Below are 144,179 nucleotides of genomic sequence, written 5' to 3' on the forward strand. Positions count from 1 at the left end.
ATCCAAGAAGCAAGTGGCTCTAAGTTTTCTGTACCTTCTTAAAAACATCTGTGTAGAAGTGCTTTAAAAAGAGAACACGTAGTATAAGTTGTGTGGGAGGAGTTAATTTGTTTATTTCTTTTAGAAACTAGGTTTTCTTTTAAGTACAGGAATACAAAGCGTGTGGGCAAAAGAGTGTGGGAAGAGCCTGGTGGAGCAGTACCCTTCCAGAAAGCATTTTGGGCCCAGGCTGTGGAGAGTGAGATGGCAGATGTTCAGAAACACCACAGTGGATCTCTTTCTCTTTTCACTGAAGGAAAAATGAATCATAACCCTTCTACAACTGTGAATGCTCTTGTTCATGCTAAAATAATGCAGAGGTGAGGTACAGGAATCTGGATGAATGAACTGAAGGCCACTGTTAAGCATTACTCAAATTGCTTCCTCTTCCTACTGCTTTGGAATTAAATTGCATTGTAACGCTTAAAATCATAAAGCTGAACTGTAGGTAACAATGGGAGTGGAAGATAAAATACTTCTTCACAAGATATACCAGTATAGTCCGGTTTGCTAGTAGGTTCCTGTTTATTGCCATGCATGTGCCATAAGGGGCAAAAATGGATATTGAATAATGATATCAAGGACAAGATAAGGGTCACATTCTGTTCTCATTAATAGCAATTTATACTGAAAGGAATTCCAGTAATAATCCATTTTACCTGGCTACACATAAAACCAGAAATGCATTCTTCCCTCTTTTGGGCTAACTGTTTTTATTCACAGCATTTTTCTGTTGGGCTGCTTGACTCTACAATGAAGCTTGCAAAGCAAGCTCAAGGCGGGCGACCCAGGAGGGAGCCTGCGGTGCTCTGGGCATTGCCACCACCCTGAGGGGCTGAATGCAGTTCTCGGTCACTCGCCCCTTTCTGGCCCTGGTGCAGAGCCCTTGCAGGTACTTGGCTGCAGAGGGACGGTCCCTGTCGGTGGCTGCGGTGCCTCCCCTCCAGCGTGCAGCACAGAAGTCTTCCTGGGGCTGTGGCACTTTGGGGCCAGCCAAGAGCCAAGGTAGTGCTAGTTCCCCTCCACACTTGGCAGTGAATTTGCAGTTCAGTGGCTCAGATCTCTCCTCAGGCTTTACTCCTGCCTTCCCTTATCATGTAATTCCAGGGTTTGATTTAATTTTCAAAAAACTGCTTAGTAAGTTCTGTAGTGTCATGTAAATGCTGCTTACTTTTTTTCAGTAATTAGCTGGATTTTTTAAACTTTGAACATTTTGCATTGCTGATGAATGGGTTTGTTTCACACACATGTGCTTCGTCACAGCTTGCGGATAACAGTCAAGTTTCCTTGCAGCTCGGTTGCTGCACTGAGGGAGTTTAAGCTGTGATTTGAAAGCTGCTCCCTGCAAGGGCAGTAGTTACTAGGTAGGTGCCTCTCACTGTCACGAGTGCGTGCCATTATGATGCACAGTTTGCCAAGAGACAAATGGATTCTCTACTTGTAGAAACAGATGAAGGTGTCTGTAACTGAACGATATTTCTACTGGACTTGTTCTAGTGGAAAATGGCATAGTTTACTGGCTTCCTGATTAGTGACTGGGAAGTGGTATAGAAGACTTGGAATATCCTTTTCACTTCTAAAGGTAAATACTGATTTCTCAACAGAAAACAGACTTTCAGAAGGAGCCACTAAATCTGTGGTCATTGGAAAATTTCTCATTCCCCTGAACTGGAGTATTCATTCCAGCAAGTGAGGATTGCTCATTCTCCCTCCAAGTGCCTCAGACATATCCTCCATCTTCTTGATGCTCAGTCTGACAGATCTGCAGTGTTTTATTAAGTAGAATGTAACCTTGCACTGAAGTAATCGGTTCTTATTTAACTTTTTTTTTCATACTCTTTAGATGTCCTCCTGTATAATCTAAGTGCTGGTCTAGACTGTTCTTAAGACCCTGAGCATGATTAACAGCCAGAAATGCAGATACTCTTAACTGACCCTGCAAAGGACTTTGTGTTGATTGCAGAAACTAGAGAGGGGGCTGGAAACGGAGCTGCAGGGCTTGTATCTGACAGAAACACCATTCTAAATGTGCGTTACCAAAATTGTTAGGTACCCAGGCTCTATCTGTTGCGATACCAGGACGCTGACCTTGTGCCTCCGTGCTGCCCAGAACGGAAGGCTTTGCCCACTTGGTCTTACCCAGAGCTGGGTTTGTTGCTCTGTCCTTTAGTGGCCTTAGTAAGCACCTGGGATGGAGGACAAGTGGACAAGAGCTTCCTCAAGCTGCAAAAACAGTTATTCTCACGTCTCTCCTTTCCTGGAGGAGTGATCCTAATTACTAATTAACACAGGAAATGTAAGTGCCAACATCTAACCACGCTTGAAAAAAAAAGCCCCCTCATCATTGCTTTGAAACAAAGGCTGGGGGTGCTTGCCCTTAGGAGAGCAACACCCGAGGGAGCCCCCGTTCCTGCCACGGCTCTGTGCTCGGGCAGCAGCCAGGAGCTGGCAGCGAGGTGCTGGCAGCTCACATTCACCCATGTCACAGCTTTGCCGGCTCGATGACACAGCACGACAGCTGCCTCTCTAACTGCACCTTGGAAGAACACTTGAGGACCATTTTTCTCTGACAAATCTATTAAGGAGACCGATACAACTTTGATTTCCTTCCAGCAGGGCAAGCCAGCTCCTAGGGTTTTGTCAGGCAAATTCCTTTGTCAAAGGACCACATTAAGTCACAGTCTGGCAAGATTCTTCTACGCAATGAAACCTGATTTCCTTTTCATGTTCTTTAGTGAAGATGAGGTAAGGTAGCACTATGATTTAGCTGTGTGGTTATAAAGTTCTGCCTAATTTGATAAGAGTCTCCTCACAACAGCTTCATTTCATAATCAGTAATAATTGCCCTTCCCACCTCCCTATGAGCAATCTCACCTTCCAATTGGTATCCTAAACCTCTCTGGTTTTACTCAACTTTCTGAGTTTTACTAGAAAGGAAACATTAAACAGAGCTTGTCCAAGTGGAAGGGGTCCTGTCAGTGGTGAAATAATGCCAGCACTCCTCCTTTCCTTCCTCTCTCTATTCACACAGTTTGCACAAGACAAATCAGTACCCAGGAGGACAATACTGGAGCTTCTGCTTCCAAGGCTGAGCTCAGGGCATCCCCCTGTAACTTGCATGGGAAAGACTGGCCCAGGGTTTCTGCAGTTTGTCTCCTGGTTGCAGATAGATTAATCACAACACAACCGAAGAGGCATATCCTGCTCTCCTAGACAGCTGCCTCCCTCTCTCATCTTAGCCCTCCCTTGCATGGACAGGAAGAAATGCGAGTGTGAGCCAGACTCCTTAAATACCTCAGACTTACACATCCTGAGAAATCAACTCTGTCATTTTTTCACCTCATGCATTGATTGCTGTAATGCTGTTTCTTATTCTCAAATCATCCAGAAAGCTACATGCTACTAAAGAGGGTCTCTGTGGCTACTAAGGAGGGTCTCTGTGCATGTGTCTGTGTGTGTATAGAGGAAGGACAGGGGAGGGTGAGGTTTGGGCTGGTGATTTGCAGCAGGAGGTAGGGAGGAGTGATTGGGAGGTGGGAGTGGTGCTGTAAATCCTTATTATAGATTTCCCACTGATACTGTTGAATGAACATTATTTCCACTATAAAAATAAAATGCACAGAAAAGTTCCTTGAGTAATATCTGACAAGTTGTTTTGGAAGGTTCAGCTGGGTAGCTAAGCCATCTAACTTTAGGCACCTAATTCAGTTAAGACTAATTAAGACAGGGTGCCCAAGGGAGGCAGATGTTGTCAGAACAGGCTCTTGGTTTTGAACAGTCCCCTGGTGTCATTTCTCTCATTTTGGTCACTGAGAAGCTTTAGGAGATCTGTATCTTGGTCTGATTTAAGCAGAGCGAAAACACTTTCAGAGGTGCCTGTGGGTATGAGCTGGAGAGGTGCCTGCTACTGCTGGCTGTCCTGTGGACTGGCTGCAAGGGAACATTAAGTGTAGACTCTTCTAATAAAGTGTGTGTGTCCTTAAGCTGTAGCTGAGTCACAGTCACTTGGGACTTCACTTTTTATACTAAAGTATATAATTATAAAACTTGTTTTTCTACTCTTTAAAGTCATAAATACCAGGTTTCTAAAATACTGTAAGGAAAGTTCTACAAAAGTAAAATAGGTTAACAAAGCATAATTGGCTTATTTATAATGGATTCTAACTTCAAAAATTAGCATTAGATAATGGTCATTCTTTCTCTTTTCAGCGATCAGGTGGGGCCTTAGCTATCCCTCTGTGTGCCTTTCAAGGAACTGTATCTCTTCAGGCACCCACGGGGAAAACGCTCTCTTTATCTACATACGAGGTAAGCACTGAAGGGCAAAAGATAACACCCACATCAAAGAAAATTGAAGTGTATCGATCTAAAAGTGTTGGTCACGAGCCAAACCCAGAGGAGTCTCCTAATACGTTTGCTGACACAAGCGTTAAAATTCACCTAGAGGTACTTGAAATTTGTGACAATGAAGAGGCCCTGGACACTGTGTCAATCATCAGTAATATCAGCCAGTCCTCCACACAGGTAAGGTCTCCATCCTTACGTTACTCACGGAAAGAAAACAGGTTTGTCTCATGTGATTTAGGGGAAACTGCCTCCTACTCCCTCTTCATACCATCAAACAATCCTGACAGCGATATTAACATATCAATTCCAGACACTGTCGAAGCTCATCGGCAGAATAGTAAAATGCAGCATATGGAAAGAGGTGGTTATCAGGAAGAAATACAAATGTTGAATAAAGCATACAGAAAGCGGGAAGAAGATGGCAACAGCAATTAAAAGGCATTTCATGTAGACATTTAAACTGGTTTGACAGACATTGCTCCTCTTGACTCAAGTTACCTAGCAAATACAATGTCAACTGTTTTTTCCTAACATAGAAATGAATTTTATTTGGGTACACTGTTAAATAGATTAAAACTTTTAATGATATATGGATGGGATAACAAATACTTAAGTGCTTTACAGCTTTGCATTAGTGAATTTCAAGTTATTTATATACTTATTTATTTGAGGAACACGTGTGTCTAGAAGGAATCCTAAATAAAGTCCCAAAACCCACCTTTGGCTGCTTGTTGACACTGGGTGTCTGTCTGTGGGAGCCTGTGGAAAATGCAGCTCCACAGGTGAGAAGCTATAACAGTTTTGGCTGACTTGCAATTCTGCTCTTACTGATGTGCCAGACTTGAAACATTTATCTGAAAAAATGTAGCCCAAACCTAAGACTAGCTCATTTATTTGACTAGGTAGAGGATTAAAAGATATGTAAATGGTTTAATTTTCTACTGCTCTATACATGATTCATATGTAATACATATGTAAGTGGCATTTGTACAGACCTTTGAATATGGGTGTCTGAAATGTAAGCATGCACATTTTGTAAATACAACACTGTGAAACTTAGGAGTGTTCTCATGGTTGACATTTCTTTGATCAAATGTGACAAATGTTGGTTCATTTTATGCCAGTTACTCTGGAGTTCCCTTTTTTTGCCTCCATGATCTCTTACCAAGTTAAGAAGTTTCCCAGGCTTACAGAATATTTGCAACTCAATCCAGATAAAGGCAGCATTTGAAATGTTTGAGGAGCTAGGATGTCAAAATTAATTTGAATAGTTCTTCATGTCTGAGTTGTCCCTAAGCAGGGAATAGTTTTACAGTGTCACATTCCTCCTCAAGGCCCATATGAATTTAATACTTTTCTCAACACAACCACGAGAGCAGGTGTAGCTTGCAGGTAGTTGCAGGAGTCGCACTGGCTCACAGCAAGAACACTGCTGATTTTTCTGTTATATGTATTCTGTCAGTAAACTGTCATCACTCTGTTTTGGATGGACCCTCATGCTTTAGCTCTGAGTCAGGAGCTGGGGGTTACAACTGATTTGTGACTCCTTAGGAGAAGGGAGCTATGCAAGGTGGCCACACTTAGGGGCTGAGCTTAGACATTGACCTGAAGAGAGTGGTCTCGTTACTTAAACCGGGTCCCAACCTGTATCATCCCCAGGAGGAGCCTGTCGTTCTACTGATTTATAAGGAACCTAGAACTAAGTCTAAAGTCAACCTAAAACCAGTGCAAACTCGAATTTATGTTAAATTCAGACAAGCCAAAGCAGAAACAGTGAATGGAGTCCTCAAGTCTTACATTAAATATGCTGCATATGCTTGGAATGCTAGTGCTCTTCTTCTGAGGGCTTGTCATTCATTTCAGTTAAACAGAGGGAAATATGCTCTCAGGACTTTCAGCAGTTTGATTAAAAGTCACACTGCTTCTTTAAGGAATAGTTTCATTTCCAATGGTAAGTGTGACAACATGATCATTTAGTGTCTGCAGTCACCCTGTTTTCCACTCAGTGGGAACGTGCAAGGGAAAATAAGCACAACCCTGTTCAGGATTCCTTTACGGGTTATGAAAGATGGAGCAAAAGGCCTGAATACTGTGTTTGCATTCAGCATTTGGTGTGGAGGCCCGAGAACAAGCAGAGGACTTGCCTTCTCATTTCACCACCATCAATCAGGCCTGCCATCACAATCAGTGGGGCCAGGCTGGTGTGACAGTCATGTAGCACTGAAGAAAATCAGGGTCGAAGACTGCAGGTTGCTGTGACAGAGATGGATCACGCTGCAAGTTGTGCTTTCTGTGTGCTGCCTTTCCAAGGTGAAAACAAGGGCTCTCATAAGATTGCCTCAAGGCTCTTAGTTCCACTAAGATGCTATGTTATATTTCAGATTTAACAAGAAACTACAGCAGAAGAAACAATCAGTGGTAAGTCTATTGAATAAATCTGTATCCCTACATGCAGAGACGCATTCTGCTGTCTCTGAATATATCACTTTTCTTTGTGTTCTTTAGAAGGAACACAGAAAATATCTTTATAGCAACAGACACACTCGATCCAGGTCAAGGTAGCAAAGTTGTGATGGAGGATGCAGTCCATCACAGCTTTAGTTTGGTCAGGTGTCTGTTTTCCCTGGAAGTGATTTGGACTATGTTAGCAAGATTACGTGCTGACATGGTAATCTCTGATGGATATATTTTCAAAGGGTTAAAATTTGGAGGCATTAAAATTCTGCATACCTCTGACCCAGAGCTTGACCTAATCGTAGAATGTTGTCTTGCTGCTCCAATAAAACATAGATTTTATTTAATGAATCTGTAAATTTGATTATGTACAAATGTCTGATTATTTTATTTTTTGCTCTAAGTGACTCCCATTAAACAATTTAAAGTGTCTGAAAACCCAAGTTGTAATGATTGAGTACATATCAGCTCCTTGCATAACGCACGGGAAAACTTGCTGTTTGAGAAAATTTGCTCCTGGTTTGTTTATTCATGTAAGTGTTAAGGTGTCTTCATTTATCATTTGGACTTAGTTTTAAAACAATTCTTTTATAAGAGTTTTTAAGGAAAAAGTTTTTCTTCCTCCTCTGTTGTTTTTCCCCTGTCTGACCTTTTAATGTATTTCAGCAACAGCTTGACATTTGGGGGCAAAGTGTTTGTCAATGCCTATTTGAAGGTGAGTTGAAAGAGACCTCATCTCTGTTCAGACACCACAGCAACTGACTGAAAAAAATCCCTTGGAAAATTGACTTGAATTGGCGCCCGGGCCCGCCCTGCTCTCAGGACGTGGGTTGTTAAATAATGCAAAGGATACAAAACAAGAAACTGGGAAATAATTTTTGAGATAATCTTCGGTAAGCAGTATATCCAGTGGGTCAGAGTTCCTTTCAGTGGCACTCATGTACACTGGGAATAACATTGCATTAACAGAGTTACAAGAAAAATAAATCTGTAATACGCGGGGCCAGGCCCAAGAATCCCAAATGCCTCAAAGGATTGTGCTTCTTGAAATAAAAGATAGAACCAGGTGCTGAAATGTAAATTTTGTGTACTAATCTTGGTAGAAAATATATCTTGCAGTTTCAAAATACATTCATTTCATAACAAATGTTTCTTATACATTATTTTACCTTTATAGATTTGGGGTTGATGCATAGATTCTGCAACATGATTTCACTTCCCAGTATGTATCACTATATTGACTTCCAGGATGAGTGTTTGAGTGTTATGTTCCTCTCTCTTAATGAATTTTTCAGATTTAGATGTCTTGGAGCAGAATAAATTCTGCTTTTCTAGACTCCAGCAACAGCTCCTATAAGAATTACAATACCCATATCTTTATACTCCTGTATGTTGTACACTGTGTTTTATAAAACAAACAAATTTTAAAGACATTCAGTCCCTGCAGAAACAGTCTTTACTCCTAGAGACAGCCCTGGTGGCTGCAGTACTACTAGTGTGCAGCAGCAAGATTTACTCACTGGATTGAGAGCTGTAAGGTGGGATCCTCTTCCGTTGTGTCTCCCCCTTCTCAGTGTTTACCTGACGGGTTTCGTGTTTCCTCACTAGGAATCTGACTTCAAGGAATCTCACTTCAAAGCCCTGAGAGGAGAACACTGTCTTCTAATCCCTTTGAGCATGCTGCTGCGTAGAGACCGTTATGTACAGATGCGTTACTTCACACCATGATAGTGTGCTACTGAAGTGGATAAAACCTGAAAGTGAACGGTGGTTAAAAGTGGTTGAAAAGACCCAGTAATATGCAAACCTCTGAGATCATTTCAATATATCTTTTCATACATACTAGAAAATGATATGAATAGTTGCGCTTTTACTATCTTGCCAACATCTAAATCTACAAATCTACTAAAGATAACTGAATTTGTAATGTTTCCTTTAGAATGTGTGATTTTTTTCGCAGTGTTAAGAAGACATGGCTGAAATGCAGTAGCTACACGCATGCATATGGAAGTTCCCTCTTGCACTAAAGTCCCATTTATTGCAAATGTGGGCACTGCTTAGGTGTCCAGATTCACTATCATGGAGAGATACTGGATCAAGCAGAATAAATCTGTTAAGTCACCCGAGTGATTCAAGGTAATCCCAGAACATTTTTCTTCAGTAGTTTTAAGGAGATACAACAGACAAACCCATCTTTCTGGCAGCTTGCTCAGGCATGCAGAACCAAACACGAGATGCAACGGCATGTCAAAGACAAGTGGCACCTGCGTGTGGGCACAGACGCTGCTGAGGGGATACACTGAAGCCCTGGCCGTGGTACGTGTTAGGGGTGGTCACCAGGGGCCTTTTCATTCCCTGGTTTCAGATTAGCATCAGGCACGTCTCCTGTCCTGGCATACAGAAAATATATAGTAAATACAGAACTGGAGATAATAATTGCCCCAGTTTATGTTCACCTACAGGCTAGAGACGGCCTGGCAGGCAAGCTCGTCTACATGTGGGGAATGTGCTACTGACATGAAGGTTCGTACCTGAGCAGCAGGATGTGTTCCCATCTAGTGTCCTCCCCCCTCCACCCTTTTGGAAGGACTTGTACCATTCTCCCTTGTTTGGCCTGTATAGGTATGCCAGGGACATATTTCAACAGGGGATCTTTTAACATTAGATTTCTGAGAATTTATTTTGTGCTAATTTTCTTTGGCTCATTTTTACTCCCTAGTTGGTTGTCACTGTGAGATGCTTGAAGAATGCTGTGAGAGGACTTAGTTTATGTAGAATGGCGAATGCAAGAAGCCACGGAGTGTGCTTCCCTAGCCTGTGTTAAGCCATAGATGCAGGGTGACGAGAAGTAAGGAAGAAATATATTTCCTCTTAAATGTCTCATTTCGCTCCCACGCTCCTTCCTGTAATTTGCCTTTCAGATGATCTTCCTCAGTATCCTCCAGTCCTTGTACTGCCTGTTCTTGGCCCCCTCCTTTTCCCTCTTTTCTCTGGGTAACCTCTCCCAAAGTTCAGCTACTCGTTGTGCTGATGACTCAAGAGATGTTGCTCTCTATTCCTTACTTGTCTCTATTCAAATTAAAACCCAAGCTTCTCTGAGATTTCCTTGTACCTGAAACCGAGCGTAACTAAAATTGACCACATGATGTTTCTCACACAAACCCTCCCGTGCAAGACTGTGACGTGATGCTGTACAGCATCTGTACTCTCTGGGCGAGTTGGGTCTGTACAGGACACTGCGGCGCACGGCGGGTCTCGTCCTCAGCACTGTGCAGTTTCGTCCTTGGAGGAACGGCCCCGTCAGCCACCTGCCACCTCCTGCCACCATCACTGAGAAGGGCTCCAGTGCCTGCCCGGCCGTTCAGGTCTATCACCTGCCGAGGCTTTGAGTGAAAGGCTACAGAAATATGCTCTGGCAAGGCATTATGATTGTGGTTTGCATGTTTTAAGGGCATGGAAATTAGCATTTCCTTAAGCATGGAAAAGGGTAAGCCTAGCAGCAAGACAAGTGGCTGCTTGAATGCATAAAACATTTTGTGAGGGGAAAGAAAAAAAGAAAATAGAGATCTTTACCTTGAGCACTTATTTGTTATTTCTTTACATAGTCAACTGCTGGGAGTTTTTGGACTAAGTGTAGGTAAACTGTAGGCAGAGAAAAAAAAGAGAAAACCGTTTCCTTTGAAAGAAGCAGTCCTTTACCCAAAAGAAGTGTGAAAATCAGTGCGTAACATGGTATTTCAGAGATCTGAACGCTAGTAATTTTTAAACTAATGTAAATCATACCAACAAAGAAGAAAAGGCAAAAGAATATGTAAAGAAATGAGATTGAAGAAGGATTTGTAGCTGCACAATGGTATTCAAGGAAACAAAAAGAACATTAACTGTTGAAAAAGTAATAATTCTGTGAATAGCTTTGTCCAAGTTAAAAGGAGTGTTAAACTCCAGAGAACTTGGACAAAGTGTACATACACATATAGCAGCAGCCAGCCAGCAGACCCAGAACTGGTCGCTACTTAAATATGTATATTGTATTTATAAAAGAAACACTAGGAATGCCCAGCTGGTGCACAGAAAGGGTGGGAGCCTCATTGTGACGGTGGAGACCAACGTTTAAAGTTTCCTTAAAATCTTCTCTGCAGCCCCAGAAAGGGAAGCCACGGCTTAGATCTGGAAACGGAAGCGAGAGGAGACATCCATGCAAGAGGAGCTTCGGCGCCGTGTTGCGGTGACTCTATCGCCTTATTTAACCGCTGTCACGCTTCGCTCCGGGTGTGTCTCGGGCGGGGCGCGGCGCGGCTCGGTACGCGCCGAGGGTGGGGGGACTCGAACCCGCGGTCCGCGGGGCGGGGGCGGGGGCGGGGCGGGGGCGGGGCAGCCGGAAGTGAGGCGGCGGCCGGAAGTGAGGCGGCGGATGAGGCGGGCGGGGGCAGCCGGTGCCGGGCGGCCATGAGCTACGAGCACCGCCGGGACTGGGGCCGCGGCCGCGGCGGCGATGGCGGCTCTTCATCCCCCGCCGCCGCCTCCTCCTCCGCGGGGGGACACGGGGGCCGCGGCGGCGGGCGCGGGCGCCACCCCAGCCACCTCAAGGGCCGCGAGATCGGGCTGTGGTACGCGCGGAAGCAGGGCCAGAAGAGCAAGGAGACCGACCGGCAGCAGGTGAGGGGCGGCCGCGGGCCCTGCCCCGCCGGGACCCCTCGGGGCCGGAGCTCTTCTCGGGGCCAGAGCTCTCCTCGGGGCCAGGAGCCTCCCTGGGGCCAGGAGCACCCTGCGCGCTCCCCTGCCCCGCCGCCGGCTGTGGGGAGCGGGGCCGGCGGGGAGGCCAGGCCGTGGGGAGCGGGGGGCCCAGGCCGCGGGGAGGCTTCTGGCCTGGTCGAGCCCTTTAATTTCGGTCGCGGCAGCAGTTGGGGGTGGCAAGAAGAGGCCGGTCTCTCCGCGCCCCGCCAGCCCCGGCCCCCTCCCCTCAGCCATGCCCGTTTTGCCGGGCTGCGTGTGCCGCGGTGCCTTATCTTAGAGATGGGGACGTTTATTAAACGTTTTGTGTGGCACAATGAAAAATAACGTGTTTGTGTCTGTGCGGGGAAATGACTCGTAAGGAGCAACTCAGAAGTTTCTGGTCGTGCTAAAGAGTCTCACTAGTTTGATATTTAAGCGTTAATAATGTTATCTCTCTAGATATGTTGACTTCCTATCGATAAAAATGGATACTTTTTTTTTTTTTTATTAGAGAGCTGTTGTGCGTATGGATGAACGCAGGGAAGAGCAAATTGTGCAGCTGTTGAATACTGTCCAAACTAAAAACGAAAAAGAACAAGAAGCCATGTCCTGGTGGTCTGGGGATGAAGAAGGGTAAAGAGAAACAATTACTAATCCCATTCTTTACTTTAAATTGAACAGACTTCCCACAAACTGGCAGGAAGATAGATCAGAAGATATTTGCATTTAGTGAGTGAATTAGGTTAACACGTATACTCAGTTTCTTCCACATGTAGGGTCATACTGAAACGGTTGTAACTGTGCTGTAAAATTCTCTGCCAGGTTATTGTTGAGTTTAGGGTGTTAAAATCGTAAAATCCTGTAGCTGATCTCCAGGCATACTGGAGAAGATGCATAGAATTTTTAAGCTCCCCTGCCCTCTAGAATTACTCTTCCGAAGTGGCATTTGACTTCATTTTTCAGTTATTGTACGGTTTTAGAATGTTTTCTCGGCTGCTGTGAAATAGGGTCTGTTCTTGACACTGAAAGGGTTTTAAATAATAGCAGCGAGCTGGGCAGCCAGGTGTGTCCCTCCAGGTCCACTGAAATGAGGTGTTTGGGTCTCTGGCTGAATGATCCAGCTCCAGGGCAGTGGTTGTGACAGTGGGTGATGCAGTAATTCTCTGGAGATGTTTTGTTGATTTGTTACTTTCATTTGATATAAAAGAACATGTTACAGTTATAGATGCTGATGTAAAATTTTTGATGGCTGGTAATTTGCCCACTTTAATTGCTCTAAAGGCGGACGCCATCATTGGCTGATGGTCAAGCAACTCGTGGGTGTCATGTCTCAAAACCAGATACAGGGCTTGCCTGGACTCTTCACGGTGGCCAAGCACATCTTGGATAATCTTTAAAGTTTCTGTTCCCTGCACTTATTTCAGACCTCCAGAACAGCCTGCAAAAGTGAAACCAGATGCTGAAAAAGCTCCTGTAAGACAGAGACCAGTATTGGAAAAAACATTTCTTGATCGGGATGTGGAATATCTCTTTGAAAAAAATGAGCAGGATACTGATTTAGATGAGCAACTTAAAGAAGACTTAAGAAAGAAGAAATCTGATCCTAGATATATTGAAATGCAGGTACTTTTCCATGTGTTAAGTAGAAACCTTTTGCTTGTTTTGTTGCATTTGTTTTGGTTTTTTTTTTTTTTAAATTAAACTAACCTGAAAACATGACTTCTTGCAATTTATTTACTAGGAGGTTGTCATGATGTTGCTTTGGCTAAAAATTGTCTTCTGAATTTGAAAAATGCATACCTATCAGTAGGACAGCGATTAAAAAACAGGGTTTCGGTGACAATTTCTGATTGCATAAAATCTCAAATTTTAAGCTTGAGCATTGGTTGGATGGGTGGCGTTTTCTGTTTGTTTTTTTTTCTAACAGGTTGTACTCCTGTATTTATGTGTAAAACATAAAATGACAGCACAAAAGTGGGCTCTGAAGGAATTGCTTCTTAAAGTAGTTTATGTTGTTCTCGTAGCCATATATAAAGTTGTCAAATAAAACAGTTTTACTGTGAACAGGTGGTTCTCCCTTTGATGCAAGGCCCTGGTCTTGCAGCTGATGTATGTACCTCTTCATGTACTGAACTGTTGGGTTTAAATAATTTTGCGAAATGTAATGAAGCTGAAAACATGCATGGAATTAAACTTATTTCTAGTGGGCCTGTGTTTATAGAATTATTAGCCAAACAGTGTGGCACATCATTTCACAGTTTAACCTACATCATAGATGAAATCTGTTATATTACTTCAGTGTTGAAAAGGGGTTTAAAATTATGCACTGTTGTTTTCTTTTTCCCCAGAGATTCCGAGAGAAACTCCCTTCATATGGGATGAGACAGGTAAATGTGTATTTAATTTGAAAGAATATGAGTTTCTGTTGCTCTTTTGTAAAATAGGAGAAAACTGTGGGACTAATGGGAAACCTTGCTTGCCTTTTATGAAGGCGCATGGCTGAAGTTACTCTGGGGCTATATACAGTTTTATTGATGGGCAGCAGCAGCAGTTGGGGCAGTATTATTCATGGAAATGGTATTGAATGTTAGATACATTTAAGTACTTTTTTTTTTCCTAAGGGTAGGTCTTCTCTTTCTCTGCCAGTTAAACTTCTAGAACATTCCTAGTTACTTGGATTTTGTAATTGACCACTATGTAAATTGTCATGCTTGCTTTTTTCTTACATATAAAAACCTGTGGTCATTTGCTGAACATTCACCCAATTTAGAATTGAATATAATGCCGATTTAAACCTTTTTTAATCACAGACTTAATGGCTGTACTGCTGGCTCTTACTGCCATTAGTTTCCCAGTAAAGTATAATGGCAGTGATAGGATGGGTATTATTAATTGATGTTAATTCTTCATTCAGTGTTGCCTGTATGAAATTGGGTATTCTGTTATGTTTTCTTTTGCAGGTTCAATGAATGATTAGGGAGCTTCCTTTCTAAAGTTAATGTATTTGTCATAATGTGGTCCTTCCTGTTAGTATAACTATTTTAAAAAACAAGCACTCCCCTTTACAATCCTTTGGATTGGGAGGTGGAGGCTGGGAGCGTAAGAAATCTGTTCCTGTCAGTATAAAAAAATGTTAAAATATTACACTGAAAATCTTCAGTGCAGCCTTGGAGTCCAACAGGGAAAATGCTTATTTTCAGTCATCAAAGATATACAGAAGGCAAGTAGGAGGGAAATAAGTTTAAAAGTGTGTTCTAGGCTTTCGTTTTAGTTATTTATGTTGTTTTCATACAGGATCTTAAGTATTTAAAATTACTATTCAGATTTTATATGCTTTAAACCTTACACATGTGAAGTGCAAATGTGCAGAAATTACTTCTGTGTGGTTTAAGCTAAACTTTCTTTTAAAATTAGTATTACGAGAAGCAGATGAGTATCTGTTTCTTTAGTTGCTATGACACTTTCTTCTAAGTGCACCGCACAGTAGCGGAGAATTGTCAAAATCCTTCTAAAATCTATTTTGAACAATAATACAATAAATGTTTTCTCTTTGTTTGGAACCAGGAACTTGTAAACCTTATAAACAATAATCGAGTAACTGTGATAAGTGGTGAAACTGGTTGTGGGAAGACAACCCAAGTGACACAGTTCATCCTGGATGATTACATAGAGCGAGGGAAAGGGTCTACGTGCAGGATTGTTTGTACCCAACCCAGGAGGATCAGTGCTATCTCGGTAAGTGCCAATTTGATAAACTGAGTAACTTATTTCTTGTGATTATTTTTTTCCCAATAAATCTGAGGAAAAAATTACTACCTTACTTGGAATCATTGAATGAAAATATACTTCTTGCTGGGCCTAGGATCCATGGGCAAGCTTATGAACTGAGCGTACAGTTTACTAGATTATTTGAAGTTAAGATTCCAAACAACCAGATAGGTACGGCGCACCTCTGAAGGAAACTGTTCTGCCGTCACAGCTGCTCCTACTAAATTTAAAGCTCAAGATAAGCTTTCAGCCCGCAGGGGACAGTAAAGATGGCTTTTTCTGTGTTTGCTTCCAGTTGTCTTAGATTCTATTGCAAATAGCAATTTTGTTGATATACACTGATTTGATATTTCATAAGTTTTGGTCTTTAATAGACCTTCCCTGAATTTACTCATGGTTCATATCTGTGATTTTAATGGATTTGGGCAGTGCAAATGTGAATTAAGGTAAACGCTAATGTTGTGTCAGGCCCTTTAGAGGTATATTAATGAGCCAGAAATCATCTGGCTTTTAAGTGCACAGTAATTACTCTTCTTGATAGTTAAGTGTCAAATGATTATAGAACCTTACTTCCCGTGAGGAAAAGCTTGCCCTGCTGAAAGGGTGAGTGTTTTGCTAATGCCTAAATGGTTGTCTTCCTTTAAAATATTTCCTGAGTGGCAAACCTGTTGTTGGGTTGCTGATGAGAAACACTGTTGTCAGTGGAGGAGAAAAAGTGATTTTTCAGGGTGTTTCTTTGTTGTTTATGTATCATCTTGGTTCTAGGTTTTTCCTGCTGGTGAGTAGCTACATCATAGAACAGCCTTGTGGGATTTTTTGAAAATTTTCCTTAATGCACCATTTTGACTTTATTTTCTTAAGGTGGCTGAGAGAGTTGCTGCTGAAAGGGCAGAAGCATGTGGTAATGGCAAGAGTACAGGATATCAAATTCGTCTACAGAGGTAAGAGAGGCTCCCTTGGCAGTTTTTGTGTATTCATGGGCAGTAGTAGCTATTGTTACTGAGGCAAGAAAAATGTGTAAAGTAGTTCTTAACTCTAGATGGCTGCTTTCATTCTGATATTTTTTCCAAGAGGAGTTCATGTGAGTAGCTGGTGTAGGGAAGAAGGTTTTTGAAATTTAGCAAAAAGCTTGAATATGATTATTGTATTTTATGCAGTGTGTAACAGTGGCTAGCACAAAGTTATACTTTGTCTAGTAGGTCCTTTTTTCAGCTCTTCTAAAAGGTTCTGCTATAGATAGAGCTAAAACAGATGTCTCTAATCCATGCATTTCAAGGAAAAATGGGAATGCTAAAGGAGAGAATGCTGTAAGCCGTATTTCTGTGGAAAACTATGTATTTGCTACACTTGAGTAATCCCACTGGGCTCAGGTAATACAGTTAGGTGCATTGACAAGATTTGTGGACCTAGTGCCGTAGAGCAAAAGCTGTTACATTTGGAGTCATCTGAAATTTTTAAAAAAAAAACCTGAAATGTTACCAGCAAATAATGGAATCTCAGTTATTACTGAAGAAAAACTGCTGGTGAGAGATGACAGCTTAGTCCTTTCCTCATTTTAATTTGAGTTTATAGAATCTCATTTATATTTTTCTTTACTATTTAATCAAGAACGTTATACTGGTGTATATTTATTTAGCTGTCGTCTATGCTGAGCTTAGATAGCTGCAAGAATTTAGGGTCAGCGGATCAATGTGCAAATGGTGGAAAACGATGTCTGCAGTTCATTCCCCGTCAACAAAAATACTGCAACTGTGTCCTAATGCCTTGTTCCTCCAGTTGAACTGGAAGTGAGCAAGTTGGAGAATGAAGCATACTTCATAATGTCTGTAATGACTATCTGCATTTTGATTTTAAGCTTGTAAAATACTTTGTAAAATACAGAAGAGAACTTAGGAATTCTTAATGTATCTCTTTCAGTCGGTTACCAAGGAAACAAGGTTCAATTTTATACTGTACCACAGGAATTGTCCTACAGTGGCTCCAGTCAGATAAGTAAGTTTTCTTATTTAATAAGAAACAGAATACAATTATGAAATGACTTGACTACTCAGCTGTTTCTAACAGTCTCAGCTCTGGGTTTTTTAATTTTGCTCAAAACAAATGTTTAACTTCCTGATCTTCTATTTTAGGCACTTGTCCAGCATTAGTCATGTAGTCCTTGATGAAATTCATGAAAGAAATCTTCAGTCAGATGTTTTAATGAGCATTATTAAAGACCTTTTGAATATTCGTCTGGATCTGAAAGTAATACTAATGAGTGCTACTTTAAATGCAGAGAAGTTTTCGGATTATTTTGGTAGGTGAAATGCTTCTTACGAATGTTCCTCTTAAGTAATTTAGGCTTCTACAGTATAATACAGTTCTTAAATTTTACGATTGATTTTTGTCAAAAGAGGTAATGACTTTAATTCTACAAATAGTTGCCAGCTGCTGGAGATGCTGATTCCCTTAGTTTTATCTCATCATGTGCATGTGTTGCTTCTGTATTTGCTTTTCAGATGAATTGTGGAAACAGTGTCTCCAGAGTGTTTTCATATTAAATATTTACTAATATTTACCATATTTTAGAAGTCTTGGTGTGAGTGGGCAACCAGATTGAAGCCTTTAGCTTTTTAGTCTTCCAGCTTTATCCTGTAGCTGGAACCAGATGAACATGCTGGAGAACAATATACTGCTTGCTACCTATGCTTTTTGTTATTTTGCAACTTACTTGGAATTGAATTTGATGTCTTCCATGAGAATTTCAAAATAAACAGAAAAACCCTATAGACTTGGCAACTATATTGCAGAAATAGTGAAGGATGTTTATTGCCTCTATTATTTCAGTACGGTGTTTTATTTGCTGTTTAAAAACTGAGCTATGCCTTCCTCAACAGATAATTGTCCAATGATTCACATACCTGGGTTCACTTTCCCTGTGGTGGAGTATCTTCTTGAAGATGTAATTGAGAAGTTGAGGTAAGCGTATTTTCTGGACACCATTATAGATACTATTTTGGGGGGTTTTGCTTAGTATGTCTTTTCAAATATTATCTTGGTATAAATAACCTGTGGAAGAACTAGCCATGTCTTTCAATGGAAATCCTTCCAAGGGAAGTACAGTAGCTTTTACAGTAATTAAAAATGGCACACAGCTACCTGAAAGTGTTGACTTGAGGAGAAAAAAATCCCTTGTCTGTCTTTCGGCATGGTGAATTTTCAGGCTACAAAATCAGGCTAGTCTTTCTGTTTGTTCAGAGTTGGTTTTTTTTCCTATATGTTCTCATGCTTACTAGAGATAGTACCTATTTTTATAAGTAAGATTTCTTTCAGAAAAGAAAATTAAGAATCTTATTTGCATGGAATAGCTGAAGCGTGGCATATTATCCATACGTTGAAAAAGTACTATGCAACTGGCTTTAGTTTCAAAATTTAATTATGTTTGTTATTTAAATTGAAAGGTATACTCCAGAAAACACAGACCGTCGGCCACGGTGGAAGAAAGGCTTCATGCAAGGACATGTAAGCAGACCAGAAAAAGAAGAAAAAGAGGAAATCTACAGGGAACGGTGGCCAGACTACTTAAGGCAGCTGCGGGGCAGGTTGTTCTCAAGTTGGTCTTTTGCGTTAAGTTTTTAGACACTTGTTAACTGAAAAACATAAGTGAGTGCTGTATTCTGTTACTGTGCTTTTATTAATTATGTGATAGTCGTTACTGTGGAAAACAGTAACAGTGGAATTGCCAGTACACTTGGCTGGCAACCAGTGAAGTGCTTTGGAGTTATCACAGAGCATTCGCTTCCTTTGCATCTGCAAACTCTAAGAGAACTTAGAGTTGTCGAGTCACTTGCTATTGAAAAAAAACCCACCACAATCTTTTTCTCAGAATATTAAAATATTCTTCTAGAGCAGTTTAAAACCAAGCTAAATAATTTTGCCTCTTGAGCACCTAGTAGAGATCGTCCACTTAAAACCATTCTTTTGATTGCCAGTATTTGACTGTGTTGGTAATCTGGATAAGCTGATTAGTTGGATAGCCTGGCTGATTTATTTCAGGAACAGCATCTTCCTGTTTTTCTCCTGTCTTATTTGTCCTCTGCATTTTGGGACTGTCTATATATCTAGCTTGGTAACAATAATGATAGGTGGCTGAGTTTTATCTCCCTTTTCTAAGGGAAAAGTCCTCAGTGCTGTATCTCTGCTGGATCCCATGCTCTGCTCATCCCATTTGGACCCCTCCTTCCCTTTCCCGCCATTTCTTTTGCACCAGTTGGCAGTTCTTTCCACAGTGGGAGCTTTGACATCAGAGGGCTGATCAGGTGCGGTGCCTCCTGCTCCGCTGAGAGCAAGCTAACTGGAAGGGTAAACTCAGATTGTTTAGGTCCTACCTAATCCCTGAGGAGCAGAGAGCTCGTGTTGGTGCTCCAAGTGCAGTTCAGTCCTAACATAGTAATTCTTAAGCTTACTGTTGTAAACTGGCACTAATCACACTAGGTCGCGAGAGTACGCTGGAGGTGTAGTCATTGAACAAAGAAGCTGGTCAGTCATGGGTTACACAGGTGTGTGATTGTGGAGCCTCACAGCAGAAACGTGAGTGCCTGATGTTGTGTGTTAATAAGTTACTAATCCGCACGCTGTCAATGCCTGTAGGTATTCAGCAAGTACTATAGATGCCTTGGAAATGATGGACGATGACAAGGTTGACCTTGACCTTATAGCAGCGCTTATCAGACACATCGTTTTGGAAGAAGAGGTATGCTTCTCTCCTATCATCACCTTTTAACGACTGACTGAATTGTCAGTGGCTATTGCTACTAGTTGGTTAAGCTGATAGTTATTTTGGTTTATACAGATACAAAGAAGAAGAATTTTTTTGTTTTGCTCTTCTGAGACGTAATCTAACATCTTTAAATACCTAAATACTATTTAAGCCCTGAATTTAGAATGTGATTAGTTACAGTGTTTATTGAAATGATGGGACAGAATCCATATTTAAAGGGGACCCCTCATCCAAGCATTTTCTTGAACAGGGTTGTGGGTGTTAGTGAGAGCTATGTACATAAGAAACTTGGAAAACTTACAGATACAGTTGATATGCTCATTTATGTCCCTTCTGAGCAAGGGGAAAAAGAGAGCCTGGATTCTCTCATTGTCTCATTAATAAAATGGGATAGATACCTGAAGGTTTGGGTGCCATTTTGATTCAGATTGCTGCATTTTTTTTCTTCTGGATGAGCTTTTAAATAAGCTTTCAAATTAGTTATACACCTCAGTTATTTGATGGAAAGTAATAGAATTACAAATTAAACTTTTAGTTCTTTCTGTGACACTGTGTGTGTCAAAGGTAGTATTCTATGTAGCCTGTAATAAAAGTTACATTTTGTGACATAGCTGTAGAAAACTGTCTGAAAACCTCTTTAGTGTACGACTAAACCTCTGTTCTTGTTTCCTCAGCAGTGGGAGGGAGAGGGCAAGAGCAATATGCAGAGTTGATGTTCACTACCTCCTGTCTAAACTGGGCAGTTGGCTTTAACATTTTTTCTGCCTAATCTAAATATGACTTAGATGCTGTGAAGACTGAATTTTTGAACAGCCTAACAAAAGTCTAGTCACACTTACCAAACACACAGCTAGGAGACTCTTCCAGCTTTCAGCTTGTCAAGATTAGTAGTTAATACAGATGCATTAATAGTTATCTCCAAATGTGCCTTACCTTGTTATTTAGTAATAACATTAGCAGAATATTAATGTCAGAAGGATCCTGTGCCTGAAGCAGTGATGAACGTGAAGTAAGAACAACTTCTGTTACCGTAGGTATAATGTATGTAGGTTGTCATAACCTGAAGTTATATATTTGTTTGTGTTCAAAAACATCTGTGGAAGAGCCGACACCTTGGCTGATTCCTTAAAGAGAATTTTGATTATTAAAAATATCAAATAATTTAATATTTCAGTTGATAGATCATTTAAGCTGTGGATAATGAAGATGAGCTGCTGTTTCTTATTTTGTTCTTCCTGTGTTGAAAATGATACAGTAGTTTCTGGTTTATTTGCAGCTCAAATTCTTGTAGTGTTGACATGACTGTGTTTAAAACACTACAGGGGAAAAGTGTTTAAAATCAAATTTTTATTTATTCATTCAGATAAACACATGTAGCTAACTCTTTTACAAAAAACAGTCTTAAGCGTTGTTCCAAATTTGAGTCAATGAGGCTTCAAATATCACGTATCCAACATACAGGTGTTAGTGTGCAAGTAGCTGGTTCTTCACATAGTGTGTGATTTACTCTAACCTCTTTTCCCTTCACTCCCTCTTTTATATTTAGGATGGTGCAATTCTCGTGTTTCTTCCAGGCTGGGACAACATTAGCACTTTGCATGACCTCTTGATGTCACAAGTCATGTTTAAGTCAGGTAAAACCAAAATTTTACACGGGAATTGTAGCAGTAGCATTCATGGCAAACTCCTAATTTTTGCATGTGATGGCTGATATTGCACTGGATTTATTCTTTTTCTTTATCTCAAAATGATTGCAGTGTGTTCAGCATTTTTTTGCATTTCTATGGTACCTTCTATTTGCTAACAATAATAACTTATTTCCTCAGTGTAGGAGTGAACAATCTGAAAAAGAGTCTCGGACCTGCAACTTTTCCCTTTTGTCCTTTCTTGTAGCTGTGATAACTTCTATCCAAAACTAAATTCCTTCTTCATTCTGTGTTCATTTCCTCTTCTCTTGATTCTTCAGCAGCTTCTGTCTACTGCTTTTACTGCTTTGCTGATAGTTCTTTTAAATCCTGTTTGTTCCTAGAAGCTTTTTTAATAGGATGCTAAAATACTCTGTGCCTGTCTGATACGCTTTAATTTGTCCTGTTTGCCTAACTTGTATTTTCATTGGACTTGTCTGACTGCTCCTGGCTATTCAAATAGTTGTCTTACAGTTCATGTCGTGTACATTCCAGAGATAAAGAACTTCAATTTATTTAAAGATTGAGGAGAGTGTCAGTTTATTAAACCTGAGCAATTATTAAATAATTTGAGAATTTAAAAATGAAATATGATTACTGTATATAACTTCATATATTTTCTTAAACTTGTCAAGTTGTCATAGCATAATAAAAAAAATTCCTTTATACCTTTTTGCTTTAGAATTTGCCATTATGATACATATACCTGTGAATTCAGAATAAGAAAGAGCAGACTTATTTGCACCGTATTTTCTCTATTCCACATAGTTGATTTTCCTGTAAAATTAAAGTTTCTGTGCTTACACCGTATCTTTTACTGATTTTTTAATTTTCAGATAGGTTTATTATCATACCTTTACATTCATTGATGCCTACTGTTAACCAGACTCAGGTATGCTTTTCCTTTATTGTAATATTGCACAATTACAAAAAAAAAAGTATTATTAAGCATATGTTTGGTTTTGGCAAACATATAAATGGGCCGTGGATAATTACAGGTTTTTAAGAAGACCCCACCAGGAGTAAGGAAAATCGTGATTGCTACCAACATTGCAGAGACTAGGTAAATAGCTAGCTATACAGACTGGGGAAAAAAAAAAAAAGCTATACATTTAACAAACTAAAAGAAAGTGATGATTTAAGTATAAACCTGTTTAATGTTTCCAAAAATATGTTTGTTTGTACCATTCATTTATAACACTATCTTTAGAAATGTTTATAGACTGAACATTCTTTTCCTTTAATTGTTTTAAACAGTTAAAACATGGATGTTACTATAATGACTCGCCTTTGTTATACACAATAAATCTGAGCTGCCTGTCCTCTCTGCACACTTCGTAACCTCACGTGGCGACTTTTGCCAGACCTGGGAGGATAAATCAAGCTCTTTCTTGAACTGCATAGTAACATAATTCTTGATGAAATTCCAAACACAGATATTTTATTTTTTTTTTTTATTGTTGGCTCATAGTTTGGCAGGGGTTAGAGAGGCTTAAACCCCTTTCAAATCCTTGCAAAGATGAAGAGTTTCAAAAGCTTGCAAAGATGAAGAGTTGCATTTTTTTTCCTCTTGTTTTAAACAGCATTACAATAGATGACGTCGTGTTCGTTATAGATGGTGGAAAAATAAAAGAGACTCACTTTGACACACAGAACAACATTAGCACAATGGCAGCAGAGTGGGTTAGTAAAGCTAACGCCAAGCAGAGGAAAGGTCGAGCAGGAAGGTAAGAATAACGGGGATTGCTAGAAAAGTTTTGTGGTGTTGAATTTCTGTCAGTCTTGAAGTGCTTGTGTGCCAAAGATCCTACTTTGACATTCCTGTGTTCAGGAGCAGATGCGGGCACAACTATCTCTTGTTCTTGTGGGAAGAATGGCTGCTTTGTCTTTCTAGGAAACTGAGTTAACTCCTGCTACATTTAACTTGAGAGTTTCCCTCCATCTTATGGAAGAAGTCATCCTGCATTTTTTTTTTTAATTTTTGTTGACAGTATTTGCCTTCACACCTGATTTATGAGGCTATAATACATTAAAGAGAAAATTGCCTACAAATTAATATCACTTAGCTATTTACCAATTTTTTTCAAAAATTTTCTCTCCCTCTCAAAATACCTTGTGGAATATTTTCTTTCTTGTTCAGACTTACAGTTCTTCTCTGGCCTCTTGTTACTCCTTTTGAGGAGTTGATAGGTTTGTGTGTTCTGCATGCCTTCCTCCTCTTGAGGGGTTTGTGTTTCAGAAGGCTGAAACGGCTTTTACAATGGAATACACTTCAGGTCTAATTCCTTGACGTGTTTTGGAAAGCTGTTTATAAGTACATACAGTCATAACGTCACAACATCATAGGAAAAAAAAAATTACAATTGTTTGTTTAAATAATTCCAGAGTTCAGCCAGGCCACTGTTATCATCTATACAATGGACTACGTGCTAGCCTTCTAGATGACTATCAGTTACCAGAGATCCTGAGGACACCCTTGGAAGAACTCTGTTTACAGATCAAGGTAAACACATGGATCTTCAAACCTATTTATTCTCTACTTTTCCACTGGAATAAGAGGTTGAGAGATTAAGTTAATGCAACTGTGAGCCTAGGGTTGTCTTTGAGTCAAAATTCTGTTACACCAGGAGTACAATATATTTAGCTAATAATTGCAGCAACTTTTGCAAAATGCGTACTTGTATCTAGATGCATCAAGCCCAGGAAAAATAGGGTTGTCTGCTGTAAATAAAAGCTGAAGTCTATTAACAAAAATTTGGATTGTGCTTCCCTCCCTTTCCCCCCGAATATCATTAAATCCGAGAAGCCTCAGTGAGAATGCCAGTGAGTCAAGGGATGTGTTATCTTCAAAGAATTTCACTAAAAATAGTTTTAGAACCGATGTGAGTTTCCTTTTTGGCAGTTTGCATTGAATTCCTTCTGTATGCATAAGGAATACTGTGTATATGCATACTGCATGAAGGGTAGATCCTTATGTTTCAAATTTCATCATTAATGCATTTTTATTTTTGTCCTTAGTTCTTAATTAGTGAGATTCTAACTCAAGCTGTGAATTATTCACACTTTTTTTAATTAGTGTGGTCACTGCTAATTTTAAGTAGCCATCTTTCTCCAGTTGTGGTAGGTTTCTGTTGTTTGTTTTTTTTTCTTTCAGATTCTAAAGCTTGGTGGAATTGCTTATTTTCTGAGCAAACTAATGGATCCCCCGTCTCGTGATGCTGTAATGTTGGCCATAAATCACCTGATGGAGCTGGTAAAGTATCACATAATGTACATGCGAGGAAAAATCTGTTCAGAACAATGTGACTGCGCTGTTTGTTATCCAACAGTTCTGATTATACAGGTCTTGACAGTTGCAACCTCTTCCCGTATTGTGCAGACCCTTTAAATATCCACACTGGCCAGAGAAAATAATTTCACATAACACATGATGTTTATGGGCTGCATAGATAGTTCCTGAGGAACTTTCTAAGTTACTCAAATCAAATACATGCACCTTGCATTTAAGTTCCCTACAGATATTTATTTAACTGACTGCTCCTGTACCACCCTGCTCACAGCTGCATCCACCAGCCTTCCTACCCCAGGCAGATCAGTGAAGAGTTTGAGATACTTTTTCTGTGGGCAAATAAAGAGAAAGCTCTTGTATATCATTGCCCCTTTGGATCTGGGGAAGGAGAGACTGATGACACATTTGTGCCACTGACTTCTTGCCCTGATATTATTTGTACAAATCAGTTGTGGCAATAAGTGGAAACACCTGATTTAGATGAAGGGCAGTATTTAGACTGATGCCATGATTCTGTAGAGGTTTAGATAAAGTTCAGCTGTACAGTTGGTGTTCTGTGACAGTGCTGTATAGTAGCAAAGGGCAGAGTAAATAAAAACAAGTGTTATTGAGGGTAAGATACAAGTCTAAAAATAAGCTTGATGAGGAGAATAGGAAGACGCTCAAGTGTTAATTCTTCATACTTTTGTCCAGAAAGACACTGAGCCCTAGTAAACCACTTGAAACGCAGTTAAAGGCAGCTGCCAATTCCTCGGATTGAATTGAACGGTTCAGTTTCTCCATAACTTGCCTGATAGTAGCCAGCTGCCTTCTGCGGCCGATACGCTTTCCTTTGTTCTCTAGGTATGCTAGTGGCTATTTCAAGGAAATCCTCCCCATTTTAAATTCTGTGTTTATTCTTTTTTTTTCTTCTAACAGAATGCTTTGGACAGACAAGAAGAACTGACTCCACTGGGTGTCCATTTAGCACGGTTACCGGTTGAACCGCATATTGGAAAAATGATCCTCTTCGGAGCTTTATTCTGCTGCTTGGATCCAGTGCTTACAATTGCAGCTAGCCTCAGCTTCAAAGACCCTTTTGTCATTCCTCTGGTAAAGTTTCTAAGAGGAGGATTGCATATAAGATTTTAAGAATCTCAAAAGGATATTGGGACTTACTGAGATGTTATAGTTTAGAAGCACTTTAATCTTGTTTTCATGTTCATTACATTGTTAGTAGTAAAAGATTGCTTTCACATACTATGAAGCATTGTCTTTGCCTACAGAATATTGAAGTAGCTTTAATTTTCATGTATGTTGCATACAAAGTATTGCTGTATATACCTTAATTAGGAAAAGAGAGCTCTCATGTCAGTCATGAATATTTTATAGGTTCTAATTATTCTTAGGGCAAAGAGAAAGTAGCAGATGCAAGAAGAAAGGAACTGTCAAAGAACACTAAAAGTGATCACCTGACTGTGGTGAATGCTTTCACGGTAAGCATGTTTTAATGTTGTGGGTTTTTTTCTTCTGGAATTTTAATTTGAGTAACGTGGTTTATCCTAAGGAAAAAACCTGATCTGTTTATGCTCTGTAGTATTTCTTTCTTGGCTTCTCCAGAAACATAAAACCAAATCAATTTTCACCCTTCTAGTATTGAGAAATCTTGTCTTCAGGCTCAATAACCTGATTTCTTCTGGATAAGTCTGTGAAAGAGACAGAGGAAACAAAATGTTGTAGTTACCTTGCTGAAGTCATTCAGTCTAGTCCTTCTGGCCTCCACAGGAGGCTGAAGCTGACTTCAAAAGTGTTGGAGATTTAACTGTATAGTGTTGGGGTGAGAAGAGGAGGAAATAAATGGCCTGGAATGTGATTTCCACCAAGAACTGTTAATAACAAATGAAGGTCTGGCGAACTTAGCTAGATTTCACTCCTCACTGTGGCAGAGGAAGTTTTTGATTTGAAATGTGAAGTTGTGTTTTTCTGCTCTGTGCCACATATACATAAAGAAGTCAAAGTATTTACTTTCTGTCTTGTAGAGAAAAATGTAATTACATTAGTTGTTCACCTCCAGTTTTTGCTGTCCTTAATTTTTTAGTATGTGTTCACTTACAAATGCCTTTGAACTACGGTTTTAATTTTTAGGGCTGGGAAGAGACTCGGCGTCGTGGTTTCAGAACTGAGAAAGACTATTGCTGGGAGTATTTCCTGTCTTCAAATACTCTCCAGGTACTATCCTTGACAATTTAAAAGGGAGGGTCATGTCTGTGGGGAAAAGGGACCTTTTGGCACAGCATCACTCTGGGCCAATTTTTGTTGTTTCCTAGATGCTGCATAACATGAAAGGACAGTTTGCTGAGCATCTCCTGGCAGCTGGATTTGTGAATAGCAGAGACCCTAAGGATCCCAAATCTAATACCAACTCAGGTAAACAGTGGAAGGAAGTGAAAAATTTCTAATAACTGAAATCTCAGTTTGCAGAACTGTGTTATTTACTCTGCTGTCTTCTGCAGATAATGAGAAGTTGCTGAAAGCGGTCATCTGTGCTGGCTTATACCCAAAAGTTGCAAAGATCCGGCCAAGCTTCAGCAAAAAGAGAAAAATGTAAGGGTTTGGTTTAATGTCGGTTTGTATTTGAGGTGTTTTCTACATTAGGTGGTTTGGCAAGGTGAAGCAAGGGCTTATGTGCATGAATGAATCTGTTCTAGCTTAAGTTGTGGATGTGGGTTACTTCATTTGAGAAGGGTAGATGAGAGCATGGGATGGTTGACCTTCATTTTGTTTAATGTTTGGATACCTGCTGGTCTGAAATAATTTATGTGACCTTATGTCATGAACAGTGTTGAAATATATCAGTAACGCTGCTGCTAAAGGAGTCCCGCCATCACCTTTGGCCTACAGCAGCAGTTGGAACACTGTTCTTACGACTTAGCATGATAGAGCCCAGAAACTCTAGTCTGTTGATTTATCACTTCTTATATTATCAGACTATTTCTTCTTAGTAACTGTTACTCACAGTAACAGTACACACATCAGAATATAGATATCCTTCTTTCTGGATGTGATTTAGGGCAGAATGAAGGGTTGAACATTTGGATCAACTTTATGGGTATGTAATGAAATTAATATGCCTATAACTAGAAAACAACAAACACCACCAGCCCCAAGTGGTTATTTCTGTGGAAGGAGTAAGAACAGATAGTCAAAATTATACTTTAGATTGTGTGATTTAAACCCATCTATAGCTGATGCTGCTAGTCAATTAATACTCCCTTTTAAACCCAGCCTGGTGTGCTTGGGTCGCCCAAAGGATGCACTAAGTTTACAAACCTGCTGGAAGTTACTGTGTCGCTGTACATTTGCCGCAGGGTGGAGCTCGGTGTAAGCCAGCTACCCAGGAAGGCTCACTTTTGTGATCCATTAAGCAAGAGATTGTTACGCTAACCCCTTTGCTGGAGAGCCTCTCCTACCTGCTGTTTCTGTTTCAAAACACTGAACTCTGCCCTTTGCAAAATACTTCTGCATGCAGGTCCACACCCAGAGAATTGCATCTCTGAAATGTGGGAAGGAGGAGAACAGTTGTGCTTCATACATACTGTGCTTGCTTTCTGCTTTTTATTGTCTGACAGTGTTATTAAGTTAGAAGGGAAGTGTGATTTTGGGTGGTAGGCATAATCAAAGCAGTTGAATGTTACCCCTTGAGTCAAATTTGTTCAAAGGCACGTGGTACAGCCAGAGGTACCCTGCTCCAGACTGGTTGACAGTGGCATAGCTAGTCCCTTGTTTCACAGTGACACAGCTTAACGCTGAGAAAGGAATTCAGATAAGTTCCTTATGTGGTTTTTCCAAGAAATTGCTTGAAACTTGGCTTATGTAAGCAAATTCAGTAACTGAGTCCTTCATTTGGAAAAAGAATGCCACTTGTTTTTCCTACTGGAGGGTATCATGGAGTCCAAAGGGGTAAATTTGACAAGGAATTCAAACTTCTTGAATGTAGAGGGGGAGATATCTAAAAATCCATACCGTGGGTTCAGTTGTAATCTTTTGGGAAAGCAGTTAAAGTTCCTTCCAACGTCCTTGTACTTTCAGAGTTTAGTATGCTAGTAGAGAATTGGGGTTTTTTTTAACTTGGAACAGGATTGTGCTAAACTTTCAAGATCTTACTTCAATCCTAAAATAAAACTTTTTTTTTTCTTTTAAGGGTGAAAGTTTGCACCAAGACAGATGGAACAGTTAATATTCATCCTAAATCAGTTAATGTGGAAGAAACAGAGTTCCATTATAACTGGCTTGTGTACCATTTGAAGATGAGAACTAGCAGTGTATGTGAAGAGTTTATATTTGTGTAACTTATTTTTGCAGCTCTCTAGTAAGGTTGGATCGAGGTTCAAAGGGGATGTGAACAGTGCCTTTGTTTTGAAGCCTTCCTGTCTTGGGTCCTTCCTTCTGCATGCCATGAGATTATGTTCTTTGTGATAATGGTGGTATTGTTCCACAAATAACTAACTTCTGGGATTTTGTGGTTGGGATTTTTTGGGCGGGGTTTTTTTTTTAAGGTTCTGGCAATAACAGGTGTAACTCTTCTTTGTCATTTCAATCCAGTGTAACACTTCTGAATAAGATGAAACATTATTATCCCCCCCCATTGTTATGGAGTAGTTGGTTTGATTTCACCACTTTGTGTGAAGGACTGTATTTGGGACTGTTCAACCTGATTTCATGTAACTTTTCCAACTGGGTTGCTTCATATATGTCTTGTAAATTCATGCATGGCTCTGAATAACGATCTTCTGGAATTCTGTTCTGAATTTCATTAAGGGTTACTGATGTCACTTAAGATGTCCTGGAGAGTGACTGGGCACTTCTGTTATCTTGCAGATTTACTTGTACGATTGTACAGAGGTGTCTCCATACTGTCTCCTGTTCTTCGGAGGAGATATATCCATTCAGAAGGATAAGGATCAGGATACCATCGCTGTGGATGAATGGATTGTTTTCCAGTCTCCGGCAAGAATAGCACACTTAGTTAAGGTGACTGTGTTTGATAAGAATGTATATGGAAGACTTACCGTAATGCTGATTCTTCTTAAGGATAGCTGTATTTGATATTATTGTGTACCTACTGATTTATCCTATAGGGAGGTAATAATGCTTTAAATGTACTCCCAGTAAGCAGTTCAAGTACACAAAGTAAATGAGAGATCTACCGAAGGTGTGTAGATGAATGCAAATTAAAACATAGTAGTAAAAATAACATTCTGAACAGTCTGTATCACACAGTAGACTGGGTGGAAGAAACAGTAATGTACTCCCTTATGTTTGGCCTCAGGAGCAGGCACTCAGGTTTGTTCATTTTTTTGTTTCTGGTGTAATAGCTTGACTAATGAGGCCGTGTGCCTGTTGAGGCATCAGGAATATGGCCGTGATGTTCTTGTTCAGCCAGTGCAGCCTCTGCTGAAAAATTCATGGGGATATTGAAAACCTGTAGAAGCTTCAGAGAAGAGTCATAGAGTGGATTTAAAGGATTTATGAACATGGTCTTACAGTGAGAGATTTGAAGAGCTTAATCTCTAGTTTTCCACAGCAAAAGCTGTAGGATCACTTGATCAGTCCCTGAAATGTCTTCATGGGTGTGGAAACACGAGGATGGGGCACCTCAGCTGGCAGTAAGAAGTTCCAGTGGAAGGAGGAGCTGAATACAGCTCTGTTTGGTATTAGATCCTAGATATCATATCTGACTTTTTTTTTAAACCCAAATATTTTTAATCTTGAAATAGTTAATGGATGTATAAGCTGTTAAAGGCCATTGCATTCAGAGATGTTCATCTGTCATAAAAGGTAAAACTACTAGTTTTTGAGAAGCAGCTTTTGATCCTAAAGATAGCAATGCTGAAATAAATTGATAGGAGAACAGCAGGTGTAAAGGTTAGGAGAGCAGAGGGCCCAAGGGATTTGAACTTATTGTAGTATTGTTGTGTGTTGCTCTAATTGCCTGTCTCTTTCTTTTTTTCTTCATTCCAACAAACTCTTTGTAGAATTTAAGACAAGAGCTCGATGATCTTCTACAAGAAAAAATAGAAAACCCACATCCCGTGGACTGGAATGATACTAAATCCAGGGATACAGCAGTACTGACAGCTATTATAGACTTAATTACAACACAGGAGAATGAAAGTGCCAGAAACTATGCTCCACGATTCCAGAGTGAACGCTATAGTTGACACACTTTCATCTGTATCGATAAAGCCAACATATTCACCTTTTTTTTGTTTTTTATAGCATTTATTTAGCTAGCAGAAAAACTTTTTTAGGGTAAGCTGGTAATTCCCTCATACTGAAGAGCAGTTATTTCAAAATAGTTGGTAATATCTGTATATGCATGGTATTCTGTGTTCAGTGTAGCCTTTTAAATGAGAGAAAATGCAATGCTAGCAATGTTAGTTGATGTATGGTTCTTGTCCTGCTGTAGCTTTTTTTTTACCCATCAGGTAACAGCTATTTAAAAACCTGCTAAAATACTGCTTAATAATACTTAAAATGTTCTTGCTATTGGTAGAAACATCTCAAAAGACTTTTTTTTTTTTAATTGGGGGTGGTGAGTAGTTATACTTACTGTGTTATTCCAGCTGTGCAGCAGTCTTCTCACCAACACTTCCACAGAAGGTAATTATAGCTTAATTAAACTAAACTTGAAAACACTTGTTAAATTTGTACTGTGGGAGGAAACAATCTTCAGAAATACTCTCTTATTCTGCCTTTCATCCCATTAAATTAATCTTTCTTCACTTTATGTGCCCATCCGTCATCAGTACTGACTAAAATTTCATATTACAGGAAACATGGTTAGGTAAAAGTAAAGTCATGGTGGAATACACTTTAAGGTTTCATTGCATTCTAATTTTCTTTTTTAAAAACAGTCCATGTATGGGTTATAGTATTAAAGTCTTTTCTTTAAAGTGTTATTTCATCTGTTCTTTGTTCTTAATGTTTTGAAAGTCATTCTGAATGCTTCCAACTATGTAACAACATTGTTTAGGATTTCAAGTAGGGTGACTCGTTTTGAGAAATACTGTTTTGATCAAACTGCTGTTTCCTTTAACTCTGAGCACTGGCTTTGGGGTTGGTCTCTGTTCGTTGCTGCTGGGGGCAGGAGATGGAGCTAAAACTGAGGATGGGTGTTTAACCAGGCACTGAAAAGTGCTGGCAGTTTACTTGGCAGCCCTTTTACCTGCACTTTGCAGCCGTAGCTGTGGTTATTTCTAGGTTTATCCCTGAGGAGCAGAGCTCTTGCATATCATTTTTATTTTCTGGAAATGTAACCCCTTCTCCTTTCTTGGGGTTGGGTTTTGTTTCTTGTGCTTTGCAAAAAATGATCTTGACCATGGATTTATGAGCCTTAATCCTGAAGAAAACAGAACCGGTCAGGTGAAACTGTTTTTGTTTTCATACTGAAATGAGTCTGAAGTGACTAGCCGGTGCTTTCCATTAGGTTAACAAGGAGTGGAGGACGCCAAGCTCATTATTCATACAACACAGCTGCGAAAAATACATAGTTCAACCTCCCTCCCCCGCAATCAGTTGATTATTTTACCCCCAGGTGCTGAGGCCGGTGTTTCACTGAGGGAGGAGGAGGAACATCCTGGCCTGGGGTTGGTGGACGCAGGAGGAGGCAGTTTAAGGGGAAAACAAAAGCTCCGGCGGCTCCGGGCGGGCGGGGGTTCGGGCCCTGGCGCCGGCCGGGAGCGACCGGCGCCAGCGCCCGGCCCCCCCCCGCCCGCCCCGGACCAGAGCTGCCCGCGGTTATGAGGGAAGAGCCGGGGCTGCGAGGGCTGCGAGGATCCACCGGAGGCCGCCAGAATCCGCCAAGCACCTGGGGCACAGGTAAGCGCGGAAGCGGCCGGTCTGTTCTCCCTCAGAGCGGGGAGCTCCTCTGAGGGCTTGACCGCGGGCTGGTGGTGAGGCCTGGAATCAAAGCGCGGGGTGGGGGGGAAAGAGGTTAAATTAGTGATAATTTGTGTGGAAATGGAAGTGAAATAACTTGGTGGTGGTGCTGTATCTCGGGGTTTTGGTCTTGGAAACAAGAGGGCGTTGTGCTGGGAGAGGGGCAACTGGTAGAGGAGGAAACAAAATGGCGCCCAGGCCTGAGGGAGGTGCTGTATGAGGGGTGTGTGATGGCAGCGTCAGTCACCACAGCAAAGTAAGGTGGGCTGCTCCACGTTACAAATTTGCAGGTTCTTGAGGAAAATTGGCAGAAATTTGCAGGTTCTTGAGGAAGAATTGGTAGAAATTTGTAGGTTCTTGAGGAAGAATTGGCAGTAGCGCTGTTGCTGGCAGGGTTGGATTAAAAGTCATGAAGAAAATAAGGGCTGGCAAGTGGTACTGATTTAGTTTTCCTTGTTCTTGTTTTTTGCAGTACTTAAATGATGGCTAAATTTCTACTTAACACACAGGGCAAAAAAAAAAAAAATGGTAGCAATAGCAGAGCCTGAGTAAGAATAGCAGCTTTAGTTGAACAAATCAGACAGCAGTTCTCTCAAATCTCTCTCCCTCTTCTGCCAAATTGTGGAAGATCAGGCTGTGGTATTAGGGTCACCACCAGAAGTGGTGCACATGGTGGTCATGGGTTGGTGTGCTCAGATCTTGAGGGGAACCTCAGTCCATCCCACACCTACCAGTTTGATGCCAGTGCCAGCAATAGATGCCCAGAGCATGGAGAGGGATCCCAGGGCAACAGGGAGAGCATCTGAGGAGCAGCACAAAGGAATTCCAGTAAGTCAGCTTCACTGGGGGCTGAAATTAAATGCCTCTATACAAATGCACTTGGCATGGGGAATAAAGAAGAGGAGGTAGAGATGTGCACATGGCTGCAGGGCTAAGATCTGGCTGACATCAGGGAGCCATGGTGGGATGGCTCCTGTGACTGGAGTGTTGGAATGGAAGGGTACAGGCTCTTTAGGAAGGACGGGCAGGGGAGATGATGAGGGGGGGTCACCCTCTGTGTCAGTGCCTAGCTGGAGCACAGGGAGCTCTGCCTGGGGATGGGCGAGGAGCCAACTGAGAGCTTGTGGGTCAGGATTAAAGGGAGGGCAGGGACAGGAGACACTATAGTGAGGTCTGCTACAGGCCACCCAACCAGGAAGACTGGGCTGATGAGGCCTTCTCCAGAGAGACAGGAGCAGCCTCACGTTCACAAGTTAATGTCCTCACTGGGGACTTCAACCACCCCGATATCTTTTGGAGGGACAACACAGCAGAACATAAGCAATCCAGGAGGGGTTCCTGGAATGCGTTCATGATAACTTTCTTCTCCAAGTGATAGAGGAGCCAATGAGGAGAGGGACTATGCTGGACCCTCAGCAATGACACAGAGCTGTGTGGAGTGGTCAACACGCAGGAGGGAAGGGATGGCATCCAGAGGGACCTGGAGAGGTGGGACATGCAAACCTCATGGAGTTCAACAAGGCCAAGTACAAGGTCCTGCACATGGGTCGGGGCAATCCCAAGCACAAATCCAGGCTGGGCAAGGAGAGGATTGAGAGCAGAGCCCGAGGACTTGGGGGATGGAAAACTGCCTGTGAGCCAGCAATGTGCACTGGCAGCCCAGAAAGCCACCCGTGTGCTGGGCTGCACCCAGAGCAGTGTGGGCAGCAGGGCGAGGGGGGGATTCTCCCCCTCTGCTCTGCTCTCAGGAGACCCCCCTGCAGTGCTGGGTCCAGCTCTGGGGGCACCAACAGCAGAAGGATGCAGACCTGCTCAAGCAGGGCCAGAGGAAGCCACGAAGATGCTCGGGGGGCTGGAGCACCTCCCCTGTGAGGACAGGCTGAGAGAGTTGGGGGGGTTCAGCTGGAGAAGAGAAGGCTCCGGGGAGACCTTAGAGCGGCCTCCCAGGACTGAAAGGGGCTACAGGAAAGGGGGGAGGGACTCTTGATCAGGGGGGGTAGGGATAGGATGAGGAGTAACAGTTTTAAACTGACAGAGGGGAGATTTAGATGAGATCTAAGGAAGAAATTCTCCCCTTTGAGGGTGGTGAGGCCCTGGCACAGGTTGCCCAGAGAAGCTGTGGCTGCCCCCTCCCTGGAAGGGTTCAAGGCCAGGTTGGACGGGGCTTTGGGCAACCTGGGCTAGTGGAAGGTGGCCCTGCCCGGGGAAGGGGGTTGGGACTGGATGGGCTTTGAGGTCCCTTCCCACCCAAAACCAGTCTGTGATTCTATGATCTTTACTTATAAAGTGATGTGACTAATGTGTAAATAATGGTATTAGCTATACTTTCCCAGCTGTGCTTAAAGCATGTAGCTTAACATACTTTGTTTAGGCAGAAAAGTATCAGAAAACTCTTATGTTCTTCAGAGTTTGTAAATTAGCCTTTTCCAAAAGTCAGATGTGCTGGTTTTGGTGGGGTAGAGTTAATTTTCCTTGCAGTAGTGTGCATGGTGCTGAGTTTTGGATTTGTGATGTAAAGGGTGTTGATAGCACAGGGATGTTTCGGGTATTGCTGAGTGGTGCCTGTGCAGCCTTAAGGCTTGTCTTGTGCTGCCCCACCAGCGAGGGGCTGGGGGGGCACAGGGGGCTGGAGGGGCACAGCCAGGACAGCTGACCCCAGGGACATCCCCCCCAACCATATTGCTCAGCAGTGAAAGGGGGGGGACAAAGGAGGAAGGGGGGGATGTTGGGAGTTGTGGCGTTTGTCCCCCCAAGTCACGGTGACGCGTGACGGAGCCCGGCTGTCCTGGGGTGGCTGAGCACCGGCTGCCCTGGGGAGTGGGGGATGAATCCCGTGTTTGGCTTTGCTTGTGGGCGCGGCTTTTGCTTTATCAGTTAAACTGTCTTTACCTCGACCCACGGGTTTGCTCGCTTCTACCCTTTGGATTCTCCCCCCCAGCCAACGGTGGGGGAGCGAGTGAGCGGCTGCTTGGGGCTGAGCTGCCGGCCGGGGTTAAACCGGGGCATCAGGTTATGAAGTGATCTATGAGATAATGCTGCTGTAAGGTTTTGAACTTTCTTTTTCATGTGGCTAGCCAGAGACCATGAATGTTTCTCTTCCCAGTTCATAGTGCGCTTCATGAAGGCTGTTTCTGCCTGTGTGTTAGTTTCTAGCGTCTTCCGGAACGAAAGAGTTCAGTGATGGTAATTAATTCTTCCTGACCTTTGTGTTATCTCCAGTTTGCCTAAATGATGTAGTAGTTACAATACAGCTGTTGAAAATCAGCTGCAACTACAGTAGAGTGAAGAGCAACACTAGCTCTGGGTGATTCCCAGGAAACAAGGCCACCTCAGATGGAGGAAATCTTGGCATCAAAACTTACTCTAGGTTTTTTTCTAACACTTGTGTTCTGTCCACTTGTTTTGACTTACTTTAGAAACAGGATATACAGGGGGGAAAAAAAACTTTGTGTGAATATATTCTATAGATACAGAGGTTAAGGTATGTGCATGTAAATGTGCTGAACAAAGATGTGTTTCATGAGGTTGTGTAGGCTAAGTGATGCTACTTCTTTATTTTCAGCAAATGAGCTTTGCATAATGGAGAACAAACACTTTTTGATGTGAAAGTCCAGAACAATACTGCATTATAGCATTACTCTTTTTTAAAGTTCAATAGATGATAATGTTCTATTTATGTTGCAGGGATATAAAGAAGCAGAAGAGACAGTACTAATAGCTGCTCTTTAGTTGTGTTCTATGAGTATCTGGAAATGCTGGAACAGGTTGAAGTCAGGTGGGCAGTGGTTTGCTGCCAGGGGGCTCGCTGGCCTTTGGGAGCCCACAGCCCCTGTGTGGGTGCTGAGGGTCTCCTCCCTGGCAGGGCTGATGCTCAGTGAGGGCAGGTGTGAACCTGGGGTTTAGTTCTCACCCACGCAGGTACCCAGGCACTGGGCCAGCTGTACACACGGGGCTTCTGCCCATCTTACATGATGGGTTGAGTTGGTTTTTTTTATGTGATTGCATCACGTGAAATGAAACTTTGATTCAGGGAACCGAGAACCTTTTATTTTTGGTTAACTTGCTTAAAACCTGATTAGAGGAGTCCTGTAAGGAAGCAGTATAAATTCTAGGCCCCGCAAAAATGACAGTTAATTTTACTGCAACAACCTCCCAGCTGTATTCTGTCACTGCTGGGCTGTTTAATTAAAAAGGAGATACTAGTGTCCTGTTTTCCTTGGGCAGGAGAGAGAGTGTGTGCACTTGTGTGTGTGTGTGTGTGTGTGTGCACATACTGGTTAGTGAAAGCGATGAATTTTTTTAGATTATTCCCTTTGCAATAGAAGTGCTAATCTTAGAGCAAATCAGTGAAAAGATGACATTTTTTTTTTGCTAATGAAAATACTGTGGAGTTGCTAGAAGGGTGAAAAATAAAAAAAATAACCCTTAGCTTTTGAAAACTTGTTTATACAAACTTTCAGGTAAATACTGTCATATTGTCTTACACTTCTATGACCTCTTTGAGCTTGGATGGAATTTAGAGTGAAAGTCAAAGCTTTTAACTGGTATGGCCTCTTATCAGGGGTGTGGGTACCTTTTCCAAGCACGTGCTGATGCTGTGCTCAACAGAATATGGGGCAGAGGATTTTATTTCTGTGCATGGGAGAATTGTATAGTGCAGACTGGAGCTGTGCAGCTTAAGAGAGCTGCTTCCCTGGAAAACTCACTGCTCTTTGGGAAGTGCTGCTTCAGCAGCTCACAAAAAGCCACCTTTTTTTTTTTTTTGTTAATTTTGATCCTTTGTTCAGGCAGCATGTGGGTGGAGGTGAACAGCCTGGTGCAGGAGAGGACAGTGCTGATGGACTAGTACAAGCCATCATCTTCCTTTGTACCCAAACACCTGGGTAAGCTCTGTGTTTTAAGTAAGTGAAATAACTCTCCCAGTGTTTGTTGTTAACTATTTAACTAATGCGGTTGTCTTCTCTTTTGATTAATTTTGAGTTGTTCTCTGTACAGTCACTTCTAGAAGTCAGGTTGTGCAAATGTGCTAGACCTAGACCCAGGTTCTTGGTGGCTACCTGAGGGCAACACAGCTGGCTAAGGGGGGGAAGGCAGGTCCTGTGAGGGGCAGCTGAGTGCTCTGAGTTTGTCTCATTTAGAGATGAGGAGGCTGAGAGGTAATGTGCTGCTCCCTACAGCTTCCTGAGGAGGGGATGGGGAGAGGGAGGTGCTGAGCTCTGCTCCCTGGGATCCAGGGAAGGGCTCAGAGCTGAGTCTCTTGGGGGGGGCGGGGGTGTGTGTTCAGGCTGGATGTGAATCATTTATTTGCTGAGAAGGGCTCAGACACTGGAACAGGATTCCTCGAGAGGCCTTTGGTGCCCTGCTCCTGCCAGTGGTTGAGGTGCTTGGACAAGGCTTTAACTTTTGGTCAGCCCTGCAGTGGCTGGACCAGAGTTGCTGTAAAGAAGCTTTTAAAAGAAAGCAAAGGTAGCTGAAGAGCCTTGACTCTCTTCCTGTCTCCCTCTCCTACTGCAGTTGCTGAGAGAGGAGATGCCCTCCTCAGCCTGATTTATACCTCTCTTCCAAGTTCAAGGGCACAGGCAGAAATTGGAGCTGTGCCAGATGAAGTAGGACACATGATGGTGCTATTTATCTTTACAGAACAGAAAATTTAAAATGCCACAGGTTACAGAACATTTAATTTCTTTGACAAGAATGACATTAGCAACTTGCAGTTTAATGGTATTGCTTAAAGAAAAACTGAAGCCTTTTTTAGTAAGAATTTAAAAGGATTTTATTGATTGTTGTCCTATAAAATTATAGAAGTCTTTAATTCCTGAAGAACTGTGTCCAACAATATGAAAAATGTCTTTAAAAAACATTACAGCATTTTTGGAAAAACTAGGTATGAAAAATATATACAATGTATTAAAAAAATCTGAATAAAATTAATGCCTGGATTTATACATTCAGTTATGTGTTAAACATCTGCCTGTGTACAATAAAATTTGTTAAAATATTAGCAGGTTTTTTACTATGTTAAATAAGTCTTTGTTCAATTTACAGTTTCTCATTACTATTTTATCAGTCTACTTATAAATTAATTTACAAGGCTGTATAACCACTGTCAGACTGTCAAGGTAAGTGTTTTTGTACAAAATCATTGCCTTCCTGATATATTGTTACAGAGATACATCTTTATAAACATCCAATTCATTCACAAATTGAATCAACATATTACAGTATATAAAACAACATGCAGCCCCTTTAAAAAGATGGGGAATGCAACAAGAAAGCCTTTGTACTACAAGTTTTTCCCTCATTTTTATTGAGCATGTGTTCTACCCTGCTGAGTTAGCAGCTGGTCCTTAGAAAGGTGAAGTTTATAATACAAACTGTCACACCTACACACAGGAATGATGCACTGAAATTTAACTTCATTTTTGAGTGCATTTTGTTCACACAATGTTAAGTGGTTGTCTGCTGCTTTTCTGTGAAATTCCAAAACTAAACTGCAGATGCAAAACTTAAGCAGGTGCTGTGTGTAGTGCAATTGTGAGGAGTCTTCTCGAAAGCAGAGAAGAGCACATGTGAAGCAGCACTGCTGCGAGCTCCTCTGAAAGCAGGCTCTGGGTACTATTTTATCTATCACACTCTCACCCTCCCTCCTCCTCTCCTACCTGAAGCGCACCCCCTGCAATCACATGGGAATGGCAAAGGTAACAAAATACCAAGTTAATCGAGGTATGGCATGATCTGCTCCCAAGTCTTTCCTCAGTGGTGGTCTCTTACCATTTGTATAACCTGGCACCTTAACAAAACTCTACAGATCTTCTCCCTCTGTTTTTACCTGTGGATTCAACACAATGCTAACAAACCCTGAAGATGTAGGTAAAACTGAAGTTCAGTTGAACTTTTTGCCTCCACAGAAGGAAATGATCATCTCCTCTACTACAGAAGAGCAGAAAGACTAAAAAACAAACCCCCCAAATGCAGAGCAGAGTATTTCATGTTTTCTGCAGTCCTCATCAAAACCCATGCTCTAAAGCACTAACTTAATATGAAGACCTAGTTAATCACAAGGAAAATGGAAACAAAATGGACCCATTTCCAGCAGTTACACTCCTTTAAAATACCTGTGCTAAAATGGATCTGAGAATGAGAAAATCGACATTATCTATTCTGCTGAGTTTGGTACCTCTTTCTTGCGTTCAGGAATCCTTTCAGCACTGCAGCACTAGGAGGAGAAGTCGTCTGAGCTGCCTGCAAGAGTAACACACCGTGTCAGAGACTGCTGCCCCTGGAGGCACTGCTCTGGCTTCTTCCCTGGGGCTCCTGTCAGCTTCCCCAACATCGAGCAGAGATCTCATTACATCTTACAAAGCCTGGGACGTGGTCCTCTCTGCGTTGCTAGTTTGGGTTACAGGCAGATCTTGACACAACATCCCATTAACATACTCTGGGAATGTAACACTGCAGCTTCTCAGGAGCAGGAAACCCCCCAGTGTTACTATTTGCTTCCAGCTCAAGGGCTTGGGTGAGTTCCTGGTGTTCAGTCTCCTACACAGACTGCTACACCAAGTTCTGCTTCTGAAAGAAAGTCAAAATGCTCAAAAACAGATGGAGAAAGAATACATGAAGAGGCAGGGATGGAAGAACTGAAGTTGAAACTGAAATTTGAGTCAAGAAGATGCATGGCTGATCTCCAGTGCCTAAGAAACTACTTCTAGTTGAAATCTGCTATTGGTAGAGCCAGGTTTCAGTTCAGAGCTCTCACACCAAAAAGGGATGAGTATCCAAAACATCAGTGCTCTGTTAACTAGATTTTTCGCAGTGGTGACCCCCCTCTTCCATGCGAGGCCTGCAGGGCATGCAGCCATGCCCCCACCGACAGCTGTTAGTGCAAATCCTGTAGGACAGTGGGAAGCAGCAAAAACCCTCCTACACGTTGGTTTCAAGTCCGAGCAAGCGGCCCATCCGTTCCATGTTCTTGTCGATCGTGGCCCGACAGGTGATTTCTTTAGCACACTCCATGGGAAACCATCCTCTTTCGCCATCCCGCAACCGTTCCCCTTCATACCAACCTGCAGGGGCAAGCGGACAAGGGGTCACAAAGCTTTTCAGTGGTGGAGACACTGGCTGAAGTGCCTGTGTTGCACCTGAGCCGACACCGCCGACACAGGCATCCCTACGTTACACACTGACCTTTTAGGGAGTAAAGGACCGGATTAAGATAGGTTTGGCAGGGTTTAATACAGGCAGACTGGAAACAAAATAGCATGTGAAAATAAATACTGTATGAAATGTCAAATTTTTTATATTGTAATTCAAACGTAGTTTGAAACAATATATAAAGAATGCAATATTGCAATCTAAAGACAGCAACACAGCACAACTGCTCGGATCTTTGATTTCATATGTAATACTGAAAAACATCACCATGTTAGGATTTAGTAGTTTAGGTGCTGACAGCTTCAGGCAGCACCAAGTCAGCCCACCATGAGGCAGCAGTAGAATCACTTGCACCTCCAGGCAAGGATCAATTTTGGTCTTGGGGTACCTGATGCAATGGAAAACTTAAGCAAAACCACTGTGCTGGGCCCCTCTCCTAACAGGTATGGCATGACTAATAACATGTACATCTCTCCAAGACAAAGCTGCTGCTCGATCACTGAATGTCTGAGCTCCCTGGTTTTAGGTAGAATTCAATTTATTTGTGGATATTTCAGATGTTGAAACCAGCCAAGCACACCCTTTCTGCAGCTATTTATCTATATAAATTGTAATAGGTGATGAGTTACTTTGAACATCTGTTGCCTGAACAGAGGCCATCCTTCAGAGACCTGAACCGAAACGCTCACGTCTCTCCTGGGAGCCAAAACCTTTATTCCTTGTACAGCCGATGCTGTTAGGGAACAAATCCTCCACGCTGGGTTCACCTGCAGCGGTGACAGATGGCTGCTGACAGCAGAATTCTCACTCACCATCACTGACTTTTTGATAAACCAAAACAACATCGGCAACTTGAAGAGACAGTTCATCCGACTGCTTTGCAGTGTAAGTTCTGATGATCTCTACCTGAGTCAGAGCTGTGGGAGAAATAAGCCAGGCTGAATTAAACAATGCACCTAACAGAGTATCTTTTACATTAAAAAAATATATACAATTTATTTTAAGAATTTCCATTTTAGAGTATACTCCCCCCTAAAAACCAAAGGAGGCAGCAAATGATGGAAATGGAAATTACTGTGTGAAACAGAACTCCTCAAAGCTGCCCCTGGGCACGGGGAGAGACAGCAACTTCACCCACACCACAGCAACCGAGCCCAGGAGAAGAAACGGCCGTTTCCAGGGGTAGTTACAAGTTACAGCCTCCTCTTGCTCGCGCCCACCCCCACTAAGGGGCAGTGTATTCCCACTCTCCTGTCAAAGCTCCCGGAAATCCTGGCACTCGGAACTTACTCGTCCGGTCCGTTTTCTGCCTGTCTCTGTCCTGTCCGAGCGCTGTAATCCAGCGAGCTCTGTCACTCCTGCAGACAGCAAAGACAAAACTCGAGTTTCCCAACTCACACTCTTGGTAACGGTCGAGATTACTCCCCCTTTCAAGATTCGGCATTTAAATTTTCCCTCTTTCTAACTGGGTAAACAAAACCAAACCTCCTTTCTCCTCTCAAAATAGAACCAGAAGGTGTGATACTACTTCTATTAATATATTATTCACACTTACTTAACTATTTTAAACAGGTTGGATTAAGGAAAAAAAGCCTGTAAACATGGGACCTGCTGGCATGATGTCTTATATACCTTTATTTTAGTTATTTTTAAGTAATGCAGGTAAACTTCTCCGCTAGTGTCTGTGACCAGTACTTATTAGTAATCTTATTAAAACAAAAAAAATCCATCTGATGTACAAAGCATCTGATAAATGCAATAGAGCAATTTTAATATACAATACCAACTGGTTTACTGTAAAGGACTATCTGCACTGTGCACTTAGAATGCAAAGAAAAAAAAAAAAAAAAAGCAGCTGAAGTTTCTCTGTGCTCTCAGGACAACACATTCATGTTTCCAGAGGTGTTGGTTTGGGGAGATCCCGAGAGCCAGCACAAACCAGGAAGGACCCAGTGAAGGCCTAAATTAGTCATTTGAATCTCACCTTGTATAACTGAGGCAAAACATGACCAACCTCAGATCTCTGTGTCAGTATCTCTGAGGAGAGCAGAAAGAATTAACCTAGGTTCTAAGTGTTGAACAATACATCACAGAAGTGCAAATTACTGACAACTGCTTTTGGAAGGGAGTGGAACAAGCTACAGAGATGTCAGACAGTAAAGGAGAAAGAAAGCTAATCCTAAATCAGCTCCATTAGCAACTGAGCTATAACGAGTTAATCATTAGCACTTTGAATTTTGACAAATCAAAGTTTGAACTTGATTCCCAGAACAAACATTTCAGTGAAATTAGATTTTCTCTCATGTTTGTTGAAGGGCTTTGCTATCAGTACAGATCAGAACAACACAAGGGAGTTGCAGGGTTGAATTTTCCTATTCCCTCTCCCCTAAAAAAGAGTTTTGTTGCTATCTCTGGATAACTTCAGTTTTTAACCAAAAATAATGGAAAACATCTGTCTTCTGCTGAGACTTGATTTTGTGAAAAATCTGACAACATCTGAAACCAGAAGAAAATGCTGTTTGGAAACAGCATTACAGTGTTTTCAGAAGTGCCAGAAAATGGGACATTTACGCAAATTACACAACTCCCCTAGAGTATTTGGCATTTAACAAGGAACTAATTATTTTTTTTTTAAATCACAACACCCATTCTTCCTCAAAGATGGAACTACTGCACACGTCCTACTAAGACGTGGTACCTGTTGGTCTCATGCAGGTGGCCAAAACTACAACACATGCTACTTTAGGCATTTCAGTCATTAGAAGTAGGTGGTACTAAACTTGCTGTGTTTCAACCAAAATACAAAAGTCTGTATACAATTTTGCATGAGCTTAATTAACTTGTGGCTTGCTTTTTTTCAGAAACAGGTGTTATTTAGACTCCTATTTTCCTTTCCCTGTAACCATTCTTAGCATTTAAGTTTTACTTGTGCAAAACTCTGTTCAATAAGCACTTGAAACCGCCCAGCTTGGCATTCCTATTGTAGATTCCCTTCCCATCCTTCTCACAGTTGAGAGAAAGTTAAGTTTTGCTGTATCTTTTGTATACATGCTAATACTCCATAAAAATATGTTATTTTCAAATAAAGTAATTCTTTCCAGAATCTTTTCCTCTGAATGACAGTCTGCTAGACTGCTATTTATATTACAAACAGTATATAGCAAATCAATAATAACTCTGCAGAACAAAACGTCTTTTCATAAAAAGCCCAGACAACTAAAAATGTGCTGCATTTTCTTCCCAATAAAAACGCATTTCCAAACAAGTCTGAATCATCTGCTTACTTTATAATGAGATCTTTAATAGAAATCATTAATGATCTATAGTTTCTTTCAGGGTTATTCTAAACTTTGAAAGCAAACCTAAAACTGTAAATTCTTCCAGGCTGGGATAGGTCTGGAGCGCTCTGTTTCATGTCTTCTGTCCCGCCTCCAACTTCCACTAGAACAGATAACATCTTTCACTGTTGTGAAGGGCTGTGTGGAAGTTAATGGCACCACAGATGAGCGACGGCCTCTCGGGTATTTGCACCCAAAAGAACAAGACACTTCTTGTTGGCGTTTCTAAAGCGGAACACTCTCCCAACTGCCTCGGGAGAACAAGGAGCAGCTCTATCCCAGCGCAGCTCCACGGCGTCCCCGGGCCAGGCCGGACGCCTCCTCCCGTTCCAGCCAGTAGCGCTCCCACTGCTGCGCCGGCCAGGCCGGCCGTTGCAATCGGTAACTCGCCAACGGCTGCTCCAGGACAAGAGCGTTGGGCACCCACCCCCGACAGCGTTTGCCAGCTACCACCACCATGCCTCAGGACACACCTGTGCCCTACGCCCAGCCGCCGCTGGGCTGTGAGAACTGACCCTCACCATGAGATACTTTAAACCAAGGAACAAACCAGCGCAGAAAAGTATCTGACAGAGCAAGCTCAAAGGAATCTCTGCAGTCAGGTGACTCGAGGTCATCTTCTCAAGATGAGGATAAAGAAAGCCTCCCTCAGCTCCAACAGCAAGAGCCCCATTTCCCTTACAGTACCCTGCATTGTGCTTAGACTCGCAGGCTCCATCACCTGGGGTGGGAGCCTTCCTACAGGGACCTTGACAGCTTGTAACGACCTTTCATTAGACACGTGCTACGTTAACAGGCCAGGCAGACCACCTGGGCCTCGACTTTCAGTTCTCAGCTCTGTTAGAGAAGCATTTTAACACATCGTACTTGTGCTGCAACAAACAAAGCCCAGTGATCACTCTGATACTTAAGTCACATTTGTAGTTCAAATTAAACAGTAAGAAACTTCCATATTGCAGTATGTAATCATTAGATTATGCAGTTTAATTAACAGTTGTGTTATGTGGCAGAACTTTATTTCTTTTTTTTTTACTGTGCTATCACTTCAGTTGAAAATAACAAATTTAATGGAAATTCCTTCCACAACCCCCCCAAGCCGCAAGAAATCCAAACTGCTTACATCTGTCCTGCAGGCCTCGCTTCTCTGCCTCACCTGTAACAACTCGAAGGGATTCAGTAGCCCCTGGCTGGGGAGCTGGCAGTCTCCATGGCTAATTCTTGGCCTGAAGACCCAAGACAGTAGCACGTAATAACAGCTACTTTGTTTTACAGAATTTCAGCATACGCAATTTTCTGTTATTCCTACACGGTGACCTCAAGGCAAGAGAATGACACTGACATGACATGGACTTACAACCACTGAGTCCTCGTGACAAGATCACGTTAGAGAAACCGAACTAGGTTTTGCAATGTTATTCTGGTAATATTTATTCCAGCACCTTGGGGGATATTACACGAGCTGCATGTTCTCCTGCTCTGCTGCTCATTAAAAATCAGAAAGGCTCATTCATCAAGGTTACCTCACCTCGCTTTGCAAGCACCCGCTTACAACAGGAGCAGCGCGTGTGCCAGTGGGTGCTCAGTGTGGCCGAGAGGGCAGCAGCACACACAGCGGCTGGTTCCTGCAGCCGCGCTCCCCCGGGCAGCACACACCTGCCTGCTTGTGAGCTTCCGGCTCGTTTAATTGGGGTTTATGCTTGCCAGACAGGAGCTGGGCATTTTGTACTACCCCGACTGGGTGGTGTGGGGGCAGGCAGCCTGTTGAGATCATCAGGTGAAAAATTACAGGAATTCTCTTCACTTACTGAGTGTCTGTACCCAGGAGCATCTCCACCTTCTCTGCGGCGTGGTTACTGAGCACAGCCAGCCTGAAGAGGTGTGCCGCAGAGCTCTGCCGCGAGTACAGCATAGTTGAAGCGTTCTTTACTGGAGAAGAAGTCAGGTCCTCGCTGTCACACTGTTGTACCACCAGCTGGTCCCTCAGAGAATAATCCGTGACGTTGTAACTCTCCTCACTGTAGAACAAAAACGGGGAAGAAAACCCCACAAGTTCAATGTTTAATTTGCCATTAAGTTTGTCTGGAAGCAAACTCAGCCACAGAATCCACTTAACTACATAGTATTGCGTGATTCTTCTGACACCTCAGCCTTGCTTTTCTGTTTGTCTTTCAAAGCTACCAATTTTCCAAAATACAAAGTAGATCAGTTTTTAAACCCCATGGAGTTTCATTTAGTGGCACAGTTAAATGACTCTGGCGCTCTTGAGATGGCATAAGCTGATCTTAACTCACAGGCACAACAATTGTATAGAGCTGCACTGTTCTTCTGCTATAGCTTCACCTTCACATGAACAACAGACATTAACTTTACAATGTTATAAGAAAAGTAGTAAAATTTCCCTTTTCCTGTGCCTGTAAAACTATGGGCATGCATACTGCCTCCAGGTAAACCTTACTGATCTTCATTTTAAATACAGGACAATCACCTGTACACTCCTTGTCCACCTCACGTAGAAGGCCTACTTCAAAACTACTTTACAATATTCTGAAACATAACCTTAGTCCACTGTGAATTTTAAAAATAGGCAAAGGCTTGTCACACACTATTGGTCTTGCAAAATGCACTGTGCAATTTACCTTCTGGAAAGTACACTGTAAATAAATACACCAGCTCTAAGTGACATGAGTAATGATTTGCTACATGCGCTTAATAACTTCCTGAAAGTGACTAGAAAGAATTCTAAGAATTGTGCAAGTTAGAAGCTTTGCTTTCCTCATCACTGGAATGTACGTGGAGAGGTGGACAAAACATTAGACATCGCAAATTGGAATGTTAAAGTGTCACCGATTTTAACAGCACAAAGACTTAAATGAAAATACGCAGTCTTCCCTTTCCTTTCTAAACATGAGAATCACTTCTGCTAACCAGGACCATCCTGACAGGGAAGATACATCAGAGACAGGAACAGTTACTTAACCCCCTTCACCCCCTTGTGACGTATTTACGACGTGTGCTCCAAGTGCAGACGGGCAGCCCGGGCAGCCTTCTCAGCACTCCTGCGGGAGTTCAACCTGTTACCCTGTCTTGGCTTTGCTGCTTACTTGTATCAGGCAATACTGGAAACTTTTTTTTTTTTCCAAGTGGAAAATGACTGTGCATTTCCAAACTTTTAAAGTTGTGAAACATAGTTAAAGAAACAGTTAAAAGGATCTACATCGCTTACTCAAGAAGTAGCAACTAATCACCAAAAAAGAGAAGGCAGCTGAAAAGGCCTTTTTGTTTCCACTGAAGCTTGCAAGCATACTTCCCAGAATTGCCTTATGTGTATTTGCAGGTTTACCAGGATATATCATGAACCCAGGACACTGATAAACTAATTACCTCATAATTTCATGTACGCTTGTAAACTTTTCCAGATTTACTGTCCTACACTGGTGCAACAAGACAGAAAAAAAGGGCTTACGTAGGCATGAAGCCAGTTCTCCCTCCTGGCCCGTATGTTGCTGTGTGTCGAATGTTGCAGTAAATCAAATACATCAAGTTTTAAGGTGCGACTATACATACTCCACCTTAAAGTAAAATCTATTAGACCTCAATCTCGAGTGATGAAAAGCTATGCTAGAGCCTCAGATTACTATGGTTCATTAAAATAATTTAAATTTAAAAAATACTTGAGAAGATTAGTTTTGCTGCCAGAGACACACAGAAACCCAAGCGCTGAACCAATACAAATCAGATCCCAAACACCTGGAACTGAAGCAGAGGGTGACAGACCCCTTGTGGCAGGTGCAAATGAAGCGTATCCGTCCTTTGTGGTTGCTCCAATATTGTAAGAAAATGGAGAGATGACGACTTAACATCTGGTAGGGTATATTCTACCCATTTTGCAAACTGTCAGAAAAATACCTGTGAACACCTTGGTAGTTGTAAGGCTTCTTTTTAATCCTTCAGAAAAAGAATTGCTGAAACATGAACTGAGCAACGTTATGACTCAAAACATAAGATATTGCCGGTTTCTGTTACTCACACAGCATAGAAGAATTTCTTTAGGGTTTACAGATCATACTGTATTTGTGGATTAGTTTCTGCCAGCACATCTAGTGTAAAAGCAAAGTTCTTATTTCAGCTACATGGGGAATGAGCCAGGTGCACCGAACTCTTTTAGTGCTCTGTAAAAATACAGCCGGGTTAATTATGCTGTTACATGTCACTTCTTGGGTCCCAAAGTACAAACAATACAAAAAGGTTTTGGTCTAATTAAAGGAATTTGACATGAGCACACGTAGAAGCTGGGAGAACCTTCAATATTTCAGCATGCAGAAAGCTAAATTTAATTTCCACACATATAACCCGGGGATGCCAAAAGGAATCTTAACTCACGTGTGTTCTGCATGTCCTTATCTTTAGGGAAAGGTGTGCACACAGCTCATCCTTGAAACGTAACACATTAAATGTACTGTGATTGCCCGACTGCAGAAAAGTGTTAAGGCTATGAGAGGAGAGGGAGTAGAGGTGTGGATTTAGGTTTCACATTCCCCTAAATCCAGCTCTAGATTCAAATTAATTCATTTATCTACAAAAAGATGCTACTTATCACTTGAGGACAATTGTTTCAAGTGCCATCTGTAGTAGCTGAGGGTTCCTACTGAAGAAAAAAACATTTTGTATCTAATATTTATCAGTCTCTCTCTCCCACTTTCTTTTTTCTTAAAATATATACTCTGAAACAGGGAAAGGTTGGTTGGTTTGTTTAGTGTTGGACTTTTTTTGGAGTGGGGAGCACTGGTGGTGAGGGTCTTTCGTTGGTTTTTTGTATTTGTTTTTTGTTTTGTTTTTAAAGAAGTCAGTTCAGTGTTTTAGTCTGGGCAATCCCTGCTTAGCCAAGGACAGAACTAGCAAAACCACCTACAGACGCTGCTGTAGTGATTTGAGAATCTTGCATCTGAAAGAGAAATGTAGTCTATAATACATTTGCATAACAAATAATAAATGGATTCCTTACTAATTAATCAACTCGTCTATACACTTGCATAGCTAATAATAAATGCATTCCTTACTAATTAATCAACGGAGACAGACCTCTACAAGTCCTTCCCAATTCTTGTCTCCATTCAACAGGACAGTCTGACTGGAAGCCCCGGGGAGACTCACAGAAATGGGTCCTTTTCAATTGTATCCATTTGTTTAGGGCGTCCTGGCAGAGTGACTGTGCAAATCTCATTATTAACATGAAGTGTTCTGTTCATTTTGGCTTCTGGGCCTATTTAGGACATTTCAATTCCAACAGCTGGAAACTGTTACAAGTCAAAAGCCCCAAAGTTTGGATAAGATACATTGTTATAAAAATTTCTTTTATAATCTGGACAAGAAGTCATCACATAGGAAACCAATAAACAATGTAACAACACAGATAATAGACTTTTCACACTGTTTTCCCAACTCAAACATTTACTTAGCTACCAACACAGTAACATGTTAACAGCAGGCCCATAAGAAAAGAAACACAGGGTTTAAAAAAGCGCCATACAACTCTGATGTGCTGCCAGTGATTTAACAGGGACTTTCACAGCACCATTTCAGCATAAGCTTTGATAAACACTGGATCTCAGAAACATCTCCACATCAGTAAGACAGCTGGCAAGAAATCTATTCACTTTTCTTCCCATCTTTATATAAAAAACCCCCGTTCACTTAAATAATTCTCCCCCTCCGTTTTCGTTTAGCTCTTTCCTTAAATATTAGCATTTTCTTCCCAGATTTTATATCATACTGCATACTTCAAAGTTTATTTACATATAGTTTTGGAGTTTCACAGAAGGGTCTCTTTTAAAAATAGATGGTATTTGGCTTAAGTGGCCGACCCAGATGCAAAATAACTGTTCTTCAAAACAGTTTTTAAGCCTCGGGAATAAAGCTTTTCTAGCAAGTATTACCTAATAGCAAGAGGAGAGGATGTAAATTGCATCCAATTCAATTATTCTAAACCTCCCCTCAAACCTAGTGATAAAGATTTAAATGGAGACTGCTAGAAGTTGTATCCCATACCTTGTTCTCAAACACAGCCCAACGGGGGAAGTGTGGAGGGGAATGAAAATCCCTACTTCTTTATCCTTCCAAACCTCTCCCTTTGCTAAGGCATCAAGGATGACCTTCCTCATTTGTTCGACAATTGGAATTTCAATTGTGTTTGCCAAAAATAAATCCTAACAAGTAGTCACTTGTCAGTTCTAAGCGTAGTCTGATAGAGCAATATTAGAACTCAGCTTCTTCATTCATTTGCTCTCTCTGACACAGCCTATTAAAACATACACGTGGCTTTACAAATGTTTACTGGACTTAAACCACGTTTAGACCAGATTTCCTCCTGTTCTATGCTGCAGCTGTACCAGGCCCACTTCTCTTCACAGCTCCCTCATTCTTTCTAACAAGCACGTGGCCAGAGCACAGGTACAAATGCCGTGGTCGCAATCGCAGTGGCCAGTGGCCGTTCCAAAGGCCAGAGCTTCACTTTCCACTCTCCCTAGGGCGAGCACACGCAACAGTCACGGTGATTTTGAAAGACAACAGTAACTCAGCTGTTCTGTGATTCAGGGAGTTGAACACAAAGGCAACTCTGCATTGGTGAAGCTGCTCTTACCTCTTCTTCTTGGTGATAATGAGGACGTCATTGAAGAGGAAGAAGTACACCTGCTGTTTAGAGGTTCTTTTAGAGAAGAGTCCAGTGTCCTCCACGTACGCTGTTAACTCCCCTCTTTTCACTAACCATCGTGAAGAGGATACCAGTGGAAATGGCTACAAAGCAAGAAAATAACATTTTAATCTTTCAGAAGCAGAGATTTTTAAAAATCAGGTAACAGTACTATTTATTTGGGAGAAAAATACTTGAATAAACTCAAAGCTCAGAGATCATGAGTACAAGCTCAAAACAGAGGTTATCAAGGTTTAAGGTATTTTAATCATTCGTACAATACACAAGTAATAGCCTGCAAATACTTGAAAATCACTCATGCACATGACATAATTGCTCATCCAAGATAAAAACAAACAGACTCGACTGGTCATACTTGGGATGGCACAGACTGTGCAAGATCTCCTAAGGAGATTAAAAATAAAAAGACTGTCGTCCAGGAATATGTTGGTTTTTGTCAAGTAAGCATTCCTTTGTTAAGCATGTACGAACACTACATTCTCCTCCAGGTACCTCACAGCTTTTCTACCTGAACAGTTGGAAAGAAAAACTTCAGCTTCTTGTCTCAAACATGGGGCTACTGCCCACTGCGCCTCATTGCAGCCCTAAGGCCAGTTAAAATGCTCCGTGCCTTCCTTCTGAGGGCGTGTTCTGTACCATGCACAGAATAAAAAAAAAGTAAAATCCGTTCACAAGAGAAACACACTGTACAATCCACTCTGAAGTATTCTGTGAGTATGTTAAAACACACAAACAGATTATGGAGATGGCATACAAAATCAGATTGGTCCTAACAGAACATTATTATTATTGAGAGGTTCTTTTTTTGCCTTTAAAAGGTAAGTGAGGAACGCCAGAGGCTTAGCAATCGAATGTGGCAACATCCATTTTCTGCTCTGAGTACACTGAAGTTCCACCACAGCTCTGTGAAAGACCACATAAAGCAGTAGGTGATCTGCTGGGTTTGATTTAGCTGTGCATTTTAATGCCAAAACAGTAATAGTTTGCTCATGACATCAGAAATTCACCAGTGGTTAGAAGGACATGGCTGAAGGTTTTTGAGGACATCTCTTCAGGTACCCACTTGTGCCAGGCCACATTCACAAGTAGTGTCCTTCCTCGGGATGAATTTAACTTTTTTTCCCCCCATCTTCCATTCTGTCAGAAAACGGTGGCTGTTTCATTTGACCACAACTGCTTTGGGACTTGCTACCGCAGCCGAGAGGGCCGGGCCAGTGGGGCTGCTCCGGGCACACTGCTGGAACGAGCCGCGGGCCTGAGCTGGTCAGGGACCCTCTCAGAGCAGAGCCACAGCTCCCCGCACCCACGCCACTGGGTCCCGGAAGAGTCCGTGCGTTTGTGTGAACCTCCACCCCTCAGCTCAAGGTGCAGGTAGGGGTTTGCCACACCAAACCACTTACGTGTTGTCCCTCGATAGCAGGAGGGGAAGTTTTCCAAGTACTTGCTCTTCTCATTAGGAGCTCTTGAAACGTCACACCCTTACCTGTCCCCGTCATCGCGTTACACAAGATGGATGATTAAGGGTACTAGAGCTGCTCTTTATCTAGTTGATACCTAGTGGGTGTAGTTCAACTCTACACGTTCTGTGGAGCAGGATCCCCATTTCTCTCTAGGGCCAGGCCCAGCACCTGCAACTCCTGAAGCAAGGAGAGGATAACAGCTACCTAGTGTGAACTCCAGGCTTTGTTAATCCAAATTATTCCCAACTGTGACAGAAACAGACCCCACAGAAAGACCTTTTGTTTCAAGTGAAATAACTAAATTCTTGTTTCTACTCTCAATGTAACTAGCTTCTGCTTCTCAAACCTCACCACCTTCTTTGCTGCTGGTGCAATGCAGTTTTGGTCTGGCACGATTAGGCTAATGAAGACAACTGCTTTTTTCCCCTCATTTAAAGCACCTTTCACATGCTCCTAAAAAAAAATATTTCTTCATTCAGTTTGTCAGCTGTCTTCTTCATTCTGCATGGGTTGTCTTTTTATATCTTTTAATCACTTTAGCTGCCCTTTACTCAGCTAACTTCAACTTGTCAATACTTGCCCCCCAGTACTTTGCCAAAGCCAAAATACGGTGCTTTGACTGCGATCTTGCTGTTGGAAGAACAAAGTATTAACTCCCTCATTTTATGTGCAGCCACCCCCTTGGTTTTGCATTTTTGAGGTATGATTTTACTGTGACTCTGAAGTGGCACACGACAAAACAATTTTTCCAAAGATGCTTTTTCTGCCACCGTGCAGAGCTCTTCTGCGTGTCTTCCCTCGGGTGGCAGGTCAACACCACAAAGCGTGGCAGCCCTCCGGAACTGCTGCCAATTTGGTACAAATCAAAGCAGCCTTCAACTTTTTCCCTTGCCCCAGGCTGACGCCCCCACACGGCCAGAACAGGCAGTGATGAGTGTCCACCCTCACCCGCAACTAGAACAAAGCCTTGGTCTTACGGGAGCCCCACATCAGGGACCTTCCAAGCCCGTGTTCTTTCAGAGGGACTACTGATAAATACCAACACATTTCATTTATCTGCTATGATTCCTAGGATTTTTGCATTCATGCCACCAAGATAATTTATTGAATTGTGACAAAATTCCTTTGGACATTTCTTCTCAATTAATCTAAACTCACAGACTCTGGTTTGACTTATATGACTTTTTTTGCAGGTTTCTGGTTTTGTATTACCCATGAGTTTATTAAATGTATTTTCTCCTGTATTCTCCAATTTGAAAATGCAGAATTTTGTTTCAAATACATATTTCATAAATAGATTTTTATCCAAGTCTGTTAGTGACTCAGAGTATGTCAATCTGGTTATAAATCACTGTAACTTCACGTTCATTAACTGATACTGTCACTCAGATCAGTGGCCAACTTCGCCTTCTATCAATCCAACCTCATTACTTTCTCCTAGGCCCGTTATCGTGTCATTTTTCGTACAGTCACTTTAGTAATGACACCTCACAGGTTACAACAGGCCAATTTAGCTCAGTGCTCGGATACGACGCCCCCAGAGGAACTCCCAAGCTCCATCACTCAAATCAAATAAAAGTTCTGTATCAACATTCGGCTTTAAAAAACCTGGCGCACTTTCAATCAAAACTCTGTTGGTTCAGTGTCTTCAAGTAGCATGAAAATGGACTGAAGCAAATGGGCTTTTACATTTCCTGAATTGCCGTGATGGCTCCACGCGACAGCACAGGAACCTGCAACATCAGCCCAGACCCTCAGTCACACCATCGCGCTTTTTGGGACTTCACAAAATTGAAAGACTTTGGGCTAGATGGTCCTTGAACAAGGAAGTCAAACAAGTTTGTTTCATGAAAACAAAAGCATGTTCGCAGAAAAATCCCACAATTTTTCTGGTGCTAAATATGAAAAATTTAAGAATAAAACCTTCTGAATCTAAACTACAAATTAAATTCTACAGATTAGCTATGGACAAAAGTGACATAATATTTAAGTAGCTTCTCTTGTACTCCCGTGAAATGCTACTGTAAACAAAAATCCCCAAACACTGTGAGGCTGAGCAAGAACAGAAATATTTTACCTGATTTATAATGGTTATAAACCAGAATTATAGCACCATGGTGATTGTTTTACAGACAAAAAGTACTTAAAAAAATTTCTATTTGAGGACGAACTAAAAACTCCTCTAATCTGAACTCCAAGTGTGTTCACCATATTTCCCTAATTGACTATATTCCAGAGGCAGCTTGTTTTTACTTTAACATTAATTTTTCCTTAATTGCCAAAAGAGTACATCATGTATACCATCTCCTTTCTATATACAACAAGCTGTCAGAAGACTTCAAAATGTATTGAAACGTGGCCAAAGCAGTCTTCTATACGCCAGCTGGCAAGCTCTCAAACCACAGATAAGGTCTAAACCACTAAATGGTTATATTTAAGATGCACAAAGGAAAAAAAAACTTGTATAAAAATACAGAAAAACAAATACATAAAGTTGCTGCTAGTCCCATGACAGCGGCGGAGGCTGCCAGCTGCAGCATGTGCAGAGGAGAGTGACACGGGGCCTCTCGGTGCCGCAGAGCAGGGACCGGCTGAGAGGAAACCCTGTAAGTGCTTCAGCACTGCCAGGGGCTTCTCTGGGTCCCAGAACTACGAATGAAACTGCAAAGCAGATCGTCCGGACTCCAGACTACCCACAACTCCATTTTAGACTATCCAAAGACTTGAGACTATTACCTCCGCTGTTAGTTAGCAAATGCAGTGATGGCACTTATTAAGAAGTGTTTTATTTATTGTTGCTGTTATGAATAAATATTATTGTTGTTTTCAGTTTTTAGTCAAAGTTTGAGAATAAAAATAGTTTAGACAAGTTGGAAAACATTGTTTTGGAGACAGTATTTATTTCCTCAAAGACTGACCAAAATTCTTTAAAGAACTGCGTTTTTAAAAACATGAACCTCTACTTACTACATGTACGTTAATCAAAAGATCTTCTCACAAATGAAAGAATACTCATGATGTAACGGTAAGAGACATTATTTATAGAAATGATATTTTAAGAGACATTGAATAGACAAAAGTAAATGTACGTGAAGAAATACCTTGAGAGTACAATAAACCCCCGCTAACTATGACTATGTCTGCTATTTTTTCCTACCAAAAAGACCAATTGTAGAGCCCCCATTTGCAGTGGAGAAAGGCAACAATTCTCACACAAAGGAGGAACAACGCCAGGCGTTCTTCTGCTCTTGTTTTATGAGAGGAGGAAAGAGAGGGACAAAAAAGCCCTTCAAACCCTGCCAGGCCAGAAGGACAGAGGCACAGGCAGAGCAGCGTCAGGTTCTGTGCAAGAACTATGACAAAACCATCACACACATAGTTACCAATTACCTAAACCAGCATAAAACCATAGCGTGGCCGCTGTCACCAGGTACTGTCACTGCACAGGGACAGGGCTTCATCCACAAAGGGAAACCCAGAGAGTGGACAGACCTTATTCTGCAGTAATTTATTCTTTTTAAAAAAATATATATCCTGGTACTCTCTTTCCCTGAGAAGCCTGAACCTGAAGCTCGCTCTGCTGGGTTAGATGCAACAGGCCTTGGCCACTCTCTGCACTTCCAGGGCTTCATCTGTCCCAGAACATGAACTCGTCCTCCTTGCCTGAAATGTCACATCAGTTTTACAGCCTACGCTAATTCCCTTTATGCTGGCAATGAACCTGTCAAACACAATGTGCACTCAAAGCTATTCATATGCTACACAATTTATGGTCAGAAATATCACCATCCTACCTTGATTTTGAATTCCAGCTGGGAGTTAATGGTGTACATCATTTCTGTCCTTTCCATTTTCCGAGCACCTTCGTTGCATAAACGCACCAGCTAGAAACGAGACATTTATTGAACAAGTTTAGTGTACTCAGGACTTGTAATACAAGCTTTTGTTCCTTTATAAAACACATTTCTGGGGAAGCATAAAATACACACAGGAACTGACATTTCCAGGCTGGGGCACAGACATAATGTTTTCAGGACCAGACTGAACGCGGCCCTGAATGACCAGGTGTGACCCGACTGCCTTGAGCCTGGACTGGATGACGATCCCCCTCAACCCAAATCATCCTACGATACTGTGATAATTACTTATTCTTCAGGGAAGTCCAGATGGCACAAAGGTTCAGCCCGAAGTTCTGACTGAGACTGTTACAGCTCTCTGATCCAAGAACCTTCCGCACCGCCCTGTCTTCCATGCACACCCCGCTCGTTCACAGCGGGAACTCCCAATGCAAACGTTACGCTACCGTTGTGTTTAACTAGGGCAAAAAGCACCCCCGGAAAAGTCTGATTGCAGCTGACCCCCAGAATGCAATTTTAGAGCATGCTACAGCTTTGGTGAAGCCTGCACAGGGGGGTGGGGAGCACATAAAAACAGGGGGGCAAAGATGAAAAGGCATGAAAACACGTTCCCCTTCAGCCCGCAACACCGGACACGGACTTCCCAGCACCAACAGGCTTTTCTCCTTTCATAACCAAGCACTTCACACGCCGTACACGGTTCCTACAGAAAAACCCAACTGTGTTGGCAGCAGTACAGTGTTGCCGAGCTTAGGATATTTTCCTAAGCAATAAACAGTAATTTGGGCATAAAAATGATCCCTAGTGGCCTTTCTTAAATAAAACAATTTAGAGTTTTTATGCTTCAGTGCTCTCCCTGTTTGCATTATTTATGGATGAAGAACATCCATTTTTCCCTTAAAGTAGGCAAGAGTGTTCAAGGCCCAAGGTAATATCTAGCCCCAGCATGCAGAGAAAGACTTTTTGTTTTAATAAAGGACGCCCAGTACTTCACGTTTCACAACAGTCTATGATGCACTATAGCTTCCGAAATTCTGAGATCCTGAAAGCAAAAAACAGCCAGTCCTTAGATCCTTAAGCTTTCTTTTCATACCACAATGTTCTGTTTTAAAGAGTTGTCCATTTCCAGGATATAAATATAAAATATAAATGTATATGAATAAATACAAATATATACCCCACCAATTAAAAAGAGTGGGTAATCTGATTGCTCAGGCTCAAACGAAAGGAACCAGAAGTTACTATACCAGTAAGTGCTGTTGAAATTGCCAATCTCTGCCTGGAAAATAGACTTGTGCTCTTCTACCACTACTGATTCTTGGCAAAAAAGCATGACTACAGGAGAACAACTCCGAACAACTGACAGGTGATCTGGTTAACTTGCAATAAAAGCAGGAAGAATGCTTAAATTCGCTTAGAAGATTCAGACTTTCTTTTCTCTACTGTCAGGACAGTGGTTTGGCTTTTTCATACGCATGCTCCACTATACAGCGCTCTGCTGGAGTGTCTGGCAGCAAACAGAATAAATTTGTCCAACTACACAATGAAACAGGTGAACAAAATGAGTAATAAACATGAAAATTAATTCTCAAGTGACTAACAAAACCCAAAAGCAGCCACTTCTCACAGTGGACTTTTGAAGTGACAGAAGCACGCAGTGCAATTTAGGAAGGAAAACGGCCAAAGCAGAAAAAACGCTGCATCCAGATTAAACTTTTGAGAACATACCTTGCTCACTTCTTTCAGAGCTTGCTTGCAGGTCTCATATTTTGATGAATCCTTAGGAGTTTTCTGACAAATAGTCTGAAATAAAATGTCAGCTACCTCAGAGGACTAAGCAGCACAGATTGGAACAAATACAGAGTTTTAGATACAAGTTAACTGAAATCAAAGGGGTGAAGCGTGGGAACACCGGGTCACTTGCGAGTGCTCTGTCTGGCGGAGGAGTGCCTCCCTCGGAAGCTTCTCAGAACAAAGCGAAGCTCTGCCCGTCCTGGCCATCCCCCAGCCATGGGAGAGGCAGGAAAGGGAACGTTTCTGCCATCTTGTCTCTAACTTTTTGCAAACCACAATGAAATCCCCCTGCAGCCACACACAACCAGGCTCTTCCTGCCCCAGTGTTAAGCTTTTCCTGGAAGCTGAAATACCCATTTATGTACAACTGTACCTGCAGGAAGGAAACGGCACCAGATAATGCTGTCTGACCTCTTTGTGGAAGGTATTTCCAATGGATTAACAGAGAAGGCTACAACATGTACCATGGGAAAACATACATAATGCTATTATTTAATGAAAACAAAAGAGCAGGTGGAAGGGATGACAGCTGCAGCATCCCAACAGAGGAAGTGCTGGAAAGTAATGAGAAGTAAATCCGATCTATGAATTACACATGCCAGTTTTACCTACTGACAGAGTTTATTCTTATGAGTTGGAGATGAAGACCTATCAGAAACTGGCATTCTGAATCTAGGACACAGCAGTTAAATCACTTTTTTTGATTGAGAAACAAAAACATCGTAAGATTTTTTACATTAAATTAGTCTTTGGTTTAATTCTGTTCCCTTCTCTCTGAATGTACTTGGAGCGCTACTTCTGGTACTGAAGCCTTAAAAATCAAATTCACTTTGAAGTCTAAGGTTTACACAACCATTTCCAAGAAAAACAAAGAAACAAACAAAACAAAACTGAAATAGTGGAAAACTTGAGAACTGAGTTCATTCTTCAGGGTTATGCTGTGATCCTCTTAACTGCGGGTCCTAACAACCTGCTCCTGAATGTATTTACTGCAGAAGGACCCTTACGTCATCTATAGGATAGGAAGTCTTGTTTTTTCAACTGTAGGGTTTAATTTTAATCCTAACACTAGATACAATTTTGGTGCTAGGTTCCTCCTTGGCTTCAGAATCATTTTGACCCTTTACTGTAAAACTGTTCTATTAGAATGTCTCAATATTTAACTTTTGAATGGGGGATCAGGAGCAGGAGGTACCAGTCACAGGAAGTGAACAAATGCTACGGTGCTTCATGATCAAGGGACCAGTATCTACAGCCCCGCACCTGGTAAAAGAAGATACGAAGAGACTGGAATGAACTAGGAATTGAACATGAAAGAATGCTAACATTAAAAGAACATGCATCAAGGAAAAGTAGGAAAGTAACTCCGTTCTCACATCCATCAGTAAGGGAAGCCGAGTAACTCTCTGCATGGGAAGAATGAGGAAAGAGATCATTGGTAAATTCCGGCAATCTTCATGGGACTCGATTCGTGATAACACCTCTTTAAATGCTGGATTTGTGGCTCTGGGGGAAAAACAGAGGAGAGAAGTAAACAGTTATGTTTTACCAAAGCCTTGTGAAAGTTGCTAAATGTTAAATAAATTATTAATTTATTAATAGGCAAGTGTGATTTGAAGGAGTTATATCAACTAAGCCTTTAGCTTTTATTTACTCAGATGTGCAAGACCAGTATTGATATTTAGAAACCTCAAGTTCTGCCACGCGTGAACGTGAGTGTGAACAGACTCGTGTGTAAGGCACGAGGGAAGTACATCTGCGAGGGGTTAACCCGCCCTCCCCAGTGGAGGGGAACGCCACACGTGGCAGCCTCACCCCAGTGACCTCGGAGGCACTCAGCGGTGAGGCAGGCTCAGGTGTCAGGACACACTGGGTGGGAAGCTGCAGGCTTTGCCCCGAATACCACAGCCTGCTACTCACGCCTACTACAAAGGGGGTGATTTTGCAATCGCATTTTAAAATCGGTTCTTACAGTAATTTCTGCAGTGTTCGCTGCTGATAGACTTCATTGGTGCAGTATTTCACATAGGGATCAAACGTTGAAGAGGTGTGCTTTTCAACTATATCACTAATATCATCGATAAAGATGTTGTTCTGATGTCTTGCTTCAAGTTCTTTAAAGAACCTGTGGAAAAAAAGAGAACAAATTACTTATTTTTACAGAAAAATAGCCGACTTTCTCTCGCAACATTTTACGCTTTACCTGACACAACCCATGACTTCTGTAAGCTAATAACAACTTGAAAGGCTTGTGAAAGGGTGAGATCATCCCTCCTTTGGCAGAACCACACGGGAACCCGTCAGCGACGCCAGTCAGAGGGTGGCAGTGTCACCTGGCAGCGCTCACAGCACCCTGCCAGCACTTACTTCCCCTTCTCTAGCTGCCCAAACCGAAACAGCGTTACTGATCTGGTTAGACCAGAACTTCTAGAAACAGGCTTGGAAAAGAAACAAACAACTTCAAGCACACATTAACACATTTCCTCCTGTAATAAAGGAGGGACAATACCAGAAATGGTCAGTGAGAGAAAGTTGTGAGACTGCTAAACTAAGAACAAAATAATATATAGCAGCCTGAGCTAGACAAGGTGCTCACACACCATATACTTCAATCTGCTGTTGAAACCAAACACAGATTGGAAACAGTGAAAATGGGAACAGAAACCAAAATCCTGAGTTGACTTTTTCCCCTAAACATGCTTGTTCTCAGAACTTCCCTCCTGTTCCTCCTCTGTTCGATGTGCAAGTGCCTTTGGCCTCTGGAAGCTTTCCACTCCTTTTTGCATTTCTAATCTTACCAGAAACCAAAAGCCTTTATTTCTGCGAAGCTCATTAGAAACATCTTACTGTTTGGGGTATCACACAGCTCAGCTATTGCAGGTCACTGGAATGACCTACACTGACAGCAGTGCAATCCTTAAAAATCTGGAAGCTGCTGAGAATCTCTCACATACTCATCTTGCCTGTAGCCTTTACACAAGATGATTCACTAGAGGAATCCTGAACTCCCTAGAGTAAACCAGCCAATAAAAAAATTCTCATATACCACAGGAAAATGAAGGAAATACTTGGAACACATGATCACACATCAAGCTAAAACATTTTGAAACATGTTTTATTTTATTTTGGCCCTTTATTACATTTTCTTATTATTAACTCTGGCTCTTCAAAATCCGTCACCTTGCAGCATTTCATTTAAGTCACCACCAACAGTCCTCCACAGTTTTGTTTTACAGAAAAACCTCAAAAACGTAGGAAGAGCAGAACAGGATGAACAGAAGCTTATCATACAAGTGTTTAACAACATGGGTTAACTAAAATTAAGACACTTTTTCAGGTGTGCTTCAAAGAAGCTGTCCGAATTGAGCGCTTGCCTGATCCTCAATCACACAGTCAGAAGAATCAAGGGTGGGGTTTTTTCATTTTGCATTTTTTGTTTTTGTTTTTTGAAGTTCTGACACATTAACCGCAGGTTGAACTGACTGATGTTTATCAGTATAATCATCTAATGAAAAACAGGACACTGCCTACAACTAGATACAACGCTGTCTACTGCAGCGCAGAGTTTTCTCCTCACTGCCCCTCGTAAACGGTGCAGCAGTACTTTTTAACAGCCTTGCTGCTTTTGGCAAGTAGAGTCCTCCAGCATCCTTCTATCCTCCACCCAGCTTCTTTCAAAGCACAAACCAGTTCAAGTTGTCACTGACTTCTATTATGCTACATATTTGAGTTTTTAGTATCCAGAACAGCACTCACTGGCAAAGTATACTAAGTTGCTATGAGATCTTAAACAATACATGGACAAATACTAAAGTTAACAGTTGTGTGAAATTTCACTGGGGTCCAAGAAGGAAGGGGGGGGGGGGGGGGGGAAGAGAAAAAAAAGCATCTCCAAGTCTACAATTTCTCATGAACCACAACTGCCAGATTTCAACCGCTGACCACCATGAACTGCAGACGACTGGAATTTGTTTCTGCTCTACTCAGACACGTTTAATAGTTGGGAGAACTCAGTGCGCTGCCAATTTTCTTTGCTCAGGAAATTAGGAAATGCCACATTTCTTCCTGCCATACGTTATGGCATGCTGGCAAGGTGTTTGACTATGCTGGGTTAGAACTCCCACTTTCAGAATTTATCTGGGGCTCCACTAATGACATCATCACTCACAGTCGTTGTAAGGAACAGTAAAAATCTTGGATGGTAGAAGATTTAAAAAAGAAAAAAAAAAAAAAACCACACAAACAGAAGAGAGGGACAGAGAGAAGCAGCATACCCAAGTCCCATCCCCCACAACACATACTGTAAGAAATATCACCTCTGGAAGTCATGCATTGGAGTTTCAATCAAAGGTTGTCTTTTTTTGCATCCAATCTGCTAATTACTACATACAATCAGTGAATCAGACGCATCATAAAAACCTTTTACTTAAAATTTTAGGACATATTCTGTCAAAGATTAGTACTGAGTGATTGAGTGATTCAATTCAATTTAACCAACTACGAATTAGTCGTGCTGTGTGACTTTTTCTGCTTAATACCAGAAGGGTTTATTTAAAGCATTTGTTTCTGTTAACCCGAACGTTTCTGGTTAAAGCCAATTAAGTGAAAGTCAAACAGCATCATAAGACAGCATTTGATTTCTCTCATCTTGCCCTTATTTGTTTAAAAGAAAAGTTCAATTTGTAATACTCTGAAACTCCCCCTCCCAAAAAGGCTACATGCCAAATTTAGAAATGCAGGTTGAATTAATTTCCGTTTTTTTCTTTTCCTAGCCCAAGATCTACAAATAGGAGAGATCTCACCAACACTGGAGTCTGCCCTGTCCTTATGATGAAAGTTTCCTCCCTAATGTTGGTGGCTCCTGCTAAGGGTGTTCCCAGGTCCTTAGGCAGCTCATTAACAAACTGGTAATCACCACCAGCAGCAATGTCCTGATACTGCTCAGGCAATTCTCTTAAGCCAGTTTTTCCTACCCATTGCCACCGCTTTCATCAATGACTGATCCCCACAACCTCCTCAAAAGCTCTGGTTACTTCAGCTGTATAAACACAAGTGTGCAGTGGTACGTGCACAACGTTCCGCACTACTCCATACAATTCACCTTTGTAAGGCCTACGCTGTGGCTCACCATGGCCAAACTCCCAGCAACATCACAGAGTTCTGCTGAAACAGATGCCACAAAGAAATACACAAAGTAAATGCCCTAGTATCAATCATTTTGGTCAACGTTTCTTCTCACCATTTACTCTCCCTTCACCCCTAGGTAAAGATATGAACTGAGCAGGACTCACATTCTTATGAATACTGTATTTTCCTACCTGGATATTCCAAGATTAGATTGCACTGGATTAAAAAAACCTAATTAGGCCAGGTAAAAGAGGTTTTAACTAGGCAGGCCAAATTAGAGTTAGGAAAACTATTATCTTACAGAATCAGTTACTAACCTGGAGCAAAAAGCATGTAGAATCAAACCACAGCACGTAAAAGGAATATATAGAAAGGTCAGAGGTACCACAAAAATCCAAGTAGATTATCTACATCAAGGGTCACTACAGAAGACAAGCGATGGCAAAGCCCTTCTGGCAAGTGCGACTGGGAAATAACTGACTGGTGAAGATCTATCCAAAACAGATGTGGAACACCAGCTGTCACCAGAACCAGGTGATCAGCACCCAAGAGAGCGAAGAGGAAAAAAAATTCTCATCTAATACTATGCAATCATTTTATTCTGTTTGCAGAATGACAGAACACACAGAATAGCACTACCAGGCTGGTGGGAGGGACACATGGTATCAACCATTATGGTTTTCTGTATGGGTTACATACCAGTCATAGAATCAAGGTTCTCAACCATTTATCTGGCCTTTTTCCTACTGCTTTCGGCACTAATTTTTTATCTCCTCACAGGTCCACATAATTCCCCATCACTAACCGTTCCAGACAGCGCTGTTGTTCCTCTGTCAGATGCCACAGCCACTGAAAATACCAGTCCGTTGCCACCAAAGCCATTCTGGATGTGGAAGTGAACTGCAGGCTGGCTTGCAGAGCACTTGTTTGAAGTTCGTTATTATTATCCTTGCTTAATGATGTTTTCAAAGTTATAACAACCTACATGTCCGGCATGAAGAAGATTATAATGCAGATTTAGCTTCATAGCGATGTTGCTGCTGACACACTACCAGTAACAGAAAAAAGCCACTGGAGTGGAAGCAAGAACAATTTAGCTTCCTCCTCTTAGAGATAAGGGAACAGGAAAAACTAGTACCAATTTCAGATAACTTCAGATAAAAGTAATAAAAATTTCTGAGTCGCCTATCCAGATCTGAATATTCTCATCAGGAACAGAAGCTTAACATCTGCACCACAATTTTTTTTTGGGGGGGTGGGGGCGTGTGGAGTGGAGATTTTAAATAGTAAAAATGGGAAAAATTACAGTCTTATTTCCATAGAATGTTTATGCTGAATCACAAATCAGAGCCCATAGCAAAAGAATGGCTAAAAAGAGAGTGATTAAAGTGAAGGATTGCATCCACAGATGTCTGAAATTAATGTTTGTTATGGGAGTTACCACAATCTAAATAATGGAAAACAATACATACAGATATATTTATAACATCAAACCCTTCAAAGCTAATAGCCCATAAAAATACCTTCTATTAAGCAATATCCACTGAGCAACTACAAAGCCAAACAAGAGGAAAAAAAAAAAAAAAAAGACCCTGACAGCCTATTCCTTCACTCTGCAACAAATTGGAACAACTTTCAGCAGGCCTACCCATAAGTAACTGTACTAATGGCAAGCCACTTGCCTTTTCAACTATTTATAGTATTCTGGCAGAAATCCAGAACAATAAAAGGCCATGGCAACCTTGCCAATATATTCTGTTACAGCCAGATTCTTGAGGTAGCGGGTAAGTGCTCACAGCATCTAGCTCAATGGTATGCATTTCAGAAAAACAGATCTTGATTCAACCAATTAATACCCACTGACAAATGAACCCACAAAGAACACACTGTGGCACTAGAAATGTAAATCTTTTTGATAGATTATGAAGATATCACAACAGCAGTGTCCATTTTAAAAACCTTTCCCATGCTGAACACAGTAATGCTTTTTATAGCGCTGAGACGCAGCAGGATGCTTCTGCCTGTCTCCCCGAGTCTGAAAAGTCACCTACATTCTCATTTGTCACAGGACAAAGTGATCTCTTGCATGTCACAATGAATTTACAAATCATTTTGTGAAGCCTTCTAGCAACAGGGATGAGGCCACTCCCATATAACACTTTTGCTAGAACAGCCAAAGTAACGAACAGGGCAAGCAAAGACCTCCGAGAACAACTGGACGCGTAACTCGTCTCAGGCTCTACAAACCCAGGCTGTCACCCGCGATCCCGAGCTTCCCGGTATCCGAGGGTCGGCACTAGCAAATACTGGTGGTGTTACTATTTGCAAGAGAACTAATCCATCTTAATATCCAGGAAGGAAGTTTTTTAACATAAAAGTATGAAGCATACAAAAACATAAATCCAGTATTGCTTAGTCTTGAGTGAAGTGTATCAGCCAGGGAACTCTCCACCAGAGTCTGGAAATAACAGTGATTTATAGAGTGCCCAGGAAACTCTCCAGAGGAAATGACAAATTCCAGACTTTATTTCAAATGAGGAATTCCCCCATCAGGCTCCTGCCCCCTCCCTCTCAGAGCCCAGCGGGTACCGCCGCGGGCAGCCCTGCGCCAGAGGGAGACCGCAAACACTCCCAGGTTCATCTTCCTCCCACAGGCGCCCGCGCCAAGTTGGCAGCCACCTGACCTCCACAACCGAGGGAACGCAAGTTCAGAGTGCAAGCGTCTTGATCACCACGACAGCGTTTTACAGCCCTGCGCAGGGGCTGCTCAGAGCAGAGCAGCAGCGCCCGGCACGGGAGAGGCCAAGGGGCAGGAGACAGCGCTGCCAGAGACGGCTCAGCCCAGCCTCAGGTACTGCTGGAACTCCCTCTGCGCCAGTGCAGGCACTTCAGCCTCTCTCCTACACATCTGTAGAAGTTATCCGGGGCAGCAAACCATCACAATGCTTAAAGGGGAGGAAGCTGCTGCTCATAAAGCCGCTTTTCCTATAAAATGTACAAATAAGCGTCTGCACACACGATCTTCATGTTGATACAGCCCCATACACAGCAGGAGTCACACCAGGGCACGCGGGACGGCAGACACCCCCCGTGGGCAGGCAAGCTTTCCCAGCTATGAATGGTGCACAGACCAGCCCCTGCAGGCTGGAGTAATGTGGAGCAACTCGTCTATCTGCAATAAAAGCTTTCATCTCGTGAATTTGAGGTTTAAAATCTCATTTAAACAAAGCACACTGACCAGTGATACATGAGAGGAGGCAAGGCAACATACATATATCCTCCCACTGTGACAGCCTTGCTAAACACAGGTATTTCTAGGCTTACTAACAACTTGGTGCCTTTTCAAAAATATACATTCTTTTTAAGCAAAAAGGGCAGTGGCAGTTCTCTGAAACCAGACTGACCGCTTGAAAACTTATCACTCAGTGTCTACTAAGAAAGGCTGCTTCTTCATTCCTTATCAGTCTCTGCACAAGGAAAGCATAGATGCAAGTTTGATCAACCATTGCACATTCATCCACTTTGGTAGTAAAGAAATACGCAGATAAATACAGTTTTCCTCTTTTGTGCTTCCTACAGCAACAGCAAATTTGAAAATTGGCAAAAGATTCGTAAGCTGCTACTAGAACAAACCCTGCAAGACCCAACAACAAAGCACAACTGCTTGAGGGGAACTGTGTGGGCACTGAGCTTCAGATGATCATGACAGTCATGCTCTGCAGGAAAGGCCACATGAACACCTACTGCTTACATAGCTTTTGGGTTACAGCTGGAAGGCTTTAGAGATTTTTAAGTACCTTTGTTCTACTCTCCTTAAACACAAATGTTCACATGAGTAATTCTCTACGCAGAGGTTATGCTACAGAAGAGCCAGAGGCTCCAAGAAGTCAGCTACGAATGTTGCTGTGCAGTTTGTTTTTTTTTTTTCTTTTTAAACAGAGAATATGTTTACATAATATACAGATAGGTTTCAGTACCAATAAATATTATGGCAGCTGGCAGCTTCATGCCACAGTTCTGGCGATGCCAGCTTCCACAGCTCTTGCCCAACTTATTCTTTCCTTCTCCTACCACGCTCTTACAGGTACGTCACTGCAATTGCTTGTGGGCTGACACTTGATGAGATCAGGGAACTGCTCAGACGGGGATGTGAGAGAGGTGAGAGAAAGAAAACTCTGACCAGGATTGTTTAGTGGGTTATTTTTCAGCTACATCTCATCTGGCTGGCAGCTGGCTGAACTGAGGGAACAATGGGGAAAGGGAAAACCTCCAGGCACCACTAGCACCAAAACCCGACCTTTTACATCAGTTTGCAAAGATAAAGGATACAAATAAACTCACTCTACTCTGCTGGTCCTACAACAGCCCTCTACAACAGAGAGGGCTGTTATGACTCTTGGTTAAACTCACAACTTTAGGGCCTTTCGTCTAGAATATCGTTTCAATCCCTGTTTCAAACAACATGTCATCTCAAAACGAGTTATTTTTATTTGATGCCAAAACTATCTGCTGCTGGATAACACAAACCATTTTAAGTCACTGGTGAGGGAAGATTTGGGGTTTGGGTGGTGTTTTTTTTTCTTTTAAGAAACTATATTGTTAACGTTAAAAACAGTCATTAGAAGACCATTAGGTAGACAAGTATCAGTTCCCAGGCTGAGGACCTCAGCTAGAAAAAGTATCTCCAAAAGTACTTAATTGTAGAAGTAAAGGCAAAACTGAGCACAAAGTCCTAGACCAAGGACCAGCAGAAAAGTTTTGAAAAGTAATCTAATTACAAGAGGAAAAGTTCCAAGGGGACCTGACAGTGAGTGTCTCCTTACAAGAATCTGGGACACTGAGTAACATACCATCTGTGCTGCACTTCCACAGGAAGATAAATTGACAGTACAGAGCTGCAGAGTCTTAAATTTTCCAGAAAGGGACACAAGGACAATTAATTTGTCAAAATAATTTTGGTAGTAATACAACACACAAAGAATACTGAGAGGACAGTGTGCAGATGCAGTTTTAAATACAAGCATAGACAGGCAAGAAAAAATTACTAGAATTCTCTATAGAGAAAAGTAAAACAAAGATTCTAATGAGTACTCAAAAATACCACTTTTGTAAATCTAAAACAGAAACTGAATTACCTTTCATCTGACAAACACTGTTAATATCATCAAGCTTCAGCCACCACAACTAAAAATCAATAAAAACACTCACCGACAATCATGTGGTTGAGGTGCCACAGCAACTGTAACTGGTATCTCACAGCCCTGGGTGCTCTGCCAGCTCTTTTACTGAACCTTTTCCCAAGAAACGCACATGTTACCACTCTCTATTCCCTGACATCTGCTGTCAGTCCAGTTTCAGAGAGATAAGGAAGTAGAATCATGTTTTGCAGGGAAGTAAGAAGACAACCCAGAGACGGTATTACATGGGAGAGATTGTGAAGGCCTTAAGAGAAAACCAGAGAGTAACAGAAAGCAGCCAAGCGGCTGAAGGTGCATCGTGTGTCTTTTCAGGTGAACTCAACCCCACCACAGAAGTTTAAATCAACCTGTCCACAGAGGAGAGTTGAGCAGAACTGTTCTTCAATTCCTTCCTCCCCTGGCATGCAAATTCTTGAGAATACTGCACTCGTTCTTTCAGGGAAGGTAGGGGAGAAAAAGAATGTTTTGAAAAACACCCTAATTTACTCTCGAAAACTCTTGAGTAAAACTCATCAAAAGAATGGGTTCCCTCTGTCCTGCAGTCAGTAACGAGAGGACCTCCCTCTGCTACTCTTGACCTTGGCAAACGGTGCTCATTTAGGTTTTGATCACATGGTAAAAAGAGCTGACACATACAGGGTACATCTACACTGCCAAATAAAACCCCCCCAACGAAACACTTGCTGTACATCATGTAATCCTTCAGAAACAATGCCCTGGAGGGTCCGCTCTGAGCACTGCAGGAGACTGCAGCCCCAGGGATCTGGCAAACATCAGCAAATCACTTGCCTTGATTTACTACATAGTGTCTATTTTAATTAGCAAAATAAGTAAACACAAACATCAACATGATCCAAAGGTCTCCTTAAAAGATCACACCACCTAATACTATTTTAAAGGGATTAAACGGTGTCTATGCAAAGCTTGACAAGCATTTCAAGATCTGCTGGGTAAAACACCGTGGAGGCAAGATGCTAAACACATGGTTACATGGTCAGTATTTAAATGACAGCACAAATGACCCCTGTGATACAAAAGATTTTCTGGAGAAATACAAGTTTTATGCAACTAATATTTAATTTTCATATATCCAGCACTGGAAAAAAAGAACCATAAAGACAGTTTAAGTTTTATGCTTATGTTGGTGTTTCTTGAAGATACAACACAAGCCATTAGAGTGACAAAGTAAGGCAAGTTTACTCTGGGTTCTAGTCCCATCTGGTTTTAATAACTGACTTCAAGCTCAGGCTGAATTCCCTGGTAACCCACACACAACTGCACATGCCCTCCACCAACACTTGCTGCGCCGTACACAGCGTTACTGAAGATTCTCAGATGGCCTCACCAAAAGTGATCTTTTACAACACCTCTGAGCAGGCCTGAAGGCAAAGATAAGGAGGCCTGAGCAGAGACTGTGCTATATTTAATTTCACAGATGATCGTGCAAGTCAGAGACAAGCAAATTGTGACTAGATTCAGTTTTCTTTACAATGAGCTGGCATTCTCAGAGGGGCACCTGGAATGGAGAACGCAATGGACAGCGTGAAGAGGACTTTGCACAGGATGGAAGGGAACATACTGAAAAACACTCCACTACTCCACCAATGTTCTATTAAAACACTGACTGTTCTCAGAAAAATCTTTTAGGAGTTAAACCCATCCCCACTGGCACACCCCCCCCACCCCCAAGCTCACTATCAACAGTAAATATCTTGGGCTAAGAAACTTTTTCATATGTACCAGCCAAGAAAGTGCCTCCCTGCTTCGGTGCAAGCTGTGCCTGCGGGTGACACGTCAGAGCCAGGGGAGAGGTCAGCTCGGGGACCAGAGCCCGGGTCACCAAGGAGGGCAGCACAGCGGCGGGGGGAGAGCTGGCTCACACACAGACTGCGCCATCATGCTCCAGCCTCCCTGGCAGAGCCACTGCAGCCCGAGGATCTTCCTACTGTGTCCTTCCTCCTCCTCCACTTCGCAACCACTGGCAACAGCTGAGTCTATTTATACAGCATGAAAATACAACATGAAGGTGATGGATGGAAATCTGCAAGTTTGGGGTATTCTTTTCAATATGTTGAAGTGAATAATTAGAAGCTAAAGGCTTATTGTATGTTCTGGAAAACTAGGTATCTTCTTCGAGGGCACTTTTTATATAGGTAATTGACAGGTATTTACTACGTTAAGTATTACACAATGCATATATATGTATAAAATTTTCCAAACTCATTTTAAAAAAAGCGTTCTTTCCCTTAAGTTCTGTTCAACCAAGAAAATGAGCTGAGGGAAGCATGATTCTGTTCAGATTTGCTGTTCCCAGGTGCTGAAGTCATGTATCTAATCTTGTCTCCAATAAGGAAGCTGAATTGTACAAGAACAATCACTGGGTCAGGAGTGCAAGTACCAACTGCCTATTATTTTAAAGTTCCTGTTTACCAACGCTGGTAGTCATTTGCAAAGAAACAGCCCAGGTCAACCTAGAGAGTTATTTCAGCTGCCAGAAGAACGCTCTAAACAAATAATTGCTAGATATTAAAGCCAGAGTTCAGCAATGAGCACCGATGTTGGAACAAACCATAAAGGAAGCAATCTGAGGAAACGCAAGGATACATGCACTGTCCCAAGTGATACAAATCCATAACTGTGCTCCATGGGCACTCAAAAGTTAAAGAAAATGGTATTTTGGACTCCCTGCTCTACAATACGTCCTCCAGAATCCCTGGAATCTCCCGACAATCAAAAAAGGCCCCATGGGCAGTAAAAGCGGATGATGCAGCAACGCTGGGAGAAAGGCACAAGCCACAAACAGTACATTTAGCAACACCCCGAAAACCCCGGCAGCACGTACAGACTGAGTGCTCACCAGCCCCCGCTGCGGGTCAGGGCAAGGCACCAGCCCCTGCAGAGAGCCACGGGTGCCCCATGTCCTGCTTTCACATCCACTGCGAGGATTCTTCTCCCTCTTGTTCCCGTTACTCTGCCCACCATATCCAACTTAGGCACTCAGCCTTACTGATAAGGAAGCCACTTATCTGCTTCAAAATGTCCAGGATGAACAACTTTCTTTGAAAGAGCACAGAAATTCTCCCCCAGATCACAGTTCAGTGTCTCTTACCCCACAGGGTAACCACACGCAGCTGGCTGCCCTCAAGACATTATTTGGCTTTCTTCAAAAACTGTTAACGGCAAGAACAGCGATAAAATACAGAACACAGACTAAGACCTAATAGGAAAAAGGATGTTAATGACTTCTATCACTGCCTTACCTGGAAATCAAATTGGTGAGCTATAACTTACAAATAATTCTCTTTCATTATAGTTCACCTGCATCACCCAGGGTCTACTCACAGTATTTAAATTTTTATTTTTAGGTTTTTTTAATTATATACAGGGGGGTTTTTTTTGCAATCTTCCTAAGAAACCAAGCAACAGAACTCTGCATTCTCCAAAAGTAATATTTTTAATGTCTAGTTAACTGATTCAATACACACACTTCTTAAATGAGCACTAGGACTGTATATTCCTGTGGAAAAAGATGAAGCTGCATCATTTGAAGTATGTTGGAAAGAGGTGAAACATTAACCTAATTCACAAAAAAGTGCTATGAGAAAGTTTACCCATTTCCTAACGTATATTCACACATATAAAATTAAGATACTCAGACAATGATGTTAACCTACCTCACAAACCCACACCAGCTTCTCTATCAAAATCAAGCCAGAGTTTAAAAATGGTCAGAACCTGCCAAAGTATTTTTTGATATGTGTCTTTTTCTGCTAATGCTCATCTTCTGACGTTCCATTAGCTTTCTGCCTTCTGCTGGCCTAACGGCAGAGCGAGAAACAAAATGCTAAAGCTTTTCTTTCTCCTATAAATTTGGTGATTTGAACTGTCAGACCAAATTGTTCTTCAAGCCTTCTCACTAATTTCCCTGTAGCTCCTCTTTCCCAAGACAGGCTCTTGGGAAGCTGACCTCGTTCGCACCACATCCCGAGACTGGAGAGAGTTCTTCTGACTAGTGAGATTGATTGCGCTCTGTTCTCAGACTGCACAGGCCTTTATTTCTGTGTAAGTGGGCCTCTGGCATCCCCATCAGCTCACATCTCGAGGTAACCCCTCTCACTGACTCACGCTGCAGTTCGTGTGATTTTGTGTTCTACCAGTTATGAATTCCTGTATTACACATACGGGCAAATACACAACAAGAGACTTAAGCTTTCTGAAGCCACCTTACAAGATGTTTTCATAAACAAACACATTGTATGCTGCACAAATTATTCAGATCAACTCTTCTTTGTTAGAGACATTCCAATGAGCTCCCAAAAGCAGAGACAGTCTTTGCTGTCTGTATTCTGCTTCTCACAAAGGCAGCTTTGTTTCACCAGAAAAGGCCTTGTCATGCATTAAAAGCCTATCGTGGTGTTTCTGGAGAGTTTCCATTAAACATGTTCTAAGTCAAAGTTCCTAGACATAAGCTTTAAGCAATTTTGACTAAAGATAGTATTTTTATCAGTTCATGTTCTTCAGCTCACCAAACCTTTTTCTGAGCAACCAAAACCACTGATAACTACACTTGTGCTCAGATTTTATATTTTTAAGTAAAGGAAAGGCTGCTTAAAATACAGCATAATGGGACAGATGCTCTATTTTATTACAATTTTATAACAAAAGGATGGATTTTGCTACTTTGAAAGACCTTGAAAATGGGAAGCAATAGTTTGGAGATACCAAGGGGCTTCTGTTTTAATATCACTTTCATTATTTATACAAATGAGGTTGTAAAAAGCCAACACAAAGTTTTGTTACAGTTTAACAGTATTGCATAACTCAGGAAACAAAATATGTTTCCATTTAAGTTTAAAAAGGAGTTACAAATTCTGTTTTACTCCAAGTTATAAAAAACCAAGTTCTTAAACCATTAGACTTTCCAGACAAGAAAGAATAAGATTATAATTTTAGGCTAGTGTGGTATTTTTCCATTCTTTCTTTTTTTTTTCCCCCCTCCCACTTCCTTTTAAGACCATTAATCAAAAGGGTTGTAAGAATTCCCCTAAAAATATTGCTCTCCCCACCCCCATCTCTGCCCTAAATATTTTAACTGAGAAATTCAGAAGTGGACTGAATGATATGGAAGGCTTAGTCAACACAAGGAAAAACACAGGGAAAAAACCTCTTCACAGAGCTATACTAGTATGGTCAGCTGCGTCTTACAGAAACAATCCAAAGGAGAGGCAAAGTCTGCAGGCTAATTAAACCTTTGATTGCTCTTAAGCTATCTAAAATTGATGGCAATTACCCTCCAATACATGATGGTTCTGTGACATCAACATTTGTCTAGCAAAAATTGGGCTCATGATACTTTACTTTTCTTTTGCAATTCACATTTCACATAGGGAGAAGCCTTTCAAAAGTGCTGTTCCTTGCAAATAAGGACTTTGATAAGCTGCACTCCCTGACAAGACTGCTGCCATACAACTCTCACTCCTGGGGTGGCTGTGGATTCAGATGATATCCAACTTCTGGCAAAAGACCTCAACTATAAGAGAAACAAAAGGGAACAGGGGAGTGGAGAAATGAAGGAATACCAAAGGAGTCCAAAGGTACACTTATTATACAGCTCCTGAATTAGGCTGGCACTTGACACAATACATTAGGCTCTCTCACATGTATGCTCCACAAAACAAAAGCTTCACAAGACAAAGTCAAACTGCTGCACAACAGATGTAAAATTCCACAGACTTCGTGGGGCTTCAGAAGAAATAGAAGCCAAGAAAGGACATAACCATGACTGGGAACATGAAACTTGATTAAGTTCCACAAAGGTAAAGAATTCAGAACATCACAATTTCTACAAGAAGGGAACAAAGGGGACAAAAGAAAAGGGAACCAAAAAAAGCTGAAAAGGTGAGAAGCACTGACTCTAGAAATATTCCTAGCCTGACAGATCCCTTATCCAACCATCAGCCCCATTTCTGAAAGGAGGATAATATTTTTCTGTTCCACAGGTAGAAAGATACATTTAAAGTTGCACAATGCTACAGTTAAGATCAATCAGTACCTTAACTAGGCCATGCACATCCTTTAGCCATTGTGCTTTATTTCAATCTGGAAATAAGGTATAAGAAAAGAAGCATAGACATTCTTATTTTTTAGCTATGTAGACCACAAGTAATTCACCTGCTGATATTGCTATTAACCAGACTATGGTAATGAACAAATTATTACAAGGCAAAGCTTCATTAAACAACTTTTTGAAATAGAGTTCGAAGTATCTGTAACCCTGAAGTACACTGTGAGTGCACATACATACACGTGTCCTGAATTAAATAATGGTGGCAGTTATCAGCAATCATAAAACAGACTTCTCAGCATTTGTATCGTGTAAGATCTGCTAACATCTCCTTTCCATTAGGCACTACTTGTAGTGTGTCCATTTTTCTTGTTATTGATTTTGTACTGAAGAAACTTGCCAAAAAAAAGCAGCTGATAGCGTGCAGCAGATCTCTTTAACCAAAACAGAGGCCTTTGGTGCGAGGTGCTATGGCATGCACAGCACTGTCCAGGAACAGTGACACGCCTCTGCTGTTTACATAAGAGATACCAGTCACACAGTATGCTGCACAGCCAGTACTCAGCAGAAAGTAAACAGTGATTCAACTAATTAAGGAAAACAAGAGTCAGTTCTTAAGGACAAGTATGAAAGTCCAGCTCAATTTTTAACAGTTTAATAAGGGCAGACTAAGTCTTTACAGGCTATCAAATTAAGCTAAGTATGAATGCTTGAATATCAACATTTAGCTCAGGAACTGTTTAGATTTGAAGGATGCTTATTTCTACTAAAATACACTATGTTCTTTCCTTCCCTACCTATTTTCAGAGAAACTAATACCAAGCTTATCCCATTACATGTAAGCTCAAACACAGTGGCAAGGTGAGTCTGTACATGTCCATGGTTACTTGTATTTTCCACCTTCAAACGAGCATGCAGTTTTGGAACAATGGTTACCACTCCAAACTGGTTACTTGAGATTCCAGTAAGAAACTTACTTTTATGTTCAAACACCTATTAAATAACAACCACACATCTCCAGTTCAGCTTACCTGTAAGCTCTCTTTACTTAATCAGTACAGCCAGAAAAGTAAACTGTTCAACTTCAAAAAGAAAGAGTATTCTCACAAGAAAAGGTATTTTTTTTCTAAATGAGAGCAAGATGCCTCAGAGAACAAGAGCGTAGGTAAGGCACAGCCTGAGTCTGCAAATGCTACTACACATCATAGATAGTACAAACCAAAGCTCTACTGCTCAAGGAGCTGCTGCCTATGAGGTATATAAGGAAGATATAATCCAATCCAACAGGGGCTCACTCATATTACAGAAACAGAATCCATCTATGGTTAGCAAAATAAAACCTTATCTGTTTGTATTATATGGAATGATTCTTTAGCACTGCAGAGCACATATATTTTGGTGCTCTCAAAGAACTAAGAATCCAATTCTATTCTAATTTCTTTACAGCTTATAAAAAGTAAGACTCTGCATATTAACACGTGCAACATTTGACTTCTCATTCTTAAATTGTCTGGCCTAAATTTTTGCTGAATTTGCTACCTTGCAACTGTTTCTTCATTTTGTGTAACACTAAAGACACTGTTTTACATACTACATTTCATTACTTGACTGAAAGATATTTTGACTACCAGTAATCACCCCTCAGGTATAATTTAAAAAGTATAAGTAATTTAGATCTATAATTACTAAATTTTGAATTTCAATTTATAATTTTAAAAATGTATTTAAAAAAAAATAATGTAGAAATGCATTGCTACACTTACTTTTTGCTTGCTTCATAAACATCCGTGATATTGGAGAAAAGGTGATGACTCTCTGTTTTGGTCATTGTGAGGCTCAGTTCCCTGGAATTTTTAAACATCCGGATCAGAATCTCCAAGCTCAGCAAGTAAGAATGCTCAGAAGATATCACTTCAAATATTGCCTGCAAAGTGGAGGGGGGAAAGAAAAGACTTACTACTGACTAGATGTTTTGGGTTTTTTTTAAAAAAAAGGAAAACATGGAGGAGGGGTGCAAAGAAAAGTTATTGGATGTAAACTAGAGATTGTAACATAAATATTCATTTCCATGATAGTTGCATCATTTACTTAGAAATAAGTGATTTAATACTAGAAAAAAGACTTCAAAAAGTCTATATCCAGACTCCTCAATGCAACTGCAGACAGAGTTTGAAGATAAAAACCACCAACTGTGATCACTCCCATCCATACTCCTGAGAGGTGGGTTTCGGGTTTTTTTTTTTAATTTAAAGAAAAAAATACACATCTGTTTCTGTGGTCCAGTTGGAAGCTTCCTATCAGTCATACCACTCTTGACCAGCCAGCATTTACTTTTGCTTTTTTAAACAGAAGCTGCAAAGTTATTTACTTGAAAGAGTTCTTGGGTAAGAGAGCTCTGCTTACCCAGGCACACGCAGAAAAGCAAAATTCAGGTTTTAGTCACCTATCCGCAGTGACCCCCAGCCCCTTTGATGACCTCAAGCAGGGGGCAGGCACGCGAGGAGCTGAGCTCTCTGCAGTGGGGGCAGGAGGCTGGCGGCAGGGCAGGCAGGAGCAGGTGACAGCCACTGTCCCCTGGCGCCATCCGTGACCAGACATACAGACAGACTTCCAGCACGTTCCCTCACCCCCTCCAGACAACCTGGCTGTTTTATCACCCTACCCCTCAAAGAGTGGCCACCGTAACTTCCATCAGCCGGCTGACATGCAAAGCAAACTTTTAATGGACTCTTGGACTTTGAAATCCACATACTTGTTCCATTGGAAATTATCATCTCTCATGTAGAGACCTGTTGAGCTTTTGACATCTTTTACCTCTCTAGGCTTTATTTGCTGATAATCTAATAGAGTTCTTGTTTGTATATAAATGGAAAAAAAAATAAATCATTTTCGTGAACCCTTTTGTCATGAGCTCCACCAAGTCACATTTGTCATCAGTGCTACCTTCCAGGTATTACTAACACAGAATAACACCATCAGCAGAAGAAATGTAACTTTGTTCTCAACATAACCGATGTTAATACTTGCATGTATAATTTCATTAGTTACCTGCAACTAACTTCTCTAAGCATTCTCAAACCAAAGGGGGAATATATCTACTTGAAATGCAGGAGTGCAGAGCTGTGTATTTTGAGATGGCCCTACAGACACAGAGAGTCTGGCAGCTGGCTCTCTGCAGGAGGAGCTCCCTTGGATGGCCCCATGGACCTTCTCTAGAGAAACCCTGCTCTTCCCTCACCAGCAAGAAAGGCAAGGGAGACTCCAGGCAGGCCGAAGGCAGCCTTCCTCAATACTGCCAACTGAGACAAACGATACTGGGAACATTCTGCTGGGAACGTTTGTTTGTAAGATTTCTTAAAGAGTTCAGGTCTAGTGAATTCTGCTGGTGTTGCTAAGGTGAACTTTTGATCAAATACCATTTCTCTTGGGTATCCTGAGTCTCAGTGTTCCCAGACTGCTTTCAAAATTATTCTTACCCTTCTAAAAAGTCTTCTTCAAAGAACTGAGATTTTAATAATGAAATAACAAGTTTTGGATTTCTTAGAACAAACCAAAACAAAAAAATATCTGCTTTAGCTGAAGCCTTAAAGGTTTATGCAGTGCAAAGACGACTGCACCCCACGGAAAACCTACGGGGCCATTACACATACAAGGAAAGGAAGTCTAAAGTACTCATCAGTGGCCTCCATCTTATTACCTACCTCCAAACCTGACGGGACCTGGTGAGAGAGCAAGCAGCAGGTACGTAACAGCTACAGCATATGACATCTTATTCGCAAGCGTCAATACTGCTGTGCAAGAAGATACTCAAAGGTGATACTTAAAATAATGTTAAATTGCCTGCCAACTCCTTCAACCTCAGGAATCCAGAGAACATATACATACATCAGCCAAACTCTGGCAGCAAATCTACCGACTGCCTGGCTAACACAGTACAGAAAGGTGCCTTAAAAGGGCATTTTGGCCTTTGCCCAGCAGTCACATTTCCACTCCTCAGTCTCACTGTACTCCTCCTAGCTGTGCTCACAAAGGAAGGATTTACCTAACGATTACTGTATGGCTCCACGGCTAATTGACATTCTTCAACACAGGAAAATACACAAGCTCTCTTATTATTATTGTTTTGGAGGGGTTTTGTTTATGCTTTTACTGAGGACTCTCATGGACTTCTTTCAGTTTGGTAACAAAGTCATTAGCACAGTCAGAAATAAATGGGGCAAAGAAAGATACTCTGCTTCTAATATGTGAGGAAGGGAGAAAAGATTGTCTTACCATGACCCAAACACATTTTGGAGCATTAAAAAAGGGTTAAGAAACAATCTTGACTTTGACATACCGTAACTACATCACATTCAGAGCCTGGGGTGGCATTTCCCAGGTACTCGCTAACAGCATTTCTGAATGACAGCTGGAACCGTATTGTGGTTCATTTGCATGGTATCGAGCTAGGCAGATGTTTGAACCCTGATCGACAGTGAACACTCCTCAGAGGCCAGATGCATACTGCAGCTTGTACACACATACACAGCTAGAGCTTCCAGCTTGCAAGAAAAGATCCATCAAAAATTATTTTAGTTCAGATCAGTCTGTCTATGACACATCTTTGACAAAAGATGCAGAGACCATCTCGCTAATGTGTTCTGGAAGATGGGATGTCCGTGAATGAATGACATTGACATTTAATCAAGGTAGAAAGTAAGCAAATATATTTTTCTGCAGTGACAATATATTATGATGGCAAAAGTAATCTAATAGGCTCTAAAAAGCAATTTAAAGAATAGATAAAAATAATCAATAAAAGGCAATTTAAAAGAAATACAGCAAAGGCGTGACTTGGTAGTATAACTACATCCTAATATTATTTATTTAGGCTCCCTCTGAAAGAATGGGCCTCTAATATTCAAATAAAAACCACCTCAGGCTTGAAAATATTTCTGGTAGCATTAAAGACTTTACATTTAAAAGGCATCTAAAAAACTCGTTCTCTTTGAAGGGATGTAAATACGACTTCAGGAAACATAGGCTAAAGGATGACTGAAATAAATGCCTTGTGTCTCTGAGCTTCCCAGCAGGAGGAGACAGAAGAGCAGAACACATGGCCTGCACTGCTGCACAGCCTCTTCCCCAAAAAACAACAGAAGATAGCCAAAGAAATGTAGCATTACAAAAAAACCCCAAACTATTGTCTAAATCTCTTGTATGCGATACAAGATGTTTCTGTATTGCATGTATGAACAGACCAGCTGTAGTTCACACAGCTAAATTAGTATTTGAGGCTCGCTGCACACATCTGTGAACTTCACAGAAAACCCCAGTTGGGTCTCACTCAGCTCCATTCACCGAGGTATGTCCTGAAGTGAAATGAAGGTACTGAACAAATTACCATGGCAGGTAATGCTATAGTGTTTCTATTTAAAAACTTGGGTTTTTTTCCTATTGAAGGACATACCTCAAGAACTGCAGGTATACAGTTGGCTAGGTCAGGCTATTCTTTTCAACACCTCTCATTCATTTTGGTATAGCCCCTGTAAGTAAGGAATGAGGGTAAAGCAGATAAAGTGGACAAAAGGAGCAAAGATCAAGAGCAAAGGAGATAAAGAGGACGAAAGGAGCAAAGGGGAAAGAGCCAGAGAGAAAGAACTGTATCAGTAATTGCTGCTGCTGCTGCCTGTACTGCTGACAGCATGGATGCACCTACTCCATCACAGCGTGAAGGGAGAAAGGTTACGCTGTGCTCGCACGTTCACAATAGTTCACAGTTGCTTACAGGATTAGTTACACCTAAGGGGCATTGTAAAAAGCTGTTCTTTGTGCCTCACTACCTTTAAAAATGTATATGCCACCTCCTTCCCTCTGTGAACACAAGGTTAACTTTAACCTTCCCCAGGACAGCAGGCAGCAGCGCATCAGCCAGACTGCAGCTGCTGGAGCAAGCGTACCTAGGGACCACTCCTCCAGCATGGCCCGTGGGACGTGGGCAGGGGACCCGTGGCAGGGACATACACATGCCAGCCATAGCCAGGTTTTGTTTATTTAGTCTCCCTGGGGAGAGAAGACACTTCACTCTAGGACAGGAAGCAATGTGATGAACTTGTCTCCTTATCAACAAATAGAGAGTATTAGATCAGGCACGCAGCGCATCCCTGAACAGTCAATGAAAAAGAATGTGTTACTTTAAAGAGTACCTCCTGTCTTTTTCTTTCTTCCTGGCTGATTGCTTCTGATAATCCATTCTTCTTTACCTAAAAATAAATAAATTGAAATTTTTAACATCTTTTGTAGAAAATTGTGATTTAAAAAAAAAAAATACAGGACTATCAAAACATTGCACTAAGAATTCAGCTAAAGCATCTGTCCACTTAGAAAGACAACAATGAACCAGCAGAAATAAAAAAACAATTAAGTCAGAAACGTCTGTCATTTGACTTATCAAAAGAACAATTTCATTAAAAACTATCCCAAGACACAAACACAGAACTACCGCTGCAAAAAGCATGCACAGCTGAATCACGGTCACCCTGCACAACCTCCCTGGATTTTACACACACAGAAGCAGGGAAACTGCTTTCTCCTTTTAAGTTACATTTCTTGGCTGGCACGTACCTCACGAGGTTCATTTTCTGAGTAGGCCTGAAAAAAATCTTGGTGCCTTCATTTGTTAAGCCCACCTAAAGGCATAGACAACCTACTAGACAGGTAGTTTGTTGGCCAAAAAAATGTTCATGAGGAGCCCCAGCTGTATCCTAACCTGACACAGCAAAGCCCTGAGTAAACAGCCCAGTATTTCTACCCTCAATCCTACGATGACGTGTCTCCCACTGCGCCCTACAGCCCAATCCCCCAGGAGAAGTTTGCCCCAGCTCTCCATATACAACTGCCACAAACTCCAGCCACAGCCACATCTTCCACAGCCTCAAGCCACGTGCTCAGCCACCAAATTCCACACCAGAGACCCCTGAGGCCTGGTGCAAACCACATGCATTATGACACATAGCAGGAGAACATAAAAAAAAACCCCAAAAGCAAAAAGCAAAGCACCAAGGAGGGGCTGACATTATGCATTTCCTAGAGAGTGTTAAGCACAAGACCTTAGATCAGGAGGGTCCCTGTGTACGGCACGCTGGACCAGGGCAGGGGGAAGAGGCCACTGCACAGCACTACACACGTGAAAGATGCTGCTCTCTTCATGGAGCAGTAAATGTCACAGGACATGAGGCCTAACAGATGCACTTCCGTTCTCCCATTTCTCCTTCAGTCTTCTCCAAAAGCTCCTAACGTACTATCACCAACAGCTTTCTTGTCTTACTCCCCTTGTTGCCTGGAATTTTCAAGAATATATTATTCCTTATTTTATTCCTGCGTACCAGGCACCACAAACCTGGGTAGCAGGCTCAAGAGTAAAGACGACACAACATTAAGGAGTGCCACACTTTGTTTTGCGTGCATGCTTAAGTATATACACACATGTAGATAATTATAAAAATAACAAATGTTCCAGTGTTCGAGCAATTGTTCTTTTGAACCCAAGTTACAGATTCCTGGGTCCCACAAGCATTCACTTCTGCACACTGAGCACGAACTAATTAGACACCTTTCTATTAAAGTACCTTTCAATCAACAACCTGAAAGCTTTAAAGCTTGCACTAGGAAGGTACAATGGCACTTTTTTCTGGGTCCAGTGAAGACTTTTCTAAAAATATGCTGACACAGGAAATACCTATGAACATATCCAAGAGATTTCAATGCTTCCTGTTAATACAGCAACTGCAAATTTCCAGTGAGGTCAATGCGGCAGCTGCTCTAATCACGTTCAGAAAACTGTAGCTGTGTTCCGTGATCATTGTTTTGTCAGATGGGTGTGTACATACGAAGTACATATATGAATTCATCACATAAGCAAATGGCTCAACCTGCTTAATTAACGGCAACAATTCCAAGAGAAAGAGGTCCAAATATGGACACTATTTTTGGCATACTCTGTGAAAGAAAATCCAATTCCTATTTCTGAGGTGTCCAAAATGTTTTGGCTGAAATAGCCTAAAAATCACATTTGTGATACTATGCAAACAAACACTTAATACAAGCTAAGAACATAGACAGAAAGACCGGAAAAGGCCCAACACTACAACTAACATCATCTTATTGTCACACTGAGCTGCTCAGTTATGACTGATTCAACCATGGAGACGAGGAGGAAAGGATGAAAGAACAACAGGTTAACTCTGTGTTTATGTACAAGAAGTTCCTCCAAAATCAGGAGGTGCTGCAGCAGGGGAACTCACCAGAAATATTTGAGAAATATAGTAAGTGTCTGCACCATAAACCAAATTGAACATAATGCAGAGATCAGCCCTGAAGATCTTCGACAGTAAAACCTGGTAGTTTTTGTTTAATACCGCAGAGAAGAGGCAGCCGTGGGAAGGCAACAGCATAAGTGGCTTGGGAAAGCAACTTGTGGGCAACTTTTTAAATGAATGAGAAAAATCACAACCACGTTTATCCCAAACCAGAGAAAGAGATGATCAGAAAAATGAAACACAAGATGACCAAAGCTTGGAAAGACTTTTGGGTTAGAGAGACAACAGTTGAGAGAACATACAAAATCCTGATACAGCACTAGGTAAATACATTGAACCTACTGGGCATGAAATGGAGGACTTGATGCTAAAACACCCATTTAATGTTAAATACTTCAATAATTATGAGCATTACCCATGCTACAGGACATCTGTTTCCAGTGCTACATCTCAAGAATATTTATAAGAACCACAGCAGCATTGACAGTAGTAATGAAAAGTGAACACGCACCATATTGTCCAGCCTGGACAGCAAGGACCTGGAAAAACAGACATTCAGCAGAATCACAGACTGAGTTGGGTTGGAAGGGACCTTAAAGCCCGTCCAGTCCCACCCCACTGCCATGGGCAGGGACACCTTCCACTAGCCCACGTTTGCCCAAAGCCCTGTCCAACCTGGCCTTAAGGTCAAAGTCCACCAGTCAGATGCAGTGGTCAAACTCTGCAACAAGTTGCCCAGGGAGGGGTGAGGTCTCCACCCGTGGAGATGTTAAAAGCCTGACGGGACAGAGTCCTGGACAACTCGCTCTAACTGACCCTCCTGGAGCAGGGGGGTTGGACAAGATGATCTCGAGAGGTCCCTTCCAACCCAACCGAAGCTGCAATTCTTTGCATGCAGAATAACACACATTATCATTATCCACACCAACTGAATACTGCATTGGTTGGGAAGTAAATACATTTAATGGAGCACACAAGCTAGGATCACTGCCTATGATCTCCTGGAAATTCTTCAAAAATATCAAAAGATACTTTTGGAATACATTCTGGAAATATTGGTTTTTCTCCTTAAATTAGAACTTTTAAATTAACTGATGAAGGTTGGAAGGAACAGAGATAGTAGATAAGGGAGCTCTTTACCTAGTCACCTGCTTTACTGTTGGCTGTCTAATCTCTAACAGGCACCTGAGGAGGAAGAGGGTTCAGGAGAGGAATTTGAAAGGAACTGCATTTAAACAGGACCCCTATTTCAGAGGCTTTAAATGTTCTCTGAAAAACTCCATCTTAGTTTCACGTGTGTGCGTACACTGCCGAAAGACAGAAATGCCCTTTTTTTTTTTTACTATTATCATAAAGGATTTGACAACTCCATACACGAAGGTTTCACTACCCTCCTCAAACAGGAGGTCTGGTCCGAACCACATCAGCGGTCAAGCCCGTGTGGCCAAAGAAACACCCTGCAGGAAGAGTGGATCATCCTGCTGCCCTTCCCCACAATTTCCTCGCGTAGTCACTGCTAACAAATACCATAAACATATTAGTCTCCTTCTTTCCTTATGTATGCTGAAACCCAATACTTTGACATTTTCCAGCTGACTTCCTGTTACAATTCCACACTCACTTTTTAATACACACTGACAGCATGTAATTTTTCCAGAGAGTTATAAACACAGACACTATGAGATTGAGTCCCGTATTTTGTTTTCACAGTGCTCTACCTTTTCCCACACACTCCCCACTTCCAAACTCGTAAATCAAGTAAAGACACGGAACAAGTTTGCTGTGCTAGAAATCGTAAAGAACAAGTTGGTTTATGTAACTGTAGCATGGCACAGGAATGGTTCTCTGACTGAGATGATCTTCATACTATTTTGGCCTTACAACAAATCAGTATTTTTTAAATTATTATTATTACTGAATAGCATTCCTTCCAAAATACCTCAGCTGTTGAGCATTTAACTGCTAGTTTGCCTAGAAGGCAGAAAAAAACCCGATTTGACTTCATTATAAACAAACTTTTTTGCAACATGAAGCAAATTAAGTACATGTAAAGTACTCAATTTGTTGAAAATAAGATTTAAAGCAAATCTTTTCAAAACCACATTGTCTTGCCTTCTTTATAATTACTGAATCAAAGAGGGATTCATGTTTCAATATGTTAAACTGGAAAAGGTCATCAACATCTGTAAGACAGCTCTTCTAAAAAGACAATCTGAACAGCCTTAGAAGATCTTCCTGAGGCTTTAATAACTAATTTATACAGGATATACACAGCCAGTGGCCCAACCGTCAAATATTCCAGGTGATCACATCATGTAATAATCTCTTATGCCACATACAGAGATGAGGTTCTACAATGTTCTACAAATTACATAAACGAAAACAAAAAAATCCCCAAACCCTTCCAGAAGCCACAGAAATGATCAAAGGATAAAATTAACCACAGAAACACAGAATTTTTACAGTTTCTGTAGTCTCAAAGCCTTTCTCAATGAGAGCCTGTAGCTATCATTATATCATTATATCAATAGATCGATTATATCAAGAAATATCAATTAGTATCATTAATTTGCCAGTTTATTAGCAGGGAAGCTAGCAAGATTACAGTACTGATTAAAACAGCTGAATTCTACTTTGTTTAACGATGTTACTAAGAAAAAGCCAGTGCAGATGCTTCACAGACTGTGCTAAGGATAGCAGACTACCACCATCTGAACACTCTGCTTTTTTAAAATGGTTTACATTAAATATATGCAATCAAATCAACTTAGAGTTGGCTTGCAGCAATTTAGAACAATTCAGCTGAAACATGTTTGTAACTGAAGCTTTTCTTTAGTATAATTCAGCCCTTTTGGTGAATTCACACAAACACTTTTCTTTTTACAAATCAGTAAAGTTGTCTGTTTGACAAATACAAGCCCCTAAAAAGAACCTTCTCAATTATATTGTTTTTTATGTAAAACAAAGACCAGTAATTGATCAGCACTTCAATGTTGTTATTACGAAATGAAGAACAAAGTTGAGAAAAAAAAAAGAACAGAACTAAATCCTATTTAAGGTTTGGTCCACACCACTCCAATTTATTGGAAGGAACTACAAAGCACAGATTTGACTCTGAATTTACATGCTGTTGGGATTTAAACTGTCTTTTCAGGCTTTCTGACAGTGCCCCGTCCAGAAGAGCCAGCTACAGTAACATACTGGTGTAAACCATGACTCCTCGAAGGACCAGCATCGCTATGGCTGCCAATGCCCCATGCCAGCAAGGCCAAAGCAGCCCGCTCTAGTGACCCTGAGAGCTACAAAGTCAGGGTCTTAAATTCCATATGCAAAAAGAGGCATGTTTGATTATTTTTGTTGTTGTTCAGCAGAGTTTAAAAAGAAAAAAAAATAACAGAAATGTATCTTAAAGTGTAGAATTATGAAATATTAATTCATTTACATATCAAAGTTGTATTTAATTTCATCTTAAAACTACACTGACTTCCTTGGTAATTCCAAAGCACATACTCCAACCAGCGGTCTGTTGTACAGCCACACGAGCCTACAAACACTCGCACTAGAAAGGGAGGTGTCAGGCAACCAGGGAAACAGATTCTGGCAGGAGCATCAGTCTATACCTACTAAAATTGACTGAGAAAACACAATTTATGCTTTAAGCTGTTAGAGTTACCTTACATGAAACCTAAACAAAAGCTAAACCGAGAGCTCTGAACTTGGATTAGTAACAGCTGAATAGTTGCAAACTTGTTGATTAAAAAAATATTTGGAGACACCTTCTATTTTGGAAGGGAAAAGAAGAGAACAAACCTCAGCCAAAACCTCCAATAGCAAGTAAAAAGATTTGTTTCAATACATCCTTAGATACTCTGTCTGGCTCTACAATGATCAAATACTCACAATGGACAGCTGACTCCATGTTGATCTCAGGGGCTTATAGTGAAAAACAACCTTTTCATCCGATTTCTGCTCTCGGGGCTCAGACTCTTCATCAGAATCTATGTCCAGAGCTTTTTCTTTATAGTTCTGATATAATACAGCGTTTTCTATAAAACAACAACAGTATGTCATTAATTGCTAGAAAGTTAGCTTAGTTGCTTTCATAACAATTGTAAGTAACATTTAAACAATGAAAGAAACCAAAATGCCAATGTGCCGTTCGCAAACTCCAAGACAAAGATAGTATCTTATTTAGGATGGACAATGGTGCAGTACAGTAACAATGGATCACTGTACCACTACCAAAAAGATCCACACTGACTGAATTAAAGAACAGATGTGCCCTTTGTCAAGAAAAAAAACAGAAAACAATTTTTTCTTCCTTGGTTTGCTGTACAATGTTTCATAATTAGCCAGCAATTTAAGAACGGAACAAGCGTGTCAGTAGAGCAGAGTCACTAATCTGGAGGTCTAGCTACTTTAATCTGCAAGACCACTGTAAAACCACTACCCATGCCAACTTTTATTCTGTCAGCTTTAAATACTGTCTTCGCACTGCACTAAGAGAAGGAAATGATCCAAATTTCAGAAATTTGAGGTCAGAACTATTCCAAATAGAAACTTCAAAGCTTGCCTGAATAAGTGTGAGGCCTATGAACCTTAAGACAAAATTCCCTCGTTCTGTATTTCAGCACTGTCAGTATTCATTCAGGAATATCAACGGCAAAGAAACACAGGTGTGGAGCGTACCCTTTCCACCTCCCAACCTCCTCAACCACACACCCTTATCAAAAGCAGACAGAAAAGGACAGAGAAATTCAAGACCAGAATAACCTACAGACGGATTAAGCTGTCAAGAATGCAAGCTCTAAACAGTACTTTAGAGATGGGCCAGGCTTTGGACAAGATCCAATCTTCCCCTACAAGAGAAAGGGGAAAGAAGTGAAAGGTCTGGCTGCCCCACGCACAGCTGCAACTGCTGAGGTCCCACACAGGGCTGGGTGGATCTGTTCCACCTGCTGGGACCGTACAAGCCCTGGCTGGGCATTACACACAGTCTGGCCTCTATTTGCTCTCTGGAATGTGTCTATATAGTTTATACACTTTTAAGACAGGAAATTGTGTCCAGCAACTGAATTCTGAGAGGCATTACAGAGAAAGTTATTAGTTGGGATCAGTCCAAGATACAAGGGAGCCACCGCAAAATAATCTGGAAAACGTCATCAGAAGATAGTGTTAGAAAAGATGAAAATAAAAGTAAAATAGGGGTGATGCAAACAGAACAAAGTGGGAAGTTTGGAAAAGAGAAACAAGAGGGAGAGGAAGGTAACACAGCAGCCGAGATGACCTTAAGGAGGCATTAAGCAGAGAAAAGCCAAGAGAGTAGCAGTTACTATAATGAAGCTTCCACGGACTTACAGCCAGAATGAATTTTTTTTTTGTTGAAACATTGGGAGGTTTGCCCAGCAAGCCTGGCAAAGCCCAGAATTAATCAGTAGCATAAAAAAGCAGATACATGGACAGTGTTTTTCTGACACTTAAACTTGAGGCCTAGGTAGCAAGAGAAGGATTAAAGTCAAAAGATTCACCCCAGCACCCTTGCCTTATGAGGAAAGGAGAAACAGCTGCGCAAACCATGAACTCGGAGAGTAACAATTCAGGTGTCTGCTGCACATGATGACCCAAAGCCCTAAAGTGATCCTCAAAAGTTATGTCCTGCACCTGGGGAGATTGACAGGGAGTGGGCAGGAAGGCAGCCCCAGCTGGAGGAATGAGCCTCATCTACATAATTCTGCAGAACTGTTAGGGCTGACATAGACACAGGGGTCAGTTCAGCTTTCAGGAAGGACAGGAGTTTAAGCTGAAAAGAAGCCTTTCAAAAAAACCCCACCCTATTTTTTAGCCTGCCATTCTATATTCTTTAAAATATTTCCTAAAGTATGTCTAGTGCCAAAATTATGGTTCCATATTTTAGTCAGTTTACTGAAACACAAGCTACTTAGTCTTTGACTGGCGTACAAAAGAAGTGTGCGAAGTGATCCTGAAGTTCATTTCTCTTGTGACTGAGCATATTATCAAGTCTGTGCAGAAAAGGGCTTACCTTCCCCATCAAACGTCCCTTGTCCTTTCAGCATTTTCTTCTGATAATTTCAACAGGAAAGAGATATATACACATTAAAAGGAGAATGAGAAATAACCAACAGTAACAAGAACTTCTGTTTTATTTGATACTTAGGCACCAAATTAACAGGCCCTAATCTATAAACTTCTGATGTTGGACAAGTATTCATGAAAACAATTGTTTCATCACAGAAAGTGAAAAGCTACTCTAGTTTTCCTTCTCTCGTGCACTGTTTATATGTATTTGTCCCAAATGCTTCATTTCTTCCTACATTTCAAAAGCACAGTACACGAGCTAGCTTTACAAGAGTTCAGTGAACTTGTAACTCATGTGCTGTCACTGGGCTTTTCCGGGAGGATCTAAGGCACAGGACTGAGCGGCTGGTCTCTTCCCACACGCTCTGCAAAGAACCACCACAGTAAGTATTCTGTAAACTAGCGTTTTGAGACCAAAACAAACCTTTGAAATAAAACAGCTGTTTTGGTGCAACAAGTCACAGGGCCTAAGCAGTCTATTTATAAAAATGCTACTAGCAAAAAGAGTTCTGTGTGTAAAGACAGGACAATGTCATGTCCTCCTATTTTAAACATAACTTACTGTTAAAGTCTACTATCAAAATCAAACCCAAACAAACCACCTCCCTACTCAGCAGTTCACAATTTGATCCATTACTATTTCACCACTTGTAGCATTTTCAAAAAAAGCCTCCATAACCATAGTTTTTAATTTGGCTAAAAATTGTCATAAAGCTGATAATTATTTTAATAGCTACGGCATTAGCCCTTAGCCTGAGGTACTTTATTACACAGTTCCAACCACTCCGCAGAAACCTACCAATGTATTTTTTAAAAAGTAACAAATTGTATTTTAAAAGAAGGGAATACAAGACTACAATATGGTATGTTCAAATAAAAGATTGTTTTCAGTAAGTCTTTATAACTTAATTTTCACACATTAACATTCGATATAAATCTACTACTCCTAAGGGATTACAATCAAGAATTAAAAACAGGCATTCTGCTTTTACTTGCAGGCATTAAAACTAAGCTACAAAAAGATACCTTAAGTGGTCTCTAACAATTTAAAAATCACACTTTGATTTTTAAAAATACTTTAAAAGTAACGTCTCAGAGGACTAAGGGGGGAAGTTCATTTTTTTTGTCAGTCTGTCTACTCTAGCAGGCAGACTTTATTAAGTCAATGTCTCTTTTTTTCCTGTTTACTACCTTCTAGGAAACAGGTTTTAAAACGTCAGTTTTATTGTGAAAGAAAGCCTGGGGAATCCAGCAGGAAATGCAAGTTCGAGGCTGCCATCAACACATTTCTGAGCTGCCCAGATTTCAACAGAATCAGGTCCCTGAAACCTCTTTTGAAAACATCACTTGGAAGTAATCTGTGAGGCTCATCAATAACTACGAAAAATTTTGTGGCACCAAAAGGCAAACCAAAAAACCCCAGCGTTTACAGAAAACACAGAGATTGCAAATCATGCTCCTGTGTAGCCTACACCATTCAAATCAGCGTGTCACCGAGCAGCACAACTTACCTTTATCCTCCCCAGGCTTGAGAATTTCTCCTTATCTTCAACAACTGCTTTAAGTACAGGCTGGGACATTCTGTTTTTCTTCTTAAAATTAGAAGAGCTGTCGAAGTCCACGCCGCTCACCACGGCTCTGCGGTAGGACGTCGACCTCAGGCCGCGTCGCAGGGTCCCTGGGCTGTCCAGGTCGCCCTCAGCCTCTTCCTCAGCATCGGCTACCAAAGGCACACTGAAGCTCTCCACCATGCTGCGGACCTTCAGCACCCTCTTGCTCGTCTCCGCATTCTGGCCGCTGGCTTTGCCCGCCACCTTTACTTCGGAAGCCAGACTCTTGGGAATGATCTGCTGCGTGCCCACTTTGAGAGCGGCGGGGCTGTTGGTGCTGAGGACCACGGGCTGGTCCTGGGGGGATGCCGGCCTCTGGGGAGTTACACCTTGCTCCGGGGACATCGCCTGCGCAACCCCGGGGGACTCCAGTGGCGCTTCTGCTGTTTTGGACACCCGGTTGCATTGCGAGGGCAGCGCTGCCACGTTGCTGCTACTGGAGGAAGGCGAGGGCTGAGGGCTGGCCGCGAAAACAATCTGTTCTTGCTGTGGGGCGAGCACCGAGGGACTGGAGATCCTCCGGGGATGACCCAGCTGGCCTCCTGGGGAGGCGAGGGTGCCGTTGGCTGTAAAACCCACGGGGCTGTTGGCCACCAGAGCGAGCGCCTGGGATGGCCGCTCAGGGGAGACGGCTCTGCGGGCTGGAGGCCTCACCGTCCCGTTGGACACCGAGCCCATGCTGGAGCTGAACGAGGGGGGGCCCCTGCGGAGCGCTCGGTTGCCCGGGCAGGTGCTGACGGTGCCGGCGGGCTGAGTCACGGTGAAGCTGCACCTGTCCTCCACGGGGAAGTCGGTGACGAGCACCCCGTTGGGGCTCTGGTACGACTGGGGCCGGGGCTTGCTCCAGGCGCGGGGCTGCGGCCGGGGGGTCGACCTCCTCTTCCACCGCGCCGCCGCCGCCTCGTCGCCGGGGAGATCCGCCCGGCCCTCCCCATCCATCGCCCGCTCCTCGGGGCCGCCGCCGCCGCCTCAGGGCGGAGAGGGGGGGCGGCGGCAGCACCTCCCGCCCGGCGCCGCTCCCCCCGCAGCTCGGCGAAGGGGAAGCGAACGGCACCGCTCGTCAGGGCGGAGAGGAGGGAAGGCAGGAACACACATACACACACACACACTCCCCCCCGGCCGGCACCACCCCGCGCTTCCCGCCGGCGGGGGCTGCTCCCACCTGCGAGGGCCGCCCGGCGGCGGGTGAAGGGAAGGGAAGGGAAGGGAAGGGAAGGAGGGAGGGAGGGCCCGTTCCCGGCCGCCGTCCCGCCCGCAGCGCCCAGGGCCTCACCTCATGGCAGCGCTCCCCAGGGGCGGAGGGGACGGGGGTCCCGGCCGCCTGCCCGCCCCACCTGCGGCTCGGCTGAGTGGGAGAGCGGCGCGCAGCCCTTCCGCCGGCGCCTCCGACCGCGGTGCTGCCCCGCCACGGCCCGGCCTGGCCCTGCCGCCGGGCCCCTCCCCTGCCCTCCGCCCCCGCCGGGCGCGGGCAGCGCCGGGCCGACCAGGTACCGGGCGGCGGGAGCGGCCGCGCTGAGGCGGAGCCCGGCTGCCCCGGAGCGGGAGCCAGGCAACGGGCCGCGGCCGGCGGGGCAGCGCGGTCTGGGAGGAGGAGCCCGGGACTCCACACGAGTAACTGGAGTCACGGCTCGGCCCAAACCGGAGTAACTTACCTCAGAGTTAGCGTGGGCAGCGCCGACACCGAGACCAGTTCTGTGGATGGCGAAGCAGACCAGCCTCCGGCCGCTTCAGGGCCTTTTTCCGACCTGTGCGATTCCTAATCGTGACAGTTTTTCGCTGGAGGAAGGCACAAGCACCCTCCACGCACGGAAAATGTTTGATTTCATACTGGAAATCAAAGAGGCGGGAGCAGTGTGTGGTGACACCGTCGCCATGTGCCGCCTCGGCCGCACCAGCCGGGCAGGGGCTCGCACGGGCCCCTCTATGGCTGGAGACAGCGCTGGGCTCGGACAGCTGAGCCTGGCTCACTGTCTGCTAAAGTGCTGGGAAAAGCAGCTTTTTGGTAAGAAAATAGGACACAAATGGTGAATCTGCAGGGAATTCTGACAAACCACATCACCCCAAAAAACCTGTGTCTGTAAGAATGCTGAAACTTAGCTGTGACTTTGGTACATCCTATAACTTAAACATAGATATGAGAAGAACAGAGGAGGTTTTAAAAAGCAAAACAAACGCACACTTCACGTTTCTGTGCCTGTGCAGGGCGCTGCCCTGCCTTCATCCCAGGCCTGGCCGCCGCTGCCCGCTGAGGAGCAGCACAGTCGCTGAAATAAGTAACATGGTCACTTTTTCTGTTCTAGCTATTGCATTTATAATTACAACATGCCCTTACTTCACTATCTGCTTCTCTGCAGTTAAAATTTGTCTCTACTTCTGGAAAAAAGTAATAATCCCTATGTTTTAAGAGCCATCTTGTCACAGTATGTGGAACATTTAGCATAAGTAATTATTTAGCTCCACTATTAAATGTCACACTAGATATGAATATAAAATATAATTTAGAATGCTCTCCTAGTATCGAATCACAAATGAATTATTTGTCAGGCTTCCCTCAAATGCATGAAGGATCAAATCTAGGTGTGATTCCTGTTCCTGTGTAATGCATCCGATCCGGGCAGAACAGAAATCCCTCAAATGCATGAAGATGCTCGAGTCCAGGCCCTGCCCTGGCAGCCTGGGACGCTGCAATCCAGAGGTCTGGAGATGGGACACTAAGGCACTGAAGGACATGCGGGGCATACCTCTTCCTGTTAATCTTGCCCTTCACTCTCAAAGTTTTCTGCCACCCAAATTAGTGGTGAAATGCTCAGGTCATTTACATCTAAGTGACCTTCAGGAAATGGCTAAGTACCTGGGAGCAGGGAAGGCTTTGTCAGGCTGAAGGTGTTTCCTCACACCTGGCTGAGAGGGCACTTTGCTTTCAATACCTTCGAGGTGCAAACTTGAGTTCTCCACAGACTTTAACTGGAAAAGAGTGACATAAAACGCTTTGATGTAGAGACTGGGCCTGCAACACAGCCCAGCAGTAGGACATGGTAGAGGGTGCAGCCCGGTGCCCAGCAGCTGCCCGCCCGCAGGGCTGGCTTTAGGGCTGGGGACCAAGGTTTCAGGAGAGAGCCGGCCCCGCATCTGGGGCACACGCGGTTCCTCAATGAGCAGTGAGAGCTCTGTCCTCTGCGTGGGGAAAGCACATGCATTTAGGAAACTCCTCAAGTCGTTGGCAGGAGTAAGGGAGTCACCTCCCTGGGAGTATGTTTAACCAAAAAACCCCACCGGGTTTCTACTTGGCAGACGCCAAATCTTGAACTGATACTGAGGAAGTTTGAAGGCTGAGGTGATGATTGTGTTTGTTACAAGAAAGAAATGTAGTTAGAAAAGAGGAGAACTGTAGCAAAGAGAAGGGCTGGCATCAGACTTGATGGCAAAATATTGCAAAGGCTGTCTAACCAATCCCCCCCAAACACACATGTGAGTACAGAATCAGAGGAGAAAGGGCCAGGGGTTGCCTCACATGGGCTAGAATTCACTCTGGTGCATCGACACATGCCTAACTTCAAGAGTGCAAATCTTCCAACTTGAGATGAACAAAATAACTTGCTTATTTAAAGATGGGCACCCACTTAAGCTCCTGACTAAACTTGAAGGGAGAAGGGCCAGAAAAAAAAAATTGTTAGGTTTTTAGTTGCTCTCTCCAGACTTGCAAGAGTTCATGTATCACTGAATCAGAAAAAAAATAGATTGAAAGTGCTCTATTAATCTTTTTTAAGATAATAAAAAATATTATATACACTAAGCCTGTTTAGTAGGTAGTAAACAATCAGAAAAAAATATAGATGAAAACATAAGGAACAGTCAACCATGTGTACACGCATATAAACTTCAGATGCGTTAATTGTTCTGCCAGAAGAATCCAGGAAAAACAAAAATCTTACTAAAAATAAAATTAAGCAAAGCACAATGAAATTAAAATTGACAAATTTGCATCTCTCACAAATGAGACAACACTTCTAATTGCCACACCAACTTCAAACAGCCAAAGCACACAAGGAGAAGCCACAGGCATAACCTACGAAGCTAGCTCAGTTGTCACTTAGGATTTCACAGCCTTATGCATTAATTATCGAGAAAATTCACATACAGGATTATTTCTAAAATTATCTTTCAATTTACCACATGGAATTGCCAAGGAATTGGATATAGTTGCAGCATATTACTTACCTCGTAAATCCAAATTATTAATAACTGAGGTAATCAGCTTTTACAAGATTATTCTCTTACACATACTTATTAACTATTACAAGAATAATTTTGGTTTCTGAACAGCCACCTCAGTGTTCGATTTCATACACAGTAAAAAAGAAAGAAACCCCTTACAATAAAATTGCCATTGTAAGAAAAGTAAAATCAGCTATATAATTTAAGAGAAGAAAGAAATTTAAACATGGTTATTAACACCTCATACAAAGCAAGGTCTCAGAATAAAATCACTGCGGTACTTCTCTAGAAGTGAAAAAAACTGAAGTGAGCCAAGTACCAGCCAGGAGAGCGTGTCCTTCTCCAGGGCCCGCTACAGACAAAGCACAGTTGCTTGCCGAGGGGGAGACCTGAAACGCTGGACACCCCGTGATGTGGAGGGAAGAAATCCATGGTAAAGCTTTCAGGCATGTCTTCTCAGCAATTGGGTTAATCCACTTAAGTGATCTTGAACGTCTACTAGTGAAAGTTTTAAGTCAATCCACCATTTCCTAGCTAGTACAAAAGACCTAAAAGCTGGTGTTATGAATTTGCACCAAACCAGAAAGCATTTCTGTACCTGCTTGCCACTAAACATTCCCCGATACCCAGAAGACTACGTTTATCATCACCACTATGAGACAGAGATTAGAAGACATGCATGGATATTTTCACTGGTGAATATGGTTATTCCCTGAAAATCTACCAAGAAAATGGAGGATTATTCATCTTTTCCCCACATCCAGATCAAGAGCACGCTCTTCCTCTCTGTGACATCAAAGAGAGAAAGCATTAGCGAGCCTCTGGCTTTATTTATGGATTAAACACCCGTGCTTCACAGTCCCAAATGCAGTGCTCGTTGTAAGTGTCCTGTAGGATAATTTTTAATAGATGGCAGTGTAACAGTATCATACTCTACATATTTTAGGCATATGAAATACACCATTCTCTTCTCTCCAATTCAGTACAGCAGAATTGTATCTTGTCACTCAGATACAAATGATTCTCTCAAGATAACAAGCCAACAACTAATAGTAAGATTAAACGTAGCTTGCAAAGGTTACACATTTCAATATACACATTTTTGTAAGATCTTAATGTAAAAATCAAATTTAAATGTTCATGCAGTAACTTAAGAGTTGGTACTGCACTTTCTGGCAAACAACAGAAGAGGAAGAAAAATATTTGGACACTTTGTATGTTCAATATCAATAACATTTAAAAGCTCAGGGCTGTCCCCCTGGCATGTGCTGGGCTATAGCTCTTCAACCTTGCAAACACCTTGAGATGTTCAGGAAACACCTCTCATTCAGTGTTTTAAATAAATGGATTTATTCCGTTTGCTCTATCATTGCTTCTTAATCCATACATCAGTCCTCTCTATGTCCCAGTTTTGGGGTGAAGGGGGTGTGAAGCAAGAACCCGTGCCAGCAGGAACTGACTACAGCAGCATCCATTCCCATGGAGGTGCCGTGAGCTGCATCCCTTTGGAAAGGGTCCCTTCCCACCCCAGGTCCCACACTAGCCGTGCCCCCGGAACGTCCGAATGGTGCAGCTGAGCTTTGCTGCTGCCTGGGTGTGCGCTGTAGTCGGCCTCCCGCAGCTGGCATGTTCAGCAACATCTGCCTGTCCCCCTCTGCACCCGCGGGCGGAGGCGAAGGGGATGAAATGGCTCTAAGGGAAGTGCCCAGCTCCTGCTTAAGCTGCAAGGAGATCAACTCTATGTTCCATCTGTATTAACTGGCAGCTAGGAAACATTAATATAAATAACATTCTTTTGAAACTCTTTTTCATGACTTTGGGCAGTCTGTTTACAGTCAGCTGAAAAAGAGCCAACTGTTCTCTGAAGATTAGTGCAAGTCTCTATCTCATAATTAGCATGCATGAAGGAATAAGACTCTTACTGTCTCACAAAAACCCTACCACAACAACAGGAGTGACAGAGGTCACCCCGAACTGAAGAAAAGCTGAGATGTAAGTGTGACGGAGCCAGGCCACTGGTAAAATCCTTCAGTTACTGTTCTCTCACTCTGGCAGGGACATGGCCTGCAAGGGCGTGGAGCTTCTTGCCAATGAGAGTAGCAGAATTTCACTGAGGAGGACACTTGTTACTCCAGCAACGCAGGCAACCTCAACGCTTACAGCCATGCCATCTAGACAGGGTAGAGCCTTCTGAGCTTCTCCCCCACCTTCCTCTTCTGTACAACTGTAGACTGTGAGAGATTTTGGTGTGAATAATGCTCAGCTACATTTTAACCATAAATCAATCAAAGACAGCAGAAGACAGGTTCTTTAATTATTTCTCTTTTCCTCTTATTTTTGCTGTTGTTAATCAGCAATAGCAGAAAGCTTTGCAGCATTAACTAAAAGCTTTTAGGGGAAACCCATATCACCAAACCACACTGTACTGCAGTAATAAAGAACCTGTTAATGCTCATGGAGCATCAAAGTTGAAAGAAGATGCTGTTTTTACTGTTAAACTGGGATGTAGCTTGGAACAGAACAGCAGAGAAAGAGTAAGAAAGAATGAGTACCCTGAGAAACATGACTAATGACTGAGGTACTGCCACCTCTTTGATTCTTGTAATGAAGTTACAAATTTCTTGTCCACGCAATCATAAAAGTAACCTTATGTTTACCAACAATTAAGCTGATATTACTTGTTAACCCAGATACTTTAACAGCAATATTTCCTGATAATGTCTCTTCATTTACCGCATCCAACTGGGTCCAGAGATCATCTCCTACTGTGAGAGAAGGAAGCTACGTGACGACTACATGTGTAGAGGTGCTTGGGCATCTTCTAACAAAAGTATCTGAGATCTCAATATTTGAACCAAATCTTGTGTCTGTGTGTGTATGTGGTATTTCAAAATTTGATGTGAAAACCATTTCCTACCTTGCTTGAATTAGATGTTCTTCTTTGCTGTTACTTTTTATTTTCCAACAAAGTTTATATCTACAATACTTTCACTAGTAAAACTCCCATGGACTTCAATGGAGATAATTAGGTCCAGTAAGATTAGGTGTGTCTATTGTTAAAGTAGGTAATTTCTATAGAAGGTTACCAAACTTTCCAAAGTTATATCTGTTTCCAATTTTTGTTCAGTGAGTATGTAATGCATCTGAATTTTAAAGGACAACTGTGAAACTGAAAAGTGGGTCCCTTCATGTCCTGTTTATTTATATAAATTGTTTTTCCAGTTTTAGGATTCCATTTATATGTTTGAAATTCTGACAGTGAATTTCATCTCAGTAATTCTAAGAACATCCTTTCTATAGGAGAACAGTTAAGGAAAAGTCTCTGAAAAATGCAGACATAAACTCTTTTAACTGATTACTGTAGTTCATCAGATGCTGCTATTTAAACAGTTTAGCAGGAAGATAAGGTACTTCAAACATTTCCTAACAAAAGGATTGAAGCATTGCTTGCCATAGCTGAAGACGTTTTGTGGTTGCTATTAGAAACTAAAGAAAGCTTGGGAGTCTGCAAAAACACGTCTTTGCAGCTCAAGGATGTTATTTTCTATGTCTGCTCTTTCTTTATTCTTTCTTTGTCTGCATGTTGCACAGAAAATGCCTGAACAAGTGACAGGAGGAAGAGAGGATCATTATTGTGGGTATGTCTCCAAAGACCTGCTTCTTATTCTTTAAGCTTGTTTTCTGTTGGGGTTTTTTTGTTGTTTTTTAAAGGAATGAACATTCTGCTCATAGAGAAATTGGAGAACCACTATGTTTTTGATCTGCTTCCTTAATGATAGATAATAATTTATGGATTTGATTCACCACTGTCATTCTTTGTGGTCAGAGCAGAGAGTCACCTGCCCTGGAGCCCCTTTCAGGCTGTGACTGCCGAGCCTCGCTGTGTCCCTTGGCTAGTCTGTGGTTTCCAGTGAGAGGCGCTTCCGCGGGCCCACTGCTGGCCCTACATCCCACGGAGCCCTGCAGCACCACCCCAACCTACCAGTGCCGCTGCTGCGCACGGGGTGGCTGTTGTAAACAGAGGCTGAGACTTTCGAACTGGAATCTCTCAGGTTAGACACCTAAGCCCTGTTTAATGGCTTATCTGCATTGGGCTGATTCTCAGAAATGCTGAAGCGGGTTTAGTTCCGAACAACCGGACAACTGATTAACCATAGTTATGCACCAGATTTCCCCTTTGCTGCACTGAAGTGCTGGAATTTTATGAATGCCATAGCAACAGAATCAGAAAACGAGGAAATCTGGAGTGTGAGGCTTGTATTGGTGTCTCTCTAATGAGCTGAAACTCTGAAGTGTGCCTTTCCTCCTTAAATTCAAGTTCCCCATTTGTACTCCCTACATTCAGATTCCACACTTCACTTAGCTTCTTGGCTGAAATTCCGTCAGTGGAAACTATGCATCAATGCACACGTAACAGTGAGATCCTGGCTCTGCAAAAGGCTGTGGGAGCTTTATTATTGACCTTAATAAGACCACGATTTTGGCTGCAGTAGGACTAATTGGACCTGAGTAACAGTGAGTTTGACAGAATTCCCCTATCTACTCAGTGAGAGGCCGTTCTCACATTTCACCAGCCCCTTCTACAATGCACTGCGCTATGCACAATATATGGTCCAAATAATACGTCAATAGCACTGTATGTAGCATTGTTCCTTTCCCAAACATTTTGAAAAATTGGCACTTCTTTTATTATCTTTCCTCTTCAAGCTATTAGAAGTGTTCCTAATTCAACTCTGAACCCACTAATTAGCTCAAATACATTTTAATTAGTGGGATTTATTCTGTTGTTGTGTGTGCCAAAATTCAGCTATATGGTTTCTCTGAGTTCGAGTTTTCTAAAGTGGTCTCCTTTCCAGTCAGATTCATGCTCTTATTTTCTAGCAGTCACTTAAGTGTTCTCATTTGGAAATAATTTCTATAGTATTATCTACGTCCTTTTTTCATCCTTCACCTTGGCCGTGACTTACTTCCTAACCTACCATAGAGAACTTCAAAATTCATTTATGTCTCTGCTTCTCAAAAGATCCTTAAGAATGAAAAGAAACATCCCAGACCGAACCTTCCATTTTCTCATCCCCTACACCACCATTTTCAGAACTGATTCTCTCTCTTCTTCAGGCAATAAAGCCTTCTGAAGTAATTTTCATCATTCACTTCTCTCAAATAACTATGTTAATTAAGATAGGAGACTATTAATAGTGAACACAATTAGATACGCAATGCACAAGAACCTGTATAGCTCTACCAAAATAATTCTCATACTTAAATCATACGTTTTTATGTGTGTATGTATCTCTCTATATATGTAAAACAAGTACACAAAACCCCAAAGCACATCTCAGCAGTTAGATGGAGCACTTCTGTGTTGAAAGCACAAGCATTAACTAAGCAACTCAAGCATCTCTTAAAAGTACTTCTCTTAGTACCTGCTCAGCTGGAGTGCTGTCATTGCACTTTGCTCTGCTGGTGAGGACTATTCTCCCCAGGTTATTTATTGTAAAAGGTTGTACATGGCTTGTAAATGGCAATTCTGGCAACTGCAATTCTAGAAGGGATAGGTGCAGTCATGGGGAAGACAAAAAGGAGACGGGGTATGTAAAACAGAGTACTGCAGGGAAGGAAAGAAAGACCTTCAACTGAAACAACAGCAAGTTAGAGGCAGAGTGAGAAGTCTGAGAAGTCACACAACGCTTCTAACAAGACTAAAGAGAGAAAAGATGGGGGTAGAGACACTTACTGAGCCAAGAACAGACCAGAATCCCAAAAGAGAAGAACCCTGGATTCAAAAGGAAGGAAAAAAAAAGAAGCGGATGGACAAAGTGTTGTTTTGCCAGAGGCCCCTGTCTGAAGGAGAACAGCTAGTGCACTCTGCCTAAGCAGTAAATTTGGCTGAGATTATTAATTTTATCTGTGAAACAAGTCCCCACAGACAAAACATTTTTATTGCTTTTCAGTTGGTTTCAAAATTAGTCACAGACTAATTTTATCCCTTAAATCGAACAGAGGGTGATCAAGACCTTGAAAAAGGCATTCTTCCAGAGAGGCAATACTGGACCCAAAATAAGCAGAAACCTTGCCCAGCATAGCTGCCGTGGAGAATAAGCTGTTTTATAAATGTTAATAAAGAGTTTAAATACTTTTCAAGTTACTGTGAAAAAACTTAGCACAAGAGTCATGCGAACTTACTTATTCCAGCAGGTCAGCTAGCCAGCGTGCGTAAGCATGGACCTAACAAAGCTCAGACTGCTCAGGCAGTTTCAAGTCCGCATACTTTACCTAGTTGGGAAGAGCTTTAATAGGGGAGAGCCCTTCTCAAAGGATGAGTACTTACTCAGCTGAGTTCCACTGGCTTTTTAAAGGCCTTACAAGTCCCTGACACTGGAAGCGAACATGGCACTCACTCGATGGCCATGGAAACAAAACACGAGCTGCCCTGACTGCACGGGGACACCACCTCGAACATTTTTATGATCCATTAAACTGAGCAGCAACTATGAGCGGTGCTGGTTTTCAGCTGGCTTTAGGGGGCTGAGGAAAGTCCTCTGAACACGGACTGAGACTTCTCAGTGGTTTTACAGCACAGGTGACAATACTCCGTGGTCTGCCGAATGCTTAGAAGGAGCTCTGTGTCTTGTGGTTCCTGTTACAACACTGCTCACATTTGCACATGGTCTTGCCTACCATGCTTCAGGGTTTTAGTTTTACTGTCTGATATTAGGTATTTTGTATGGAGGTTTTCTTAATGTTGAATTATGCTCCTCTGGGATATAGAAGAAAAAAAGGTGAGAGTGGATTAAGGTACGCACACTTACAGCAAGAATGTTTCTTAGCAGCTCTCAGAAAATTTTGCCTGGCTTCTTTCTAGCGAGCTCTGTGCTGTTAAATACACGTCTGGACTCCTGTGTGGTGTCAAAGTGCTTGTTTTTCATTTACAGTTTTATTCAAAGTTTCCAAGGAGATGAAAGAGAAAAAAGTGGCAAAAAATATTTAAAAATGCAGTTTGAAAACAAGAGAAAAGAATTTCCATCTTTGTGTCATTACTTGGAAAACCTAAAAAGAGAACTGCAAGCAGCAGTTTGTCTATGATACTGTAAAGTGCTTCCTGTTCTTGTTTCTGCATGTTCTTTCTCTCTTAAAAAGCTGGACAAATAAGAGGTGCTAAACTGCTGGCATCCTCTGTCCCACAGCAGTGAATTAAGCTGGCACTTGTCAGGCCAACATTTAGAACTACCCCACTGCAGTGTCAGTGCGTTCACTGGCCGGGCGGGAGGTTACTGAAGCAATGGATAACATTCCTAGGCAATGTTACAACGCAGTTTATGTTCTTGGTTTTCTCAGTGATAAAAGCCAGAAGCCAGAAGGAAACAGAGAACATGTTTTTCTCTCCCAGAGAAAAGCGAAGAACATTCGTTACAAGCCAGTTTACCTAGCTTGAGACCTACTTGCTCTGTATCATAACTAATCAATTCTTCAAGTAGCAAAACAACCAAAAAAAATTATCTTAAGTCATCTCACTTTGAGTTATATAGGCTCTTTGATACGAGCAATTATTTTTAAGACCTACCTCGGGGATGTTAAATATCAGCTACAAATGCTTGCAAGAGGTGAACTCTCATGTGCTGAATGGCAGAAAATGTTATTTTTGTCAAGCAAGATGTTTCTCCATCCAGATACTTTCTATGGATTTTACTGTACACTAGTTCGCGTGTGCCTGTATGGACTCTTGTGACTTGGCAACAACCCCACAGTAAAGCTCACAGGAAAGGAATTTGGTCTTACGTTACAGTCTGAGCCATGGCACAATCCACACCTCTCGAGTTGTGTAACTAATAATTCTTTATGATCCGTTCAGTTAAGCCTGTCCAAACTGCTTTGTAAATACTCTTAAATGAGTTTACTGATTTAGAATTTGTTTTTAAACTCAATTTATAGATGTCAGGTTTAAATTCATTTAAGTGCATCCAGTGGGGATACAGTAAAAATGATAGTTCGCCCTGTACAATTGGGATGTAGAGGGGAGTCCTGCAGTAGCTTCGACACTGAATTTAGGCCATCTAGAGAAACAGCAAAGTGCCAATCAGCTGTCATCCACTATAAATGGTGTGACAGCTTTTGTTTTAACTTTATTTTTTTAGTGGGATAAAAATAAATAACTTCTTAGAGGAACTAATAATCTGAAGAGCGAATTAAAACACTAAATTAATGTATGAAAGTTTTCTGCAGAACACAGACATGCATATGCCTTAACAAAACAGACACATGACCTCTTGTACCCTGATTCTCTTTTCTTTGCTGTTGATGTTTAACTTGATTCTATTAATGATAACATTCACTGTAGTACCTCAGAGCATGAGGAAACCAATTCTGAAATAGCCATCTTCTGCACCACTAAAAGCCCTCAGCACCAAAAAGTCGCAAGAACTGGAAACAGATCCTATCTGAAGACAAGGCTACGCACTCCCCACCACTGTCGTGGAGGTTACTAACCACGGTGTCGTGAATGCTCCAGCCACCAGCGGTAGGGCCCCAGCTCCACCGAGGGCAGAATCCGGCCGCACTCGCTGAGCCCTTTGCCAGACGTCAGCTGTATTCAAGGCAGCGGCATCAACGGGCCATGGCAACATACAGGGAGAAAGTCGAGATGGCCCCTTCTCACTTGGCCACATTGGTAATGATAAACAAAATCTTTTGCAGGGAGTTTGAAATAGTTTTCTACCACCCCTGAGCTGGGTAGGTGACAGCCAAGGCATCAGGAGCCTCTTCACCCGTGTCAGTAGGCTCTGCAATGAAGCAGTTTGGCACCGTATCAGTCAAAATAGCATGCCAGGTGTCAAGCCACAACTAATCAGTAATTTAAAGTTTAAAAAGCCATTCCCAAATCTCCTGAGAATTCCAAGAGACGTATTTAAGCCAGAGGGAAGAGACATTAGAAAGGACAGCCAGCTGCAGATGTTCTTATCCTTGTGAGTGAAAACCTAGAAATACTTGAAATACTCCAGATAGTTATGACTGGCCAGCAAATGCCACAGCAAATATATATCTTTGTTTTAAGTAAACCATTAACAGAACAGCCCAATCACAATGATAAAAACCACACTAATATTCTTGGACTAAGCTACTTAACTGTAACTAGCCATCCAAAACTAAAGCTACAAAAATTGAGACGCTTCCAATAGGGAAAAAAACATCAAAAGCAAGCTTCTGCGACCCAGAAGTTTTGAAAGCTGATCTTTGAAACACAGGAGATTTATTAGAAGTACGTTGTACCACTACAAAAGAGGTCTGCTCTAAAATTTAAGTCTAAAAATAGCCTTTCTCACAGGGTCCTACTTTGAGTGAAAGATTAGAAACCTTTCTTTGCCCTTTGCACAGTCAAGTTCTGATTCTTAATTACCCAATTGGTTTAATTCATGGTTATGATCTCAGAAAGAAAACTGTATTTTAACAACAGTCCACACCTTTTTTATTAAACTCCTTGCATTATTGCACCTGGAGGGATTTTAAGTACAAATTTATTTGATATTATATACACTGTTTGTATTTTGAAACAAACAGTTTTGTGGGGAAAAAAAAAGAGTTTAAAAAAAGGGTTTCTCAATTCTCCTCTATTTTATGTCACCATATTCACAGTTCAAACACAACAGAGAAATCAAACCTTCAGTTTAAAAATCTGCATTTGTTATGTGAAGTTCTACATAAATAAGGAATTATTACAGAAAGGGAGACAGTAATGATAAGGAAAATCTTTCTTTCTAGTTTCATGCATCTTAATCCTGCAAGACCTTGCTTTTATAAACCCCAATTATTTTTTTCCCACCATGTTTCAATTAATTGCAGAGTCTTCATAAAATAAGAGCAACAGATTGCAGCTACTCTACTCCTTACACTAGATGATGTCTGTTTAAAAATATCAGCCTGAACTATCTCAAATCTTATCAATCACCTTTTTTTTCCATAAAGTAGAATTCTAGTTTCTTTCCTTGGAGGAAAACACAATGGAAGTATGGCCTTAATCCATCAGAAACATTAAATTAGACTTTTAAATTGTGAACCTTTGGCTCCATCCTTGCAATGGGAATCTCATTCCTGTGATGATCCATGTCTCCGAGATCTTGCTGGCAGCCCTGACTGTGTCCAGGAAAGGCCAGCAGGAGCCATGTGACACAGTGCGTCCCCTGTCCTACCCCACCAGTGTGTAACAGGGATGGCCGCAGGCTGTACCGAGGGCATTCACCCCAGAAACAGGAAAGCGGGGGCATTGTTTTGGGATGGACAGTTAAACAACACTTTTATGCTACGTACTTCTGTTAATGAGTTATTTAGGCGTTTTGGACACATTATTAAATACATATGTTCATATGTAGAAATGCACCTATTTTTCCCTAGTGATCTGTTTGCCTTCTGCCCACAGGCACCAAACGCAGCCCCAGCTGCCTGGCTTTCCCAGACTTGCTTTCCCATGAAGCTCTTTCCGCTCCAAACCAGCAGAAACCTAGGCTCAGAGAAAGGTTCGCAGCCCGGAGTGGGGACATGGCCAGGCGTCACCACACCACGCCTCACGCTTACCCTAACGCGCCCAGAGCCGAAAGGGCAGCCCAAACGGCCACATCCCGCTTCCCAAGGATGGGACCGCTGGAGAAGCTGTGAGCAAGCTCTACAGAAAGGATTCAAGAGGCCCTTGGCAGGGCTCTAAAAGCATGTGGGAAGTCCCCTGTCGAATGTCACAGCGGTCCCAAAGTGAAACGGAGCTGAAAGAGGAGCTCGGGCTTTTTGCCTGTTCAGTTCTTGATTTCTTTACTCAGACTGTTAAGAGAGGTACAACACAACGCCAAGCATGTTGCTTAGCAAGTTAAAGATAAGCAAGTTCTCTTCTTCTTTCAGCATGTTTATTTTCATTAGTCTTGTACCTGTATGTATTCATATACTCACATGTACCTTTCTTAAAAAAATAGCTTAGAAATCACTCTGTCACAGATTATTTTTCTCAACCCATCACAGCTAGTACCTGCCAGAAGAGTACTCTGCATGCCTTGCATACTTCCAAACCTGCTGGATTGAGCAGCTGAGGTTAAGGATATTTAGTAGACTATCAGCATATATGTACAGTATGTTTGTTTGGGGAAATACAGATATTCACAGTTGACTTGTCACTGACAAAGAGTCTGAGGTCTCTTTACCAAGAAGGGTACAATTTTCCATTGTCTCTACCCCTCCCAAAGGGAACAGATATTTCTCTCACTTATGCAAAGGGAGGACAGGCAAATAATGAAGCCAAAAACGGGTTGCTCCTTCCAGAAGTTCCTAGTAACCAGAGGTGATGCCAGGATGGTAGGGTTGCCTATTTCTAAAACATACAGAGCCTTGCCCAGGACTAAAGAACAAGATAGCAAATGGAAGGCAGCCACTGCACACACATAAAAGCTCTTGGCAGGGCAAAAGAAAAGCTCAGCATGGTTTCAGTTCTGTATTTAAAAAATACAGTATGAAAAGCTCTTCACAAAGCTAAACAGAGACAGCTGAGCTAGCAGTTATAATAGACCCACATTAACAAGCAAGGAAGCAGGCAACTTCTAAATCCGTTAAGAGAGTGATTTCAAGACTTTTTTTTTTTATTAAAAAAAAAATAATCCACTTTCTCCACCAGGCTGTACACCATCATTTCACTTACACTGCTTCACATTTTGTCCATTCTTGTTTTCTTTGGAGAAAGAGAAGTGAAAAGACTGTTCTGAAAAACCAGAATGGAACAGAATAGATTTAAATGTGCATTTGTGATAAACACTATTAAAGACTGTTCACTTAATAAAGAGTAAAACTAGTAAAGGAGTCCTTTTAAAAAAATAGTAACACATAAAGGAGGGATAGTTGCTGTGATTCTTAAAAAACTCAGGAAATCATTTTGTACATTTCAACACCTATCAAAGGTAAGACAAAAAGCACAAGTGTCCTGCCTTAGAGATTAATTTCTTTTATAAAGCTGCTGCTCAGCAGACACTGTGTTCTTGCAGGGAAAAGGATGGGGATGGAACAAAACATGACTGGAGTGCGAATGTCCGAGCTGTGGAAAAACAAGTGAAGAACAGGCGGTTCCAAATTCTGTATTCACAGACCAAAAACGTGGTCAATGAAAATGAATACATGACTTAATCATTTTAATAAATAAGGCCTCTGTTTTGATTTCCATGGTTTGTGAGAAAGTTTCTGTCAGGCTTCTTCATCTACCCGCTGCCATGCCTAGCTGCGGTGCAGGACCTCGGCAGAGTGACGAGGTCCATCAGCGGTGGAAGGAATCGTTCTGGTCCAGCACCTCCCTGGCGCGGCTGCCACGTGGCTCCTCTGTTGCGTGTCCCCACAGGGGCCTCGCCGTGGGCCCAGGGCCACAGCCCCTTGTCCCCAGCCTCCAAGAGGTGCTGTTCATGCACCCATCAAATCCAAGTCGTGTTCAGAGCAAGTCTTCTGAGCCCCATCTAGGACCTGCACTAGAATACCCGACTTTTTCCCAGGAATCATGAAGATCTGAATGTCCTCTGATCTGCTTTCTGCTGGTGGACCATGGCTCACAGGTCTGCATGCCAAGGTGCTGACAGTGCTTTTCACTGGGGAGGTGTGGGCAAGACATACATCACGCCTGCTCTGCAGGGAGCTGGCTGGCTCTGTAAACATGTGGACGGAGAGCGGAAGAGCTGAGCACAGGCTAATCTACCTGGTATCTCCTTCACCTCATGGAAAATCAGCAGGTGTAGAAAGGCTTATGAAGCTACTGCCAAAATCACACCGGTGAGAATGGTCTCACCACTGCCCTTTCCTTGCTAGAAAGGAAAAAGGGAAAAGATTCTCTCCTTTGCTCCAGGACACTCTCACCCGCCCAGTGTCCAGCCAGCAGCACCCATCCCTTGTCAGCACCCAACTCATAAGTGCCTGACCATGCCCAACTACACTTTAGTTTTTATGTACAAAGAAATCACAGGGTTACAGTTAGCTGGCTGCCCAAGGATCCGTTGTGCAGTATGCTACAGCAACAGACAGCATCTGTGACATAAAAATCAAAGGCCTATTAATTCTTTGTTTCTTCTGCATTCAAATTCTTATGTTAGATAAAGAGCTAAAGAAGTTCATGACTTACATTCCTAGACTGATAAGCTTGTTTCCAACTAGCCTTTACAAGCCTCCAGCTGAAAATGTAGTATGACTACAACTTTGAAGGTGGAAAAAGTGTGGCATTGTTTGACCTTAGCCATTGCTTCACCTAGTAGCAACAGAAGTAAATTCACTCTTTGTTCAACTTATTTTAGTCCAAAAAAAGAGCCTAGCAGCAGTAGAAATGTGAAAAGCAAATGAAGAAGAGAAAGCTAGATTTCCCTGTCCTTGAGGAGATAAAATTCAGGAAAAAAAAGCTATCCTGGTTAAACTACTGGATTATAAACGGATGAACCTTTCTCTCCAAGCCTCCCTTGCAATTTAAGGCTCATTCCTAATAGCACTTTTCATCTACTTCCAAGAAGTGCCGAAGTTGAATTCATGGAGGTTCTTCCACAACTGACTGATCTCACCTGGAGACAGGTGATAAAGTAAAAGATTAAAGGCACAAGAGAATCTGAGAGAAATCTACTGCTTTTCTTTGCCAGTTTGTTAGACAAGCATAATCCCCATTTTAATTCTTCACAGCTCCCAAGCACTATAGTCTGATGCAAACCCAGAAGGAGAGAGCCTGAGCGGCGACAGGTCCCCTCTTGCGCGGCTTTCCCAGAGAGAGGCTTCCCCCAAGGGCCGCTGCGCCTGCCGAACGCTGTGAAGGGCCCTGTCGGCACTAGGGAAGGAAAAGGCCTCAAAGTAACACCCAGCAAACCTGCATCTGATGCCACTTGGCAACACAGGCAAAGTGCCAGGGTATGGTGCATTCTGCTGTATGCAAAATTATCTGCACAATTGCTTTTATGAAAGGAAGACAACTTTTATTCTTTTCTGTTATGCAAAACATGCATTAGGTCTAGAACTTCCTAAAATTGTCATCATTAGCCTAACCTTGTTCTCATTAGGTGAGTGGCAAACGTTGTATCCTTGCCTGAAGGGTAAGGCAGCAATCTGAGTTTTTGAGAAAATCCTCTCCTAAAAAATTAACGCACAGCATTGTGAAATCTGTCCACATAGCAACTTACCCAGCACACATTTCTATTGACTTCTCGCCATAGGGTGAGGTGGTAAATCTATCAATGCAATTAATTCACAGATCACACAATTGTGCATTTATATTTCCTTACCTTTCCCTTTCCCTTGCACATATAAAAGAAGCAGCAGATGCTTAAAGAAAACAGTTATGGATTAAGTTTTGTTCTCATTTACATCTACACAAGTTCCCTGACTCTGTTCTTTTCAAATGTGCATAAAGCTCAGCAACAAGAGTCCATCAAAGAGTCCAAAAATCACATTCTTAATCAGGCTAAATTACCGCTGACCCAATCCCATTTAAATTCTGCCCACACAAAACAGAGCTGCAGCTAAGACATCAGTGTGATAATTGCTACTGGACATTAATTAATAGCTGTTTTCATTTACATATCAGAGTAATATATGCATGCTAGCTTGCCAGTCATATTAGTGCAGAATTGATGCTATATATTTGAGGCAGAAAAATGCAAACAATACTTTGAACAGTGACTGATACAGAGTTACAAGCATTCACGCCACCAGCAACCAAACTGCTTGCAAAAAATCGGTTTGTAAGAGATAAAGTAGTTTAAACAGATCCAACAAGCAACCCATGGATTATTTGCAAACATATCAACTGACCCTGAGCTCCAGACACTGTTTTCTCTCACATTGCCTTTGACTCCTGAGATGCCTCCACTGCACGCTGTCCTTATCTAGTGCAGTCTTCCATCCTGCATTCCTGCTTGGTACTCTCGGGTTAGCGCCTGCCTCCGAGCAGACGCAGAGGAGCGCTCTCTTTACTGACTGTCACTTTGCGTACCGCGGCAATTCTCAACTGCTCACTGCGTGTTCTGGTGCCCTGTTACTGACTCTTCTTGGAGAACGTACACAGGCAAACCCTCATACAATATTTACTGCCCCTTCAGATTTCTGCCTCCAGCAAAACTCAGTGTTTGGTTCTAGGACCCTCCTGCTTGCTCCGTTTACTAGGGCTGCTGCAAAGAGCAATGATCCTTAGCAGAGTGCTTTAAATATAAGCACTATTACGTGACAGTTATGTTTACAGATTAGGGTATCTTTAATAGAAGAATTTAAGGAGCAAACAAATGAAAGACAGTTGACATGAATCACTGGAGAACAGTGCCCGGAGATTTACATTTCAGACTCCACTTAAGGCATAATTCCTTTGGTATTCACGGCAGTATTTTCGCTGTGATGAACACATCTGGCATTAATAAGAAACATAACGTACTTTAACAAGAGTCCCACTGCTGTCAATTGCAACTCATGGAAGTAAATAGAAAACGGTTATTTATAAAAACCCTAAATCATAAAGAGAATACTCAAAAATGTGTAACAGAGAAATCTGCAGAGTTTATCACTATAATTCTGGTCTATATAAGCCCTAAGGCAAAGATAAATGACGCCCCAGGCTGGTGTTGGCTGGTGGGTGCCACTCAGCCAGCATGGCTCGTGGCTTGTGGCCCAGCACCCGCGGGCCTGGCGTGTCACACAGGTCAGGGTACCCGCCATGGGCAGTCGGCTACGCAGCCAGCACCACAGGCTTGTGCTGTGGGCAGAGTTGACTGGGCCAACACTTGCCCAGCAGGAACTTGAGCTACTGGCCAGGTTTCAGCTCAGCAAAGGACACTGGCTGCTGTGTGAAGGATGAGTGGCTGAAGGGCTGTTTAAATGCAGCGTGCATTAGCTACTGACGGAACCAAGCGTGGGACAGCTAACAGCCAGACTGCTCCTGCCCGCTCCAAAATGGCCACTCTGGCAACAGTGTCTGCCAACTGTATTCTTTTGCCTACACAGAAACCATGCCTGTAGAATGGAATTTGTGTTTTCAAATATATCCATACACAAATGTATGTGTATACATCTATATGTAGACACCCTTACCCAGACAATTTGAGGAGGGTAACATTACTACAAAAGAGGTTATAAATACCTAATGAAGTAAAAAAATAGTACTGTCTGACTTACATGATATGAGTGATGGATATGATCAAAAATATTATGCAAAAATCCCACAGGCAGAAAGATCTGATTATAAATATATCTATATTGTATGTGAATACATCTTAGTTCAACTGAGTGGAAAGACTTAAAGCTTCTCACTGAATTTTTTAGTCCAGCACATAAGTTTATTCTAGTCATGCAAATACTTTGCAGAAGTCAAAGACTGACTTATTCCATGGAGAAAGAAGGGGTTAAATTTGCAAAGAACATTCACTAATGAATGTCCATAAGGCCTATTTATACAAATGTATAACTACATTAATGAGTAACAACAATATTCTAGCCTAAGGGTGAGATGACAGTTTCCCTCTCTATATGTGTATGTCAGTATGCAGTTATTATGTTATTGGCAAATATAAATGAGAAATTACCGCCTTATTATTACAGGTTAAAAACCAAGCCTGCAACAAACGTTGATCCAGCTACTAAGTCTGACACAGACTTCTCATGCAGATTGGAGCACGTCACGTACAGACTGGCAAGTTCTTCTACAAGCACGTACGTATTTCTAGATCCACAGACTTAATCTCTTTCTGTGCCCGTTTCCCATGGAGATAAAATAAAGACAAAGGAAAAGAAGAGTATGAGAGAGTGACTGCGACCATTTGATGTTAAAATATGCAGGTTTGTTTTATATGTTGTTGACATACACGTTTTTTGTTATATAAAATAGCAGACAAAACAGCCACTTGATACGAACTGGAACCACAAGAACAGGAACAGAATTTTGAAACTGCAGTGAGCTTAAAGAAAGGCTTAGAAATGTGTTTGTAAAGAGAATAGAAGGGCCATTAGTGAAAAGGTACAGATGTGAACATTTTAAGTGACATACTTGTTTTAAATCTGCAGTCCTTTTCAAACTGTTGGCATGGAAAAAAATGCCAGAACAACTTCTTCCCCTGTAAATTAGCTAACTTCTCTCATTCAGTTGTACACGACTGTGGGAGATGCCCTTTACAGCAAATAGGAAGAAGAAAATAAAACTGCCAGAATAATGCTGCCTGTCATCTCTTGCCTTCCCCCAGTTTGTCAACAAATGGAAGCGTTTGGCATATGTAAATCACTGGAGCACATTAAAACTTTGAATTTTGGGTTATCTACAGATCTTGCTCGTTAAAGAGGCAGCTGAGAGACCCTTGCACTTTGAATAAAGCCTCCAGGAGCATATTTAAATAAATCTCTATACCACCCTTCTGAATTCAATATGCTCCAAATCAGGTTGCAAAAGAACATCCTTATTTTCCTTGTGCCTAGGCAGAGTGCAACGCAGGGCCAAAGGAGAAATGATTAGAAATATTAAAAAGGGAGAGGAAATAAAAAAAGAAAAGAAGTCTCAAGAGAGCAGATCCTAGAAATACTGAAGTTTAAAGTCTGAGAATTGGCAGGCGGCCACGAAACATACTGAGTGCAGAAGACGACATGGGGATTGCAAGGAGTTGGCAGGCAGACATCACGGGAGATGCCAAATGAGAGCACACAAAGAGAGTGAAATGAGTCAGAACTTACAAAAGGAGATATAAGAAAGAAAGCCCAGCACAAGGGGGGAATGAGAAAAAGGAGTCATGATCCAGGACTTGCAGCTTTAAAATGTTGGGCAAAAATAACTGAAAAACCTAATTCGCCAGATTCAATCTGGTACATGACAGAGAAAGGCAAGAACTCGAAGTGCTGGGGCACACAGTGAACAGCTCTTGCAGAGAACTGGGATAAAGCAAACAGGCCAGAGACAGCAATCGAATCAAAGTCCAGACTTCTCTCTGGGCAGGGCACTTTGCAAACTGCAGGTTTCTATTATCGTTTCTTTCTCCTTATCTTCAGTCTTTCCTTATGCAAAAAAGCGAGCCAAGGCTGCAGGCTATGTTGCTGAGTGGAGGTGTTGCAAGGGAGGAGACAGATTTAACAAGAATGCATTCCTTTTATAAAATTCTGTTGGCTTCATTGGAGATGTCAGACAAACGTGCAAGTTTAGACTTCACATTAAAGTTCTGCTGCACGTGACTCTCTCAGCTAGTCACAGCTTTATTTCTGTCTCTACCTGCTTGCCATGATTAAGAAATAAAGCCTTGCCTGCCTAGAAAAAAGCAGACTCCTTGTTTCAACAGAGTTTTAAATATAAAAGGATTGTGCTACTTGTTTTGCAATCTATGCAGCATCTGCTCTTTAGCTCTAAACTCTACCCGGAAATGCTTTATGCCTTCTCTTTGTGCTTACTTATTTTGATTTACCACAATTAATACAGACAGTTGTAGTCTCAGCTCTAGGCAGCACTGTGCACAGATGCATATGCATATGTACAACACAAATACACAACTCAATTATAATGCCAACAACTTCACGAACTTCTCCCTTCACACCCATTTTCCCTTTTGATAGAAAGGTATTTTTTTACCATCGACACCTGAAGTACAAGTATGCTTTGAATCATTCTCTAAGAATCAGTTAAAGCAGATAAGAAGGAGTGGGTGGGTGTGGAGGAGGGCAGGTGGGCTGGCTCCAGGTTTCCAAAACCTCTCATCTTGATGAGCACACAACTCGGTATGACAGAGCAGGAAAAGCAAGACCCAGTAGGTGGGCGTCAGGCTGCTATAACTTTACAGACCGGAGATAACACCTTAGCACCTGGGAACTGCTAAGGCCGGAGTGCAAGGAGTATCTGCTCAATACACTCTACTCCAGAGGTAGCACCTAACGCAGTGCTAAATGCTGCAGTCCGAGCCATCTATTAGAGCTCAGATGGATTTTAACCAGCTGCTGGGTCCAGCATGTTTCTTTAACTGGACCTCATGATACTTAAGCTAATAGTGTTTGCACCCAAAAACTTGGGATATCCAGGTCATCTGCAAATGAAGTAAGCATTTGCTGTCCCCTTTCATCTTCCATCGAGTGGCACAGCAGCCACTTGCCTTTGTGCCACCCTGAACAAAACCTGAGGCGCAAACTCCGAAGGGAAGAGGGTTATCACCATCACCCTGCCTTGCCGCTGACTGGCACCGAGGTATTATCTAACCGTGCTGGAATTAGCCTCGTTATTAACAGGTCACCAGACAAGATGACCACACACAGTAACACCTCAGATAAAACCCTCCACACAGAAATCCAGAGGCACGAAGTAGAAGAGGCTGCTTTTCCCATGCAGTTCTCAAAGGTTTCTCTGTTTTGACTGTGTTGGAATATTTCACGCAGTGAAAGGTCAGGGAAAATTTCTGCAACCTAATGGCGTGAAAGTGCTTGTATCAGTAGAATTACCTTCAACTGAGGAGTAAGTTCTGTTTGTCTAGGCCCATTTATACCAGTATAATTTCAGCCATGTGAAGGAATAAATCACTAGAAGAAGAAGAAAAAAGATCACCTCTCACATTTAACTTATTAACAGAGATGAGCCGTTCAATGACTGATCTTTCTGTACAAGCTCATTGTTTTCCTAACTTGTATGTAAGAATTTATTAATGAAAATATCTTTTATCTAAAGCTTGCAGAGCTCTGAAAGTGTTTTATTACAATGTAATACCGTGAAAACTGAGACACAGTCAAAATCTATAGAAAATTGAGACACAGGAACAATCTAAATGAGCACTGTAGAACGGCTTTGCACACTACAGAAAACCTGTAAATATTCAATAAGCATGCTATAGAAAAAGAATTTTTGCTTTTCTTGCCATTTGAAGTCGCCCACAGGTATGACCTTAGTTCTCTGGCAGTTTCAAATGTCTCTCAAAGGTTCACCTGAACTAGCTTGCACTTTGCCTTTTTTTTCCCCACAGGACCCATATTCTTAAACAGAACAGTGATCTAGCACAGATGACAAGCAGCAGTATCTATGGGTGTGTCTCACTAGGCTGCTACAAATTTACAGAAGCATCCTTTGAGACAGAAAACCCCAAATTGTTAACAGAATAGCCACCAGCTGATTTGTATGGTTTTGGTCCCATTTCATACATCATACAATGCATTTTATGGTACCAAAATCATGAGGTTAAATGAAATTCTTTGAACTTTTTATAAATGATTTTGGTATTTCAGGGGGAAAAAAACACCTTTTTGTGGCATTTTGGAGAAAATATGATTTAGAATTTTTACAGTGTTTTAGAATTTTCTTCTCTCCACAGGGCTATGGTGAAGGACACACAGTATCATCAGATACGTGTACTACTCACTGTATAAAACAAACAGCCCAGAGATAATTTAACTGGGGTTTTTCACCCCCGTATCCACAGGCAGCCAAAGGCAGCCCTGTTCCCATCACACTCCTGCACCCCCTGGGTGCCAGTTGCCCTGAGCCGGTGGCTGGGCTGGGAGAAGAAGGGATGGGGTGAAGATGCCACCGGCGGGTCCTGTGGCTGCTCCCACCCGCCGGGCAGCACCTTCCATCCCAGCAGCGGAGACACCTCAGCTCCTGACCTGTGGCACACAGAGAACGCAGGAATGCTGCTTTAACCTTACTAAAAATGATTTATGCTTTCCGCATCAGGGGAGCACACAGACAGCCCAAAACGGGGAGTTGGTCAGCAATGGTCTGAAACAGGACCTTCCCAGGCTTAAACTGGTCAAGTGGGGGATCCCCCACCCCCAGTTTCTGGCAGGGTCCAGAATAATTCACCCAGTTATGTAGTTTTGTTAAGAACTACATAGGGAGGTATCATGGAACTTGCACCAAACCCAAACCCAAATGACATCTGGTCCTGCGAGGCTTCCAGTGCAGTACGACAGGCTTGAGAGCGTGAGATGGATTCTGAACATCCAGCACTGAATACTTTAGTGGGGAGGGAAAGTGCAGGGCCTTGCAGATTACAACCACAGCTTTAGGAACGGCAAAGTGTCAGGGATTTTTATTGCTTTTGGTGAAAATTAAATAAAGGCAGCAAATCTCTTAAAAGAACTAGCAGAAAACTCATGGCAGAATATGGCCTCACATGTTTATCCCGTGTCTCTCCAGAAGTACTTGGAGCAGTTGCCATGTGTAAAAGCAAGCCAACCAGCTATTTTTAAACTCACTTGATTCAACACATATGGGCTGAATTCTGTTCGAAATAATGACCTTCTGATGTAGTTATTGAAATTGCCACTAGACAGAGCTGTTCATCTTATTTTTAACCTCAGAAATATTTGTAAGCCCAGTGATGTGCTAGAAATCGAAGAGGAGTTTGTATTACAGACTGCTTCAGAAAAATGGCACATGACTGTAACAACTGCATGGCATTTGCAGCCAGGGTTCTAGTTTTTGCACCACACTATATATAATCTTGTCACCAGAGCCGAGGGCTGCATCTGCGCCTCATAAATCCCCTAGTCATTCACCAAGAGCTAGGGATAAAGAGATGACAGATGAAAAAAACCAAAACTGTTTATTCCTTGATTAAACTACAGTGTATGTGGTGGACTTGAAAATAAGCAAAACATCTGGAGATCTAAAAGCACTGTGACAAGTCCCTGACTGTAGAGTTTACTGGCACATACATTTTGCCAGAATTTTGGAAAGGTGCAAACAACAGTACCTTTGAAAAACAGAGAAGTTTTAATTCCAGGTAGCTAACACATATTCAGAAGGTCATTAAGCGTGAGTTCCAGAAGACTGGATTCAATGATTAAGACAATGCAAACTTGTTAAAATACAATATTGTAGTTTAAGCACTAGGAAACAATATGTCTTACTGTGTATGCTTCAGTACCCATGTGCTCCACTGCCCATCATAAAGTAGCAGTCCCTCCTGTCAAGTAATGCAGAAATTACCCCAGAAATTAAATGCTTGTTGACATCCGTGGAGCTATGCCAGTTTATATCAGCCAGTTACCTGGCCTTTTCTGATAAATTTAGGGTAAACCACATCTTCTTTAAAGAAAAGCAAGCACTCATTTTAGAAGGAAGCAGAGAGAGAGATTAGCATTAGCACTGGTTCTCCTGGGCTCACACCCTGATTTGCATTGCAGGCAACCGGGAGCAGGAATTTCTGGAATTTCTGCAGCTGTAGGTACAGCATTGATTTCATCTTGTGATTGTGACTTAAACAGCTGTGAAGCCACAGCCAGCTCTTGCAGGCCAGCGTTCCTGTACAGCCCACGTATAGAACAGGCTTGGTGTAAGCATTACGAAGTTTTAATTCATTTCCCTGCTGGTATTGGGCATGGGTTTCTAGGTTCCATTTCAGTGTCAGGCACAGTAAGTGTTGAGGCAGGTAACTGCCTCTGCTAGACCAGGGACTCTAAGGACATGTAAAGGCTACAACAGGACTTAAACTGTCTACACATCCCACTTCAGGACCTTAGGTAATGCATTTGTTGCTTAAGAAAGTACCTGGAAAACCTCTGGTTCTTTCTTCTCACTTACTCAGCTAAATCTTACTTTCACACCCTGTCAAGCCTTGCCTTGGTCCCAGACCAGTGTCTCCTCCCAGCGAGCTGCACACTCCTCCGGCACAGCTGCGCAGGGCAGCCGCACAGCAGCCCACAGGAATATACCGTTAATATCTCATTTTCCCCCAAACCACCGCTCGCCAATACAGGCAGCCGAGTGACTTAAAAAGAGTGATGCAAGATGAAGCTGGAGAACAGCAAGTCCTGCTGTGTGAAAACCAGCCCGTGGTGGCAGAGGTCCACCAGCGCCCGCCGTAACTCTGCCTGGCCGTGGAAGGGCGCCTGTAAGCGTGTCAGGTACACGGCACTGTGCCCACCGCGGCAGCCCCTGCCTCCAACGCTGCCCCTGTAACTTACAGGGCTCCTGGCAGCATTAATCCCTGTCATTTTGACGCTAACTTTGTTTGACAAAGCAATTAGAGATAGCTTTGAGATTTTTAGGACTCCAAAATATTACTGTATTTTTAAGGCACAAGTGAATATTACATCAAGTAAATTTTTCTATGACGCTTTAGCATAAAGTTGTGTGGATTTTTTGAAAGATACTTTTTACAAGTCTGCAGTTGCATTTGTATTTCAAATGCCAATCGAACCCAGGCTTCTTCCCCATTTATCCTCCTACCATACTAAAGTCACGCTCAGCGATAACCAGAGGTGAGACAAAAGTACTCAGTCTGACCTGGGGTTCCTTACTCGCCTTGAACAATAAACCAGGCACTGAATACAGTTTGGTTTTGCTCTGTCATCATTATTTCGCCCCTCAAACACCACTGGGACCCGAGGCCAAGACACACACGCCCTGTGCCAGTACTGACGCTCGCAGGGCAGAGTGGGGTGACGGCGGAGCGGCGTTGGCTCAGGCGGGGAGGAGCAGGTTACGGCAGACATGGCAGGTTCCTGCTCTCTGCCCACTCAGGACAGAAGAGCTGAACTCCACCTTCTGCCCCCGGGCAAAGTACGGGGGCACAGCCTAGCTATTAGCACATTAAAGGAGGCTAAATTAGAATTTGCAATTTCCAGCACTAATTATTTCTGTAAAGCTTCTGAACTCAGTGGCACTTCTTGAACCTATTACCTCCTCACCTCTTGCAGAATTTTTAGCGGAAAGCAGTTAAGTCATATTCAGGTGGAGATTAAAAAAAGGGAACAATGATCCCTTTGTCAGTTCCTCTGATGATCTTTGAACACTGGCAAAGGATTAGTCAGATTCTGAAGATGTGTAAGGAGAAAGAAGCGTCTGCAGGTGTAAAAGAAACATTGCAAGAAGGATGCAGACGTGGGTACACGGCCCATAGGATCGAGAGGCAAAACTGTTGCCACAGCCAAATACAGAAGCCTGGGGCATTCTGGGTGGACAGACAGACTGAAGGAGACAGAATGAGGTACAAAAGAAAATTTGTTCTGCATTACTAGCAAAACCTAAAAAACCTTAGAAAAGGCTTCACAAGAGCAGTATGAACTTGTTTCTTAATTGAAAGTTTTTTACTCCCTAGCAAGAATTTGAAGACTGGAAATCAACTCTCTCTTCTGTTCCCTCACCCCCTTTCCCCCAAATGCCAGAAAAACTCTGTGGTATTGACTTGGAGTCTGTTCATGTTAAACTCTAACATGATTCTGAAACTGTTTTCATTTCAGCTGCCTTTGGTTCTCACTCTCGTATTGCCAAAGCTGAAACCAGGACACACAGCCATCATGGGATAAAACCCTCGGGGTCTTTGAATACAGGTGATCCAAATGATTTTGTGCCTTTTGCAATTCAAAAATGTGATTTTTTTTTTTTTAAAGCCTTCAAGCACCTACATTTTTTAAGACATCCATTACTTGTAATGAAATTAGAGGCCAAGGCCAGATCCAGTTCTTTCAGATTAATGGGAGACCTTTCCTGAACATGTATCATTCTGACCTACTGTCTGGAAAGGACAATTAGAAAAGGTAGAGAGGACAGCTGCATATTTACTCTCCTACAACCCCCCTTTTTTAAAAAAAAAAAAAAAAAAAAAAAAAAGAACACAAATTCCCCCTCCCCACACACATCCTGTGAAGATCTATCTGACACCGTTAAGGTCTCTTCTCACTGCTTTGCCCAGGAATTATGAGGCTTCGTGCAGTTTAACTCTGGAACCTGCCATTTCTCCATAAGGAACCCGCAGTCTCCACTCTGTTGTTTCCTGTCTAGCTCTGAACCTTGCCTCTGTAAATGAGTAACTCTGTGTATCTCAGTCGCCTGTGCAGACAAATACCTACTGACTGCGAGGAGCTCTGATCTCACGGGGATGGGAACGTAACTGTGAGAGGCCGGACAGACTGAAGTAAAGTTCAGCCTTATTCAATCACAGGGATCATTCCTATTCCTTCTGCCTCTGCCCGGCGTTTTTATCTCTGTTGCCATATTTTTGTGGAGGTTTGTGAAAACAAATTTTAAAACTGCTAATGCTAGTGCCAAAGCCATTTGCACATACAATCTTTTGAAAAACATACTCGGAAAAATGACCTTGGAAAGAAAGTTAGATATTGCAATATGGACACAGTGAACTTATTTTCTTCATACGTACCCAAGGCATCAGATGTTCATAAACTTCAAGGAAAATACACGTTGCGGATATTTTGGCTCTGTGACATTGCCAAAAACATCAGAACAGAAGGTTGTTTATTATCATCACTTAAAACAGTAACTCAGGAGTAAGAATTGACTTTACCTGGAACATTCCTCCTTTTTTATTTGAAATTAATCTACTGCTCTGTTTTTCAAAATTTGATCAAAGGACAGAGTATAAACAAACATCCCCTCACATGCTAACTAGGGAAGAAATGTTTCACTTTGTTCTAGCTCCTTCATCCTCTGCAACAGCTCAATGGAACTATGTCAGGAATTCAACATTACCTTGTGTGCCCAGGACCTGCTCTCCTGAAGCACAGTTCTGCTGTGGGACTTCTGTGAGGACACGAACTCCCAGCACTTGGGTTTCAGTCGCAAGGACTCACTATAAAAGCAGAAGAGGAGATTACATCATCAGCAAAAGGAAATTATTAAAAACACTTAACTCTCAATTGTGTAAGCATTGTGTGATAATCTGGCTGCAAACAAAAACCTTGCAAGCGGTTTAGAAAGTTACACATTCCCTTTCTATTGGGTTATGGGTTTTTTGCATTAAGATCATATGGGTATTTGAGGAAATCTCAGTCACAGCGACAAAATCTCATTTGTAATATAAGTATCTATTGTACTATCATATTCAATGAAACTCTGCATTTCATACTGAGTCAGCATTTGCTGAGAGTATGAGGTACCACAAAACAGTGGTAAACAAAGAACTAAATCTCTGATGGAAGTGTCAGTTAATTGCACAAACAGCCCTGTGATACAGGATTCAGAAACACCTGAAGAATGAGAATTTTCCAGCCCCTTATGTGTTTGTGCACATTTGCCGGAGTTAAGGATTAAGCACACTTCTGTATGGGGTATGTGGGCTGTCCTTATTCTGTGCTCTTCTGTCTGCTAAATTATAGGACCAAGGTCGAACCAGTCACTTCTATGCTGTGAAACAGTTGGGTAATTCTTAAAGATAAAACGATAATTTGTGACAATACAAAATTCAATTACAACTGCATCCTATTAACAGCGTCCTGCTTTTCCTCTAGTGTGTGCTACTGCCTCCTGCATTCTTCCCCCTTCCCAGACATTTTTGCACCTACCTATCCACTGTGACATCTTCTAGTTGATGACTAGACCTTAGAGCCATTGAGACCAGATCAATATTTGATACTTGTAAAGACCAATATGGGAAAGCAGCATCTCTAGATTTTTCCATAGCCTCTGGCAAGCAGTAAAATGCAATGTTCATTTTGAACAACAGCCTCAGCAACTATGGCTACGAATTGCTGTCCTTTGACAATTAATCTTGGGCACTTTGATCCAGATGTGTCAGCAATCAAGGCTTGATTTAGGCCACTTCTCTAGCCATCAGGCTGTATCTACCTGTTGGCTTCCTATCATCTATGATTTAGCAGGAGAGAGGATAAAAAGGCTCAGAGAAGATCCAGTTTTCTCACAAGGTATAAGCATGAAAACAGGGCAACGCACTGGAAAACAGGGCAACTGAACTTTTCCTACTAACGCCTTGAATCTACCCAGAACAACATTTGAGTGTTTTTGAAGAAGAGAATGTAACAAAACAAAGAACAATGCATATGGTATCTACCCTGAAAGACAGATTTCACTTGAATGGAAAGCAAACCACTGAAGGCAGAGTAATGCCACGGGAACAAGCAATTCCTCCTTTTATTGTTTTAGAAACCGCCTGAAATGGCTCGGTGGCCCAGCCAGATCCCACTCTGCTGCAGTACGAGAGCATGGCTCAGCAGTAGGGCAATAACATTTATACTTGGAGGAAATGAGGGGATCTGATCCTCTTAAGAGATGCAGAAGACAGACTTTCTAGTTTAAAAGCTGGAAGGGAGAAGACAGTACAACGGGCAATCTGCTGGCACCTGTCTCAGCACAGCCCACAGTATTCCTCCACTACCACTTCATGGCAATGAAGCTCATGCTGTTCCCTGGAAAAGGGACATGAAGAGAAAGTCAGGAGTTATCTACACAGGGTACAAAAGGAAAAACTTGCTGAAAGAAGATCAGCAAGTAGAGCAAGAGAGAAGGTGGCAGGCCAGCCACGCGGATCCCTGGACACCCGTGAGAGTGGGTGGCTCAGCAGTGAGGCCACTGGAGATCTGCAGCTGCAGCAAACGGCCGCAGCCTTAAAACCTGGGGCTGTGGGACAAGGGTGCTTTGTGAATATCCTCATTTCTGTAGGATGCAGCTTTCGTTTCACTGAGGACAGCTTGAGGGACTGCATGCTACAGCTGGAATGACACAGCCTGGGATTGTAACTCCCAAAGGGGAAGGCTCAGCTTTTTTTACTCTCTCAACATTATCCAGTAGTAAAGAACCAGGCTGTGATGAAGATACAGCCGACGACAGACCTGAGCACGATGCTGTGCGTGCTCTGGTAGGGCAGCACATACCTCATGGGCGAGATGAGAAATGATGACACAAACATAACACGGCAAGGAGGCCGCCGCTGCCTCCGCGGCTGCCATTTCTTCCAACACTCAATCTACGACTTCAGTTCCTGTGCTCAAGTTGAACACTGATGACACTATTTCTTCTGCTCTTCACAGAGGCATCCAGCCCTGTGTGGCCCCCTTCTCCCTTCTCAAAACCAGCCAAACAATAAAAAACCCCAGCAAACACAAATAGTGTTTGCTCTTGACTTTTTGGCCTTGAATAGAAGATCTTCAACCTGTGGCTGTTACAGTCCTTTGCGTGTGATTCTTAAAGGTACAGCACTGTGTGCATGCAGCAGGCATGGAATGTAAACTGATTTAATTTTGCTGTCATGACTGTTGATATGATAATGCTCCTGATACCTGAACATGAAGCTCAAGTCTGAGAAACAGATTCGAGAATATGCTTTCAGTTTTAGGAAAGTGACACCTATGATTTAACAAAAAATAAATTCACGGAGTTTTGAGTTGATCTTGTTTTCTAGATGTATCATGACTTTTTAAGGATACTTTTGCCTGTGCCAGAAAAGAGAGACTAAAGCTTTGCCTATCTTTTTGGTTTCAAATAGCCTTCATGAATATAGTAACTTGACAAATGAAATGAAAATAAATAACCTACTTTGGGGCCCAAAGAGCAAATGCCATGCTTTTCCTCTGTGCTGTCATCACTCCTGGTACCTGTAACAGCAAAAAGAGACACAACTGAGCACTGCCCCACCATCCACAGCACGGTCCCCAGAGCGCAGGGTCCCAAGCAGGGCCCACTGCCACAGAGGAGCTGCTTTGACAGCTCCATTCAGCTCAGGCCCCAGGGCTCTAGTCAAGATGCAAGTGCCTGGTTTGAGATTTTACAAGTTGCAGGCAATTTACAATTCAGAACATAGTACAGCCTAAAAAATATTTGGTACGGCATAAAAGATCTTTGGATCAAAGCCAAGTTTAGATTAGGATGAAGCCCCTGAAGTGCTCAAGCTCAAAAGGCTGGCAATGTTCTCACTCTCGAGAGGTTGAAGGGTGGTACTCTGGTGAAGCCAGCAGCACTCTGGGAACATCCACCCTCTTTGGCCACAGTGCCTGGAGGTCATTCACCTTCAGGTCAAAGACTGTGACCTTTTTCGATGCTGAGCTGACATTAGGAAGGTCACTGGGCTCAGAGATGGGGCACCAGGGTGCCCAAGCTGAGCAGAGTTAAACCACAGGCCAGAATCTCAGCTCCTCGTTTCAGTAACTATGTGTAAAGTTTTATGTGTATCTGTTTCTCAATTTCACCACAGAGTGGCACTACAGCAGCAATTGCCATTCATTTCAGTCAGAAGAACCTGTGACAGCCAGGTTTGGGTTTTTTTCTCTGCACTGAGTCACCATAAATTACCCTCTGCTCATACCATAATAACCCCTACAGAGGGTTCCCTTCTTTAAACTTGCATGAAGCATTTAGATGGGAGCTTCCTGCCTTGTTTACATGGCAAAACCATCTTATAGTACTTTCTCCTTAGTCCATCTTCCAACTTTTGGCTAATCTGAACTAATGAAAAGTAAAATGATACATTTGCTTTAGCAGCATAGAAAGTATCAAAGTCACTAGTTATTGAGCAGGGAAACACAACTCCAGGAGAAAAACAAGAACAGAAAGATCCCTCAAAAATCTAGTACACTTTCTTCCTCTGAAGCCTTAATGGTTTGGGCCCACTGAAACTCCTGCAAAGATCTCCACTGATGTCAGCATCAGATAGTGCTTTTTATAATTAGGCTTGCAGTTTTCTAACAGATAGTACTTAGCATCTGTACTGTACATTAAAGGCAACACATGCTTTTTATGTCAATCCGACCATCAGAAGTTTTACCCACTTACAAAACAATGTCAAGGACAGGTAAAATACCTGGTTTTTAAATCTCTCTCCCACTCTCTATGCACATGCACATCAACGCACAAACTTACTTAATGGCTTAGTTCCATTACTGTTGTACCTGAACATGCCATCAGCTTTTGACACTTCATAGAATCACAGACTGGTTTGGGCTGGAAGGGACCTCAAAGCCCATTTGTGCTTGGGATTGCCCCGACCCATGGGCAGGACCTTGCACTTGCCCTTGTTGAACTTCACGAGGTTTGCATGGGGCCACCTCTCCAGCCCTTGCCAGTACTAAGGAACACCGTCCCGCCCTCCGCTGTGAGGAAGCAGCGTTACTGCAACGTGCTGGCCAAGGACTGACACCTGGAGCTTACCGCAACAGAAGGAAAACCAAAAAGACCGTCTCTTTGCTTCCTAAGAAAAGGAGGTGCCTAAGCGTACATCCACACCGCAGCCCTGCCAACGCGTGGGAACAGGGGCTGAGGCTTTATGTCTAGTGGCAGTCTAAAACTTTTCCTTCTACCCTTGTGCTGTCTCCCTCACCCAAAACCCAAGGAGCACGGGATTTGGTTGTGAAACACTGGTACCAGGGGCTGTGCTGCATTAGACTCCCCTCTACCAGAACAAACCCTGTGCTGGTAGGGCTGTTGGAGGCCGTGCAAGTGTCCAACTGGAAAAGGCCATCAGCTGGAATCACCCCAAAAGTGAGGGGAAAAAAAGCAATTTCTGCAATAGTCAAATCCATCGTACCTCTGTCCTCATTCAGCTCCAGTTTCAAGGGGATGATCAAGCACTCTTCCTGGAAGAACTTGCCAGAAATCCCAGACTTACTGGCAGTTTTGAGCTCTCTGGTACATCCACTGGGAATCTCCCCTCTTCCAGCTAGCCTCATACAGGCCAGCTCCCCTGACCTGCATCCAGACACGCTATATTGCCGTCACAAGGATTATCTTTTTGGCTTGGCCCACCCGCTCTTCTGTTGCCTTCCTTACTACCGATAGCTGGATACAGCTGGCTCTGGCAGTCCTGCTCCCCCAGGCCAGCTGGCAAATGTCCTCCCCTACCAGCCTGCAGTTATCTTCTCCTCCTCATCCAAGAACTGGTTTTGGATGATTTGTTGCCACTGAAATGCTGCTGCTCTCAGCAACTGCCTGCCCCGTCTGTCAGCTGGAGCCAGCCTCGCCTGGCAGCGTGACGCAGGCAGGGCTTGGCAAGGGGACCCCAGCAACGCAGAAGTCGTGATCCCACTCCTCATCTCACTGCAGTCACTAGAAAATAGCCCCCAGCTGCGGGGGGGGAGAGCAGTGGAGTGAGAACTAAAGAACTAAAATGGGAATGGAGAAGAGGCACAGAGGGGAGAAGCCAGATGCTCTCAGGAAAAGTTCCCAATAAAAGGAAGAGTTTATATAAAGAACAACCCAGAAATATGCTGGGTTTTTCAGCTGCATGAGACAGACCACAGGAGGGCTGTGGGGCTTAAAATCTTCCCAAACAGCCCCCCTAGCTGATGGGGTGGGAGGAGGAGGAGGAGGAACGTCACACAACATTTTTACTGCAGAGTTCAACAGGGAAAACCAAAGCTAAGGCAAAAGTAAATGCTGCCCAGGAAGGCACGGCAAGGACTTTCCCCGATAGCCTCATTTCTATACACCTCCCTTTGGGAAAGCTTTCCTTTAATGGATCTTGGAACAATTAGCAGAGTTCAGAGATTTGTAATGTGTTGGATGTGGGAAATCCGAAACTGCCCAAATGGGTATCAACTTTTCTTTCTCTGGCAGAGAGGGACTATTGACATAGCAGTAACACAGCAATATGCACATGGTATGCTGTTGAGGAGATATGAAAGTGTTGTACAGAAGAGGGCCACAGACGCTGCTCAAGGCTGGTTCATTATTGACTTGTAAACAGGTAAGAGAGCTTAATCAGCTTTACGGTATTAATCACCTTATTTTAGCGAAGAATCCATTTTTGCTATGTATGAGTAACAGGAGTGCAAGCTGGCCCTTACTACTCAGGACAGCAGAGTCCAAAATAAAATCAAATTGTTCTTGATGCTCAGGCAACTAACTACCAGCTTGAACACTCCCTCTTTCTAGAGCTCACTGCTTTAATAGTTCCTGTTACACTAATGGCAATTTATCCTCAACCAGTCATCTCCTGATTACATTTGATTAAGATCCACAGTTAGAGATACATTATGACAATAGTGTTATGACAAACTGATATAAAATAATACAGTGAAAAAGAAAGCTTATCTCTAAATACGAAAAACCCCCACTATTAAATGCATTAAATGTATGTATTTAAATAGAAACTATTTTCAGATAAATCAGAAGATTTAAAAATTTGAAAAATAAGGCAGGTATGAGAAAAGATTAATGTAAGGGCTACAGACACTATGAAGATCATCGAAAACTCTGTTATTAATACAGAATTAATGTGAAAACAATTGTATGAAACAATAATTGCCTGTAATACCTGAAGGGGCAGGTATTATACAAAATCTCTGCTGGAAGAAATATGCCAAAGCAATTTCTAACACTGTCAATAAAAGATAACACAGCCCCTTTCTGAAGTGAAACAGGATCTTGCTTAGGTGACTGATCTTTTGATCAGACTATCCAGGCACTTGAGTATCCTGTAAGTATTTGATACTTACAGGAGAAACAGAATTTACATTCAATTGAATGGGGAGAAAAAGTCCTTCGCCAAGTTCTGAGAAAACGGCCGGCAGCAAGACAGTGGCACTTTGGGGCGGGTGATCGTTTCTCTGTTCAACTTTTGAACAGCACCTGACGAGCAAGCTACCCTGCATGATGCTGAGCCTTCCTGGACCTCGTCTGACACAAATAATGACAGTAATAAACATTACAGATTAAAATACAGTTATTAACTAAGTGCTGTGTCTAATATACCTGTTCACTGTCCTCTCAGCTAAAGCAACTGCACTACAGATAGTTCAGAAATATTACAAAAATTTCTGATTGAGCAATATATAAGAACATGTCTGAACACACTCTAGACTCTTATTGCTGAAAACGCTCTAAAATTAGTCTTGAGATAGAGAGAATGAAGGAGCCAACAGAGTTCAGCCACAAAAAGCGATATATTTCTTGCCACATCACATTCTCCTAATGCTTTAGCTTGTTCTGAAAAATATGAGCTCATCTTTTAATTGATCTGGGGTGCAGCACTTTGAAATGACCAAAGTGTTTAAAACAGAAGATGCGTTGTGTGGGCTCATCCTCCCACGCTGCAGTTAGAATACAGAAACACAAACGAGCGATCTCGTTATGAATGAAACCTAAATCTGAAACCAAAAGGCCAAATAACCAGTAAAACAAGAGAGGGAAGCAAACTGTTATTTTTGAGGTTTATCAAGCAAGAGCAAGGTACAACTGCTTATTCAACCTTACTACTTATTTCATACGCATCCGTGACACACACGGGACTTCACAAGCAAGCAAGGCGCTGCACTGTACCTATGATAAATGGGACAAACAGACTCTGTACTGCACAATGCTCAGTGGGAAAACTTGTCCTCCTTGAGAGGAAACCGTCGCCAACAGTCACCCCTCACTCCGCTGCCCAGCTGTGGGCGTGAGCAGAATGGGAGGCTGCAGTGCTGACTGCAGGAACAGGAAGCCTGCAAGGAATCTCTTGGCGAGATTTATCCTGGGCACCACCTTAGGGGCTGCTAACAGCTTCCGAGCAGTGGGGTGAAATCCCACACGTACAGCTGAGGTGGGAATCTGTCCCCTGGTGTCCGCTGCAGGGTACACCCCAACGCTGTGGAGAAACAGGTCTCCTGGTTAGCAATTAAATGTTTTGCAATTGAAAACAAAATGCAGGAAGTTTCGACAAACTCTGCTTAAGAGAAAAGCTTTGTACTGCAACAACCTGCCTATGGGCTACAAGAGAAACCTTAATTCTGAGCGAATTTGGGGTTCTGGGTTTCAGATTCAAATTTATAAAGTTATTTTTACACTTTTGTAAATTTGGATGTGATATGGACATGTGTGTCATGTAATTGTGGCCTCGCTTGGGTAATTATTTGAACTAAATAGTAATTACCAGGGAAAAAACAAGTAATTGATGTGCCTGTCAGACCTGTCCTTTTGGCAGGCTTTCTGCCAATTCTGTTTTTTCACGTGAAATTCACAGTCCGTGGAGCCAAGCAAACCTTCTGCTCTTGACAAACCTGCATCCTTCTACACTGGTCACCTTTTTGTTAGAAAAGTGGAGAGAGATCAGTGACTCACTGAGGTGCTCTCCCTATTCAGAAAGCACACACTCGCTTTTGAGAATTCAAATCAGCGGAAATTGCTGTAAACCTGAATGGCATCATGCCAACTTTTCCTCTTAGATGTAACTAGCTGGCTTCCCATAGCAGATTTTTATATTGCAGTTACATATGAGTATCACCAGCTAAAATGCTAAATGCATTTTAATACACATAAGACTCGATTCTTACCACTTTCTGGCCACAAGCTGCAGTTCCCACTAAGTGTAAAGCTCTAGCAGTACGGCATGATAGCAGATTCCTCACAAGCCACCACCTATAGTAAATTGTTATTATTTATTATCTTTTTTTATGAAACTGGTATCTTTACAATCACATTATCCCAGATTAAACGTTACTCTGCTGGAAAAGATAGTTCAATTTTCCTTTGATGTGTACATGCACAATGAAGATAGTAGAAAATCTGACTGAAAAGTAAGTAATTTTTGTTACTTTTAACAAACAAGCTCTTTCAAAATGAATCCCAAATTTACTCTCCAGGTCTTCCTTGAGTCAGAATACATCTGACACTGCACTTAGGAATTCCTAGCATGTGATAAATACAACAGTAAAATAACATAGTGCAAGTAACCTGGCACAAGATTTCTAACAGGGCTCTGACCTCTCAATCTGTCAAGCTAATTAGGAAGATCAGACAGCCATTAATACTGCAGTCCCCCCGGGATGCGGGACATGCTATTAACACAGTATGACACGGGAGCCTGCAGTGGTGCGAAGCTCTGGAGGGTGTCTCCGTACCAAACTGCAGCAAGTGTGAAAGCAGCCATACAGCTCATTCATCACGGGCTGTCAGCTGCACCTCCACTGTCAAATGGGATGCCATACCAAATTAATTATTCAGAACCAGCAGCCCAAGAAAAGCAGTCATCAGCATCCCCTCACATTTCATTTATAACTACTAACCTTATGCCTCCCAAACAAGGAAGATATGTCCTCCGAAATTCTTGCAATTGGAAGTGCGATAAAAAGCTAAGAGCTTCGGGAGGTGAACATGATCACCCTGGTGCTGGGGGAGATGGAAACAGCACCCACGTGCCTTCTCCACCACCAGCCAGCCCCTGCGCTGACCCACCTCGAGGCTGGGCACCCCCCCCGCACGGCAAGCCCAGGAAAGGATGATTTCTGTTCTGCCTTCTCTTGCCAACCCAGGGGATCATCTCATTAAAACTTAATACAGGCTGTCTCAGATCCATCTGGAGTGGTCTCTTCCACTGCTTGGTAACAAGTGAAACTGGGCCAAACATTGAAAGGACACAAGAAGAGGTGTCAGAGCAAACACACACATTAATGAATAGTCCCTAAGCCCAAGTGCTCCGTACTCAGAGGTCTGGGCACTGGAATGGCTGGAAGCTTGACACAGTCCATTTATGGGGGCTTTTCGGTGATGATGTCAAGAACAAAGGATGTTGGGATGATTCTCCTGGGGCACCTAAAGGGCAATTCTGCCTGCAATGGTAACTAGGCAGCAGCCAACATGCTGTCAGACCAGCTCGGCAGGAAGAAACTTCAGGCAATCAGTGCAAGTGCAGGCAGCGGGGACAGAGTGCTGGGAGGTCAGGGCAGGATATGAGAAAGTGAAGAGGAGCTTTGGGTGAGCTCTTAGCTGGCATCAAAAGCTGCTGTCATTCAGTATGCTTTGAAGCTATTGCTGTTCACTTAGTTTTTAACAGGAATCAGAAAAGCAATATTATTTTTACTTGCTATTGCTTTGTTACACTTGCCATCTAACTTGATTCATGGTAATCCTTTTACTACAGCCATCTGCCAATTTGCAGTAAATTACTCAGACATGCTGAGCCTCTCTGGTTGCACCAGAATGTTAATCTGAACCATCTAGGCCTGCTTTTCATCAGCCGGAGCAGTGTGTGCCCTTTCATTGTCACTGCTGAACACATTTCCCAAAATGGACCAAAATGAAGGACCTACTGTACAAGGCTTTTCTTTTGATCTACCAAGAATGCTTGATCCTTCCATTCTCAATGATTAAGCAGACCCTGGGATATGCTACTCTCATTTTTTAGCTGAGGTTAAATGTATTTTTAGCTACAATTTATTGTACATTTCTGTAAATAAGCACCCTTTTGCTTTAGTTATTTTCTCCATATCATTACAAAACAAGATGGATTTCCAAAGCTTTGAAGACAAAATGAATAGTGCTCCGGATATTTAAACTCATTTACTGTTCTGCACTTAATGAAAGTGCAGATCCACCCCTTAAGTTGCAGCTGTTCAGGGCCTGCTGTGTCTTTGCCTTCTCCCTCATTTGGAGAGACAGGTTATAACTTACATCCCTAGAGAACTGGGAAAGATTTTTTTGTCACATTTTTGTCATTAGCAGTTGAAGACAGTCAGGAATTGCATGAACCTTCTAAAGAAAACAAAGTGTTTTCTCATGTCAAAACATGGCCAAAACTTTGCTGCTGATTAAGCAGATGTCTTGCACATGAAGGGGGTCTTCAGAGATGAAGTGCTAAGCAAAGATTGTCTTTTGTAGCAGGCATGCCAAGAACAGGGCTGACATCTGGAGCTGAGCTGTGAGGGGCCAGCTTTGTTCTGTCAGCAAAATTATATTGAAATATATGTCTGCATTCCTGCAGAATCAGAAAGCAAGGAGAGTTATTATTCAATTATTAGGGCCTACAGAGCACATATCCACCTATCTTGCTTTAGCGTTCTGATTTAAACTGTATAGGGTGGTGCAAACCAGACTGGCTTCATTTAATCCTCAGGCAACACTGAAACTCCAGTGCTAGTTGAATAAATTCATCCTCAGCTAAGTTCCCACCCTGCACAAAAGAAGGCTTTGGGCATTCAAAAGGAGAAAAGCAGCTCCAGCCCAACACGTAAGATAAACTGGATTCATTAGTTATGTCTTTGTGTGTGCTTCTAATGGCGAGTGATTTCTGTTCCAAGCAGTACCCAGAGATGCTGTCTGAGACTGGAGGGTGGGATTAATCCTTTGCAGCCTTCCACCAGCTTTGGTCAGGAGGTCATAGTCACAAAAGCGTTTCGCTTCCTAATAAAGCCATTGCTAACCCTAAGCAAATCGAACTCAGTAGGCAAGAGTGCCCCAGAGGCTGAGCAGGAGATGCTGCTCGGCTTTAATCCATGGGAGGGATTATTGACACATCAAGGTTGTCTAAATGGCTTAACACGCCCTAATGCCGCACAAACCTCCTGCTACTTGGAACACTATGAGACCTACACAGATGCACACTATGGGATTTTCAGTGTTAGAGGGGGAATAAAAGGAAACAGCAAATGCTTTCCAGCTGGCATATTTAAATGCTCTTCATCTTCCTCTGAGACATGTGCAGGTTAATTTCAGCTGATGACAGATCTCTCATCCAAATGTTGCTCCAGATAACACGAAGTCATTACACTTACCCTGCCACGAACCTAAACAAGGCAACATTCTTAAAATCATATGTCTGTATGACTGCAATCATAACTGACTCAAACATATTAACCTTAAATACAGAAACAAAGCGCAAGGTTTGAACCCAGTGCCTTAAACGAATTACACACTTCCATCAAGCAAGCCTCACGAGTTACGCACCGAGGGAGTTAACACCTTAGAGCCCAGCTGGTTTAGGCCATCCTATCTACGTCCTGTTGCTTACAATTATCATAAGAAATCGGCTGGCTGCTAAAGCTAAGTGCCAGATATGGACCATATGGCAATGATGCACCATACAATTAAGAATAATACATACACAGAGAATTAATGTCCTACAATTGCCAGAGGCTCCCACACACTGAAGAGGAACCAGAATGGGCCCCACGGCCGTGCAGTCCCTTACATTTGTTTTCACCTTTCTGGAAGGTGCCAAGCTCTGTGCACACCTGCGGGGTGGACGTGTTGGTTACCCTGTGCACAGAGGAACAGCCGGCGCTTCACGAACCTGATCTGTGCTCCTCAGGCTCACAAAACTCTTCTTCAGCAACGAAGTCAAGACCAGACCCCCACGTGGCATCTCAGCGGCCCCGCGTCAAGAAAGGGGTCCCATATCACACCCCACTCACCGAACACGCACAGCCCTACAACCAGTGACACGGCTTCAGCACATGCACAGTGGACACCAGACTGGTAAGTTCATAGGGATCAAGGGCACTGGGAAGTGAAGTACATAAATACTAGCCTGAGAAAACAAAGAAAATAAACCCAACTAGTTCTACTATTTATTGGCATTATTTTCAAGAGTTGTAAACTTTTAATGAGCATTTAAAATGAAACTTTCAGAAACCACAAAGGCTCCTGAGACAATCCCTCTGGGACAAAAATTACAGGGTAGAAATAAAGTGAGTTTTACTTACTGTTTTCTCTAGTCGATGCAAAAGAGGCATTTTATTTATTTTTGGTTTTGCTCAGCAGTTTTCACCTTTACATTTATAAAATACTGAAGATGAAAAATCTTTTGGCTGTCAAGGAGAAAAAGAGTTACAGTTTATTAACAATGGGGTTAGATAAATACGTTCCTGTAGGAAAGTAAGAAATGCCTTGAAAACTAAGTGACCAAATGTAGGCAGGTGTTATTTCACCTGTGGTCCTATGCTGGGACACATCTCCACCAGGAGCTACAAGAGAGGGGCTGACCCCTGTGTCCGCTGGCCCAGCCAGCTGCAGCCTCAGAGCTGCGCGGGAGAGGCTTGACAGCACGGCTGGCCGCCGACCAGGGCTCCTCCGCCTCAGGCACAGCCGGCACTGAGCTGAGGCTGCCTCCATCTCTCTGCACCAAAAGGACTTCCTGATTTGCACTTTCTGTCAGCACCGCGGCCCATGAGTCAGACTGACCAAGAGCTGTCCATGCTCTTCCTTCTGCACTAATCTGACATACAGCTTCAGCTGCCTCAGCAGAGTTTTTCAAAGCTTGAAATGGATGCAAGAAGTGAGCCTGCCATGTCATCCAGGAGGGAGTGCAAAGCCAGGCTAGCACAGCAAGATCAAGAAGGGATATTGCAGATATAAAGCCAGGCTGCTGGGAGACTGTACTTAATCAGTTGAAAAAAGAATCCAGTAGTGAATGATAATCCCAGAGGATGAAAGACCCACCATGATCTATTAGCCAAAGATCATCAACTGAATGGTGTGACTAGATTCACAACTTAAGCTTTTGTCACAAGTCAGAGTCTACAAACCATTAAAAACAATCAGATGCATTTCTTCATAAACACATTACACCGTAGTAGACAAATAAAGGTTTTTTCAGCAATATGACTGGGGGGTGATCCAAACTCTGAAGCAGATGCCCACGATCAACCCCAAAATGGCTTTATTGCACATAATTCATTAAAACAAACACAAACTAGTGCACATGAATGTCTTCTGACTCTTAACAGAAATGCACATTTGCTATAGGCTTCGTCTAACACACTTGAAGAGTAAATCAAGGAAGCCCTGCCAAAATATTTTGTCCCAAGCTCTGTGGTTGCCTCGAGGAAACTGAGAGAAGACTCTGTGTTGTTACACACGTACTTGCCCGGTAGCATTCATGGTAGTCCAAGCAAATCAGAAAAGGGACACAGTTAAGAGACAGGGCACCACAGCAGCAGCATGGGCATCTTCTGTAGGCACAACAATTTTTAGGAAACCTCTGCCTTTGTTTCACTGTCTCCCTCTCTTCTACGTGCCAGTTTAGACAAGAAGCTCTTCAACACAGAAACGTGGAATACCCGTCAATGCAGCCCCTCAGTTGCTGGGACACAGGAATGTCTGGGGCCTGTGGGTGTTTGTGTAACACAGATCAGTGAAAACAGCCAGTTCCTCCCAGGACAAACTAATACCTGTTTGTTTCCATCTACAAAAAGATTGATGCACCACATTACATACATTGATTGTATGTGCCACTGCTAGTATGTATCTCCTCTTTCAGTGTTTGCCTAATGAAGTTTTTCTAGGTATGATATTAATCTTTCCACCTACTAACAGGCAAAATCAAGATTTATTCCTTACATAAAAATGAAAGGTCAGTGTTCTTCTGAATCATTTATCTAAATAATATTAATACAATGATATTGGCTTACAAAGATAAAACCTCTAGGATGCAATTAGCCAAAATAATTACAAGAACTATAACTAACACACAACAAAATGCAAAACCCTTTTTATCAATCAGTCCTAGACTTTTCAGTAATGCAGTAAATAACGATCAAAATTGTACCAAACCAAAGAGCTCCTGTAACTAACTAAGGTGAGGCATCTCAATAGAAGAAGTATGGAAAAGAACTGAAAATAGGAAACCTGAAAAATGTTACTACTTTCAAACTGAACCTGCTCACATATAATTCAAAGAACAAAGTCCAAGTGGACTGTAATCAAAGTCCATAGACAGAAACAGAAAAAGCTGCGGCACAGAGACCATTTCCTATCCAGCAGGATAGCTGGAATTAGCCAGCTGAAAAGGAATGTACTCCTGGGGAAGGAGCAGCTTTTACAATTACCGCTTTGTCATGCTCTTCATTAAATAATTCAGGAATGTGTAACACCATTTGCTTACTTTACAATTAAATTAGAAAATAAATCCCCTGAGGCCAAAGCAATATTGCAGTATCACCCATCCCCTATAGTTCCATTTATAACTCCAGGGCATCAGATCTCATTATAAACCACCATGTATTTTTAAAAGCCCCATCAAAGCTATTGTTTTATTGAGTCTGACTGATGACTCCATGGTAGTAAGCGATGTGCTCCAAAGAATCTGGTGTCTGCATAAAGGAAGCAGGATGAGACATCTTCCTGGCTGGCTGGGTGAAGAGGTACCGGACATCCTGAGGAACGCTGGGAATTCCCCTCCTCGTAGTCACACAGTAGAACAAATGACATCTTTAAGAAGAATGCAGATGTGTCCCTGAATGGCTCGGGGGCTTGAGACCAAGGAGAAAGGGCTGGGGCTATACTCCAGCTAGACAGAGGTGCAAAGAGAGGGGTAAACTAAGTCCCTGACAGATCCACAGACAAACAGCTGAGGTTGGTATCACTGGCAGAAATGGCAGGAGTCAGCAACCCAGGACTGCTAGATTTGTCATAAAAACATGGCAAAGGGACAGCTGACCAGGGGTGGTGTCCAAGAGTCACCCTGTTCCTGCCGTGGCACGGGGAGCAGTTCAGCAGAGTACAGAACTCTCCTGACAGCAGCCTGCTCGCATTGCCCGTCGCCTGTGCCGGCTGCTCCAGGACTCTCTGGCCTTTCGTGGTGCCCTCTCAGCCCCCTATCACTGCAGTGGCTGCAGGCCTCTCTTCCCACCTCTCAGAGAGAGCGCTCACCAAGGAGGTCTTGCTGCCACTTCTCCCCCGACTGCTCCTCCCTTCCCACTGCCTCACATTTGTACGAAACCAAATCTCAGCCTTGCTGCTTCCCAGAAGGCCTCCAGGCAAGAAGTGCCCAGGCCAGGAGTCAGTGCCCCAGCACACAGGCTGTGCCCAAGAAGACTCTGCCACGTTCCCACATTTGGCCCCCATGGAGGACACTCTGGACACTGCCACCGTGATTAGGTCCATCAGCCTTGACAATGTTACTTTGAGAGGGACAGATACCTGGCAAAGATTGAAACGTCATTCTGTACTAGACAGGTTAAAACTTTCCTTCGTAAGTTTAAGTACATCTTAGTTTACAGGGTCATCATGGAATTACTAAGGGAACAAGTGTTAACGCTACCGGAGCCTGAGGGAGGAGACTTTTGAAGTCCAAAGACCTTCCCTGGTGATTCAGGCTGTGCAGATCCAGCCTGTCAGACTGAATCCCACAAAGCCTCTGCACCACCTCTAAAAGCACGGGCAGCTATCACACAGCTTGTAAAGCAGCCTCGACACTCTCACTCGTACAATGTTCTTTTGCTTGCCTGTCCAGCCCACTGTTCAAGCTCCAAAACTCTTGAATCCTCCATCACGAGGCTACAGGCAAGCATGCCAATACGAAAAGGGTCATTTGTCCTTATGGAAAAGGCTAGAACAGAACTGTGTACCCTGAAGTCATTTGCCATAAAATACTGTTAACAACAGAATGGCTCATGACATCAATCTGCACGCAGTGTCTGGTACTATTTCTCTGACAACCCAAAATTAATCGGGAACAGTAAGAGATGATGTAAAAAAATAGCTTTACAATATGTGACTAACTGCAGTAAAGCATATGTGTTGCGCTCAGTATGAAAACATATAGTCTGTCTTCATCGTAGTGAGTATGGGCCAAGCAATAGAAAATTCAGATTGTGTAGCTCTGTTTTTCTGAGAGAAATGCAGAAAATATGAGATATGCAGAGGTGTTTGTCATGTCCTGTCTCTGCTAATGAAGATCACGTGAGTTCTTGTCTCTCTGTGCTCTCTCCCAGGGGACTAATGATCATGAGATCACATCAACAAAGCTGAAAAGCAGATGCAGCACTTCATTTCTTGTAGAAATGCAAAGCAACGAGAAAGCGGAGCAGAGAGACACAGGCTGCACTTCGGATCTTTGTAACTTCATGGGGCATTGTACTCCAATTTACAAAGGGTAATCAGTCACAGACATCTCTCTGCATCAGTTATGCTGTCTGTGGAGATTTGACAGGAGCAAGAGGAGTGATAACATGGAGGTATAATGCGACGCTGTGGCAGAAAAGGTGCCACAGCTGTATGGCTACAAACACATAAAAAAAGGAAAGGAGATGGTTCTTTCAGAATGGGAAAAGAAAACTGGATTTGTCATCAAATTAACATTAATCCCTAGACCCGAACTGCCAACAAAATATTCTGAAATGACTCTTCAGTGGGGATTCAATGTCCCGGGGAATAAGCAATGGGATTTGTAGACTGCAGAGGAACATGGTCAGACTCCAGCCCAGGGGGTAGCAACAGAAAGTCATTTCACAGCTGTGCAGCAATCTATTTGGAATATTAGAGATTGGAGATGACGGAACTGGTTTAGAATGAGTTAACAAACAGGCCCATACAGGGGTGTGACGGATCACTTAGATGCGAGGGCTTCCGGGAGGATGTTTTATCTAAATGTCACAACGAAATGCACCACCAGCAGCTCTACTCTCTGAATTGTTATCACATTGGATTTGGACAGAACTTTGTGTTTTCAGTTTAGTCAATGATATATAAGGCTTTATCATAACAGTATCTGGGATAATGATTGCTGTCATGCTGGTCATAAAGAAAAGCTAAACAGAGTAGAAAGAGAAGCCCACTGCATTTCCAGAAGACTATCTGACTCTTCATTTCTCCACCAGTAACATTATGTACACAGGAAACAAAGGTTCTGCAAGTAGCTCATTTTAAGGGAAACAGCCAGATTCTACTTAAATGCACTGTTTATTAAATGCCTTCATCAGTGTTCAGTGAAATCAAAGACACAATTCCCACCGACTTCAGCAGACAGGATCATGCTCTCACAGCCTGATCCAAAGACAACAAAAGTCAACAGAAGATGCTCACTGATTTCAGCAGACTTTAGATGAGGTCAGGATCTCAACCATTCACCATCGCGTATAAGGGAATTTTGTCATCTAAATGGAAATGAAATATCTTTTCCCCCCATATCATCAGGGGAAATTCAGGGCATAATTGATGAAAAGGCAAGATTCAGTCAGAAAAACTATGTTGTCTTTCGGTGAGGAAGAACAGTATCTTGGAAACAAGAAGCACCCATAAACAAAGCACTTGATGAGAAACTTGATACTAACCATATGCTAAAGAAAAAAAGCAATGAAGACTAAAACCCTCTTGCCTATGTGCTTGCTGTCTCATAATAGGAAGCTGTGGTAAGGATGCTACGGTATTATCAGAGTCATCACATAAATAAGCATATTCGGAGCAAAAGACTGTCTTTGCACTTACCTGGTTTCTTGGAGGAACAGCTGAATAATTAATACCAGAACCAGAGGTACTACAGTGTTAAGAACTGCAATAGGAAGAATGAAAAGCTAGGGAATGATCAGCAAAATGGAGCTACACCTGAGCACTTAAGTTTTTCTTGTCTCTTAAATAGTATTTTATCAAATAATAATTTGATCAACAAATATAATACAAATTCTAATTTATCCTACAGCTTTACATAAAAGACCAGTATAAAGTAATACGGACTCGGTTTGACTTAATCACAAAGGGTAGGGATTCACCAATTTGTAGCCTTGGCACCCTGACAATACTGTTGGGTTTGCCTCTCCAGCTCCAACGCTCCCAAGTCACTGATACGTGACTGGGGCAGCGAATCATGGCATCTTAAAAGGAACCAGTACAGAAAACAAAGCTGTCACCAAAATTATTTGGTGATATATTATACTGTAAACTCTCTGTTGCTCTGCTTGCTATGTAGTTAAACATTTTGTCAACATACCACGGGCTAGTATTGTGAGAGGTAAACCCTGCACTACCGCCAGACAGTGCGGGGCTCCAGGCCCTACCTCATTCTGCAGTGTTTGTTTCCTAGCTGTGTCAAAATGCACAAGCAGATGTCCCCCACTGAGAAGCCCCTGTTCTGATCTACAGCCACAGCTCTCCATGAAAAGGTAGGCTGCTTCTCTTTGTCACGGGGGGATGCACTGGCAAAGCCATGAGGTAACAAAACTATTGCTGAAGCTACTCTCCGCCTGACCTGTACAGACGAGAGAGAAGAGCTGGCAGCTAATGACAAAGTTCATGAGGAGGAGGAACTGGATTGGATTAATTTCTTCATAACACTGATTGACTTGGACAGCACATTTCACTAACATTTATGCTGCAGTGAAACCTAATTATGATTTCACTGAGTGACAGGGTAAGATGACACAAAACATACAACCAAATTTTGAAAGGGCAACTTAGGTCACTGTAACTGCTTGATAATGACTTTTTAGTCTTACTCGAGCAGTTCAATATATACATGGTCAAATGAAGATCTGAAATTGCATCAATAAACACCATCCAAAGGACATTCTTGCACCTCATGTGTCACTTTTTCCACTGTGTGCAAATGGTAACAACCGGGAGCTGTAGATGGCTCCTTCCAACTGTTCCCCACGTGAACTGGGCCTGTGTTGGCTTGTCCTGTAACAGTCACCCGCTAGACACTGTCTTTGATGCCCCAGGGCAGCATTCTAATGTGTTCCACGCTACCAAAGCTTTTACTCCACTAATGCTTCTGCATATTTGGCTTTGACATGATTAAGGGATTAAAGGCACAACTTTGTCAATCAGTTAGGCTAGCAGAAGAGACTCCTGTTTCTGAGAGCTGAAGATACTTTCTACTGAAAAGATCTCAAAGGAGAATGTGAATGAGCGGAAGAGGTTCAGACATATGTGTCATCTTACTGTTTTGATTTCAGCTTTAACAAAAGCATTTGTGAATATAGCAGAGGGATGAAGAGAAAGATAAATGCAGGCAGGGTTTCATAATCTTTGAGGGCACAGAACAGCACACGGTTCTCACATTGCACCAGAGGAAAGGGTGGCTGCGGAAAGCAGCTTTTTACAACTCTTGTCCTACACACATTAAACTCAGTCAGCATCACCGTCAAAGAGAAGATGAGAGAGAACTTCTGTGATGCAAAACTGTATGTACTTTTCCTTATGGACTCTGCTGAACACAGCAGTTATCCTTTACATCAGCTGATAAGAAAATATTGTCTTATAGATAAACTTCTGTTTTCACAGAAACAACATACAGGATTATGATATAAGACAACATCCCATTGTAATGCAAAATGAGAATTTATTAAAGAGAACTACAGAATAATTGATCTGGTGAACGCCTACAAGGGCAGTTCATGCCAGATCTCAGATGTCCCGGACAGACGCCCGGCCCCAGCTGAGGCAGAACAAAGCAAGCAGGAAGATGCCTTCAGGAGGCTGCAGTGCTGAGAACCCCCCTTGTGCGGACACTCCACTCCTGCTCCCCTCTCCACGCAGGGCTTGGGCAGGGGGCCCAGCAGAGCCCAGAGAGCTGGGCAGGGGCAGGCAGGAGCAGGCAGCCTTCACCTGCTTCCCAGCTGTAGCAACAGTCCCCGTGGCTCAGTTCTTTCCTGGCTGCTCTCTTCAGCTCCAGCATTCCAGAATCCATGCCAGCACGTTGCAGGATCTTTATAGTTCTGCACCCCCCTGCAAAGTTCTGCTCAACTTCATGTTTGGATGAGTATTTAAATGCTGCTGCTAAAAATGGTCAATACTGTTTTATTTAGATTTACATTTAAAAAGTAAAACATTATAAAATGCATGTGAATTTAGCATCCAGCATTAGAGCAGTATATATCTGACGGTGTTTGAAAAACTGTCCATGTGTCAAGTTCAGAACAAAATCTGAATCCAAGAGGGTTTTGTGCAGGTAATCAGCAAGAGCACTGGCCAGCAGAGGCTGGGTTTTGTAAAAACAATTCTTGACAAACCTCACCCTGTGAATCCGCTCATACTAGAAGATATACCTTAGTACTTCTTTAAGTATCACATCAAGTACTGTATCACTTCAAGTCAAAGCCATGCACATCCTGTCAAATCCCTATGCACCATGAGCTGAATTCATAATAAATATTTCAAACATTGCATTTTGGGCAAGCACTTTTTTAGTTTCTTACAAAACTGCCTTCTGAAAGGCTTGCTCCTCCGTTGGAACCCCGGCGTTTTCAGTGCTGACTGAAGCAAGGCCAGAGCCCCAGCCTGCCAGGTGAGCTCACGCTCCGGGCTCCTTGAGAAGCTGTCCCAGCAGCCAGGATGCCAGCTGGCCTCTCACCCTGGAACGCTCTGATGGGAAACCCTTGGATACTGACTCAGAACTGGGAGGGAAACAGCCAGGAGATGTTGCAGCTTGTGCCTTAAGCTGACTTGTCCCTTTTTAGGGTCGCTGCCCCTCCGCAGTGATAAGGGCAGTGAAGCTACTGCACGCCATCTCAAAGCGCTCACACCATCTCCAAGTACTCCTCACTAGCAGCAGAACATGCTTTCAAGTATTTGCTATTACAGGATATACTAATAAAACACTGAAATATGTGGATACCTTTTGCAAAGCTCTTGGAATAGATCAGTCCCAAGTCACTCTTGGTTCAAAGAAAGAAAACTGCATTAGCTGAACAGGAATTCCTGAGGTGTGTCTGCACTGGGAGTTTGTCTGAGTTAGCGGGTAGCACTTCTGCAGCGTCAGGCACACTCCTACAAAACGTGCCGTGTCAGGGCACTTCACCTTGCCTCAAGCAGAGGGACCCACGCGCGAGGCTCCACCTGTCTCTGTCTGTACCACACACATCTGCAGCTGCCCCAGGCACGGGCTGCTGTTAACTGCAATAGGAAATACTGCACAGTCCTAAACAGGTCTCGTTCTGGGCATTCAGGCACTGTCCTCCCGTCCTTCTTACCATAAATCTGCAGTCTTTTTGCATTTATGCAAAGAAAATGAATATTCAGGGACCATCAGATAATGACAGAAGTACCCACCTATTTGTAAGATATCTTGGAACCAACAGAGTTAATGGGCATTTCAAATGAAGCAGTAATGAAAAAAAATCCCTCCCATTTTATGGTGCATGGTCGCTGTGCATCCCACTCACTCCCTTACCTCAGCCTGCTTAGGATCCGAGTCGTCTTTAAAACTCCAGCAAGTTCCCATAACTACGTTTTCTGAGAAGATATTGGAAAAGACAGAACTGCTTCCTAGGGCTGAATTCCCCTCTTTCTCGACTAGAGCTTGTACAATTAGCAGTAACAAGAGACAGGAAAGCTCTTCTGGGACAGCCTGCCCACATCTAATGGCTATTAGTGCAGTGCAGTTTTCCAGCAGCATTAAGGAAGACGTGGCGGAAACTCTGGCTGCTTGCTTTGTACAGTGCAAAGCCACAACACTGACAGAGCTTAACACACATAAATCCACATTTTTTTAAATACACATGTGTAAATATAAATATATATACTAATTTAACCTAATATAGTATACTTAATAAATCAAACAATACTATAACAGCAGTTACATACTATAATAATAACAATGTATAATAATGTATTTTAAAGACACATTTAATATGCAATAGGTTGTTCTTTGGATGAAAACAGTATCAAATTCACAGAGTCTAGTAAAAAGAAAAATATAAAATACCATAATCCTGCAATGTCTGTTTAATTTGCTTTGCAAAACGAAAAACCCTCTTCATATGGAATGTGATCCAGACTCCTCTTTGAATCCCATTATGTCTTCTACTACCAGGACATTGCTCAAGAATATTAGAAATGTTGAAGTTTTCTTTTTGGCTATTTTTGACCTGGAAAAATGACATTTTCAGCTGAATTCATTCTGAAGAGATCTCTCTAGAGCAAACTGAACTTTTATATGAACATCATGAATTACAAACTTCCAAGTACAAATCTATCTTTATCCCTGAAGCTGACCTTATCATTATCATGGACTGCAGGTGTTTAATATGCAAACTTCCTAATTCTTCTTTGAAAAGCTATCAGAGGAATAGTGTGCTATAGAATATATAATGATTTATTCAGTCCCTCAAGTCCTTCATGTATGTGAGCCAATGGAAGCTGGAATAGAAGATCCCATATTATGAATGGACTAAATAAAACATAAAATTGACTTTACTACATTAAAAAAAAAGTAAAAATTTATTTTAAATCAGAATTCTTGTAATTTCTTAAATGAAATGTTTGGAAGTCTGTGTTTAAATACTGCCTAGCTCTGCTGCCTTGTAAGAGCTTCCACTGTTTTATGGAGTATTCACTTAAGATTAGCATTAGCTTATTTATAACCAACAAAATTTGAATTTTCATGCTTTCACACCAGTGAAAGCAAGCGTTTCAGAGAGCTACTGCTCTGAAAGCAAACCGAAGGATTTTGATTTTCTATTCTAGTCACTTACTCCAGGCTGCTTATTGACGTGTTCCTGCTACCTGTTAAGAAAGCCAAATTTGCTCAGAAAAGCATCATGGGTAACGTGCGTGCCATGACATCCGGAACTAAAGGGGAGATTCCCACTTTGGTTTGGGTCTGATGGCAGGAACACAAGCACTGCCAGAGAGTTCAGCTTTTTTTTCATTCCACTTATTGCATTATTTACAAATACTGTAATCTGCAATTCTGCCCAGATCTCATCTTTCTCAGAAAAAGTGCTTCAAGGTAAAGACGCTGATATTTTGAGAGAGATGTGCTCTCTGATTCTCTGTTACAGACTGGGATTATATCAATAGTAAAAAGCTTTCATCTAGAATCAGGAAACAAATTATATCATTTTCTTATTGCTTCGAAAGGAGTAAAAAAGTCAAGGAGAATGGAGCGGATGTTAGATTATAACGGTGTGGTATTTACAATACTATAAAAAATTTGGAGGAATATGAACTAACCTCTTCTCGTAGCGGACAGAGAAAAAGAATGATTACGGATGTAGACACCCACCTTGCAATGGGACCGATGGTTTTAAAGGCTTCGGTTAAGGCCCAACACAAAGATGTTAGCAGACTTGACTTGGCATATAATTGCAAATAACTGGTTTTTAAAATACAGGTCAGTATCTGAAAGTGGTAAGATTCCAGAACATATGTGTGATTCTCATTAATGTTGCTATAATAATAAATTAAATTCAGGCCGAGTAGACAATGGCTGGGAAGG

General features: G+C 42.3%; 3 protein-coding genes and 1 long non-coding RNA gene across 8 annotated transcripts in view; 3 read left to right on the plus strand and 1 right to left on the minus strand.

The window, feature by feature from the left end:
- The window catches only part of GPR149 (G protein-coupled receptor 149), a 26,100-nt gene extending 21,096 nt beyond the window's left edge, over positions 1-5,004 (plus strand). The window contains exon 4 of the mRNA XM_074834621.1: positions 4,249-5,004. Within this exon, the coding sequence (XP_074690722.1) occupies positions 4,249-4,821 (573 nt within the window). The 3' untranslated portion in view covers positions 4,822-5,004. The remainder of the gene's footprint in view (positions 1-4,248) is intronic.
- Positions 5,005-11,276: 6,272 nt separating this feature from the next.
- DHX36 (DEAH-box helicase 36) lies at positions 11,277-31,995 on the plus strand. 3 transcript variants are annotated; one of them, XM_074834409.1, is made up of 25 exons: positions 11,277-11,496; positions 12,065-12,186; positions 12,978-13,176; positions 13,902-13,940; positions 15,118-15,288; positions 16,183-16,262; positions 17,239-17,313; positions 17,451-17,617; positions 18,198-18,279; positions 18,762-18,902; positions 19,951-20,053; positions 21,627-21,714; positions 22,602-22,657; positions 22,764-22,828; positions 23,349-23,492; positions 24,151-24,268; positions 24,920-25,018; positions 25,973-26,146; positions 26,443-26,529; positions 27,179-27,262; positions 27,361-27,460; positions 27,547-27,637; positions 29,235-29,355; positions 29,912-30,064; positions 31,069-31,995. In XM_074834409.1, exons 1-25 carry the CDS (start codon positions 11,287-11,289, stop codon positions 31,252-31,254), a joined length of 2,955 nt encoding a protein of 984 aa, XP_074690510.1. In that variant the 5' UTR covers positions 11,277-11,286; the 3' UTR covers positions 31,255-31,995. The 3 variants fall into 3 exon arrangements, with proteins under 3 accessions (XP_074690510.1, XP_074690512.1, XP_074690511.1); XM_074834411.1 differs by lacking the exon at positions 29,235-29,355; XM_074834410.1 differs by lacking the exon at positions 17,239-17,313.
- Positions 31,996-32,817: 822 nt separating this feature from the next.
- LOC141927282 (uncharacterized) lies at positions 32,818-38,924 on the plus strand. Its single transcript, XR_012624350.1, has 2 exons — positions 32,818-32,914; positions 37,762-38,924. It is a non-coding gene; the product is annotated as an uncharacterized LOC141927282 (long non-coding RNA).
- ARHGEF26 (Rho guanine nucleotide exchange factor 26) lies at positions 38,722-120,377 on the minus strand. Of its 3 annotated transcripts, none has more exons than XM_074834412.1 (15): positions 120,293-120,377; positions 90,577-93,639; positions 89,010-89,049; positions 86,870-87,015; positions 80,858-80,914; positions 76,436-76,596; positions 60,256-60,408; positions 59,660-59,789; positions 58,218-58,292; positions 56,427-56,516; positions 51,101-51,255; positions 46,269-46,478; positions 42,416-42,483; positions 41,938-42,042; positions 38,722-41,037 (listed from the first exon to the last, which is right to left on the minus strand). In XM_074834412.1, the coding sequence occupies exons 2-15, from the start codon at positions 91,612-91,614 to the stop codon at positions 40,895-40,897; spliced, it is 2,571 nt and encodes an 856-aa protein (XP_074690513.1). In that variant the 5' UTR covers positions 91,615-93,639; positions 120,293-120,377; the 3' UTR covers positions 38,722-40,894. The 3 variants fall into 3 exon arrangements, with proteins under 3 accessions (XP_074690513.1, XP_074690516.1, XP_074690514.1); XM_074834415.1 differs by lacking the exon at positions 120,293-120,377 and having other exon boundaries at positions 90,577-92,431; positions 93,527-97,858; XM_074834413.1 differs by lacking the exon at positions 120,293-120,377 and having other exon boundaries at positions 90,577-92,502; positions 93,527-97,858.
- Between the last annotated feature and the right edge of the window lie 23,802 nt (positions 120,378-144,179).

The sequence above is a fragment of the Strix aluco genome, chromosome 9, assembly GCF_031877795.1.
Source record: "Strix aluco isolate bStrAlu1 chromosome 9, bStrAlu1.hap1, whole genome shotgun sequence".
NCBI lineage: Eukaryota > Metazoa > Chordata > Aves > Strigiformes > Strigidae > Strix > Strix aluco.

Coding starts and splice junctions, on each gene's coding strand:
- DHX36 (XM_074834409.1), top strand. CDS start 11,287: ATGAGCTACGAGCACCGCCGGGACTGGGGCCGCGGCCGCGGCGGCGAT. Junction 11,497..12,064: donor AGGAGACCGACCGGCAGCAG/GTGAGGGGCGGC, acceptor TTTTTTTATTAG/AGAGCTGTTGTGCGTATGGA. Junction 17,618..18,197: donor GAAGTTTTCGGATTATTTTG/GTAGGTGAAATG, acceptor CTTCCTCAACAG/ATAATTGTCCAATGATTCAC.
- ARHGEF26 (XM_074834412.1), bottom strand. CDS start 91,614: ATGGATGGGGAGGGCCGGGCGGATCTCCCCGGCGACGAGGCGGCGGCG. Junction 89,050..90,576: donor CAAGCCTGGGGAGGATAAAG/GTAAGTTGTGCT, acceptor TGAAATTATCAG/AAGAAAATGCTGAAAGGACA. Junction 46,479..51,100: donor ATTATCACCAAGAAGAAGAG/GTAAGAGCAGCT, acceptor TTTGTTCTACAG/TGAGGAGAGTTACAACGTCA.